This window comes from Vipera ursinii, assembly GCF_947247035.1.
Source record: "Vipera ursinii genome assembly, chromosome: 2".
NCBI classification, from domain to species: Eukaryota; Metazoa; Chordata; class Lepidosauria; order Squamata; family Viperidae; genus Vipera; species Vipera ursinii.
In genome coordinates, this window is record NC_139513.1 from 198,207,774 (window position 1) to 198,351,952 (window position 144,179).

General features: G+C 41.7%; 2 protein-coding genes and 1 long non-coding RNA gene across 5 annotated transcripts; 1 reads left to right on the plus strand and 2 right to left on the minus strand.

The window, feature by feature from the left end:
- The first annotated feature begins 1,452 nt into the window (after positions 1-1,452).
- CLTA (clathrin light chain A) lies at positions 1,453-26,245 on the plus strand. Its single transcript, XM_083353762.1, has 5 exons — positions 1,453-1,888; positions 12,880-12,917; positions 16,502-16,619; positions 19,585-19,696; positions 25,773-26,245. The coding sequence occupies exons 1-5, from the start codon at positions 1,684-1,686 to the stop codon at positions 25,942-25,944; spliced, it is 645 nt and encodes a 214-aa protein (XP_083209888.1). The 5' UTR covers positions 1,453-1,683; the 3' UTR covers positions 25,945-26,245.
- Positions 26,246-33,295: 7,050 nt separating this feature from the next.
- On the minus strand, positions 33,296-86,643 carry GNE (glucosamine (UDP-N-acetyl)-2-epimerase/N-acetylmannosamine kinase). 3 transcript variants are annotated; one of them, XM_083353726.1, is made up of 12 exons: positions 86,479-86,643; positions 55,140-55,348; positions 53,887-54,338; positions 53,275-53,427; positions 49,716-49,928; positions 47,143-47,227; positions 45,219-45,429; positions 42,146-42,275; positions 40,574-40,795; positions 39,777-39,959; positions 36,706-36,822; positions 33,296-33,877 (listed from the first exon to the last, which is right to left on the minus strand). In XM_083353726.1, exons 1-12 carry the CDS (start codon positions 86,530-86,532, stop codon positions 33,642-33,644), a joined length of 2,265 nt encoding a protein of 754 aa, XP_083209852.1. In that variant the 5' UTR covers positions 86,533-86,643; the 3' UTR covers positions 33,296-33,641. The 3 variants fall into 3 exon arrangements, with proteins under 3 accessions (XP_083209852.1, XP_083209851.1, XP_083209853.1); XM_083353725.1 differs by having other exon boundaries at positions 47,143-47,230; XM_083353727.1 differs by lacking the exon at positions 86,479-86,643 and adding an exon at positions 65,872-66,262 and having other exon boundaries at positions 47,143-47,230.
- On the minus strand, positions 64,710-65,874 carry LOC310635126. Its single transcript, XR_014491334.1, has 2 exons — positions 65,217-65,874; positions 64,710-65,074 (listed from the first exon to the last, which is right to left on the minus strand). It is a non-coding gene; the product is annotated as an uncharacterized lncRNA (long non-coding RNA).
- Positions 86,644-144,179: the final 57,536 nt, after the last annotated feature.

Sequence of the window (144,179 nt, forward strand, 5' to 3'; positions counted from 1 at the left end):
TTTTGAGTGGCAACAATACAGAAGTGTTTTCTATTTTCTTCTAGGATGTTTTTGACTTTCCAGTCTAGCCTATAGCCCTGGAATTCCCTCATAGTTTCCCATTCAAGAGCTAAAATTATCCAAAGTTGTTCAGCTTCTAAGCCCAGAAACTGCAAATGACGAACTATCACCTGCTTTGATATCCAACTTAAAAGGCAGATGTGTTTTGTTATATATAGATAAAAATATTAATTTGCACTTAAAAAGGAAGCTCTTCCTGCTCTAGGAAGATAAGTTGATAGCTTTAAAAACTATACAAGTGACTGGATTATTCCTGCAGTTACAAATGGATTCAGAACAAATAAATGACACCCAGCACAATCACCTTACCAAAGCAATGTAAAGCAAAAGTTACATTCAGTATATGAATACAAAGGCAACTTTATAATATTCTGACATTATCAAGTTTTGAACTGTATTCTGGAGAACCAGAAAACAATGATCTCTCTATGGACCTTTTCACTAGAATAAACTTTACAAGGAATGTCTCTACAGATTTTGTAGTATTTGAAGTGCCTAAGTCCTGTTGCAAAAAAATAAAAAAATAAAGTTTCTGCTTATCATGAAAAACAAACTGGCCAGATGGACTGCCATTTATTATAGAGCAGTGTGACTTAAGTTTCACAGAAACATGTAAGGTCCACCAGACCCTGATGGGCCAAGTTACCGCTACAGAGGTATTTTATGTAATTTTAGATACCATTAGTTGTAATTTTAAATATTATCTTACTTTACAAACATTTTAGATACATTTTTGTAATTTTAATTGTAGTCACACTTTATATAAATGCAGATTCCATGTAACCCATAGATTCTTTTAGACTTCACAAAGTCTAGCCAGATTGTTTTACAGATGCATTTCAATTTTGTCTTTTTTCCCCCTTTACTATCTCTTTAATACGGATCTGTAAACGTTGCCAGGTAAATTCCTAGCGCTTGTCTGTAATAAACCGACTGGCCAGAGAGAATAAGAAACCTTCTCCTTGTAGCGTACTCGTCTTTCTGTTATATTTGGCAAAGTGACCCCGAAGCCACAAGTGCTTAGTAATTGTAAGTGCTAGTAAGTTGCTGGCACCTGTTTTCAGAGAAAGGCGCGTAAAGGAGCGTTTTCCCTTTTCCAGCGAACTTGGGCGCTCCTCCTTTCATTAAATGTACCTCAGGCCATTCGCGTTAGAAATCCCGTCTTTGCCTCAATACCACCGATAGGTTTAACCTGTCAAACGGGGAGTCCACTTTACGAGGCGAGAGAGAGAGAGAGAGAGGTAAAAACGTCCCGCCCGCGAGGGGACACCTCTTCCCTCTCCTCCTCCGAGCGAATGAGTAGAGAGGTCACGTGTGCGGAATGTCGTCGGAATCCCGCCTTCTGGACACACTAATTGGCTTATGCCTTTCTCTCCCTTCAATTGGTTGGTGGTTTTGGGCCATCACTCTAGGAGCTTTCCGGGGAAGGGCGGAGGAAGGAAAGGAGAAAAAGGGTGCTGACTGCGGGACGATTAGCTGCAGGAAGCCGGAAATAGTGCTTGCTGCCCGTTAAACGGTTGCTTCGTGTGCGGTGGTTGGATTTTTTTTATTTTATTTTTTTGGCCGCCTGTCTCTTTGTCCTTCGGTTGGCTTCCCCCCCCACACACGCGCGCGCATCCGCTCATGGCCGAGTTCGACCTCTTCGCCTCCCCTCAGCCGGTGGCGGGAAACGGGTCCCTGGGGGTTGGCGGCGAAGAAGACCCAGCCGCCGCTTTCCTGGCCCAGCAGGAGAATGAAATCGCGGGCATCGAGAACGACGAGGGCTACAGTATCCTGGAAAACGGCGAGGTGCCCGTCGGGATGCAAGGCCAAGACGCGCTGACCGCAGGTAAGGAAAGAGGCCGCCGAAGGAGAGAGAGGGAGAGAGAGAGAGAGAGAGAGAGCGCGCGCGGGGGGAGGGGGAGGAGAAAAAAAAAGAAGTGGCACGTGCAGGGCGGGCGGGGTGGGGGGGGAGTCGGTCACGTGACAGCCGGCGCGCGTGAACGGTCGGCCTTGGGGATGGGGGCGGGGAAGCCTCGCGGTCGAGCCCTCCGTTGACCCCCGTCGATAGCTGTCCAGTGGGGGAGGGGTTGGCCTAATGGTTAGAGACCCTGCCTTCCCTTCCGCTCTTGCTATGTTCTCGTTAGGCTGACCCGAAGGGAATCGGTGCCGTTACGGTTGTAGGTGAAGACTCTTGTAATAGCGGGTAGCCCCAAACTTGGAAAGCGGTCCGATGGGTCGATGATGATAATAATTTTATTTGTATACCGCCCTTCTCCCGAAGGACTCAGGGCGGTGAACAGGGCAAACATATAAAAATACAAAAGTATTTTGTATTTGTAATTTGTATTTGTATTTGTAAGCCGCCCTGAGCCTTCGGAGAAGGGCGGGATATAAATGGAATTAAAATAAAAATAAAATAAAATTAAAAAAAGAATTAAACGAGATGCCCAAGTTATAACAATAGGTTAAAATACATTTAAAACAACAATAAAATCCAAACCCATCCCCCATCAGGCCAGGCCGGCTTGTTCGAACAAATAAGTCTTCAGACCGCGTCGGAATAATTAATAATAATAATAATAGTAATAGTAATAATAATAATAATAATAATAATAATAATAATAATAATAATAATAATAATAATAATAATAATAAAGTTGGAAGGGACCTTGGAGGTCATCTAGTCCAACCCCCTGCTCAGGCAGGAAACCCTAATACCATTTCGGACAAACGGCTGTCCAAGTCTCTTCTTAAAAACTTAACCTGAAATGTTTGGGAGCTTTTGGGGGGGAAAAAAATACCGCACGTACTTGAGGCACAACGATAACGAGGACCAACACCCCCAAACTGAGCCAGTTCGTGTCCTTTGAAGCTATTGGCAGCCGTAGGCCGACACGCTCCTTGAGGCTCTAGGCGCCTTTTTCTCCTCTGCCTATTAATGAGAGCCTGCATTGGAGAGAGTTTGCTTGCCTGAGGCGGGTTGCCTCGCCCCGTCTAATACGTGGTAGGGAGAATCCAGGCGTCGAATGACAAATTAAAAAAATGAGCCAACGGTAAAGAAAACGGGCCGCGAAACTGAAACTCAAGACTTCCCTTTCTTTTTAAACCTTTCAGTCGTTTTTCTAGTCGGAGGTCTGACTAGAAATCATCGCGCTTCGTCTTTTTCCAACCTTTTTCTTCCTGCCTGCCTCATAATTCACTTTAGATTATTGGGGTGCTCGTCTTCCCGACAACTTTGGTTATATATCAACAACGCCCGGCATTTGTATTTTGTTTCCACATTAACGTTCAAGATGCTGGTCATTACTTATAGTTCCTACTGAGGGCCGAAATAATTATGGGCTTGCTTTCACCGGCATCGACTCATCCTGTTTGAATAGTCCGTGAGGGAATGCTGTGGATTCCTCCACAACACTTCCAAGGGGCAAATGGACCTGAAAAGGGGCCTTTTTCAGTAGCTGGCTGCTTCCTTGGGGAATTTTCTTTCCCCTGAAAACTGTATGCCCGCTACAGTATAGTTCTATCTTTCCACAAAGCAAAAGAGCATAAGGCAATTAAGATTAGCAGTATTGTGTCTAATCCTCATATGCGTGTCAGCCGGGTTCCCTTTTTTATTTAAACTATATAGCTATTGAGTGATTTCTGTTACCGTATTTATTTATTTTTAAAGTATCAGCAACATGGAATCTCTGAACTGGGCAGAATATAATTCTTTATTTAAACATAAAGTCCGTTTAGGAAAAGGTTATGAAACTAGGTCTTCTCAGCTTATATTCTAAGCCGCTTACATGTCTTTTCAAGCTATATATTTAGTAAAAGTACCTTCTCTCTCACTCACCGTTTCTTTCCTTTGGTGGTTCTTTAAACGACCTAAGTCTGAAATTTCTGTTAAACATTAAAGAGACACCATGACCAAACCATTAACTTGGATGTTTTATACTAGATTTATTATAGACTATAGGTTTTGAACAAAAAAGATAGAAAAAAAGAGAAAAGGTTAAAGAGGTGGTTTCTGATCATCTTTATAGCAGTTATAAACTTTTACCATTTCCCCTTTATATTCCCTTCTTCCCATGTTTAATATGTTTTTGTTCATTTTCAGCAAAAAAAAAAGATTTTAATTTTTTTGTAAACTTACTGTTTTGTCCCTAATTAAGACAGGTCAATTCCTCCTATGTGGACACATTTCAACTAAGCACTTCTGATTCTGTAACTTAAAGAAAAATTCTTTCCCTTTTTCCCCCTCTTAAAAATGAATCTTGTTCACCCTATTTTATACTTGATTAGCACAAAATGAATTATAGAAACAGATCTGTTCTCGATCTGTGTGATTCCAGCTTGAGACTACAGATTGTATTTTTGGCTATGATTTGATCCACTATTGTATTTCATTCTAGACTATGGATAACCATTTCATGGTTGTACAACATTATCTTCTGCCAGTGCAGAGAAGTGTTAAGTGTCTTTGGGACTAAAGTACATTCAATGCTAGGAAACTGATGCAATAGCCAAATAAAACCTCTGGTTTAACTCCCCTGTCCCCCTTCTGTTCAATTGTATCTGACTCTTGGAGACTGCCTGGACAAGTCACTAGTTTCCTGGGCATGGTTTTTCAGAAGTGTTATGCCATTGCCTTTTTCCTACAGCTAAGAGGAAGTGACTGGCCAAAGTTAATGCAGCCGGCATTGTGCCGAAGGCAGGACCAGAACTTGTGGTCTCCTGATTTCTACTGTGGTTCCTTAATCACCTAGTTCCTTTCTATTTCAAAATCTCTGCATCATAAAACTAAGACTGTTCCTATGAAGTCTTTTAGGCCTAATATGTGCAATCTTAATGAAATTCCTTAGTGTAAAATCACTACAGGTACAGTACAGGTTCTCTTTGACTTATGACCATAATTGAACCATGAATTATGATAGTTAAGCAGGTCACCACATGATCATACCTGATTTTACAACATTTTTTGTGCTGGTCATTAAATGAATCCATTTTACTCAATGTGCTTTTTCAGCTAGAAACATTGGAAACCAGAAAAGCTGCCAAAAATTGCAGTCACATGACCCTGGGAAGCTGCAATCAGCCAGAAGGATGAACCAGTTGCCAAACGCCCAAAATGTGATGATGTAACCATGGGGAGGTTGGCTATCATAATTTCAAACTCGGATCATAAGTAGCTGGGGTGGTATAACTTCAGATGGTTAGTAAATGACCTCCTGTATCTTGAATTTCTCTAAAATATGGTTTTGTCACCTTTGCGGAGGAAGGTAGAATATTTATTTTATTTATTTATTTAAATTTATATACCGCCCTATTCCCGTAGGACTCAGGGCGGTTTACAGGGAAAATTAAAAGTTAAAATACATCACATACAATTAAAATCGATTAAAACTAAGATTAAATTAATCCCTGAACTTAACTAAAACCCCATTAATTAAATAATTAAAACCCCTCAGTCTGGGCCAGACAGCTCAAAAAACCAAGTTTTCAAGTCCCTACGAAATGAGCGAAGGTCGGGGGCGGTCCTAAGCTCCGTGGGAAGCTGGTTCCAAAGGGTCGGCGCGCCCACAGAGAACGCCCTTCCCCTGGGAATAACCCGCCGGCATTCCTTAACCGGCAGTACCCTAAGAAGGCTCTCCCTGTGGGAGCGCACAGGACGATGGGAAGTTGATGCTGGCAGCAGGTGTTCCCTTAGATAATCCGGACTGAAGCCATTTAGAGCTTTATAGGTCATTACCAGCACCTTGAATCTCACCCAGAGGGCAACCGGAAGCCAATGCAGCTCACAGAGAAGAGGTGTTACACGGGAGTATCGGGAAACTTCCATAACAACTCGCGCAGCTGCATTCTGCACCAGCTGAAGCCTCCGAGTGGTCCTCAAGGGCAGCCCCATGTAGAGAGCGTTGCAGTAGTCTAGCCGGGAGGTCACAAGCACATGGGTGACTGTGCGTAGGGCATCTTGGTCCAGATAGGGCCGCAACTGGCGCACCAGACGAAGCTGGGCAAAAGCCCCCCTGGTCACGGCTCCTATATGATCTTCAAAATTGAGCCGTGAATCCAAGAGGACGCCCAAGTTGCGAGCCCTATAGACGGGGGGGTAACACTTCACCCCCCCATCATTAGTGGTGGAACAACCTGGTTTATCCAAGATGCCGATATGCACAGCCACTCAGTCTTGGCAGGATTGAGTCGAAGCCTGTTTCTCCCCATATCTAGCTACAAGAGACTTCTGATTGCAGTATGTTAAGTTATCCTGATGGTCACTATAAGAAGAATGAGAACAAAAAGTATTAGCTAATGCCAGATTTGACTAGCCATCAGAAGGGCTTTGAGGAGCCATCTTGCTATAGGTACAGTAAAAAAGTAAAGGAGTCCCTGCAGATTTTATTTTGCTAGTTGTTGCTGCCTATAGTGCTCATCTCTATTTCAAGGCTATTGAGCCAACTCTGTCCGAAGACATTTCTGCAGTCATGTGGCCAACATGATGTCACAGAGCACTGCACCTTCCCATCGAAGTGGTACCTATTTATCTACTCGCATTTGCATGCTTTCAAACTGCTAAGTTGGCAAGAGCTGGGGCAAGGACAGGAGCTCACCCTGTCACATGGAGTTCAGGTCTCAAACTTGGGCTGCTGGCTTTCCAGTCAACAAACCCAGCATCTTAACTGCTGAGCCATCACCCTGCCCTGGCTGTAAGGAATGGGAGAAAAAGCAGAAGCGTTCTGTACAAGGATGGATTTTATTTCCTCAACTGCTCTCATATTGTGTTGCGCAATAGCAGTTCAAATTCACAAAAAAATAAAGAGGAACAAGTGGGCTTATAGAAAATAGGAAAAATGCAATCTTGAACACAGTCGGGTATTTGAATAAATTATAATGGCTCATTCTTAATTTGGATTAGTAGAAAAGGAAAGTCGAAGCATACTTCATAAATTCAGTGTTTATTTAATATAAAGTCTTTGGATCAAATGGCCCTGCTGCTCATTTGTTTTTGATAAGAATAATGTAAATCAGCTTGAGTTTTTCCTGGCATTTGCTATATGGCAGAATCCATTACATATTTGCTAATAAATAGTAATTGTTGCAGAATGATTGGCCAAAAGCTTTAGAGATGGGTTTGGTTTCAAATAGATATTTTTGTTTGCTTGTTGGTTTACATACACAGAGTCACTTTCTTGTTGAAAGATAATTTGCACAATTTATGAAATATGCTTTTGTGAAAAAACAGATAGATTGGCTTTATTACAAACAATGTTCAGGTTCTGTGGGATATATATTATGTGGATTTAGAGTTAGGTTTGTTTAGGAAATACTGATCTACATTTTTGAACATAATAAAAATGTGATATATTCATTTAATAGCCCGTTGTGTAATTCTGAGCACAGTACCATTGGTTGCAGTTATGTGACAAATGCAAGGAGACATTACTTTGGGGCTGAGCAGAGCAGCGTACGTGGGGCTATAGCTTGTCTTTGGGATTGGAGCTGGGGGCCTGTGCAGGTAATTACAATCAGTGTTGGGTGAAATGGTGGTCTTAGTTTCTGAGTCCATTCATAGTCTGGTTTCCACCTTGCCAGAGTATGGGGAGATAATTTTTATTTTTTTAGAACTTGAGTGATAGCACGTGTACTGTAAGGAGGAGTTACCGATACTGAAAAAAGAACATACATTTCTAATTTTTGTCATCTTGTTGATTTTAAACCATGTAGAGATGGGTGGGTTTGATTTTATAATCATTAAATTGTCATTCTTAACATCTATATATTTTGCCATGTTCTGCTTTGTTTGGAATGCAATAGGGTGTTCCTGTATTGCAGCATCCTCAGTGTTTTCCTTGGTTAAATATTCAGAGCAAATAAAATAATGGACAGCAAATTAATAGAATAAAAAATGAGAAACCATGTAGATGATGGCTTCTGACATTTTTCCAGATATTAACCATATTTGTGCTCTGGGTCAGGTGATCTGGGGGAAATAGAGCTCAGAATGCTGGAGTTAGTAACATTTTTAAGCCACTGCCTAAATGCCCCTCCCACAACATGCATTAGTGGGCTTTTTCTGGAATTTTTAACTTGGCTCCTCATTTTCAAACCCAGCCTTTCTTTTATTGGATTCTTCCTCCTTACACACATTTTTTTATTCCATTTTATGGCATGCTATCCTACTTGTAGTCAGTCTCAAACCCCTGTATACAATATCTTTCCAACATTCCATTGGTTTGGAAAGAACAGAAGAGCAATGCAAAAATATTTTGGTGGAAAAGTAGTTTGGAAAGATATCATCCCAGTTCATAATTTCTAAAACTTGAGTGTCCCAACAGCCAAAACTTATAAAAATGTTATTACTATTCGATAGAATGGCTAAAAATGTTATTACTATTCGATAGAATGGCGTTCTGTTTTTAAAGACAGTGCTTTGTCTTTAAATTGATTAAATTTCCATACCTAATAAAATGTTTATATCGCCACTTGGAACTAATTAGGTTTCCCCCTGTAATATGATTCTCTTTAAGAAATACTTATCCTTCATTTCCCCATTTCTCTCACAGGTGGTGGTGGAATTAATATTAAATAGTAAATACTATTGTTAGGTATGAGGTTTGGTGAAGGACACAAGTACAGGTTTCTGCTTCATTGTGTAGATAAATTATAACTTATCAGCTTCATGCTCTATTTTCTTTTAATTGCAGATAGTGCTCTCTTATCAGACTATGCCTCTAGAAATGTTTAATAGAATGCAAACGTTAAGTTTTATTTACTATCAGAGCCATTTTTAATGCATACAGTACATAAAACTGTTTAGTATTATAAGAAATAATCCATGAGAAAAGTAGTCATTATGAATTATGAATAAACGGAGGAACAGAGAAAAAAACTCACAGTGAAAGTTACAGTTATGTGTTCAATAATATATCCATTAGCACAATCTAAACACAGAATCTTAAGTTGTTCCAGATACAGTTCTGTTGAATGGAATTTATTTCATATAATAATATTCTAAATTATCCTTTCTGACAATGAAGCTCAATTAAGCATTTATTTAAATAATTACAATTAAAAATATTCCTTTAAATTAACTGTTGACATTTGAATGTGAAATCTGTTTTCCTACCAGGCAACCTGGAAATGTAAAAATGTGATCCAGTTTCGATGTTTCACATCTTTTATTAGTAAAACAAATACACACACACACACACACACACACACACACACAAACACACACTTATTTCTCTTACATGTTGCTGATTTCAGCATCATACAAAAGAATCTGGGATTTGAAAACATGTTTTTGAATTGGTTTCAGGGCCTGATGTGCTCTGTTTCTGTTAACTATTTTCAGCGATAACAGGAAGAAGTTGACCACAGATATCTAATCTTCTGGCAAAGGATGGAATATCCAAGTGTAAAGTTCCTGTTTCTAATTTATATATATATTCCTGAAGGACTCAGGGCGGTTTACAGGGCAGCATAAAATACAATATAAAAGATAATATAAAATTAAAATAAATTAAATTAATTAAGCCCAACAATTAAAACAATATTTAAAAAGCTAAAACCCTTTCAGTCCAGGCCTGATAAATCGAAAAGCCAGGTTTTCAGGTCCCGGCGAAATGAATGCAGATCAGGGGCGGTCCGGAGTTCCACAGGTAAATCATTCCAAAGGGCAGGCGTGCCCACAGAGAATGCCCTCCCTCTGGGGATCACCTGCCGGCACTCCCTAACCAGCGGCACCCTAAGGAGGGCCTCTCTATGGGAGCGCACAGGATGATGGGAAGTTGATGCTGGCAGCAGGTGCTCCCTAAGATAATCCGGACCCATGCCATGTAGGGCTTTATAGGTCATCAGCAGCACCTTGAATCTCACCCGGAGGGCAACTGGAAGCCAATATATACGTGTGTGTGTGTGTGTGTGTGTGTGTGTGTGTGTGTAGGATTTTTCCCCGTCATCTCTAAATATTTAGCCTTTTGATTTGTGTGACTCAAATCTCACAATATTAGTTAATTATTATGGGTAAAATTTAAAATATTAAAATTAACTGATAATCTCAATAAAACTTTAATTCTAAACTGTGGATTGTTGTGAATTTTTGAAATAAGGTAGAATTTTAAAAAACCTAATGAGAAATTAAGTTGCTCTAATATGATAGTAGAGAATGAATCTAATTTTCTACTTACCCTGAAAAATTGTATTAATGGAATTGTAGAATGTGTAAAGATGTCATTATACAAAAAAAACAATATAAAAGAAAATTATCTGTGGTTTCCATAGGGCCTACCCTGCATGAACAGAGCTAACCTTATTGGAGTTTTATATATTTCCCTTCCCATATAGTTCTTGGGAATACATTAAAATGCATCAATGTCATAACTCTTCTATATTGCAGTATTTTTATTTGGCCTTACAGTCTAGCTATGCTGAAGCTGATAGACTTGACCACCTAAGTAAATCCTTTTTGGCAGATAAAGATTTTACATCTTCCCCATTTATATTTAGAATTCTCTAAGCAAAGGTCTGAAATACTTCTTAATAGAAATAGGAGGTTTAGGATTTAGAGCCAAGTGTTCACAATTCTTGATTTCTTGCATAGTTGCAAATTGATTTGAACTTCTTTCCACATAGTTTGTATCAAATAAATAGTTATTTTTCTTACCCTTTTATTTCCTTTGAGCTTGATAAATTTGAACTCATTTGGCACCATGAGACAGACGTATTGTTGTATTTATTTACCTGAGAGAAATAATAGTGTATTTCTTCAGTTTAAAATTAAAATGACAGAGACATCTTTTATTTACAGAGAATATGATAATATAATAATTTTTCTCCCTTCCGTTGCTCTCTCTTCGATATGTGGATTATTTTAATTTGAGAATCATCTCTTCAGTTCCAGCTAGCAAAACAAAATAGACTCAGTGGCTTGTGGCACTGATGATGGACTGCATTGGGTTTATTGTCTGGGCTTCATTTTTACTTCACTCTGGTAGCATAGAAAGCAGATTCAATCAGGATGAAGCAGACTGGGATCTGCCTTATTTTTTCTCTCTAGAAACTCAGAGATTCTTGATAGGAATGTAGTGTGAGATAATCACCCAACAGGATCAAGGAACTGATATTTCTGAACAACTGGCCCAGGCAGACAAATTTAGTCTGTTTGGAAGTAAGGTTTCACAAGAAACCATTTCTAGTATGATCTGAACTTCATATTTCAGCAAGCTGATTTCAGGGGAAGGGGAGCTTTTATAACTTTTGAACCTTCAAGATAAAATGTTTATCGTATCAGTCTTCCTCTTGTAGGTAAACAAAACTAACCATCAGAAGCAACAGTTTGTTCTTCTGGCAACTGATCACAGTTTATTCTTAGAAGACTGGACTTCCAATGAAATTTATATTTAAAACCCTCCTTTCTGTAAATAAATGGAATATTTCTGGGATAGCCACATCTCTTTTGTGTCAACCAATGTAGCTTAAAATCATAGAAGCTGTTGTCACTCAGACTTCTAATACTAAATCATTTATGCTATAAGCCTTTGCCATTGATATATATTTGAGGTCTGTAAATGAAAGTAATGTTTTGAGATTAAAGGTCCTCTCAGCCATATATTGAAAATAACAAGCGATGCACACTGGACCAGCATGGTAGATAAAGCTCCATAATCTTTAATGAAGCAGCCTTTGTCTTCCACTGGATTGATTCAAGCAGATTTTATATACATTTATGCATTCTTGATTATATATACATTTATGCATTCTTTACATTATTGAACACATTTGCATAACTGTCCATTTCACATAGTGACCTTGGGTGGCGTATATAATAAAATACATAACCACTAAAAGCCAATTTAAATTAAGAAAAATAAGATAAAAATAAAACAAAATGACAAGAAAGCATACAAGAGAGTGCATTCAATTAACTATAGATAGCCACCTAGCAGGTTCATTTCTACTGTTGGATCTCCAAGCTAGTTGACAGAATCACTTTTAAGTACTTTCTGGAAGGCCAATCTCACCTCAGGGACTAAACCAGGGGTGTCAAACTGCCAGCCTGTGGGCCGGACACATCACGCGGAAAGCTGCGCCCACCCCATTGCCGGCAATGGCAAAACAGTCCCGATTTGTTGGGCGACGTCAGGTGATGTTGTGAGTTTGACATGTCTGGACTAAACTCTCTGACCGATGGCATCCGCATCATGTCTCTCATGCAGACCTGATGGGATGGGTAGATGTAACTGGGAAGAGGCTGTCCCTCAAATAACCTCCTTCTTACTCTCTTTAGATATAACCAGTCTTATTAGTTCCTTGAGTCTCATAGGAAAGTGGTAATTCTTGGCATTTCATTTTTAATCGGTGTCTTGTATTTATGATTTCTTCCAAAGTAAATGTAGCTTTTAATTTTCCTAATCTAGTAGAATTTATGCTTTACTCTGGTTAGAATCAACTTCCAATCATTGGAATTATTTTTCAGAGAATTGTTTATTTCTTGTGGAATGAATACTAGGGCATTTCAAGTGTTTTGAAGCTATTATAATAGTGACTTTAACAGTTACCTTGAAACTGGTATCTTATAAATATTATGTTAGAAAGGGAAGAGGTAGATTGAAAAAATTGTTCACCAAGTAAACAATTGAAAGAGAAGAACTTTGAAGCGTGAGCTTCTTGTACTCTTTATTCTTAGTTTATATAGTCTTTCAATTTTCTGCTGAGAGGGTGAAGCTAGTTTACAATACAATAACTAAAGCATCATTCTTTAGTTTACTTTCTTACATCCTCTTAAATGCTTCTTCTTTTAAAGAAAGATTCTGTTGCCAAGAAAGTTAACATAGACCATTTCTTCTTTCTCAGAGGCGATTGATGGAGTGACGAATGGTGATATCTACCAGGTAAGTGAAATTCTACTATAAGAATGGTCACGACTGATTGAACCAAACTCTTGACAGTGAGTTTTGTTGCTTGTTCCGGCACTTCGGTGTTAAACCCACATGATGCTGGAGTGGTCAATTGATTTCTAAAATTTAAAAGGCTGGCTAGTGAATATCCTTATAAAAGCAGAAGAGATTCTCTTTCTTTTTTCTGCATCTCAGCAACTCACTCCGTTTGCTTTGAATCTTGGCATAGATACACGAGTAAGAAGTTATGTGAATGTAAGAATTCCTAAAAGCTTCTGTTACTGTTTCCCTGGGATGCAAGGGGTTATGCTAGGACTATGCTGAGAAAAAAAACAGGTTTGGGAGGAGGAGTCAGCCAAAAAGCTGACAAGGCATTTTTATTATCACATGCATATCTGTTTATTGTCAATTTATAAATATACACCTATTCTGTGTTCAGCACCTGCAGCAGATTCTTGTGTATTTATGAACTTGCCTTTCTTTTTGAGCTCTTTGCTATGTTTGTCTCAGAACTGATCATTCCTCAATAATCTAGCTTCACAGCATTCTGTGAGAAAATATATATTGTGCAGTTAAAGCATAACATCAAAAGTATTAGTAATATAAAAAGGATGAATAATTGTGATAGTATGAACCACTAACAAAGTGCCTGTCAAATGGTGAATGTGGTTAGAAAGCAGATCTGTACATAGCTAGTCCTTGACTTATAACCATTCATTTAGCAGCTGTTCAAAGTTACGTGGCGCTGAAAAAAGTGACTTAACGACCATTGCATCCCCATGGTCATATGATCATGATGTGGGCATTTGGCAACCAACTCACATTACGATTGCAGTGTACTGCAGTCACATGTTTGCCATCTGCAATCTTCCCATCGGGTTTCCAGTGATCAAAATCAATAGGAAAAGTGGCAGGAAAGGACACAAGTCACGGTCACATCATGTCCCACTTAACAACTGTACCACTGAACAGTGAATTTTCCGGTCCTTATAGTATTAAGTAAGATGAGGACCACCTGTAATTCAAAGAGCCATACGATGGTACGTATGTTTTTCTTCTGTTCAGTTATGTCCAGTTCTTGGATACTGCCTGGATAAGTCCATGTGAGTTTTTTTGGCAAGATATTTCAGAAGTGGTTTGCCATTGCCTCCTTTCTAAGGCTGGGAAAGAGTAATTGGCTCATATTCACCCATGGCTTTGGGCCTATAGTAAGACTGATACCCTGATACCCTAACCACTACATCAAATTGGCTTCTAAATACAGGGAGTGCAGAATTATTAGGCAAGTTGTATTTTTGAGGATTAATTTTATTATTGAACAACAACCATGTTCTCAATGAACCCAAAAAACTCATTAATATCAAAGCTGAATATTTTTGGAAGTAGTTTTTAGTTTGTTTTTAGTTATAGCTATTTTAGGGGGATATCTGTGTGTGCAGGTGACTATTACTGTGCATAATTATTAGGCAACTTAACAAAAAACAAATGTATACCCATTTCAATTATTTATTTTTACCAGTGAAACCAATATAACATCTCAACATTCACAAATATACATTTCTGACATTCAAAAACATAACAAAAACAAATCAGTGACCAATATAGCCACCTTTCTTTGCAAGGACACTCAAAAGCCTGCCATCCATGGATTCTGTCAGTGTTTTGATCTGTTCACCATCAACATTGCGTGCAGCAGCAACCACAGCCTCCCAGACACTGTTCAGAGAGGTGTACTGTTTTCCCTCCTTGTAAATCTCACATTTGATGATGGACCACAGGTTCTCAATGGGGTTCAGATCAGGTGAACAAGGAGGCCATGTCATTAGATTTCCTGCTTTTATACCCTTTCTTGCCAGCCACGCTGTGGAGTACTTGGACGCGTGTGATGGAGCATTGTCCTGCATGAAAATCATGTTTTTCTTGAAGGATGCAGACTTCTTCCTGTACCACTGCTTGAAGAAGGTGTCTTCCAGAAACTGGCAGTAGGACTGGGAGTTGAGCTTGACTCCATCCTCAACCCGAAAAGGCCCCACAAGCTCATCTTTGATGATACCAGCCCAAACCAGTACTCCACCTCCACCTTGCTGGCGTCTGAGTCGGACTGGAGCTCTCTGCCCTTTACCAATCCAGCCACGGGCCCATCCATCTGGCCCATCAAGACTCACTCTCATTTCATCAGTCCATAAAACCTTAGAAAAATCAGTCTTGAGATATTTCTTGGCCCAGTCTTGACGTTTCAGCTTGTGTGTCTTGTTCAGTGGTGGTCGTCTTTCAGCCTTTCTTACCTTGGCCATGTCTCTTGAGTATTGCACACCTTGTGCTTTTGGGCACTCCAGTGATGTTGCAGCTCTGAAATATGGCCAAACTGGTGGCAAGTGGCATCTTGGCAGCTGCACGCTTGACTTTTCTCAGTTCATGGGCAGTTATTTTGCGCCTTGGTTTCTCCACACGCTTCTTGCGACCCTGTTGACTATTTTGAATGAAACGCTTGATTGTTCGATGATCACGCTTCAGAAGCTTTGCAATTTTAAGAGTGCTGCATCCCTCTGCAAGATATCTCACTATTTTTGACTTTTCTGAGCCTGTCAAGTCCTTCTTTTGACCCATTTTGCCAAAGGAAAGGAAGTTGCCTAATAATTATGCACACCTGATACAGGGTGTTGATGTCATTAGACCACACCCCTTCTCATTACAGAGATGCACATCACCTAATATGCTTAATTGGTAGTAGGCTTTCGAGCCTATACAGCTTGGAGTAAGACAACATGCATAAAGAGGATGATGTGGTCAAAATACTCATTTGCCTAATAATTCTGCACTCCCTGTATTTACCATGAGTACATGATAAATCTTCCAACTCAAATAAACGTACCATTTGTCTTTATTATTTGAAAAGTATATTGAGTGGTATCACCTCATTGAGGGTCAGTGTGATATCAGGGAAGTATAGGAGATGCTTGCCAGTGGTCTTATCTGACAGATAGTTATATCACTCTCTATTTCCTACAGATGACTAGAATTCTTCTATATTTAGCAAAATACTATTATTATGTTGCCCCTTCTCTGTTCAGCAAAAGATGAGATTTTCTTGCTTTTTCATAACTTAGCTGGCAGCTGAAGGATACCTTTTTAAAAAGGCTGAAACCCAGAAACCCTGCTCTCCTCTCCCATTTAATAACAACAACAACAATAAAGTTGGAAGGGACCTTAGAGGTCATCTAGTCCAACCCCCTGCTTAGGTAGAAAATCCTACACCATTTCAGACAAGTGGCTGTCCAATCTCTTCTTAAAGACTTCCAGTGTTGGAGCATTCACAGCTTCTGGAGGCAGGTTGTTCCACTGATTAATTGTTCTAACGGTCAGGAAATTTCTCCTTAGTTCTAGGTTGCTTCCCTCTTTAATGCTTTTAATGCTTCATTTGCCATGGAGGTTATATATTACCAAATCTTCCCAAAAAAACTGTCATTGTTGATCCCTTTGCCTCTTCTTACATTTTCCTAGCAAAGCTAACAATACCTTAGAACTTCATTTTTATTCATGGGTAATTATAAAAATGGCTGCCTCTTTGTCTGGATCAGGAGAGCAATGGTCCTACAGACTGCTATGCTGCTGTATCTCAAGCTGATCGTTTGCAGACAGAACCAGAGAGCATTCGCAAATGGAGAGAAGAGCAGCGGGAGCGCCTAGAAGAGCTTGGTAAGAATCTAAATTTTCGGCAGCACGTAACTGTTAATGGGAACTGTATTTTCAGCCAAGTAAGGACTGCTGGAGCAGCAGTATTGCCAGTTATCCCTGAATTGCAAGCCATAGGCAAGGCATGCTTCGTTTGCTATTGGGGGCCATCTCCCTTGGATGCATCTTGATTCCCTTTTGACTATGTCTTCCTGCCCTTTGGGTAGGGAGGAGAGAATTATTCAGGCACAGAAGATTGGGCAAATATGTTGTTAAAGTATAGAATATATATATAATGACCATTCTTGCCAAATAATCTCAAATGCTAGAAATAATTCATTTGTGTGATTTCCCCCCCCAACATGTATAATGTTTTTCTGTTGATTAGTTTGCATAGCATTCATTGTCCTATGTAGAATATTTAATTTTTGCAAGAACTAGTCATTAATATTTCAAAATGGTCAGATATGGGAGATTCCACTCTATACCCTATAATAAACGTCTCTGCATCTGCAGAGCGGCAGAGATTGAGGACCTGGCTCACATCCTATTTCACTGCTGCCTGTATAAGAGGGTAAGAGACAGGTGCCTTGGCCTATACACTAAACGAATGACCCATTGGGACCCCCATATCAAGATAACTTACCTTACGTGCTGCCAGAATTGGAAAATTACATTTAACACAACACAGTACCTGAGCAAAATGGTTTGACACAGATCGGCATATGTGAGACTGATTGGGATAGATTGTAGGGGTGATGGTGAAATATAATTTTATTATATTTTATCTACATCTTAAATTGCTGTATTTAATTCTAATTTCTTTTTAAAAATGTATTTTATCCCAATTTCATTTTAAATTGTATTTTATTTCTATTTTATCCTAAATTATATTTTAACTAATTTCATTCTAAATTGTTTTACTGCATTTTAATATAATGTGTGTTTGGAATTCTGCACCATGATATGGCCCATGGGCTAATCAATAAAGATGATGATGATGATGATGATTACTGGCTGGCTCCAGGCGGTGATATCTGCTTCCTTGAGTGAGGGTAGTTTCCCCGCCGCCTTGAAGGAGGCGGTGGTGAGACCTCTCCTCAAGAAGCCTGCCTTGGACCCCGCTGTATTAAACAACTTTCGTCCGGTCTCCAACCTTCGCTTTCTTGCGAAGGTTGTTGAGAGCGTGGTGGCGCCTCAGCTCCCTTTGGTCCTGGAGGAAGCTTTCTATCTGGACCCGTACCAATCGGGTTTCAGGCCCGGGCACAGCACGGAGACGGCATTGGTCGCTCTGGTGAATGATCTCTGGAGGGCCCGGGACAGGGGTTGTTCCTCTGTCCTAGTCCTATTAGACCTCTCAGCGGCTTTTGATACCATCGACCATTGGGAGTGGGAGGCACGGTCCTTCAGTGGTTCTCCTACCTCCTGGGACGCTCGCAGTCGGTGTTGGCAGGGGGACAGAGGTCGACCTCGAGGCCTCTCTTTTGCGGAGTTCCTCAGGGGTCGGTCCTCTCGCCTCTCCTGTTCAACATCTATATGAAGCCTCTGGGTGAGATCATTCGTGGTTTTGGAGTTGGGTATCATCAGTATGCTGATGATACCCAGCTTTTCATTTCATTTCGACCCCAAACCATCCCAGTGATGCCCTCGACGTGATGTCCCGTTGCCTGGAGATGGTCCAGGTCTGGATGGGGAGGAACAGGCTTCGGCTCAACCCTGTCCGTGCTGGCATCTCGGGAAACTTAGATCATTCCATCTCTTACTATGGGGGGTGAGTTATTACCCCCCGTAAATACGGCTCACAACTTGGGGGGAGTCCTAGATTCACAGCTTTCTTTAGAAGATCATATAGTAACTGTGACTAGGGGGGCCTTCTCCCAGGTTCGCCTGGTGCGCCAGTTGCGGCCCTATCTAGACCGGGATGCCTTGCGTACAGTCACTCATGTGCTCGTGACCTCTTGGTTAGACTACTGCAATGCGCTCTACATGGGGCTGCCCTTGAGGACCACTTGGAGGCTCCAACTGGTGCAGAATGCAGCCGCGCGAGTTATGTTGGGGGTCTCCCGATACTCCCATGTTACACCTTTGCTCCGTGAGCTGCATTGGCTTCCAGTTGCCTTCCGGGTGAGATTCAAGGTGCTGGTAATGACCTACAAAGCCCTACATGGCATGGGTCCGGAGTACCTTAGGGAGCACCTGCGGCCGGCATCAACTTCCCTCCGCCCAGTGCGCTCCCACAGAGAGGGCCTCCTCAGGGTGCCACCGGTCAGAGAATGCCGACTGGTGGCCCCCAGGGGGAGGGCGTTCTCTGTGGGTGCGCCTGACCTTTGGAACCGTTTACCGGTTGAGCTCCGGATGGCTCCTGACCTTCGCTCCTTCCGACGTGATCTAAAAACCTATTTGTTTGAACAAGCCGGCCTGGTCTGATGGGTTTGGGTTTTAATTATTGTTTTTAAGTAATTTATTTATTGTATTTGGGCACTATGGTTTAATCTGTTTTTAATTTTTGTATTTTTGTATTTTGGTATTTATTGCCCTGTTCACTGCCCTGAGTCCTTCGGGAGAAGGGCGGTATACAAATTAAATTAAATAAATAAATAAAATAAATAAATACTGTTATTAAAAAATTAACAGGAAACTGGGATATGTGACCAACTATTTCATTGTTCTTGCACTGTTATTTCAGATCATGAACTTTGTTGGTGTGGTGGATCTGGTTTCATTTTTTGCTACATTTCAGAAAGGAATTAATATATTTGTACTACTACTTAATCTTGAAATTGATTCTAGTCTTTGTGCTTACTTCCAATAATAGTCATTAACAAAATCTGTGTGGTAAACTGTATAGATTCCATTGATTTTTATCCCCTAGAACTTTTATAATCTCCATGGTTTTAGTTAGTAATAGTTCAGAATCTTAGCTTTATTTCATCCAAAAGACTAGGTATTTATATACAAACCACATGTCTGTGTCAATATTTTTTTAAAGATGCAAACTCTCGAAAGCAAGAAGCAGAATGGAAGGAAAAAGCAATAAAGGAATTGGAGGAGTGGTATGCAAGGCAAGATGAGCAGCTACAGAAAACAAAAGCAAATAACAGGTAATGATACTGTTAATGATCAGCTCCTGGATTTTGTTAATTTTTTATTAATATTCTTTTGCTGACATGATAGCGGCTCTATGCTAATTATAACTGGCAAACAATATCCTTTCTGAGAAATTTTCAGGAATCCATTACTCTTCAGGATAAGGATTTTCTCATTCCCCCTTCCTCCTCTTTTTGCTTTATATGGATGGAGTTATATATAAAATAAGAATTACCATGACTTTGCTAGTGCCATTGAACAACTACTGTACCAATACCTGAAATGGTTCCAGAAAATGTTCAGCAGTCCTCTTGTCTTATTTTTTTCAGTCTCCTTCTTATTCCCTGGAAAGTCAGATATAGTGGTTAAGGCACCAGGCTAGAAACCAAGAGACTTTGTGTTCTAATCCCACCTTAGGCACAAAACTAACTGGGCAATCTTGAGCCGGGCACCCTCCCACAGCTCTAGGAAGGAGGCAATAACAAACTACTCCCAGAATCTTGCCAAGAAAACTGAAGGGACTTATCCAAGCAGTTGCAAGGAATCAACATTGACTCAGCACCACACACAGACGCACACACAAAGATTTGTGTCATCAGACAATGGCACACCAATACAAATAGAAAAGTTTTTTTTAAAAATTAACCATCTTATAAGAAACTCTGGGTGACTCCCAATCTAAAAAATCGAAGTGACCCTACTGTGATCTTATTGGCTTATTGCCAAAACAAGATGACACCTTATTGGCTCTGTAAACACTCATGCTCATTGGTTACAATCAGATGAAGGAAAGCTACCTGATATCAACCTAAGCAAGTTGTGCTCTGCTTTCCTGGTTATTTGGCTATACCTTTTCATAGAATACAGATAATTGAACAAACTTTGTTGCATTAAATTGTTGATTAAAATATCTTTCCATTGATATATAATTTTATGGTACTACTCCCAAAAATGTGGCGTTATTAGCCATCAAACCTCAAATGTACACTTTTCCCAAAAGGTTTCCACAATTTTGGCCACTACTGTATTTTCAGTAATAGAGACAGTCTGATCCTTTTCCCAAAGACTAAATTCCAGTGTGTATGTGTAGTTGTGCATGTTATGGGTGTATAATATATATGTGTGTGTGTGTAGCCAAAATGCTTGCTCTCTAGAGCAGGGCTTTTCAACCTTTTCACCCATTGTACCACTTTTAGGATATGGCAACATCCGAGTACCACCAGTCACCTAGCAAGGTGTCAAAAACTTGACAAAAAAAAAAGAGGAAAAAAGTGATGTAGTCCTCGACTTACAACAGTTTGCTTAGTGACTGTTTGAAGTTACAATGGCACTGAAAAAAGTGTCCCTCAAGCCACAGCTGAGCAAGACGCCTGCCTGCCTGCCCCGTTGTGCTCTTCCTCCTGTCTCATTGTTGAGAGCATTTCTTTTGAGGATTGGCAGCGGGGGTGGGGTGGGTATTTGGTTTTTATTTCCCCCCCCCCTCTGCTGGGTGGTTGCAGCAGGTTTTGGTCACTTCACATGACCCTGGGACAGTGTAACCGTCATAAATATGAATCAGTTGCCAAGCATCTGAATGTAAATCACAAGAACCTGGAGATGCTGCAACATTCCAGCTGATCGGTGCTTCTTCTGGGCTCAACAAAAGTGCCTGGATCAGCGCCGAACTCCAGCTGGAGCCTGGCGTTGATCCTACCACTTCTACTGAGCCCTGACAGCCCTGCAGCTCCAGCCATCTCTCGCTCAAGCTTGTGTGGTGCTGCCACCGGTTCAGCTCATGCCGCTTCCCCGCTACCACTTTTCTAGGATGATCACATATCACCTGCCAGGTGCCAACGTACCACAGGTGGTACCTGTACCACTGGTTGAAAAGCCCTGGTCTAGAGCAGATTTCCCCTTTCTCAACATAAACCATGGCACATTTTAAAAAGCTATTAGTAAGTTAAGTTGCCTTTTATTAGCTGTTGTTTACAACCTAGTTTCACCAATATACCCGTAGTTTGAAATTTTATTGGGCAAAACAATGCCTGAAGACTTACAGAAAGCAATCAGGATTTATTTTTATAAGTTTGATTGTCTGCACAGGACTAACGTATCTTCCTTGAGCTAAGTTGTTTCTTAACTGTGTAGTTTATTTCTTAACACATATTTCTTACATGTTTTTTTTTCTTCACTTAACAATTTCTTAAGTATTTTCTAGGGTCAGATTAATCTGCATGTTAATTATTTGAAATTTAATTCCACTTGGCTATGTTTCCTTTTGCTTATTCTTTTCTCTTTGTCTTCTGTCTGCTTGCCTCTTCTGTGGACTACTTGCCATCTAGGGTGGCAGATGAAGGTTTCTACAAACAACCCTTCGCTGACGTAATCGGTTATGTGTATGTTGCCTAACTACTGCTTATATTCTGATCCATCTGTTTTACTTAACATTTTTAATCTCTTGAGGGTTATTATGATCGAAATACCTCTAAGCAGAGAGACATACCTTATAGAACAAAATAGGAAGAAGACTGACTTTTTTTGGGGGGTGCGGGGTGCAGTAGAGGCAGGAATGGAGAATTACATTTAGTTAAAATAAATGATACTGATAGCATCCAAGAAATGGTCAGTTGGCTCCTGGCCACTCACTGAATAATTTAGATGCTTCTAATCAAAGACTGGTGGAGGTTTCAAATAAAATTGTAAGGAAGAACAATTTTCTAATGTTAAAAGGAAGAGTTCCATAGTTTTGTTGTTGCTTCTTGTTGGGTTTTGAATATAGTACAAAAAGTGTAAAAGTGTTATTAATATGTAGCAAATGCTGGAGATGTCAGATAACTCGTGGTTTGTTTTGAGTTATGCAGTAGAGTGTATGTCTGGAATAATGAACTGTGAAAATATTAAAGTTAATAGCTAATGCTGGAGTAGGTGAAATATAGCGATTGAATAATAAATGGAACTTTTCCAGATCAGCATTTGGTTTCATCAAATTTGTAATAAGCAAACCTGCCTTAAATTTCATTCTGTATTGAAAATTAAACCGCTTAGCATGCAGAGTTGAATTTTGTTGAACTAAATATAGGTGACATTTAAGTAACTGAAAACACTCAGTAGTTTTCTCATAGCTGAGTACATATGTTACCCAAGCATATAAAATAATGAAAGCTACTTCAGCAGCTCCTTTGTAGCAACACTAGATGTAAAACTACTGCAGTGATTAACAAGAAATGGAAATGAATGGGGGAAAAGTAGTTTTGTACAGCTTCCATATATAAAATATAGAATTGGAGGATTCATTCAGAGTAATAAAATATTGCTAGAGGATTTATTTAGCTCTGGAAATTTTAGGTAAAATTTAGCTATGCCACTTTCCTATGTAAAAATAACTTGTTTCAGAAAAAAGCGGGATAACTTTCTGTTTTTCTGTTCATATTCCAGTTCTATACTCTGAAAAGTTTAAATAAAAGGTTCTTCTTATATACTTCTGGATGTTTATTGTGCACAATCAAATGCCTTCTTTCCTCTATGCACATGCTAGAATTCTGATGCTTATGTTCGCCGGTGCTAGTCCAGCTGGACAAAACAGAATACTATTACAGATGTGTTGATAGAATAATTGTCTTTGGAAAAAAGAACCAAGAGAAAGACGTGAGCAATTTGCCACAGACTTTTCCTTCTTCCTGCTTGAAAACCCCATTAGTGGCAAGTTCAGGAGATGAGGAAGTCAGTGTTCCTTATCTCTACAGAGCCAGTTGTAGCTGAATGGAGTGCGTCAGGAATTGAGGAAAAAGAAATGATGATGAAACTGCTGTGGAGCTGGGGCTCTGTGTTCCTCACCATGATTTATATTTATTTTATTTATTTATTAATGGGATTTATATCCCGCCCTATCTCCCGAGGGACTCAGGGCGGCTAGCAACAACAGAACTTAAAGGTCTCTGTACAGTAAATTAAAAATAAAAATTTGAAATAAATTAAAATAAATTAAAGAATAGAGTTAGAGTTGTAAACATAATTAAAATCCCTGTCAGTCTAGGTCAGCCAGGTGGAAAAGGAGAGTTTTGAGGCTGCGGCGAAAGGACTGGAGATCTGGGGCCATCCGAAACTCAGGGGGGAGCTGGTTCCACAGGGCTGGCGCTCCCACAGAGAAGGCCCTCCCCCTGGGGGTCACAAGCCAACATTGTCTAGCCGACGGTACCCTGAGGAGGCCTTCTCTGTGTGAGCGTACTGGGCGATGGGAATTCGTTCCCGGTAGCAGATGGTCCTGCAAGTATCCCGGGCCTAAGCCATGTAGGGCTTTAAAGGTAAGAACCAGCACCTTAAATCTCACCCGGAGGGCAACCGGTAACCAATGCAGCTCACGTAGGAGGGGTGTAATATGGGAGTATCGGAGTATTTCCTTAATTGCCTACAATATTTTCAGATTTGTTGTGTAATCCGGGAGTTTCATGGCATGGCGGTTGAGAAGGCTGATGGGTATTTCATGCCTACCTCTAGTCTGAATTTAGTACTGAAACTTTCCCCCAAATGGGATGGAAGTTTGGCAGATGATCAGTCCTAGAAAAAAAAACAAACCTTGACTTGTGAAATGCTGGACTTACATAGGTGGTGTCTGCCGTTTGATTTTTGCAGTTGAAGTTGAGGCAGAAAGGCTGTTTCCTGTAACTGGTTGGGGGGAGGAGAAGAGTGCCTGTAGCGCAGCTCCTGTAAAATAAATCCTGGAGGCACCTGTTCCTGAGTGTTGATAAGTGCTGCAGAGTGCATGTCTTGGCCAGCTTTACTTGCCATCTGCATTATGCTCATTTTCATTTTCTGTATCTGACTTAAACTCTCCTTTTTGTTTCTCTTCACCTTTAAAGCACAAACATAAACCATCCTTGCTACAGCCTAGAACAGTTAAGTAAACTCTTCACTGCCCCTTGAGTGTCTCGTCCCATGAAATAGCAGTGTTGTAGTGACCCTTGTCATCAGTGGTGTTTGTAAAATGCAACCATACTTGTGATCAGCGCTGAACTTCATAAGTTCATCTCATTGCTTCCCCTCCCCCTCACCCCCCCCCCCGTACTCTGTGGGAGTAGTTTTTTTTTTCCTTTTCCCTTCCCCATAAGTAGGCCTGCTTATTGCATTTGCTTATGTTCAGAGCTCACGGTCTTGCTTCAATTAGTTCCCGAAAATAATTTTTCCTATTTGTGAGCAAGATAGCAGAATGCTAGTATTGAAGGGACAATACTTGTGGTGAGGTCACTAAGCAGAAAATGTGCTCATGAGTGCAGATGAAATGAAGAAGCAGATTTCTCCTTGGCCTTTGCTTCAGTCTTCCTTGCTCCAGCCTTTAGGTCCATAGCATTTTCAACCACGAGGGCTATGACTTCTTTTCTTTCATGCTAATTTCTGTTACCTCTCCGCAGCATTAAAAATAGCATCCCAGTTTCATGCTATAGTTTGTAAAAATTAAAAATAACTGTTAAGAAGGCAGCTGAAATACCAATCTTAGCACACCGTGCCAACGTGATTACTTCCTATTGGTGTCCATAGGATCACTGGAAATGGCCTTATATAGAATCAAACGGTGATCCTTCAAAGTCAGTATCATCAAATCGGACTCCTAATAGCTCTCCTAAGTTTCAGATTGGAATCTTTTTCCTTGCCTTATGTGGAAATGCTCGGGATTGCACCTGGAACCTTCTGCATGGATTACACATGCTCTGCCATTGTATTGTGGATCTTCTGATTTATACTGTATGCAGAGTTCAGTATACGGGTAATGAGATTGTGTGCTGATTGTCAAGTTTGCACATTACACACTCAGGTTATGCATCTGTAGAGTTGATTTTTGATAAACCCCACTTGCCTCAACCTTGTACACTCTATAAGGTTGAGATTACCTTTCTCTGTTAAACCAAGCACATATACTCCGACCTTTGACATAGCACCTCTCAGTTCACATGGGTCTCATTGCCCCTTCCATAGTTTGAAAGCCTGAAAGGAGGATTGGAAAATTACCTTACTTTGGGTGATGGGGATGATGACTTTACAAATAATTGGGAAGCAACTCACGGGAAAATGGGTGGGAGACCTATTTCATTGAAATGAAACGTGTTGCGTTACTTCTAGGGCAGCTGAAGAAGTCTTTGTGAACGATGTTGACGACTCGTCTCCTGGCACCGAGTGGGAACGTGTGGCTCGACTCTGTGACTTTAACCCCAAGTCGAGCAAGCAGGCGAAAGATGTGTCCCGCATGCGCTCAGTGCTGATTTCGCTCAAGCAGGCCCCGCTGGTTCGCTGAAGGGAAAGCAACACCCTACACTACAAATGCAATATCTTAACTTTACTCAGAGAAGCTGTGTTTGCAGTAATTGGATTAATTATGTTTAAACGTTTTTTGTTTGTTTGTTTTTTTGTTTTTGGACCAAACCTCACAATGTATTTAGAGTTTGATCATTGTTCTGTGATTGCATGTTCCTCCTCTCTCTCCTCCTGGCGTCCAAACTGGGAGAAAACTTCCAGAACTGTAGTCTCTATGCCGCTCTTACGCATTGAGATTTGACTTTCAAATATACTGATATTAAAGGTCTGTTTAAATTGCACTGTTGTGTGGGAATATTAAAATGCTGAAGGATTCTGTTGTGCTAGCTATGAATACTTGGGAATATAATGGCTGAAAATTGTATTTTCAAAAAAATGCATTCAAAATGACTTGTTTTCGCAGTTATCCCTTGACACTACCTTGCACTATAGTATAAACATTAGTTTATACTAATAAACCACAGCTGGAATATTTATTTAACTATTTATCCACAAGATTTAAATGGCCACGTGTTTCATATAATAACCTGAGGCAGTTCACCATTCATTTATTCATCAAATTTATAAAGCTGTCCATGTCACAAAAAAGCAGTTCTGGTCAGCATATAATAAAATGACGACACACAAACTATTATCCCGGAAAAATTAAAAAATCACAAAGACCAGTAGATGCCGACCAGCATGGAGCCTCCTCAGTACTTTGCTGATATCCTGGGGTTCCCAGGCCTAATGGCATAACCAGGTTTTGAGGGACTTTTGGAAAATCAACAGGGATGAAACCAACCTCACTTGGATATGGGATCTGTAGCATGCCTCCTGCTAGATCTGATGGGATGAGCAGATGTAACCGAGAAGAGGCAGTCCCTGAAATAACCCATCCCCATCCCATGAAGTTATTTAAAGGTCAAAAACAGTATGTTGAATTGAACCCTTTAAAACCCATTTTAAAAAACAGTTCGAAACAAATGTACCCTCTCCCCAAGTGCCAGACCAATCTTCCTCGCAGTTCAACGCCCATTCTAGCCCAGTTCTTAGGGGAGGAACCAGATCTTTGCAGCCCTCAGGAACGGATCCCTGGGGCGGGAGGCTCTTCACAAACTCTGGCAGCCATCGAGAAGGTGCACCTCTGAGGTCCCACCAAATGGCAGTGCTTAAAGAAGGGGACCTGGAGCACACCCACCCTATTTAACCCAGGATAGGCAGAATACCATTTGGGAGGTGATTCTGCAGCTAACCTAGCCCTGTACTGTGCAGTGCTTTAAAAATATTCTTCATTTATGTTGGCCAGTTCTAGAATTCTATAGCAAGCATGGCTGGTGCTGGGAATTGAAGTTTGTACATCTGTGGGTGGCCAGAGCAGGGAGGGCTATACTGTGACAGGTAACATAATTTGTATTCCTGAAAGTTTTTTATTTATTTTATTTATTTATTTTTGGGACTTATATGCCGCCCTATCTCCCGAAGGACTCAGGGCGGCTAACAACAATAAAAACAACAATACAAAAGTTAAGAGAAATTAAATAAACAGCCCCAAAATAAATTAACTAAGCAATTAAAAATGAAAACATTTTAAAAACCCGTCATCAGTCCAGGTCAGCCTGATGAAAAAGGAAAGTTTTGAGGTCGCGGCGAAAGGACCGGAGATCCGGGGCCATCCGGAGCTCAAGTGGGAGTTGGTTCCACAGGGCTGGCGCTCCCACAGAGAAGGCCCTCCCCCTGGGGGTCGCCAGCCAACATTGTCTAGCCGACAGCACCCTGAGGAGGCCCTCTCTGTGTGAGCGCACTGGGCGATGGGAAGTCGTCCCCGGCAGCAGACGGTCCTGCAAATATCCCGGGCCTAGGCCATGTAGGGCTTTAAAGGTAAGTACCAGCACCTTAAATCTCACCCGGAAGACAACCGGTAACCAATGCAGCTCACGCAGGAGGGGTGTAATATGGGAGTATCGGGATGCTCCCATCACTACCCGCGCGGCTGCATTCTGCACCAGCTGGAGCCTCTGGGTGGTTTTCAAGGGCAGCCCCATGTAGAGAGCATTGCAGTAGTCTATCCGGGAGGTAACGAGTGCGTGAGTGACAGGGCATCTCGGTCCAGATAGGGGCGCAACTGGCGCACCAGGCAAACCTGGGCAAATGCCCCCCTGGCCACGACTCCAATATGATCTTCATCATAGGTTGAATTCATCATAGGTTAATTCCATCATAGGTTGAAACTGGATCATGCTTTGTCTTAAATATCAGCCACAATTTTTTTTTACATTTCCCCCCCACACACACACACTTTGTAGTTAGCTTAATGAGTTCCAAAGAATCAGAAAATCTTGAATTTCAAAATATCTGTTGCTATGAGGACCCAGATTGTTGGGGTAATTAAGCTGACTTTGTAATAATGCCGCTTGGGGTGTGTGTGAAAGCCCTAATAAGCAGGCATATACATAGAATGAAGGCTACTGCTAAGCTTGTAAGCCGCCCTGAGTCTTCGGAGAAGGGCGGGATATAAATGGAATTAAAATAAAATAATAAGATTGAAATTTTATTTACAAAAAAATCATATTTATTTTTGACACATTTGATATATACATATTTTAGTCGCCCAAAACACATAGGATGACTTTTTCCTATACCAAAAAAAAGCACTATCTTTTTTGTTGCTTCATTTTGTCATATTCTCTGCCCTCGTGGTTTTAATTTAAAACTACAATGTCAAGTATTAGAGCAGGGGTGTCAAACTCAATTTCATTGAGGGCCGCATCAGCATTGCGGTTGCCCTCAGGGGGCCGGGTGGTTGTGGCCAGGGTGGGTGCGGCCTACTGGGTGGGTGTGGCTAGAGTGGGTGTGGCCTACTGGGTGGGCATGGCCAGCTCTACATCGTTCGCATCAAGGGTGCCTATGGGGGCCTGGGCAGGAGTGGGACAAATCTGGGGGTCTCTGGCAGAAGGAGGGTCTCTGGGCCAGGGCCAAGGCAATGGGGGCCGTTCCCTCACTGTTTCCAGGATGGCTTCGTGGGCCACATGAAACCTCTTCGCGGGCCGGATCCGGCCCCCGGGCCTTGTGTTTGACATGTCTGTATTAGAGACTTGTACTATCCTTTCCTCCTGGTTTAACTGTCTTCTCCAATACTTTTTCAGCTATGGGAGTAAAATTAACTGAAGAGGTCTATAAGAGATAGTTTTTAAAGAAAGGGATTATGCCTGATTATGAAGGGTGGGAAAACCTAGAATCTGATGATAGTATCAGGTTTCAGACATTGAGGATAAGGGAGATATTCCTACAGTAGTTGCTTCTAAAACAACATTAAGTAGAAGTTGAGGAAGTTACATTTTATACAGTTCTTAAGTATGCAAAACCTTTGGAATTAAACAATTCCTTTCTGAATAATTGATGAAGGTTATTGGTCAATTAACTTTAATCACAAAAGGTGTAAACTGTTATTACATCATAGTTAGAGCTTATTAATAAGCTTTTCAGATTCCTTCAAGATCAACAGCCATTTCCAGAGACTTAGAAATAAATTTTGTACAATTGATCTTGATCTAAAAGTAACCCTTATCCTATCAAACTATCCTCTGATTTTGGTTTAATATTTAGGAATTTTATAGTAGTGGGCTATGATAAAATCATGTAGATGTTATGTTTCTCAAACTAATAGCTGGATAAATAAGATAATGGAAACTTGATATATACATATAATTTTAATTTGAATCTTTGATATTTAGCTTGAAGTCACTTAGATTTAACAACATTTAGAATGTACAGAACTAATCATTATTTTAATAAGGCAACAGAGAAAACCATACTTTTCATGCCAACAAGAAATAGAAAAGTGCTAAATTTCAGCATTTTATTTTTATACATATAACATAGGCAGATGTAAAGATGTCTTCCTTTCCCAATTAAAAAAGTGATGATGCAGGAGCTATGCTGAACTAAACAACAAATATTAAGATCTATTCAATTTAAGACAAGTTTTGCTTTTAAAGTAATGCTACTGGGAATCATAAACATTTTTCACTGGTGCTTATCAAACTCTCAATATACAGTTGAGCCAACACTTGTCAAATTTAATAAAGCAGGCAAGGAGCCTCTTAAAAATTCAGTACTAACATGAATGAAACCATTATTAACCACATAAAATGAACGTTACTTAACCACATAAACACATCTGCACCGTAGTTTAGAGATGCAGCAATGCCCTTTGTTGAGATTTATCTCTGCTAGATTAGCAGTTAAAGACATGGTATCGTTAGTCTTATCTTTCATACTGAGACTAGTATGCTGGGGCATTCTGGGAATTATTAGACAATATATTATATTATCTTGGGATAGGTGCTTTAGGAATTTCTGTCCTCCCAAAGATGATTGGCACTGCTCAGAGCAAAAGCCCCAAGAAAAAAGTCTTCAAGTCTCACCAGAGGTAAACTGAAGCCACAACAGCCCTACTTGCACTATATCATTATCATTTAGTGCTGAACTTGGATGTTTCCTTCATGGTTTAAAAGCCAAGTGAGCACAGCACTACATTCCTTTTCCATTCCATCTAATGCCAAACTATTTTTTTTTACAAACAAAAAGCCACCCCAAAAACGACAACTTCACTATTTTGGAATAACATGAAGAAGAAACTGGCTTGATGAAACTTGGTTTACTAAGTGGATTAGGCTTCCAAGAGGACATGGAAAGTCGAATCTGTTTCTATAAGGCTGTTCTTTTGTTTCCCTTGCCTACATGTCCCAGAGGCTGAGCTTAACTGCACACGCAACTTGTTCAGGTAAGAAAACAGACATAATCCCAAACAATAATTTTTACATTGGTGGTAGCTTCAGTGCAGGGTACTTGTAACAATTCAATTTTTCTTATCAACTGTAGTTGTGGGAAGAAATGTTAGTAAAATGTATACTTCTTTCCCACACTCTTCAGGGGTGCAGATTCAATTTGAGAAAGCCTTAAATGTTAGCAATCTGTTCCAGTCTGAAAGGTGTATGCAGTGACTATTGTCACTGTTTTCATCCCACTTGCCTAACTGAACAAAACTGACAACAAAAACGCAATTTCATGTGTTTTCCAATTTCTTTCATACAGAAAAACAGGGTGAGATTTAGCACTCCTACGAGAATTGCTGAAAACTTAAGTTGTGTATTTTGCAAAATGCTCCTTTGAACTCCAAAACAAAATATAAAATCAAAATCTTTTGAGACGCTCAAGCTTTCTTCAAAGTAGCTGTTGTTTCAGGATGAAAATGAACCCTCTTCATTTAAGCTGAACCCTCTGCTTTATAGAAGTGTGTGTGTATTCCTTGATAAGATTAAAAATGTGAATCCCAGGCATGTTAAAATTAACAAACTAAACGAACACTGGGATGGAATAAGAAAAACTAAAACAGTTTTTATTGCTAAAAGATCAAGCTTTTGTTGGCTAACTGCCAATGTCGTCAGGATGGAACGCTGGGGTGGGGAGATCGCGTTTATACTGTTGGTGTCTGCACTCTGTTCATGGAGCACGTCACCGATCTGTTTGTTGAGGTCGGCCGTATTTCTTTGAGTTGTTGCGCATCCATTTTGGGGGGATGTAGTTGTCTCTGGGTATCTGTTGTTAAAAGTGAATTGCTGATAGTTCCATGTGTTGTAGCCATAGCTCTAGTCATGAACAATGACACCATTGTGAACTCCTCTAGTGAATTTTTAGAGAAAATTAGATCCGTCAGCATAGAGGAGGGGGAGATCATGGTTTCCTATGATGTCACCTCCCTATTCACCTCAATTCCACAAGACTTAGCACTTGCTGTAATTGGGGACCGCTTGCAACAGCAGGGAGCGGGGCAGCATCAAGATTCACTTAGCAACGAAGATCTGCTTCATCTTACGTCCCTACGCCTGAAAACGTTTTTTACGTTTCAAGGCACCATTTATGAACAGGTGAAGGGTACCCCTATGGAGTCCCCCATCTCTGGTGTCATTGCAGAGGCAGTCCTGCAACAGTTAGAGACTCGGGTGATGTCCACGTATAGTCCCAGGTTTTGGGTGACATACGTGGACGACACCTTTGTGATCGTCAAAAGGCAGGACAAGGACAGCCGACTAATCCACAAACAATAACCCCATCAACCAATCAACATGTAACAACACAGCCAACCAACCCGCTTACAGCAACCAAGCCAGCAACCCACACACCTCCACCAATATTTATAGAGATGGCAGCTCCGATCACGCTTTGCTCGCACAAGCACGAAGCCAAAGACACCAGCCTGAAGATGACGAGTGGGACCTTGTCGAAACGTTGCCAAGACACTATCAATCTTACACGGGAAAAGACCCGAATATGCCAAGACCTACATACCTGTACCTGTGAAAATCTACGAAAACATATATATATTTATGTACGTATGTGTATAGATAGATAGATCGATAATGTATGTATAGATAGATAGATAGATTAGATATAGACACATATATATATATATATATATATATATATACATATATATATACACACATATATATATACACACACATATATATACACACATATATATACATATATATACATATATATACATATATATGTATACATATATATATATATATATATATACACACACATATATACATATATACATATGTATACATATATATATATATATATATATATATATATATATATATATATATACACATATTATATATGTACATATTATATATGTACATATTATATATATAATATACATATATATATATATATTATATATATATATATGGTTCAAAATAGGACAAAATAGGGAAATAGCACAAAATAGGGAAAGGCAAATATTCCTTTGGAATACAAGAATATGTATGGCATTTGACATATGAGAGCCAGCTAAAAGAACCAAAAGTGCTTGTTAAAATCTGGAGAAGGAGCTCAAACTTTCATACAGAAATCCATCTTACTTTCTTTCACATGGGTGACATTTTACACCCTGTATTTTCAAAACTCAATTATTTACAGCAAAGAACACCAAAACCAGGTGGTAGGAATCACAATTCAGAGGATGTATATAAAATATGCCTTTTATGGGGTTCTAGGTTACAGCTGCCGTAACTGCTGGCCAACATAATTGACAATTGTGATCATTCTATAATTCAGTATTTGTGAAGGGCATTTCTGAAAGGAAAGCACTATGAAAGTGAACATGTATGTGCAGCATATGTAATCATCCTAATAAGGATTATATTCTAATTAATGTACTCATTGATAGTCACATCATAATGCTGGGTATTTTAACCATGAGATATTTCCAATTTCTCTCACACAGAGATAATACCTGCCCAGCTCTGCAGAGATGGAAATGGTTACATATATCTGTCAGGGATATTTCTTTACTTGCTTAACAAAGGTCTGCTTACTGAAATTACCACCTACTGAGAAAAACAGTTTGAAAATACATTAGGAAGAAGAACATTGAGCTTTCCTTTTTACAAACTGTAGCTCCCAAGAAGTATTTAGTTTCATTTTGTCTACAAGAGAGTCCTCTTCTGAGCCGTGTTTCTTCCAACGTATAAAAGTAGCAATTAAATAAAGGGAACGATTTTTTATGGTGAGGTTTCCATAAAATCGTATGAAACAACCCCCCAAATCCCCAACATCAGTAGGAAATATTTTTCCTGTGATAAACTTCATAAGGATTTCTACTTTTCCCCCAGGTGTTTAGCATATCCTGCGTGTTGTATAATCCAGAACCATGCTAGCGGCTCCAAGCAAGGCAGGATCACTCAGGTCTGAGACAACCACATTCACTGCCTGGACAGAGAATAACGCTCGCTGACGGATCACATCTTTGACAACATGGACATAATGACTTGCCAAGACGCCAGAAAGTATCACCAGGGAAGGGCTAATGGTGTGCAGAACATTAACAATTCCAAGACCCAGGGCTGTTCCTGCTGTGAGGGAAGAATGGAAACATGAGTCAGGGAGAACATAGGAATTGAAGTTACATAAGAAAGAAACTCTTTACCGATAGAAGAGAATATCTGCAGCTCAGGGTTGAAATGAGGGGTCCTTGGTGTTCTCTGAGCTTGGTGGTTTCCTTGCAGATGTTTCATTACCAAGCTAAGTAACATCTTCAGCGCTAGAACATCCTCCTATTACCTAATTTGGTAATGAAATGTCTGCAAGAAAATCACCAAGCTCAGAGAACACCAAGGACCACACAAGAAACTCTTTCCTTATTATATACTAGCCTTTCCATCTGAGTTCTTGCCAGATATTGGAACTAAAACATCCATCTTACTTTTGCCAATGCTAGCAAGGAATTCTTGGAAATGTAATCCCAACACGTGCTGCTTTATGGCTACATTTCCCCCCCCACCTTACTATCTTCTCTAACTGAATAGAATGTGCACAACTCTTATTGGTAAGAGGACCATAAATTAGCAACTGCCTCTTTCGCACCACTTTCGACTGTCCAAAATAAAGCAATTATCTACCTTATGTGACTTCATTCTGAGTCACGTAAAAGCTTAACCAATCATGATAAAAACAAATCTCTTCTATGCAATATAACATGCTTATACTCCAAAACATTACCGATGTTTTGTATCTTTACAAATTCGTTGGCTATTTTTGAGAACTGACAATTAAAATAAAGAGTAAAACATAATATGCTGAGATGAAAGAAAAAATTGGAGAAAAAGTTCTAAGTATGGGATTCAAAGTAGCACTGTAGAGTTTCAAAGTAAATATGATTTCACTGATAAAAAAATTATTTCATGACAGTCAGAAATATGCCTGTACAATTCAAATTCCTGTTTTCCATTGTCTGTTAAACCATCCAATATGGACTCTAGAGATAAGACACAGGTGTGAGGGTGAATCTTTCAGAGACGCCTGAGGGGAAGGAGAAGTTTAGGTCTGAGCAATAACAACCATAGTAACCATAATGGTGTGGGGCTGGGTTGGTACCTTGCAGTCAGTTTTGCCTCCCAAGTAACCCCTGCAATTTTTGTGTGAACATTTTCAGAAATGGTCTGCCACGGGCTTCTTCCTAAAGTTGTGTGAGAGAGAATGGCCTGAATTTATCAGCCAGCTTTGTGTTTAAGGCAGGACTAGAATTCATAGCTCCCAACTTCTATCCCAATGCCTAAAATCATAGCAACAGCAATAGCACCTAGATTTATATACCGCTTCACAGTGCTTTACAGCCTTCTCTAAGCGATTTACAAAGTCAGCATATTGTGCCCAACAATCTGGGTGCTCATTTTACCAACCTCAGAAGGATAGAAGGCTGAGTCGATCTTGAGCTGGTCAGGATCAACTCCTGGCGGTGAGCTGAATTAGCCTGCAATTCTGCATTCTAATCACTGCATCACCATGGCTCCTCATAATAATCATAATCATAATAATCATTATATTAAATTGGTTCTCAGTAATTCTAATAATGCTTCAAGTTTTTTTTAAAAGTGCTTCCAACTATTCTTTGGATTAAGATTATATAGAAATGTTGCTTTAGGCACAAATATACCTTTCTTAAAATTGGATTGAGTCTATTTTCACAGGAGCTATCAAAAAGAGAAGTATCCAACATGGTTTCTACTACATTCAGATTACCTAAACAGGCTTCAGTAAAATCTCTTAAGTTTTCAAAGATTAGATTCTATGATAGCAAGTATGCTTCAACAAAATTTAAACGAGGGCTTGTCCTCCAAAGAAACAGAAATTAAGACTGCTCTCCGTTAATAAAAAGGCTCGCTTTCCTATTCTACTGATAGACTTCTTCTACTAACAGGAGAATACTAGCTGAATACTCGCCAGACAGCTTGGTTTTATGGTAATGAGATGCTCTAAGTCAGACATGTCAAACACAAGGCCCGGGGGCCGGATCCGGCCCGCGAAGAGGTTTCATGTGGCCCACGAAGCCATCCTGGAAACAGTGAGGGAACGGCCCCCATTGCCTTGGCCCTGGCCCAGAGACCCTCCTTCTGCCAGAGACCCCCAGATTTGTCCCACTCCTGCCCAGGCCCCCATAGGCACCCTTGATGCGAACGATGTAGAGCTGGCCATGCCCACCCAGTAGGCCACACCCACTCTAGCCACACCCACCCAGTAGGCCGCACCCACCCTGGCCACAACCACCCGGCCCCCTGAGGGCAACCGCAATGCTGATGCGGCCCTCAATGAAATTGAGTTTGACACCCCTGCTCTAAGTTGTAGAGGCAATGTGGTTATCTTGTTCTACCAAAGAGTCAACGTGTTTTGCCTCAATAAAGCGCTGGGTGTTACCCCAAAACCTCAACTCTCTCTCCCCAATCTCCTGGGAAAAGTTCTGTTCATCTGCCAAACAATTGCAACTGCTAGTACAAGCCTTAGAAACAAGTGAAGCAAAACAAAGTAGTCACTTTAGTTTCAGATGTAAAAATGTGAGCAGGGCTACAAGGAACAACAAGGTGATTCTGGTGAACCATTACCACAGTAAATAATCTATCAAAGCTTTGCACAATGTATTGAAGATGATTCTCTGCATATCTAACTGTATTTCCCCCCACACACACACACACACACATTTTATCTATTCTTACCTTGCCTGGTCTATTTTTCCCCCCCTCTCCTTGCATTTCCCAAAGAAAGTTAAAACGTTATCGGGAGAAAGAAAAGGCCTATTTTTGGTATTGTTTTATAACAGAAGCAAGCAATGATGATGCTACAGCAGTAGCAATATTTGCCACTAGCCAATATTCTAGCAAAGATTTCAGTCTTACGTTTATATTTTTACCTGTTCTAACAATATTGTCAGCTTTTGGGTTTCCTAGTTTAGCTGCCTGAATAAGATGTGCAGCAGTTATTGTATCTTCTTTTTTCATAGACATGTCTCCAATCAATAATGAGTCCTCTGTTTGGAGAAAAAAAATGGAAGAAAGCAGAATTAGTAGTTAGGAAGCAAAACAGACAATGCTGATTATTACATTTTACCAATCATTTTTAAAAAATCACAAAGAATCTAATCTACCTATGTCATACAATAAAATTAATTTTGCCACATCTTTTTCCATAAATGAAGTTTTATCTCTCTTTTTTTGGCGTAAAATCCCACTGGTTTCCTACAGATGTAAAATGATTCCACATAAATATGTACTAGGAAATAGTGGAACAGACCTAATCTGATATTTCTTTTTTAACCAGCAAACTGACTAAGCAATGCAAATGCAGATTTAACCCTCATTGTCCTGATGCTGGATTTTATTTTAGTTCAGTCCTTAAAATGTTCTTGGCATGGCCAAGGAAATCCACTTTCTTTTTTCTTTTTAGATTTACAAATGTAACTTTCAATTCATGCAATTGCCTATAAATGCACTTACTGTACTCATAACCACATATTTATACATTTTATTAAGATTTTATTATAATAGAAAAATGTAATATAAATTAAACTTAAAAGAAAGAATGGAAGATAGAAAGGAGTAAAAAGTACAAAAAAAGAGAAAAGTAAGAATATAATAAAGAAAAATATATAATGAAGTGACTTCCATCTTCATCACAGCAACTATAGACTAATTTAGTGACTCTCCACTCTCTCTGAAGTTACATTTATTTATTTATTTATTTATTATTTATTGAGTTTATATACCGCCCTATTCCCGTAGGACTCAGGGCGGTTTACAAGGCAATTAAAACATAAAATACAAAAATTAAAATCAGTTAAAACAATTAATTAAATTTAAGCCCTAAAAATTAAAGTCTAAAATCCAATTAAAAATGAAAAACCCTTCAGTCTGGGCCAGACAGCTCGAAGAGCCAGGTTTTCAGGTCCCGGCGAAATGAACAAAGGTCGGGGGCAATCCTAAGTTCCGTGGGTAGTTGGTTCCATAGGGCTGGCGCAGCCACAGAGAACGCCTTCCCCCTGGGAATAACCCGCCAGCATTCCTTAACCGGCGGTACCCTGAGAAGGCCCTCCCTATGGGAGCGCACAGGACGAAGGGAAGTTGATGCCAGCAGCAGGTGTTCCCTTAGATAGTCTGGACCCAAGCCATTTAGGGCTTTATAGGTCATCACCAGCACCTTTATCTCATACCCTATTTCTTATCTATGAAAAATCCATTAAACATAATCTTTTCAGGCCTGATATCAGCAGAAAGTACATGAAAGGTAGCCAGAAGTAACAACATATTTTGTTCAAACTTTGATGAAACAAATCAACTTTATATTACTTCCTTTCACTTTCATCTTTAGTTCATTCAAATATTGCCATAGGATTTGATTTCTCTTCATTTTTTCCTTGTCCCATCATCAAGAGTTCTTCCCTCTTGAAATCCTAGTTCAACAAAATTCTCCTAAATCCAGAACACTCTCTTGATTTGTAGTTTGTATCTCAAATTTTAAAATCTGACAATTTTTGTTGTAGATCTGGTAAAAGATCCTTTTCTAAATTATGAACTTCCCGTCAGCTGTAAATCCACTTTTGATGCCAACTCCATCTTGTCACATAGTTTGTTCTACATCTGACATTTCTTCATAGTCTGTCCATAGAAGCAGACATCATGACTAACATTGTTGATATTGTGGCTACTGTTATCTAATTCCATCCTTCCAAAGTCTCCTCCAGTATTTTTATGGACAAAATGTTTTGCACCATCTACTGGCTTTTATATCTTTCCTCTTTCTAAAATCTTTAGTCCCCTCTAGTGTCCAGTTTTTGAAATCATGAAATTGTTCATCATTGTAATGACTTATGTAAACTAAAAGAGATCTATTTCCTCCAAGAGGATGTTTGTAGTTTATAATTAATTCTAAAATTTTAGTTTAAAAGTTTTGGTATTCTAATTTATCTGGACTCTTATTCCATTTATAACATTCTAAATCAAAGCCTTATTTAGGTTTTTGCTCTTTATTTCAGTTTCTTTACATTCTTAAGCTTTCTTTTGTTCACGACTGAAAGCAGATGGACCCAGCTTTTTCAAACTTGTCTTTGAAATCAGATTAGTTTGAATTATAGAAAAGCAGCCTAGATTACAAGGTACAAATATATTTAAGTGGATTTACTCATTAGCATGTGATGGATAAATTGCAATAAAAAAGGCATTTTCTATGTTCCATCTGCAGCATTCTTCCTCAAAGAGGAATACAGTGTGGAAATGGGGACACTGAAAATTTTCAGATCAGACTTTTATACAGGTAGTTCTCAACTTACGACAACAATTGAGCCCAAAATTTCTGTTGCTAAGCAAGGTATTTCTTAAGTGAGTTTTGCCCCATTTTATAATTTTTCTTGCCACCGTTGTTAAGAGAACCACTTCAGTTGTGAACTTAGTAACCTGGTTGTCCAGTGAATCTGGCTTCCCCCTTGACTTTGGCCTGTCAGGTCGCAAAAGGGGATCACATGACCCCAGGATGCTGCAACCGTCATAGATATGAGTCAGTGGCCAAGCATTTGAATTTTGATTACGTGACCACGGGAATGCCGCAATGGTCGTTAAATGTGGAAAAAAATGGTCACTTTGTAACTTTGTGCTGTTGTATCTTTGAACAGTCACTAAACGAATGGTTGTAATTTATCAATATTTTTTTTTCAAGGACTACCTGCATATCTTGATCAAGGTAGCTAATGTAGTCAGTGTGTATACTGGCATGCCAGTAGATTTGCTTTTCAGCTAAGCTTCCATTAATTCATTTGGCTTCGGGAAACAAAGTTCACACCTGTAAAAGCAGAAGTATGCATTTCTGCTACCTTACATGGTGGTTATTAAATGACAAGTGTATTGTTATGTAAACTTTTTTTTAGGCTGCTTACACTTATGCACATCCTACTAGTGAACCTGGGCATAAGTAACAGGACGGCACCTTACTTACCGTCGTGTAATTTCTTGGCTTCTCTCTGCAAGGCTATCCCAGAAGCATAGGCTTCTATGCAGCCATGGTTCCCACACAGGCACTCTGGCCCATCCATGGCTACCACAATGTGCCCAAGCTCAGCAGCACAAAAAGAACTGCCGTGAATTAATTCATTTTGATGAATGATGCCACCACCGATACCTGAAAGAAAAATATCAGGACGCTGTCGCTGAACTCTGAAGACCAGAAAATATGTAGCATTCCAAAAGAATCATTTGTCATAGGCAAATGTACAATCACACTTGATTGCCCAGACTTTTCTTGAGTGCTTCTGTGTTTGATGGTGCTCTGTCCATCCAATTTATTTTTCAATTTATCACCCTCACTCCCATTCTCTCTTGGTCCATTCTTGTTTGATACTCTTCAGCTTGTCTGTTTATCCAACGCTCCATTTATCCAGTTTTTCCTCTGCCCCGCCCCCCCGTCTTCGTAACATTATATTCTTAATATTGTGTTTAAGGACAATAATTGTGCAATTGTGGTGGCCACTGCCTGGTAATTTGCATCAGTTTCAATCTAATAAAATAAAGAGAAAACGAAAGGGAAGCTTCCTATGATTTGCACTGATCTCAATTCCCTGCCCAAATCTGAGATTTCCTGTCAGATTTAATCATGCGCCTGACAGCTGGATAGAGATTATAGCCATTTGCACCCGATCTCTTACAATAAATATAACATTTGAAAGTGGGAATATTACTTGATTCCAAAGGAGACTGAAAAAACGCTTGTTTTGGGAAGTCTGAGGAAACTGATACCTGTGCCAGTGATAACAGTTATGAAGTCTTCCACTCCTTTCCCATGTCCAAATTTTCTCTCCGCTAAAGCCGCACAGTTGCCATCGTTATCCACCCAGACTGGCAAATGCAGGGCGTCTGATATCGGCGTCCGCAGATCAACAGCGTTCCACTCCTGAATAAGTTTTGTGGAGTGAAGAACAACACCTTCTCGGGGATCTACTCTCCCACCTGTAGAAATGCCTGAGCCACACAGCATATTTCATGATATATGAAGAACAGGACAGGACTCTTATTAAATTCTAGCATATATTTTTTTTTAAAAAAATCCAAAATAAAGCTTTGTTAAGTGTTAGCTTCCCACTCAGAAACAAAGTTGAACAACTTCCCTCAACAATGAAACAACCTTGGTGGAGCAGTGGGCTAATGCCTCCTTAAGTAACACCAGCTGCCTGCAATGAGTGCAGGTTCGAGTCCCACCAGGCTCAAGGTTGACTCAGCCTCCCATCCTTCCGAGGTAGGTAAAATGAGGACCCAGATTGTTGGGGGCAATTAAGCTGACTTTGTAATAATGCCGCTTGGGGTGTGTGTGAAAGCCCTAACAAGCAGGCATATGCATAGAATGAAGGCTACTGCTAAGCTTGTAAGCCGCCCTGAGTCTTCGGAGAAGGGCGGGATATAAATGGAATTAAAATAAAATTAAATAAAAATAAACAAAGTTCAGCCTTTCTGTTTTACATTACTTTTCACTATTAAGAATTCTTCAATAAACCCCCAGATAAGTAAAGAACTGTTAGCATAGGGTCACTCATGCCACAATTTGCTGTTTAAATTTGCATGATCTAATAAGATGCGGAGACACCATTGTCTGAATTCACATATATCCTGTTCATTGTACCTCATCCATACTCACACACTCAAAATATAAGACAGTATTGAACAAAGAATACGAGACAGGAGAAAATCTTCAAAAAAATTTAGAGGTCAACAGGAGCTGTCCTGCTTATTTCAATGTAACACTGGATGCTCAGTCAGTGCCTTTTCTGCCTATTATAATTTTGAGAGGAAGACTATATATACAATTTTTAATTGCCTACAGAAGTACAACTTATGAAATATGCACGTGGCACGGAACTTGAGAATATTATTTATTTTTTTAGTGCCTCTGTGTCAGGTTTTGACTCCTGGATACTGCCTGGAGAAGTCCCTGCAGTTTTCTTGGGAAGGTTTTTCAGAGGTGTTTTGCTAATGCCTCCTCCTTCCTAGAACTAAGACAGAGTGACTGGACTACAGTCCCCCAGCTGGCTTTATGCCTAAGGCAGGGCTAGAACTCACACTCTCCCAGTTTCTAGCCTGGTGCCTTCACAAGTGCACCAAACTGGCTCTCTGAGATCTGTATACCGATTTTAATATATTAATTCGTTTTGCAGTCTATGAACACCAAGGTTATCTGTAAAATTCAGCACCCTGGCAAACAATTCCTTTTATTATATTTGAAATTAGGGGGTGGGGGGGTGGCACAGCGCTAATTCTTGCCTTGATTTCATAAAGCAAAAAATAAAATAAAAAAAATAGGATGCTTATGAAACTTACCTACACCCAGAATTCTGCAATTCAGGTCTACTGCTTCTGAGGCAGCTTCTATACACATCTTAAGGATCAGTTCTATTCTATCCTCGTACGTTTTAGGATTCAGTTGTGTGTATTTCTTAACTATTTCACCCTAAGTGAAAAGAAAAGCCCATCAAACCCTTATTTATTCTAAGTACTTCCTTCTGTCATAAAAGTGCTGTTCTCAAAAGACATCAAATACAAGCACAGAGCGATAAGACTACGTGCCGTCAAGTCATTGTCAATTCTTGCTGACCAATCAGAATCAAAACTGAAGAGACGAGACACGTATTCCGTGGAGCAAGCAAACACTATTCAGGTAGTCCTCAACTTACAGCCATCCGAAGTTACAGCGGCACTGGGAAAAGTGACTTATCGCTGTTTCTCACACTTGCGACCACTGCAGCATTCCCAGGCTCGTATGGTCACAATTCAAGCATTTGGCAACTGGCATGTATTTGGGATGGTTGCTGTGTCCTGGGGCCATGAGATCACCATTTGTAACCTTGCCAGTGGTTTCCAACAAGAAAGGAGTCAATGGGGGAAAACAGAGGATTGTGGTTAAAAAAATGTTGTAAAATGAGGTAAAACTCACTTAGCAACTGTCTTTCTTAGCAATGGAGATTTTGGGCTCAAGTGTGGGCGTACGTCGAGGACTAACTATATGAAAAGAGAAGTCTTTGTATGTATGTCTGCACTTTCTTGGCCACACAAACCGTATGCCCAACCTCAACCTCCGCTTATTTGCTGGCCTGCAAAAGGGATGCAAATGGTGGAGTCGATGCCTTTTGCAACAGGAAAAAAGAACGATGTAAGGCAATCCTGGTTTAAGACATTAAATTAAATTAAATTAATCTTATCAGTTAAAAAGCGAACCAAGCAAGAGTTTTCAGGGGACAAACATCCTGTTCTGAGGAGGCCTAAACATTATAGAAGGTGCTATTCTAAAAGAGGCTCCATTGCAGCCAAGGGAAAAATGGACCTAAACAATACCCACCAACTGCAATTTTACAATGTTTTTTTTTACAATGCTTATGTTAAAAATAGGGTTTTTTTTAGAAAAAAAAAGTTCAATTACAATTGGTTTTCAAATGACTGAGTATATGCAGTCCCAGGGCAGGTTTGCTACGACATGGGAGCCCAAGACCACATTGTGTGTAGCAGTGCAGAACAGAATTCCTATTGAAAATAATGGAATGTGCGGAAATGAATAGATTAACAATGATAATTAAAGATAAGACAGAGTCAGAGTATTATGAAATTTGGGGAAAATTTTTACGAGCGGGTGAAAAAGAGAATAGGCTTAAAAGACGGCTAACCCTAATTTAGATGGAAGAAAAATGAGGAGATAAGGAGGGAGACCCAGGCGACACAGTATTGCATAACCGGAGGTAGTATAAAAATTTATAGAAGTATATACCGAGAAGGCCAGATTTATAGAAATATTGACGTAACAGAAAATTAATGTTATCATGCCTATTATAGATATTGAAAATCTAAGGAGAGGAGCTGCTCGGACATTACCCCTGAATTGTATCGGAAGAGGAATGGGAGGGAAGAAAGGAGAGGAGAGAGGGAAGAGAGTAGAGGAGGGGGAAGGAAGTAGGAAGTTTGGAGGGAAAGAGGAGGAGAAGCGGGGAGAAACGGGAGGGGAGTGGTGAGGGAAAGAGGAGAGGAGAGAAAGAAGAGGGAAGTAGGAAAGAAAGGAGAAAGGGAAAAAGAAAGTAGAGAAGAGGAAAGAGAGAGGAGGAGGGTTACATGTATGTATCTATGTATTGCGGTATATTTGTTGACTTGTTTGTGGAAGAAACGGAAAAAGAAAAAGAAAAAAAGAACAGAATTCCTATTCAGCAATCATTCTTTCAATTCTTCATACTTTACATCAGGGGTCCTCAACCTTGGCAACTTTAAGACTTGTGGACTTCAACTCCCAGAATTCCTCAGCCAGCAAAGCTCCCAGGAATTCTGGGAGTTGAAGTCCACAAGTCTTAAAGATGCCAAGGTTGAGGACTCCTGTGTCAAGTTTCCGATGTATGGGCTTTTCAAGTGACTCTGAGGCATTGTTTATCTTAAAAGTCCTTTATTAGCCTAATACACTGGCAAATGCTTGCTCGAAGGAAGCTGGAATCTGAAATCTCCACCCCTTGCATAATATATTAAAACACAATTCTCCACCTTTCTAATTTTGTCATTAATCATATTCTCCAGTTAATTTAAAGAATCAGTTTCCCTTCCGTTAGAAAAGCCGCCAAGGTCTTATCTTCTCTAGTTAAAAATGGCCTTAAAAGGTGCAATCCTACTCATCCGCCCTCCCAACATTAAACTAACTTTCTTAAAGCAATACACAAGTTTAACATATGAAACGGCTACTTCTTCATTTCTTGTCAAGCAATAACATTCGATGTTAGCAGAGTTGACATCCTGCTTTTCATAGCACCACCCTATGTTTCCTGAATCAGGATGGATCGACACGACAAATCTTCATTTGGTTTTAGATCGCTGTTTCACTTAAACCAATTCATCGAATGTTTACATTGCACTATATCTGAAAATTGGAATTAATTAGTTGCATTTATATTCCACCTGTTACCCAGGACTCATGGTAGGGGTTCTAGTCTCATTTTACCTCTACAACAACCCTGTGGTGTAGGTTAGGCTGAAAGATAGTGAACGGACCTTAATCACTTTGCATACAAAACCCCAAAACATCTGTTATGTTTTTTAAGCATGTTTTATTTTATACAGAATTGATGCTGATCATATTTATTGGAGCAGTCTCTGTGTTATATTTTACATTATTTTTTCTCTTTACTTCTTCCACATGTCTTCTGGTATCAGAGGGGTTTTTTCCCCCTCTGAATATCTAATTTATTACCAACTTGCTACCCTCTTACAGGAAGCTGCCACATTTTAATAAGCTGGCATACAGGAATAGGATGCATTTTAAAATTATATTTGAAAGGTGAATTGATCATACTGCTTAAAATTATAAGCGTGTATATTCTCAGCAAGACATCCCCCTGTGGATACATAAACCATTCTGATTTATAATTACCTTCATGCTGACAATTGCTACTCGGAGATTTGTTCCACCCAGATCCACTGCCAGGGCACTCTGGGTTTCTAAGATATGATCAATATCTTGGGAAATACTTTCTTTTACAGTGGGGAAGCAGAATTTCTTCTGAAGGGGTTCCTCGAGGTCAATAGATTTAAGGAACTTCAGAATTCTTGGGACAGCATTTCCATCGCCATATATTTTTGAACTGTAACATCAAATGGAAGCAATTGTAACATTTCAAAACAGAAGGAAAATATCTTACAAGCCAAACTTATGCATTCAGATTGTGAGTAGGAAAAAAAATAAATATACTGTTATCACATACAGGCCAAGCTGATTAGCTGGCAAAAAGGTACACAGATTAGTAATGCTACCGTGGTTCTATTAACATTAAAAATAAAAAGTAAAATGGCAATTCTCTGCACATTTACTTGGAAGTTATTCCTTTTGAATATAGTAAAAGCCAAGTCTTTGGGCACTTGCGGAAGGATAAGAGGGTGCATCTCTTCCTCTCCAGTGAAAATAAATACAAACATTAATTTTTATCTTACCAATTATCCCAGCACCAAGCTAAGCATTTCTAGCTTAATGTTGTAAACATATTCAGAGACAATTTTTAAATAACATTTTCAAGATTTATCCCTCCTGGAATCTCTCTTAGTGCTCGTTCTTTGGCATCCATCCTGCAAATTCTAAATTAAGCATCGATGCACAGATTAATGGCAACGTATGTACTATAACCTGTTCTTATTTTAACTTGCTTATTGATCCCACACTAAGATGTCCTCCAAGTGAAAGAACCCCAGTTCATCTGAAGGAAGATTCAAGAAGCAAAGGAAATTGGAAAGAAAAACAGAAGCACAATTGTGATCACGTGATTTTTCACTTAGGACTGCTTCATTTAGTGACCAAGTTGCTGGAACCAATTAGTGGCACTAAATGAGGACTACCTATAACTGTGAAACTAGGTCAATAATTCCAAAATCAGACATTTTATCAATCCTATTATCAGACAGCAGTCACAAATTCCTGGGGCTGTCTATTATTACCTAGGAAAATTAAATCAGAGAGGTTCTGAACTATAGGTCATATACTGTTATGCAACACAAAGTTCTAACTTTTCTATTATAGCCTTTTCTTATTTGTTACACTAATTGCTGTACATGAAACTTTATTTTTATTACAAATAAAAAATAATTAGTATCGGACCGTAAAGAATCTGTAAGCTTGCCAATGCCAGATCATACCCATTCACCAATCAAGAGTCAATACGCCATAAAATACAAAACCAGCAAAAAGGATTGGCAATTTATAAAATGATTACTGGAGGAAAAATTGCCTATTCATAAAATGCTGCAATGACAGACATAACCAGTTACAGAGCACATATTTACCAAATGCTATTTGCCTTTCCTATATGCTTCTTTTCCTGAACAATATTTGTTATACCTTCCAGCTTACTTTTGTCAATTCATTTCCATACAAAATACAGCCACACATAATTTTTATTCTGTAAGGTAGTTTGTGGAACCCATATGGATTAGAAATCAAGATGATGCTAGAAATTAGTGTTCTGTAGAATGCCAGTTTAACTATTTTAATCTAAAAAAATATCTAGCTGGGCAGGGCGTCTGGGATTTGCCAAAGGAGGTATCTATGGACAGTCTTCTCTACACTCTTTATCTATATATTATTATTTGATGTAGTAATAAATCTGAAGCAAATAGATATACATCAGATGAATGAATTATGCAAACTGGCATTTACTCTGTAGGACAGCCCTTTTTTATACAAAGATACTATTTAGTTTATCACACAAACGCTTTCCCAATGATGCTTTGAAAAATTTGCAAAACGTAGTAATATTTTCTCTAGGTGCCTTACAATTTCCTACACTCACTTGTATGGCTTTACTCACCAAGGGTATTGCTTCCCAAACTGGATGTGCAAAGCTCGAAGTATCTTGTCTTGGGAATCAGCATCCCGCACATGAAGGACATTCTCTCCTCAAAAAAACAACAACCAGAAACTGAGAACATTAAATATTAGAAGAAAATGAATTTGAAATGAAGCATACTTGCTTAATACAAACGAACTGAATGCTGGATAATAGTTTAAAAGTCCAACTTCATTTCTCTTGCACTGCAGCAAATATGTTAACATAATTATTTAAACAATTAAATGTCCTAGATGTCAGTTTTTCTGTATTTTAATTATTGTTAGTTGCCTTGACTTCTTGGTTGAATAAATAATAAAACAAATTGCATCCATGTTCTGGTTTTCATATATGTTGACAAACGAATATTTTAAAATATCCCCTGCAGAGCTGGGTCGAATCCCGAGTGCCGTGCAACAGAGTGAGCACCTGTTACTCATCCCAGATTCTGCCAACCTAGCAGTTCAGAAGCACGTAAAAATGCAAGTAGAAAAATAGGGACCACTACGGTGGGAAGGTAACAGCGCTCCGTGCGCCTTTGGCGTCTAGTCATGCTGGCCACATGACCACGGAGACATCCTCGGACAAGCGCTGGCTCTTTGGCTTTGAAACGGAGATGAGCACCGGCCCCTAGAGTCAGAAACGACTAGCTCGCATGTGCGGGGGAACCTTTACCTTTTTTTATATTCATTAAAAAAACCACAAAAAATAAAGTGCAATTTTGCTTTTATTTTTGTTGATGGAGACGTAATGCATTTCATTATATTGTCCACAAATCTTTTCAACATTCTTAGCCTTAACAGATTAAAATATAAATAAGCTTATTTGGTCCCTTAACTGCACGGAGCAATTACCCAAAGAAATGCACTCTGTTAAGGAAGTCATACAAGTTAAGTAGGCTCCCTATTTCACAGGAAGAGAAAAATAAACATTTCCTCTCATTTTACCTTACTTTTCTAGGCTCGTCTTCTTGATTATAAACTACAACTTTAATCAGCCCCTTGTTCAAGTCAGAAAATGTTTTGCTTCCATAGAGATAGATTGGTAAGAGCTGCCTATTCCGGTCCCCCAATTTCCATCCATAAGTTGAGCAAGATATTCTCCATTCCAAGTTTCAAATTCTCCCTCCTCATTTCCTTTGCAGCTTTAGCAGTTTGGGAAGAGGAGAGAATGACCAATGAATTCAGGAATTAAATTCTACTGGAAGTCTTCACTTAGGCCTTGCGTACTATCTAATCAACCATCCTGCTCTAGCCACCTGACAATTGGAGCTTACTCTTCTAGGCTACTCTCTGCTGCTCAGGTTCCAGGACACAGCCATAAATCCTCCAACATAAAACCATGTACATCTGCACCAACATACATTTACTTGACAAACGTGGAAATGTTCTAAGAGTTCTAAGAGATAAGATGTTGTGCAATGGTAGGGCAATGTGAAAATTAGCCTGGATGCCCGACATTTTGGGCTTGCAGCTGAGAACTTTGTTTTGTCATATTCAGGAAGAAAGCCTCTTTTCCACACTGCCTAGGAATGTCAACTACAAACTACATGCATTCGTTTAGAGACCATTCAAAGTTACAGCAGCACTGGAAAAAGGGACTTACAGTCAGTCCTCACACTTTCAACCACGCCAGCATCCCCCTGGCTACGTGATCAAATTTCAGAGCTTGGTAGTCGGCGTGTTATTTACAATGCGCCGCAGTGTCCTAGGGTCATAGGATCACCATTTTTCCACCTTCCCAGTCGCTTCTGCAAAGCAACCTCAATGGGGGAATCCAGATTTGCTTAACCACGTGATTCATTTAACAGCTACAGTGATTCACTTAAGAACCGTGGGAAAAAAGGTTCTAAAATCAGGCATAATTCACTTAACAACCGTCTTGGTTATCAATTGGTGCTTCTGCTGAGCGCAGAAGAAGCGCCGATCAGCTGGAATGTCGCAGCATCCCCAGGGTCTTGTGATTTACATTCAGATGCTTGGCAACTGATTCATATTTATGATTGTCACAGTGTCCCAGGGTCATGTGAAGTGACCAAAACATGCTGCAACCACTCAGCAGACAGGGGGAATAAAAACCAAATACCCCCCACCCCTCCACCATTGCCAATCCTCAACAGAAATGCTCACAACAGTGAAAACCTCGGACAGGAGGAAGAGTGCCGCCAGGTGGGCAGGCAGGTGTCTTGCTCGGCTGTGGCTTGGGGGGCACTTTTTTCAGTGCCACTGTAGCTTCAAACAGTCACTAAGGAAACTGTTGTAAGTCAAGGACTACCTGTACTTCATTAGTTTTTTCCTCTTTTTTTGTTCATCAAGTTTTTGACACCTTGCTAGGCAACTGGTGGTACTCGGATGTTGCCATATCCTAAAAGTGGTACAATGGGTGAAAAGGTTGAAAAGCCCTGAGGTAAGAGAATGAGTACAGTAATCTTATCTCTGGAATGAAAAATACATGTTCTTCCTTAGTCTCACTAAAGAATTTGACATGGCTGCGGAAAGTTTTCAATTAAAACAAAGAAACATAGTGCTGTGCCGTTTCCTCCCGATCTTAAATACCTGTTTCTCTCCCTATCTGGCGTGTTCCAAGATTGATGACGGGAGTTCCAAATGCCCCAACTTCTCGTACACCACAGCTGCTGTTCCCAATCATGCAACCAGCATGAGCCAACAGCTGGATGAACTGGTCGAATGGAACATTTTTTACTGCACGGAAATTTGGGTGATGCTCAATGCCTTTCTTCCTCATTACCCGAACCATTTCTTTGCTCCCTGTGATAAAGAAGACAGTAAGTCTTTTAATGCATTTTGAATAAGCATAAGAGGGCAATGAAGGTATATACAAGCCACTTGTATAGAGATTATTACAAGCCACTTTGCATAATGAAATCAGAAAATAATCCCCATGCTGATCAATTGTTGCATTTCCTTTTCAAGATAATCTTTATTTACAACATTCTGCACATTTGTGTAAGAAATATCTGACTTTGACTTACATGGGCAGGAAAAAAAGGCTTCTGTTTAATTCACGAGTCTATTTTTAGCTTTCAAAAATGCATTTAAGTTGCTAAAAATCCCGTGTTAATATAAAGCAACCAAACAGATACAGAACTGAGATCTGCCGTACCGTCTTATTCCTGGAATTACAGGGAGTGCAGAATTATTAGGCAAGTTGTATTTTTGAGGATTAATTTTATTATTGAACAACAACCGTGTTCTCAATGAACCCAAAAAACTCATTAATATCAAAGCTGAATATTTTTGGAAGTAGTTTTTAGTTTGTTTTTAGTTATAGCTATTTTAGGGGGATATCTGTGTGTGCAGGTGACTATTACTGTGCATAATTATTAGGCAACTTAACAAAAAACAAATATATACCCATTTCAATTATTTATTTTTACCAGTGAAACCAATATAACATCTCAACATTCACAAATATACATTTCTGACATTCAAAAACATAACAAAAACAAATCAGTGACCAATATAGCCACCTTTCTTTGCAAGGACACTCAAAAGCCTGCCATCCATGGATTCTGTCAGTGTTTTGATCTGTTCACCATCAACATTGCGTGCAGCAGCAACCACAGCCTCCCAGACACTGTTCAGAGAGGTGTACTGTTTTCCCTCCTTGTAAATCTCACATTTGATGATGGACCACAGGTTCTCAATGGGGTTCAGATCAGGTGAACAAGGAGGCCATGTCATTAGATTTCCTGCTTTTATACCCTTTCTTGCCAGCCACGCTGTGGAGTACTTGGACGCGTGTGATGGAGCATTGTCCTGCATGAAAATCATGTTTTTCTTGAAGGATGCAGACTTCTTCCTGTACCACTGCTTGAAGAAGGTGTCTTCCAGAAACTGGCAGTAGGACTGGGAGTTGAGCTTGACTCCATCCTCAACCCGAAAAGGCCCCACAAGCTCATCTTTGATGATACCAGCCCAAACCAGTACTCCACCTCCACCTTGCTGGCGTCTGAGTCGGACTGGAGCTCTCTGCCCTTTACCAATCCAGCCACGGGCCCATGCATCTGGCCCATCAAGACTCACTCTCATTTCATCAGTCCATACAACCTTAGAAAAATCAGTCTTGAGATATTTCTTGGCCCAGTCTTGACGTTTCAGCTTGTGTGTCTTGTTCAGTGGTGGTCGTCTTTCAGCCTTTCTTACCTTGGCCATGTCTCTGAGTATTGCACACCTTGTGCTTTTGGGCACTCCAGTGATGTTGCAGCTCTGAAATATGGCCAAACTGGTGGCAAGTGGCATCTTGGCAGCTGCACGCTTGACTTTTCTCAGTTCATGGTCAGTTATTTTGCGCCTTGGTTTCTCCACACGCTTCTTGCGACCCTGTTGACTATTTTGAATGAAACGCTTGATTGTTCGATGATCACGCTTCAGAAGCTTTGCAATTTTAAGAGTGCTGCATCCCTCTGCAAGATATCTCACTATTTTTGACTTTTCTGAGCCTGTCAAGTCCTTCTTTTGACCCATTTTGCCAAAGGAAAGGAAGTTGCCTAATAATTATGCACACCTGATACAGGGTGTTGATGTCATTAGACCACACCCCTTCTCATTACAGAGATGCACATCACCTAATATGCTTAATTGGTAGTAGGCTTTCGAGCCTATACAGCTTGGAGTAAGACAACATGCATAAAGAGGATGATGTGGTCAAAATACTCATTTGCCTAATAATTCTGCACTCCCTGTAGTTATTAATCATATATTCGACATTAGAATAAAAGTTAAAGAAGACAAATGTGACTTAAGATTGGGAATTAAATCTAACTTTTACGAGCAAAACAAATGTGGGCTTAAAGATGATTTAAACTTGAGATGGGGAACATGAGACTTCCATTTCACATAAGAGGATAGGAATCTGTGGAAGTTCTATAAAGGTTCAGAGGAGAGAAAGGAAGCTGAATGGTCTTGAATATTCATTGCCGGTTCGTGCTTAATGATCACTTGTTCAGAGACATCTGAACTTATTGGTGCTGAATAAGTGGTACCTATGAAGGGTCCTCAAAGCTCCAGCCACTGCAGCATCCCTGTGGTCATGTGATCATGATCTGGATGTCTGACAACCAACTCGCAATTATGACATTGCAACACCTCAGTCACACAATTACCATTTGCAACCTTCACTGCCGGATTCCACAAGCAAGCTCAATGGGGAAGCTACCAGGATTCAACAACAGTACAGGGTTTGCTTAATAACATCAACTAAAAGTTCCAGAACTGCCATCACTAAGCATCATGATCATGAGGCGTTGCACGTTGCAACCATCTTGCTTACTGGTGGAATTTCCACTCCCAGTTACGATTGTTAATTAAGGATATCTGTATTTGTGAAGGAGTGAAAGGGTAATAATCACAGCACTATCAAATAATAATAATAATAATAATAATAATAATAATAATAATAATAATAATAATAATAATAATAATAATAATAATTTTATTTATATACCGCCCTTCTCCCGAAGGACTCAGGGCAGTGAACAGGGCAAATGTATAAAATACAAAAATACAAAAGTTAAAAGGAATTAAACATAATTCCCAAGGTAAAAACAATAAATACAAATATTAAGAACAATAAAAAACCCAACCCATCCCCCATCAGGCCAAGCCGGCTTGTTCAAATAAATACATTTTCAGATTGCGTCAGAAGGAGAGGAGGTTGGGCGCCATCCGGAGCTCAACCGGCAACCGATTCCATAATTCCGGGGCGCCCACAGAGAAGGACCTCCCCCTGGGGGCCACCAAACGACATTCTCTGATCGGTGGCACCCTGAGGAGGCCCTCTCTGTGGGAACGCACAGGGCGGAGGGAAGTTGATGCCGGCAGCAGGTGCTCCTTAAGGTACTCCGGACCCATGCCATGTAGGGCCTTGAACACCATTACCAGTACCTTGAATCTCACTCGGAAGACAACTGGGAGCCAATGCAGCTCACGGAGCAGAGGTGTAACATGGGAGTATCGGGAAACTCCCAACACGACTCTCGTGGCTGCATTCTGTGCCAGTTAATTACACACACACACACACACACACACACACACACACAGAGGCATTCCTAATACAGTACGTTAACATATTCGTAATAGTCATCTCACTCACCTGCATCAATATTTGGGAATAAAATCAAAGTCCTCTTGTTAAAAGAGATGAGAGCATCCAAAGTCAGTTCAAACATCTTTACAGAATGTTTAATGTCTGTGGTCACAGGATGCTGCAAAGCGATTATATACTCTTTTGGTTTTACACCCTCACCTGTGAAAACAATGTAAATGTAATACACACATACACACTTAAAAAGCAAAATAACTTGAGTTATAAAAAAAAAACCCAGCAAGCACAGAATTCACTTCATGATCACCGGTGTTCCCTTAGTGACAGTCGTAAAAAACAGTTGTAGTGTCAAACTAATTTATGACCACAATGACTTAACAGTCATAATTCCAGGCTCGATGCTATTTGTAAGCCAAGAACATCCTGTAACAAGATTCCTTTTTCACATTCTAACGTGAAAAATCTAGACTTCTGTTCCATGGTGCAGTTGTGAAATTTATATATTTAAAATTCTAATATATAATCCAAAGACAAACATTTTTGGTACACCAGGCCAATTGTAACTGCCAACTATGATGGCAAACCCCAAAAGGGGCCAGATAAACTTTTGATGTAGTCTGCTTCATGAAATCATAGTCTTACGTATGCAACTCGTTTTACCTAACCACATCCGGATAACGCTCATATAATCCTTATTTTTGGCAGACAGCAACTTGTCGTACGAAGGGCATCCTGCCAGAAGGATGCGGTCATGGTCTTCACACATAGAGATCAAATGCTGCTCTGCACTTCTTGTGCAACACACGTGGTAATGAGCCAGCTTGGTAATGGCATGCCTGATGGAATCATCTATGGTCCCACTGACTTCTCCACCTTCAATGTGAAGAATTCGAATGTTCATTAAGGCAGCAGAGGTAGCTAGCGCTAAAGCATCAAACCGGTCTCCATGGACTATCATTATGTCAGGTTTCAGGCGATTGAGCACATCGGGCAACTTGACTAAGGCAAGACCAACAGATTCCACCATAGCGGCTTCATCTTCCCCTCTCACTATTGTGTGTAATCTGCTGTGGATGTCAAAGTCATCTTGTTCAATCATACGGTACGTGTTCCTGGAAAGAGGGAAGAGGAAGAGGAAAAGTACTTAGCAGTGCCGTACACTTTAACACCAACAGCGTGCTAGTTACTAAAATACACTGAAATTAATGATACAGTCAATATAATTGTCTGACAAGGCAAGGGTGGGTAATATTAACAATTTCAATCCCAAGAAATTTAATAATAATAATATGATTGAGGCAAGAGAAAGCAAAAGTAGTACCAACAGGTGCCTTCGGTGCAATCCCAAAACAACTGGGGCACCAACGGAACGCCATCGACACTGACAAAATCACCATCAGTCAATAGCAAAAGGCAACTTCACTCAGAAAAACTTACATCCTGAGATGGCATCTGTAACATCATTAAACATCCGCATATGCCTATCCTGGATCCAAGGGAAGGACTCAACTAGTAGATTAAAAAACATCAAGTCCAATCTAAACATCTGACTGACTACGGAACCAACCATAATAATAATATTGTTAATAAAACCATTCTTTAAAGGCTGTACAGGCAGTCCTCGACATATGTCCACAATTGAGCCCAAAATTTCCATTGCTAAGCAAGACAGTTAAGAAGGATCAATTTGCTTAATGACAATTTGCTTAAGAACCAGTGACTTGCTTTACAACTATCGTAAAAATGGTTCTAAATGTGGTGACCATGACGACTTCCAATCAAAATTCCAGGGCCAGTGGTAGCCATTAAAGTGAGGACTACCTTTGAACCTGGAATAAAGAAATCAATCTTAAGAAAACCCATCCCCACAATTCCAGTTAAGCATATTTGAAGAAATAACGTATACGTCTTACCCATAGTCATCAATCAGATGAGAGCCCAGAACTATAATATCCAGTTCAAAGAACTGTGGTTCTGCTTTAAGGCCAAACATGATTGGGGCCAATTTTGAATAATCTGCTCTGTTACATGTAGCAACACAAACCCGAAGTTTCCGATTGTTTCCATTCTTCTCCATCACTTCCTTTTGTTTTTGCTTAGCAAGGGTCCTGAAATAAAGCTCCTGAAATATAATTGTACAGAAATTAGTACACTAGGAACATGTAGAGTATATTGAATACAGTGATGCAGGGATCCCCAAACCCTGGTTCATGGACCAGTACTGGTCCACACAAACAAGCAAAGCCCCATCGGTGGGATGCAGGCAGGAAACAAAACCATGCCCCCTCCGGTCCATGGAAAAACCTCTCTCCACGGAACAGGTCCCTGGTGCACAAAAGGTTGGGGACCTCTGCAATAATGGATTTATATCAGTTTAATTTTTCCTTCTATTTAGACAAGAAATTCACTGGAAGATTTTGGGTCAGAAATAAACTCTGTACCCAGGCATCCTTTGGGACGACTGCAATAAAGATGAACCTATATACAAGGTAATAGATATGCAAAGAAAAATGACATTATGCATTTTGTAAAACTTGCTAAATGGAATTTCATGATTGTTCACAACATATTATTTGTTATATAATTACATGTGATTTTTCCCATACATAATTCTTGCACCAGTGACGGAGAAATACTTCCTCCATAATCCGCCTCCACATTTTTTTAACTATGAGCCACTTGAATATAATTAGACCAACTGAAGCTACATTTTACAGAATATAGGCTTAGAATTACTACTTTCAATGACACTAACGGAAGAATCATAATAAGCTGAAGTCAAATTCACTTTAAAACCTCTAGCCGACAAAATTTAAAGTATGCCACCTACAATATTTTTAAAGACTTCCAAGAATTTCAAGTAATTGGTTCCAAGTAAAGTAATGAACAGGGATTTTTCAATATTCAGTTTATTAGTGCATCAAAAGTGGAAAGAAAAGGGGCGTTTCTTACCTGAATGCCTTTTCTCAGCATGATGATGGAGAATCCACGAATGGGTTAACTCTATCTTCCTGCCCAATTAGACTAAGCCTGTCAAATTTGCCACGCCTCTCCTGGGCCAGGACACCTCCCAGTCACGACGAAGGCAAAGCTACTGACGACAGTCCGACGTGTTGGCTCCCATACCTGACACAGGACCTGACGGACACTAAGGGGTGGGTGTGGATTCTCCATCATCATGCTGAGAAAAGGCGTTCAGGTAAGACAACGCCCCTTCTCCAGCATGATAGATGGAGAATCCACAAATGGGACATACCAAAGCCGCCCTGTCCCTATAGGAGGGAATCAGTCAGGGCCTGTGTCCCACCCTGTGGCACTACTTCTTATAGCACTCTCCGACTGAATGAGGCATCCGCGGAGGCAAACCTATCCAGTTTATAATGCCTCACGAAGGGGGAAGGTGAAGACCATGTTGCCATCCTACAAATGTCCCCAATGGACGCCTCTGTGTCGCCCATGCTGTGGAAGTTGCAGCGCTGCGAGTGGAGTGAGCAGTGATATGACTTGGAACTGACAGTGAATGTGATTGGTACACCCCTGCAATACAAGCCCTGATCCACCTGCCTATAGTGGAGGCAGAAACCTTCTGCCCCAAAGTAGAAGGTTGAAAGGAAACAAAGAGGGCTTCCGACTTGCAAAAGGACGCTGTCTGCTTAAAGTAGTAGCGTAAGGCCCTGTGGACGTCCAGGGCGTGCCATTGACGTTCCAAGTCATGAAATGGATGAGGACAAAAATCTGGCAGAATTACCTCCTGCATCCTGTGAAACAAGGTATTGACTTTTTGGAATAAGGAGGGATCCAACCAAAGGACCACCCTGTCATCATGAAAGATGCGTAAGTCCTCTCTGATAGAGCTGCCAGTTCAGAAATGCGTCTAGCCGACATGACAGCTATCAAGGCTACCTTGACTGTCAAGAACTGCAGTGTACAGGTTCTGATAGGTTCAAATGGAGATGAGATAAGGGCCTGCAAAACCCGTGGCAAATCCCAAGAGGGATACTGGTGAACCACGGGCAGTTTGGTGTTGGTCGCTCCCTTGAGAAATGAGCGTACCACAGGATGTTGAGCCAATGGCTCTGAATTGCCACTTGTAAGTATTATGGATAGAGCTGCACTTGTCTGCAGATAGTATTGGGTGCCAAACTCTTGTTGAGCCCCTCCAATAAATAATCCAAAATCCTTGGAATGGTAATAGCCAAGAGATCTAACTGGTTCTTTGCCCACCAGTGACAGAAACTTCTCCAAGTGGTGGAGTCATAGATTCTGTTTGTTGTAGGCCGTCTGGAGGCCTGAATCATCGCAATTACACCTGGCGAATAGGACTCACGCGTCAGGAGCCGCTGTTCAAGTGCCAGGTGGTTAACTGGAGCCACTGGGTTTCTTGATGTTGCAGAGCTCCCTGGCTGAGTATAATGCGACCTGGAGGAATCCATGGGGGAGAGATGAAAAAGCTCATGAGGTCGGCAAACCATGGCCGTTTTCCAAGGAGAAAAACCTTGGAAGCTGGGAGTTCGCCAGAGAAGCGAACAAATCCAGTACTGGATGACCAAACCTCTCCATCTCCCTGAAGAGATCGGGATGCAGGCATCACTCGGAGTGATCCACTGTCGACCTGCTCAGAAAATCCGCCTGCTGATTTGCCTCTCCCGAGCTGTGCTCGGCCCTGAGGGAGAAGAGGTTGGTCTGCCCAGGATCCCAACAACTGGGCCTTGGCCATAAGGGACCTGGAACGGGTACCCCCTTGCCGGTTCACATGGGCTTTTGCCACCACATTGTCCGTGAGGACCAGGACATGTTGTCTCACCACCCTGTTGCGGAAGTGACATAGGTCCAGAAGTATGGTTCTAAGCTCCAACCAGTTTATGTTGTGCTTCAGGTCTGACCGGGACCACCGACCCTGAGCCAACTGTGACCTTAGGTGCGTTCCCCAGCCGAACAAACTGGCGTCCATAGTTAGGGTGAGCCGAATGGGCTCCTTGAATAATGAGCCTCTGGCTACTGCTGGGGAGGTCCACCACTGGAGGGATCTAAGGGTCTGAGACAGAATCCTTACCCTTTGGTTGGAGGAGCTGGTGCCCAGTCTCTGAAATGGGAGCAAAAACCATTGCAGGTTCCTGGAGTGTAGTATGGCCCATGGCACTATCGCCATGCAGGAAACCATCTTCCCTAACAATTGGGAGACAATGGCCAGTGTAACTACAGTGTAACTACAGTGTAACTCTGCGGCTGGCAGAGACAGGCCACACCTGGAATGATAGCGGTGCCTAAAATGGTGGCCGCTCCTGAGGAAAACTCTCAGGAGGTTTAGGCTGACAATAGGGAGAGCGGTAAGGAAAGCTGTTACAGGCACGCTTGAAAGGCAGCAGAGGATTTCCAGAGAAATCCTCCCCATGCGGCTTCCAAAATGGCGCCTGCAACAAGCGCGCCACAATAAGAGACGGAGGCCTGGGGCTTCCTGGAGACTGCAGAGTAAGAAGGGCACCTTTACACAGTATGGCACTGCGCTGATCCCAGCGCAGCTAGAGAGATGAAGAAGGAATGTAGGCCAAGGCCTTCTGCAGTGGCTGGGAAGCCAAATGCTTCCTGGAGTTTGAAGCTCCAAAGGGAGAGGAAAATCCATCGAGCGATTAGGAGCTGCGCTGATCCCAGTCCAGCTAACGAGATGAAGAAGGAATGTAGGCCAAGGCCTTCTGCAGTGGCTGGGAAGCCAAATGCTTCCTGGAGTTTGAAGCACCAAAGGGACAGGAAAATCCGCAAAGCGGTTAGGAGCTGAGCTGATCCCAGCGCAGAGAGGGAAATGGAGAATCCACGAATGGAAAGTAAAGAACCATACAACCTGCTCAATGAATTCAGTCTACAAACTGGGAGCCAAAATTATCATGTCTATTCTGGGCAAAGACTAAGTCATGACTGGGAGGCGTGGCAAATTTGACAGACTTAGTCTAATTGGGCAGGAAGACAGAGTTAACCCATTCGTGGATTCTCCATCTATCATGCTGGAGAAAAGGGAACTATTACTCTCCTATAAAACAATATATAACCAGTTTGAAAAAAGAAATTTTGGAGAGAAGGTTAAATTACTCTTTAATTGGTTGACAGGATTATGCCATCAATTTTCAGTTTTTTTCAGCTACTTTTACAAAAACCTATTTATTTTGTAAGATGTTTTCTACTTTAAAAAAATACATCTGTAATTATCTATGCGTCACTAAGGTTATTTCTCATGCAAAATTTTCCTGAAATGAAACAGCAACATAAAACAATTCATATTTTTGCTAACTGATAGAAGGAAAAATATTTTCTCTTGTCAGTTCCCCATAAATGAGAGAATACAAAATTCTCACATCAATCCTATGCAGCAAGCCATTTAAATTAGACAGTTTCCTTGGTATACCACAAATACTTAAGATTTTTCTAGAGTACTTCATTTTATTTTGAATTTATTTCTTTAAATTTGGGGGAAGACGCTCCTTTAATCACAGTTCAAATTTTTGTTGTACTAATATACAGAAATATCACTTTTGCTTTACCATGTGGAAAAGCAACTATAAATCTGCAGTAACTAAACAGCTTCCTACTATAGTCTATTAAAAAACAACTTTTCAAAGCTTTCGGTGAAGCAAAATATTTAACATGCCAAATCTCCAATTTCTTGGTGCCTATGTACAAGCCAAGACAGTATCTTCTTTCCTCTCACTTCTACATATTTCACTAATATTTAATATTTATTCACTTTATTGAATTTGTTGAGGCCTCCCAACTCCAAAATGTCTCTGGACGGCTTGACCCTGAGATAAAGGGAACATTGTATATTTGAATAAACATGATTCAGATTCTGAAATGCCAAATGTTCACTAACCAGCATTTATTTATTTATTTAGTTACATTTATATACCGCCCTATTCCCTGAGGACTCAGGGCGGTTTACAGGGAATTAAAAAATCCATCATACAAAAGTTAAAAAACCAATTTAAAAAATATTAAATTGACCCTGTATACTTAAAACCCCAATTAAAATTTCTCCTCAGCCTGGGCCTGAGAGCTCAAAGAGCCAGGTCTTCAGGCCCTGGCGGAATGATCGGAGGTCGGGGGCAGTTCTCAGCTCCACCGGCAGCTGGTTCCAGAGGGCAGGCGCTCCCACTGAGAAGGCCCTATCCCTGGGTGTCACCCGCCGGCAATCTCTCACTGGCGGCACCCTGAGCAGACCCTCCCTGTGGGAGTGCACTGGGCGAAGGGCGTTTGATGCCGGCAGCAGGTGTTCCCTCAAATAGCCCGGACCCAGGCCATGTAGGGCTTTATAGGTAATAACCAGCACCTTGAATTTCACCCGGAGGGCAACCGGAAGCCAATGCAGCTCGCGGAGTAGAGGTGTTACATGGGAGTATCGGGAGACCCCCATTACAACTCGCGCGGCCGCATTCTGCACCAGTTGAAGCCTCCGAGTGGTCTTCAAGGGCAGCCCCATGTAGAGAGCGTTACAGTAGTCCAAACGGGAGGTAACAAGCGCATGAGTAACTGTGCGTAGGGCGTCTCGGTCCAGATAGGGACGCAACTGGCGCACCAGGCGAACCTGTGCAAAAGCCCCCCTGGTCACGGCTCCTATGTGGTCTTCAAAATTGAGCCGTGAGTCCAGGAGGACGCCCAGGTTGCGAGCCCTATCAACGGGGGGTAACACCTCACCCCCCATCGTTAGAGGTGGAATAAGTTGGTTAACCCGAGATGCCGATATGCACAGCCACTCAGTCTTGGCGGGATTGAGACGAAGCCTGTTTCTCCCCATCCAGACCTGAACCGCCTCCAGGCACCGGGACATCACGGAGAGGGCATCGCTGGGTTGGTTCGGGGTGGAAAGAAAAAGTTGGGTATCATCAGCGTACTGGTGATACCCCACCCTGAAACCACGAATGATCTCGCCCATATAGATGTTGAACAGGAGAGGCGAGAGGACCGACCCCTGAGGAACTCCACAAATGAGAGACCTCGGGGCGGATCTCTGCCCTCCTGTCAACACCGACTGCGAGCGGCCCTGGAGGTAGGAGAACCACCGTAGAACGGTGCCTCCCACTCCCAACCCCCTGAGACGCCGCAGCTTATAACAGAGATCATGTAGCTGAGAGGCAAGATTTATTTTCTCTTAAAGGGAATGAAAATAACTAATGACAATTTTAGAAACCAAAAGATATTTTTTCCTACAATTCATACAACCCCTGCACAAGGCTACTATAATTGTATACAGTGGTGGGATTTAGCCAGTTCACACCCCTTCGGCAGAACCGGTAGCTAATTTTTTGTTGCCCAGGCCCAGAATGGACCTCCGAAAGCGGCATTCACACAGAGAACTGGTTCATATATTTGAATCCCACTGACTGTATAGCTAAATTATTGAGGTTTTATTCAAATAGAGAACATAAAAATCAGACATTTAATATTTTTCAGGCTAGTTCAAGATCAGTTTTATTCATAATTTCATAACAGATAAATGTGACAACAAGCTACAACAGGGTTGTCAAACTGCCGGCCTGAGGGCCAGACATGTCATCAGGAAGCCACGCCCAGCCCTTTGCCGACAATGGCGAAAAAGCTCCAATACATTGGGCGACATCACGAGTTTGACATGTCTGAGCTACAAGAACTGATTATATTTTGTAATTAGAGTAGTGTTTTCCACAGAACAGTTAATTAAAAGTAGAGAAAAATTCCTTTATAAAAATTCCTTTATAACACCCCAAAGTACAGCTTTTTAGTAAAGTTGTTCTTTTGAGTGTTAAGGCAGTCAAATTTGTTTCAATCATTTATTTCACTTTAATACAAAGAAACCTTACTTACTTCTGCTTTATTGTGCAAGTAAAGATTAAATATTAGCATTCAGTGATATCTGCCCCAGATTTAGTGCAAGTACCAAATGAGCAATTATTTATTTATTAATTTATTTATTTATTAATTCGGTTTATATACCGCCCTACTCCCAAAGGACTCAGGGCGGTTTACAAGGCAAAATTTAAAAACAATACAATATAAAATTAAAATAAAATAAAATTAAGTCTAGCCGCAAAAAATTAAAATCACAATTTAATTATTAACTCACAAATTACTGTTATAGTATTTTTTAGTTTTCTAATTAAATATATGCCAAATAATTAAATTAACCCTTTAAACAAGAAAGTATGATAAAAAGTTTTGTCAATTTAACTGCTGAATGAGCAAGGGAATGCAAAGTAGAGCTCCAATAGCTTAGTAAGAAATTAAATTCTATAAAATAGAAAAGCAATGGAAATAAAATATATATTTTCTGAATCTGTTTTTCACCATTCATTTAATTTGGTTTTCTTAAGTGTCAGACATAATGTCTCTGCAGGACATTTTTTCAAACTACAGTTTTTTCACACCAGCCTTAAATCAATTAGACCGACTTCCTACTTGTTTAAAGGCTAATTCACCAGGGTGGTGTTTACCTACATTTTAGGGCCACTAATATTTGAAAGAATAACTGCTCCATACCTGCATTTGAGGTGAAGTTTTAAAAGTTTAATTACCATAAAAAATTAAAAGGTCCAGTTGATGGAAATCTCAGTTGTTTTCCATGGCAGCACCTACAGTATAGTATTGTATTATTTAGTGTAGTACTGCAGTAGTGTACACCCTAATCAAACCTCAATCTCTAGATCACTGGTGTCCAACCTTTTGGCTTGTTTAGCTGCACTGAATGAAGAGGAATTATCTTGGGCCACATATACAAGTAGTACTCAATGTACGACCACAATTGAGCCAAATATTTCTGTTGTTAAGCAATTTGTTAAGCAATTTTTGCCCCATTTTACAACCTTTCTTGCCACATTTGTTAAGTGAATCATTTCAGTTGTTAATTTAATAACAGGGTTGTTAAGTGAATCTGGCTTCCACTTTCCTTGTCAGAAGGTTACAAAAGGTGATCACATGACCCCGGGACACTGCAACGGTCGCAAATATGAGTCAGTTGCCAAGCCTCTGAATTTTAATCACATGACCACAGGGATGTTGCAATGGTCATAAAGTGTGAAAAACGGCCATACTTTTTCCAGTGCCACTGTAACTTTGAACAGTCACTAAATGAACGGTTGTAAGTCAAGGACTACATGTAAAATATACAATGAGGTTAATGTATATAAATAACATAATGCTAAATGTTTACCATCTTGTGGAAGCCACATTACTAGTTGTCTAGGGTCGAATGTGGCCGAAGGGCTGCAGGTTGGACACACCTGCTCTAGATAGTTCACAATAAAAATAGTTCACAATAAAAAGATCCAATAACTTTCTCCCAAAACTCAGAATCAACCTTATACTGTAAAATAACCCTTAAAAAACTGTATGAGCAACAGTAGACTCCAATCTAGCCACCATAACAGAAAAAGACACAATAATGTTGTCTCCAAATGGCCAGAACACTATTTTAACACTTTCTTGAATGGTGTGTGTGTGTGTGTGTGTGTGTGTGTGACCTGAACTTTGGTGGCAGGTGGGAAAAAGAGTTCTACAGAACTCGGACAGCTACTAAGGACAAGTGACCTCTATTTCTCAAACCTTGGAGACAAGAAACTGAAAGCATCTCCCACTAGTAGGAGTGAGTATGATGGGCAGACTTCACTCAAAACAGTTACCGGTATTAGGATTTTACAACTTACAGTTCTGTGAATCTACTTAGAAACCTACTGGTAACTGATGATCCACATACAATATTTGAATTACATTGGTCTCAGATACAAGCAGGTGGCTGCTGTACTGTGGACCATTTGCCTTTTCCAAGTATTTTTCAAAGGCTGTGGTGGAATTCTTTCACTGAAAACTCTGGATGCCTTTGAGTTGAGAGCAATTGACTGGTTTTATTGCTCTCATTTTACTCTACTGTACACTTTTAACATGTTTACAGTCTACTGGGAAGGTTTTATGGGAATATCTATATTAATAAAATAATTTTTCTAATATCTTGTTTGAGTCCTAGACTCCACCCACCACAAATGGATTGCTTCAGATATTAAAACACTTTTAAAAAAAATACAGTTAACCTGATCATTTTGAGAAATTTACCCTTACCAGGAAAGCTTATGCATTCATGAGCTTCCTCAGGTTAATCCTGTTTGTTAAAAAAAGATTTTTAACTTGTCAGTTAAGACCGTTCAGTATGGTGATAAATTACGGTAAATCAGCCATATACTTTTATGTTTCCTTATGTTTAATGTTTTTACCCCTTTGTAAGTTTCATTTTTTTATATTTAAGTATTTGCTTTTTAAAAAGTTTTTTCCCCAATTTTGTGTAGTTTATACATTTTAGCTTTTAAAATGATTGTTTATTATATCCCACCCTTCTTATACTGGTCTACGACTGTAATAAAATTTTGATTGATTTATTGATCTGTGAGTTGCATGTTCATGAAGGTTAATTATGCAGTTATATATGAATTACCCAGAAACATAGTCTTTTACGTAGAAAGCTTTTTTTTAAAAAAAAAAAAAAAAGCTAAAATAGTCACAGAAGGCAGGGCAGTGCTTTCAAATAGGCCTGGAAGAGAAGGGGGAGAACAGAAAGTATTTCCCACAGTCTGCATCATAAGACTTCCAACCTCCTGAATCACAAGACCTTGCTTTGCAGATCAAAAGCCTCATTTATATTTAAACAGTGAATATAGTCTGCTCTTTATACATATTTATTTTATTTTATTCTATTCTGAAACGGTCGTAATTTTCTGGTTACCTTTACCTCATTACCTTACTTTACCTTTTATTGTTGGCCTACGATGGAACACTATGGGCCACATTTATTTATTTTTTTGAGCATACAGTATAAGTAGTGTGCAGTTACTTGGCCCGATTCCTCCATCTTGAGCAGGGGTCTTCAATCTTGGCCCTTATATGACTTGGGGACTTCAACTCCCAGTATTCCTCAGCCAGCATGCCTGGCTGAGGAATTCTGGGAGTTGAAGTCCACAAGTCATGAAAGGGCCAAGTTTGAAGACCTCTGACCTTGAGCCTCCCAAAATTAAAACCTCTTAAAACACCTTGCAGACAGGAAATAGGAAATACCAACGAACCCACCACTTTTCTCTTTGACGTGGCCTCGGGGTACAAATCCGCCTTGCTCAAGAGCTCGATCTGGCATTTGTTTTTGGGGCGGAGGTTCAATTCATCGCCCAGTTCAAAAGACTGTGAAATGCTCCGGGCTAAGAGCTACAACCGGCTCCAGATCGGATCAGGCTTTGGCGCGAAGCCATATACAAAGCGAACGAAAACGAGCCTCCGACAAGATGCTGAAGCGGCCGTCCCCGACGCGGGATGCCTGGCGTGCCTCTATTCTCCCCCGACAAGTCGGACCGCTACCTCTATGGGGCAGAGTTGCTTTTGCAGCGTTGCGAAAACAGCAAACGGCGCCTTGGCGGCTGCCGGCTCCACAAGGAAACGGGGCAAAAAACAAACAACAAAAAAAACCGGCGGGAGCTGCCCTTGCTCCACAGAGGTCCAGCAAGGCCTCGCCGACACGCCGCACCCGCTGAGGGATGCTTCCCTTCCCTTTCCAGGACTGCGCTAAGCGGCGGCTCTTCCCAGCCCCGCCGCGCCTGCTCACCCGAAGCAAACCAAACGCGGCCCGCCGCCTCTTTTTCCCCTTCCCTTTACCTTTTTTTTTTTTTAACGCGCCCCGCTCCCTCCCCAAAGGCTCGGGAGACGGCCGCTCCCGTCCTCGCGGCCTTCGGAAGAAGACGACTCCGCGCCGCAAAAGCGCCTCGAGGCGGCGGCAGGAAGAAACGGCTCGGCCTCCGAAGCCTCGAGGGAGGCGCCCTTGTGTTGTGGCGGCGCTGTGAGGAGAGCAGGCGAGGGAGTCCGCGCAAGCACACCGGCTGCGAAGGGAATCGGCCCCTTTCCTTCCGCCGCCGCCGCCGCCGCCGCCGCTTCTTCCTTTTCTGCTAACAGAAGTCGGGCGTTTCTCCGTGTTTCCACCCTAAGTCAACCGCCGCCGCCTCCTCCTCCCATCTGATCTTCGAAAGGCGACGCGTGTGGCGTCCCTAGATTAGCCGCTTCGTGGCTTCAGGAAAACTGAGCCCGTTTAACCTTCTTACTGTGTGCATTTTGTGAAAAAAATAATAGAATAGAATAGAATAGAATAGAATAGAATAGAATAGAATAGAATAGAATAGAATAGAATAGAATTCCTCCAACGCTGAAAGCGGTTAGGCTGAGGAGATAATAATAACAACAACAATAACAACAACAACAACAACAACAACAACAACAATAATAATAATAATAATAATAATAATAATAATAATAATAATAATAATAATAATAAGTTGGAAGGGACCTTGGAGGTCATCTAGTCCAACCCCCTGCTAAGGCAGGAAACCCTATACTATTTCAGACAAATGGCTGTCCAGTCTCTTCTTAAAAACTTCCAGTGTTGGGCCATTCACAGCATCTGGAGGCAGGTTGTTCCACTGGTTAGTTGTTCTAACTGTCAGGAAGTTTCTCCTTAGTTCTAGGTTGCTTCTCTCCTTGACTAGTTTCCATCCGTTGCTTCTTGTCCTGCTTTCAGGTGCTTTGGAGAATAGCTTGGCTCCCTCTTCTTTGTGGCAGCCCCTGAGATATTGGAACACTGCTATCATGTCACCCCCTCACCCTTCTCTGATGCGCCTTTGCATCATTTGTGGCGAATTTTATACCCTTCTCTTCTAAACCAGGCTTAACTGTGCTCTCTCGACCGACTTCTCCAAACCTAAACTTGGATGTCTGCAACAGCCTGTTTGAAATAGATTTTTTTAATGAAAGTGGCAACTTAATGTTGAAAGCCGCCCAGAGTCCAAGAGAGATGGTTGGCAAACGTAATAAATAATTTTTCTTCAATCTGCTGCTCTCCAAATGAGTTCAACTTGTCTTTATATATACTTTATTTTATATATTTTGGCTTTTTATAATAAATATTTTTAAACTGATGCATTTTCTATGTTTTTTTCATTGACTGTACTCCGCCCTCCTTATGGTAATCTTTGACCGTTATAAAGATATAAAGACCATAATAAAGCCGAACTTCCATTTCCAATTTATGTTGGAATACAACATAAATCTATGCTCTTTTCAGAATGACCCTGTTGAATTCACACAATCCTTAAGCCCATCTTCCATTTTCAGCTTAATATCCTGTAGTAAGTGGATACCTAATTGTTACTACTGTACACAGGAGAATGTGCTCCAGATACTCTAGTTGGAGAACTGGTTGTCAGCAGTTGTGGATTTTTTTTTGTTTATGTGTCCTTTTACTGGAATGTTTTGGGATTTGGGGATGGTGGAACAAATACATTAACATGTTTTTAATGGTTACCACTTGTTTGTGAAGAATGGAGTTTAACTTAATTGCAGTGTAGATTCACCTATACCAGTGGTGGTGAACCTTTTGGAGACCGAGTGCCCAAACTGCAACCCAAAACCCACCTATGTATCGTCGGGTGCCGAGTGGGCATGGCCCATTGGCTTGGTGTGGCCAATTGGCTGGGCGTGGTCCATTGGCTGGGTGTGGCTGCAGTGGTAACGGCAGACTGGGTGGGACTAAAAAGTTCAATCAATTCCAACTTTGCAAGATCTTTTTCTCCCCGCGAGAAGTTGAAATTGATTGATTGAACTTTTTTTTTGCACAGGGCAGTGAAGGCCTAAAGCAAAAAGCTTTTATAAAACCCAGCTGAAGGCCTAGGACTGGGGCAACAGCGCGCATGCCCACAGAGAGGGAGGGCTCTGCGTGCCACCTATGCGTGCCATAGGTTCGCCAGCACGGACCTATACTGTAGTGCAAATGGACATGAGAGCAGGCCTTGTACAGTTACTCCTTGACTTACAACTGCCATTGTGCCCAAAATTTCCATTGCTAAGCAAGACAGTTCTTAAGTGAGTTTGGCCCCATTTTACAACCTTTCTTACCACAATAGTTAATGAATGAATCAATCCATTTTTATTATGCTCGTGGACCACTGGACCAGCACTGTTGTTAATGAATCATTGCAATTGTTAAATTAGCAACATGGTTCCCTGTTGACTTTGTGTGTCAGAAGGTTGCAAAAGGTAACCACATGACCCTAGGACACTGCAACCATCATAAATACATGACAGTTGCCAAGTCTCTGAATTTTGATCACATGACCACGGGGATGCTGCAATGCTTGTAAGTGTGAAAATGGTCATAGGCCTCTTTTTTGAGTGCCACTGTAACTCTGCCCTTGAGGACCACTCGGAGGCTTCACCTGGTGCAGAATGCGGCCGCGCGAGTTGTGATGGGGGTTTCCCGATACTCCCTTGTAACACCTCTACTCCGCGAGCTGCATTGGCTTCCGGTTGCCCTCCGGGTGAGATTCAAGGTGCTGGTGATGACCTATAAAGCCCTAAATGGCTTGGGTCCGGGATATCTGAGGGAACACCAGTGCGCTCCCACAGGGAGGGTCTTCTCAGGGTTCCACCAGTAAGAGATTGCCGGCGGACGACACCCAGGGATAGGGCCTTCTCAGTGGGGGCGCCTGCCCTTTGGAACCAGCTGCCAGTGGAGCTGAGGACTGCCCCCGACCTCCGTTCATTACGCCGGGACCTGAAGACCTGGCTCTTCGAGCACTCTGGCCCAGGCTGAGGATTAATCTTAATTTTAACTGGGGTTTTATTTATGCAGGGACAAATATTTTTTTTAAAATTTTGTTTTTAACTTTTGTATCTTGGTTTTTTAATCACCCTGTAAACCGCCCTGAGTCCTTCGGGAAAGGGAGGTATATAAATGTAATAAAATAAATAAATAAATAAATTGTTGTAAGTCAAAGACTACCTGTATTGCCTTCTGTAGGGCCAAGAAAATCCACAGAGTTGCTAAATGACATCAGAGTTTTCTATATCTTCTGGCTGCAATCCTGTGATCCCCTGGATTTTTACTACTCAAGGGTATGTTGCAGTAGCCCAGAAAAAAGACTCCAAAACTTGCTGCATAGTTACTTTGTAAAGGGGTATATAACTATCTTAAAACTAGTATGTTTATTTAATTGTTAAATCTCACCTTTGTTCAAAGGATCAGGTGGCAGACATGGCATTCCCTCCTCCAATTTTTCCCCCACACCAACAATCCTATAAGGCTGGTTAGACCATGGGTCGGCAACCCATAGCTCTGGAGCCGCATGCGGCTCTTTCAGCCTTCTGCAGCTCCCAGTTGTTCTCCGCCATTTACAGAGACAGAGAGAGGCACTTGCGCTTCCCTTCTCTCTCTCTCTCTCTCTCTCTCTCTCTCTCTCTCTCTCTCTCTCTCTCTGTGTGTGTGTGTGTGTGTGTGTGTGTGTGTGTGTGTGTCTGTGTGTCTGTGTGTCTGTGTGTCTGTGTGTGTAAAAAAGAGTGGCCTCATGCTGGAAGCAGGAAGCAGCTGAGGCCAGCCCAATAAGAATGTGTGTCAGCTTGTCCGAGAACAGCATGAAGCCAGCTTGCCAGGTGAGCAGAAGATTGGAGAGAGGGAGAGAGAGAGAGAGAGAGAGAGAGAGAGAGAGAGAGAGAGAGAGAGAGAGAGAGAGAAATCATGCACAGCAGCCTCTAATTCTTTTAAATTAAACTCTTCAATCAAGCTCCCCCCTTGCGTGCGCACGCGCAGGGGTTTTGCGGCTCCCAATGTTTTTTCCCCCCTTTGGGAAACGGGTCCAAGTGGTTCTTTGAGTGTTTAAAATTGCCGACTCCTTGGGTTAGACTATAAAACAATGGCTGTGCTAGTCCCCCAGTGAGCTTTTATGGCTTAGGATAGAATGAAGAATATTTTCTAAGGCAGAGGTCCCCAACCTTTTGGGCACCAGGGACCAGTTCCGTGGAAGAGGTTTTTTCACGGACCGGAGGGTGTATGATTTTGTGTGCTGCCTGCATCCTGTGGATGGGGCTTTCCATGTTTGTGCAGACCAGTTGCTGGCATGCCGTGGCCCGGTACTGGTCCACGGACTGTTTTAAGGAATCTTGGATGTTGACATCCCTACTGTTACAGAATTTCAGCATACTCCTACTGTATCTTCATTGCTTTTAATTACTTCCTCCCATTGACATCTTTTAGCATTCTAATTCAATACTGGAATCTCCTTTTTCTTTTACAGGACTTTTCTTGTTTATTTTTCCCCATGTTTCCAACTTTTATGTTACTATAAAACTGCCAGTTCTCCTTTTAACATTGCTCGAAAGTTCTTAGTAAGTTCCTTCCTGAGATCATTGTCAGCTTCCCTTCCCTTCTTTCACCATTTGTTCTGATATGTAGACAGACAGCTTTCACCTGTTTCTTAAACTTTGGTAGTCTGTCTCTGCATTTTTTTAGTTTTATTTACAAATTACAAAAAAAAGTCAAGTAATCAAACTTAAGCTTAGAAAAAGTAAGAAAAGATTTTAAAAAGTTAAGAAAAGACTTTTTAAAAGACAGAAAGAAAAAAACTATGTAGGTAATCCTGTCAAGGCTGACTGACTCCTTACTCATAAATTGCTGCTACTCGCAACCTGACAACAGAGGCTAGGGGAGGGGAAAGGTAGGAATGGTTGGAATTTATGGGGAGCTGGGAGGAAGCAAAGCTAAGGAATTTATATGGGCTGTTTGCAGACTGAGAAAGTCCCAACACTTGAGGGCACCTGATGGGGGAACTTTTTGAGCGGTGCAAACTCTTTCCCAATGCAATATGATTGAACTGTATTGGTGGACAGTGGACACAGGGTGGCCCAGAGAGGAAAAGAGGGAGTTTTAACTATACCAGGGGTAAGCAACCTTGGCTCTTTTATGACTGGTGGACTTCAACTCCCAGAATTCCTGAGCCAGTATGGCTCAGCTTGGAAACCTTTCCCTTTCCCCTCAGCATGGCTGACTCAGGAATTCTGGGAGTTGAAGTCCACCAGTCATAAAAGAGCCAAGGTTGCCTACCCCTGAACTATACTACCTTTCATTCCTGGAGGTTCACCCAAGGCATTAAGGTGATCCCAGCTTCAGAGTTAAAGCAAGCAGGAACCAGGTTTGGGCAGCAGAAATATAAGAAGATGCTGGAAGTAGCTGATCATTTTAGTAACTATGGCAAAGGAATGATTTCATACTGCACTTTGGAAGGCAATGGTAAATTCGCCTTTATTTTACCAAAAAGAAGCCAGTTTGGTGTAGCGGTTAAGGCAACAGGCTAGAAAGCTGTGCACTGTGAGTTGTAATCCTGTCTTAGGCCCAAAGCCAGTGGGATGACACCTAAGGCAAGGTGTCATGTCATCCACCTTACCTAAGTTCCATTCTTTCAGCCCTAAGCAGGAGGCAGTGGCAAACCACTTCTGAAAAATCTTGCCAAGAAAACTGCAGGGAATAATTCCAGGCATTTGCCAGGACTAAAAGAAATATTTGAAGGCGTGCTTGTATGCGCGTGTGCACACACACAAACATTTTACCAAGAAACAACATGGCAAGATAGAAAGGATTATTTAAAGAGAGAGGAAAGTCCTACTGATGAATTAGCAGTACAGCCTTATTGACATTTCAGATTCTTGAAAGAGAAAGTTCCTAATAAATATTAACTCAAGGTATGTATGCACAAACAGTTTGATTAATGATGCAATGTACACTTAGTCAAAAGGTCAGCCTGTGGATTAAAGCACATGTGCCCAAAGAGGACTCTAGATGCTGCAGCAGATTGCAAACAGACATTGACTTATTAGATTCTATTTTATGCTATATTCGGAGCAATTGAATCATTACTTATAGTGCAACGGTAGTTATGAATATATAATTTTCACTTGCTAATTTCTCTGTATAAGCCAGTTTGGTGTAATGGACCATGAGTTCTAGTCCTGTCTTTGGCACAAAGCCAACTGGGTGACCTTGGGCCAATCCCCCCCCCCCTCTCTCTAAGAAGGAGGCAAGAGCAAACCAATTCCAAAAATCTTTCCAAGGTTCTAGTGCTGTCAGTCATCAGGAGTCAAAAACTGACTTGAAGGCACAACAACAACAACATCAAAAAGAACCCCAATCTTTTTATCATCATTTTTTGAAGGAAGGCAATATAATTAACTAAATTACTAGTGATTTCTACTGACTTGTAGTACAGTTACCATATTCTTGTATAGGTTATGAGTACGGATGCTAGGAGTTATTCTACTATAATTGGAGAGCTACAGATTCCTTCACAGAGATATCTAGACATTAATTAGAGAGCCTGTGAAAATGATAACATCATAATGAACTGCGGAATTTATCCTTTTTAAAAAAAAATATTTGACTTCATTATCATAATATCTGTTAGGCCTCAAATCTCTGCTTTTCTCTCTCTTACTTGCTCATAATTACTGAAGATAAGCAATAGTAGTATTGATATATTACAGTAAATGTCAGCCATCGCAACTTGGTCCGTTAGAAGAGAAAGACTCCTGGCCCATGTTTAGCCAAGAATATTTATTTATTTATTTATTTATTTATTTGTTTTTATAAACCGCCCTTCTCCCGAGGGACTCAGGGCGGTGTACAGAATAAGATAGGCATACAGAATGAACCGTAGTGAAAAACAAACAATAGTAAAATACAAATTGGGACCCCAATAAGAGCTATCAGGCCAGGCCGGACTGCTGGAACAGGTAAGTTTTTAATTCGCGCCGGAAGGTGCGGAGGTCGGGGGCCATCCGGATTTCGGTTGGCAAGCTGTTCCAGAGGGCTGGCGCACCCACTGAGAATGCCCTCCCCCTGGGGGCCACCAGCCGACATTCCTTGAGCGGTGGCACCCTGAGGAGGCCCTCTCTGTGGGAGCGCACAGGACGGTGGGGCGTTGACATTGGCAGAAGGTGCTCCCGCAGGTAGTCCGGACCCATGCCATGTAGGGCTTTGTATGTCATTGTCAGCACCTTGAACTTCACACGGAAGGCAACTGGAAGCCAGTGCAGCGCACGGAGGAGAGGTGTGATATGGGAGTATCGGGAGGCTCCCAAGAGTGTCCGCGCCGCTGCACTTTGCACCAGTTGAAGCTTCCGAGTGGATCTCAAGGGCAGCCCCAAGTAGAGAGCGTTACAGTAGTCTAGGCGAGAGGTCACAAGAGCATGGGTGACTGTACGTAAGGCATCCAGGTCCAGATAAGGCCGTAATTGGCGAACTAGTCGAACCCGGGAGAAGGCCCCCTTGGTCACAGCTCCTATGTGATCTTCCAGGGAGAGCTGCGAGTCAAGGAGGACACCCAGGTTGCGGGCCCTATCAACAGGGGGTAGTAACTCGTCCCCGATGTTAAGGGATGGGATGTTCTGAGTATCCTGGCTAGCCGGTACGTACAGCCATTCAGTCTTGTCCGGGTTCAGTTGAAGCCTGTTCCTCCCCATCCATTCCCGGACCGCTTTCAGGCAGCGGGACATCACGTCGAGGGCATCACTGATGTTGTTTGGAGTTGAGATGAAAAGCTGGGTGTCATCAGCATACTGATGGTACCCTACTCCAAAGCTGCGAATGATCTCGCCCAGCGGTTTCATGTAGATGTTGAACAGGAGAGGCGAGAGGACCGACCCCTGAGGTACTCCGCAAGCGAGAGGCCTCGGGGTCGACCTCTGTCCTCCTGCCAACACCGACTGCGAGCGACCCTGGAGAAAGGAGGAGAACCAGCGCAGAACCGTGCCTCCCACTCCCAGTCCCCTGAGGCGTCGCAGCAAGATACCATGGTCGATGGTATCGAAAGCCGCCGAGAGGTCTAATAAGACTAGGACAGAGGAATGGCCCCTGTCCCGGGCTCTCCAGAGATCATTTATCAGAGCGACCAATGCCGTCTCCGTGCTGTACCCCGGCCTGAAGCCCGATTGGTACGGGTCTAGATAAACCGCTTCGTCCAGGATCTGAGGGAGTTGGTGCGCCACCACGCTCTCAACAACCTTCGCAAGGAAGCGAAGATTGGAGACTGGACGAAAGTTATTCAATGAGGATGGGTCCAAGGTGGGCTTCTTGAGGAGAGGTCTCACCACCGCCTCCTTCAAGGCGGTGGGGAAGTGACCCTCACTCAGAGAAGCGGAGATGACCGCCAGGAACCAGCCTCGTGTCCCCTCTCGAGCTGCATATGCCAGCCAGGAAGGGCACGGGTCCAGTAAGCATGTGGAGGAGCTCAACCTCCTCATAATCCTGTCCACTTCCTTGGGAGTCACAGGATCAAATTCCTCCCAGGTGACGTCGACAAGACTGTCCATGTCTTGTTCTTCCAACTCAGCCCAGTTGGAGTCCAGGCCGGTTCGGATCCGAGCAATTTTATCCAGCAGATATTGACCGAATTCCTCGGCTCGACCCTGCAAGGGTTCCTCCCTCACCTCTTGGTTCAGTAGGGAGCGAGTCACCCTGAACAAGGCAGCCGGGCGATTATCTGCGGACGCGATGAGGGTGGAAAAGTAGTTGGATTTTGCCACCCTTACTAGCGCCACAGTGGTTACAGCAGAAGGAAAGCTGGATCCGAAACCTCAAATTCTCAAAATGTCAAATAAGCCTCTGAATTCAAAGTCCCTTTTGAATCCAGAGACTTATTTCCAAGTAAGCAGATATAAAATTGTCTAAGAATACAATCACATGTGAATGTGACACACTGAATGTCGTAAATACTAGTAAAACTCTCATGTCTAGGTGACAGAGTGTATCGTGGGGCAACCATTTGTGAACCAAAGTATTATTATTATTTATTATTTATTAAATTTTTATACCGCCCTTCTCCCGAAGGACTCAGGGCGGTGTACAGGGCAATAAATATCAAAATATACATACAAAAGTTAAAAAAGGAATTAAATAATTATGCCCAATATAAAACAATGATTAAAATAATGTTAAAACCAAATCCAAACCCCAACCCCATCAGACCAGGCCGGATTGTTCAAATAAATAAGTTTTTAGATCGCGTCGGAAGGAGCGAAGGTCGGGGGCCGTCCGGAGCTCAACTGGCAAGTGGTTCCATAGGTCTGGCGTGCCCACGGAGAATGCTCTCCCCCTGGGGGCCACCAATCGACATTCTCTGATCGGAGGCACCCTGAGGAGGCCCACTCTGTGGGAGCGCACTGGACGGAGGGAAGTTGACGCCGGCAGCAGGTGCTGCCATAGGTAATCTGGACCCATGCCATGTAGGGCTTTAAAGTACCTAAAATGAGCTTGTCAACAGAATGTGTCCAAAATCTAGGATACCCATGGGATTGAAATTTGGCAACTTTGTGTTTGCTTCAGTGCTGCTGCACAGCTACATTGCCGACCAAAGTTTCAATAGACTAGTCTCACCCTGGTCTTCTGGAGGCCAGATAATCCAATCTCTCCTTTGGCCCTGGAGATCAAGTAGATCCCCTTTCTAGCTCACTGGAAGCCAGGTAGACCGTGGGTAGGCAATCAAACATGAGAAACAAGGGACTCTTGTGCCCCAGCCCCGCCACTGACATCCTACCCCTGACACTACCGATGCCTCACCCCCAACTGCCGTGTCTGCCAGTACCACAGAATGGAACTGCCCACAGGCTGGATGTGGCCCACAGACCATAAAATGCCCAGGTCTGAGGTAAACTGTCCCATCATTGGCTACAAGAGGGCAGTCAGCTAGCAGGAATTTGGAAGGCATTCCCACTTCCAATAGTTTTGTTTTTTTTTTTGCCATTGGTCATTCTTTTTCTCTGGTTAGGTAAGGAAATATTTCTGAAACAATGACCCAACAAGACAGGTTGTTTAGGAATCTTTAAAAATCAGGCTAAGAATAACATATTTTGCATAAAACCAGCTTCTAATATATCGAGAGATTTGCATGTGATGTTCTGATGGTTTTGCATTTTCTACTAAATGCATGCATAGAAAGGAGATCATTTCTAGTCGGACAAAGAACTTATGCCTGTTTGTAGAGGGACATTTAATCTTCTGCCTTATTTTTTCAAGTTTCTACATTTCATGGTGAGAAAAATAATAGTATATCCTACGAGAATGTTGTTAACTGTTACTAACATACAATGCGGCTGTTTTTTCTGAGTGGGGATTAAAAAAAATCTATTCATTACATATACAATTAATATGCTGATAGATAACACCTTTTTCTTTCTTCTCTACTTTCCCACAGATTATATGAATGAATTTTAAGTTACATAGTGTTTCAGCCTTTAAATTGTAAAGACAATTTAAGAAAACAAAACAGAATTTACTTTGTTCCAGTTACAGGGGAAAAAACTGGCACAAGAAATATTTAATCCATAGACTAGTAAATGTACTGTAGTTTTGCCAAGTAATGTAATAATCCTAGTTGTGTATTCTGCAACATGAGGTTCATCGTACAAAGAGAGGAAAGGCACCTGGTGTCTTGAAACTTTTACTGGTAATACAATTTCCTAAAATAAATGTAACCCAAGTATAAATTTGAATAACAGCTCAAATTCAGAAAACATGTCATGTTTTTTTTCTATGATACTAAAACAACTTGTGTATCTGTAGGTACATAGGTGGACCTTGTACATTGAGTAAGCCATAATGTGAACTCAGTTATAATGTTGCTCAATATTTTTTAATCTGGTAAAAAAATAGGGAGCAAATGGTAGGCTTATAGGTAATTTCCCCTCCCCTTCTTTTTCCTACACATCTTTTTAATCAATCGCAATCTAATGCCTCATGAGATATAAGTAAAAGGTAAAGGTTCCCCCGCACATGTGTGCTAGTCGTTTCCGACTCTGGGGGCCGGTGCTCATCTCCGTTTCAAAGCCGAAGAGCCAGCGCTTGTCCGAGGACGTCTCCGTGGTCATGTGGCCGGCATGACTAGACGCCTAAGGCGCACGGAACGCTGTTACCTTCCCACCGTAGTGGTCCCTATTTTTCTACTTGCATTTTTTACGTGCTTTCGAACTGCTAGGTTGGCAGAAGCTGGGACGAGTAACAGGCACTCACTCTGTTACGTGGCACTCGGGATTCGACCCGCCAAACTGCCGACCTTCTGATCGACAAGCTCAGCGTCCTAACCCACTGAGCCACCGCGTCCCTTTACATGAGATATAAAGCACTTCTATTCCTAATGTTTTCTGTAACTCTGGAATTGGTGCCTTATTTAATTCCCTTTTTGTGTATTATACCTTTATGAATAACACCAGTGCAATCTTCTTTATAAAAGGCAATAAAACTCCCTTTCTATGTTCTACAACAGTGTCTCAGTGTTGCAGTTTTGATGATGCTTCCTCTTATTCATCTTATGCTTTATATCAAGAGCAAAACAAGTCTGGGGTCATCTCTCTAGATTTTTACTATCCAAAGCTATTTTTACCATCTAAGTCTATTTTTACTATCTAATGGTCAATCGCCAAACACTGAATCCTGATTTTCTATAAGCCCCTCTCCACACACATTGCCAGCCCATCTCCCACTTCCATTCAAAAAGTTACACCCCCACCCGCAAAAGCAGGACAGGGTTGATGATGAAGGCAGCAAATGTTATGCCATTGGTGGATAGTACTTTGAGTACAGTAGTGAGGAAAAGACCCTCAATTTTTCCTTATTAACCTGGCAAGATGGCATGTGAGAAAGACCTTGGAAGGCTGTGCAGAGAGATGCAGCCAAGGAAACATAGCCTAGTTAAAGAGACAGCACAGCATATTTACTTGGGCTGTAAAGGATATGGGTACTGAGAATTATACTTCGATAGTTGCAACATTGATGCTGGTCTTATGGTAGGAATTAGTTAGGAACTATAACCCCAACCAGATGGGTTATTTCTATATTTAAAACCTTTACAGCTTGAGAAACTTCTGGGCCTATTGCCTCATCCACTGTCTAGCTGAAGACTATGCTGCCTCTTGTCTGCCTCTCTTTGCCCAGTCTCCCAAGGTCTTTTTCACATACAATTATACCTGCCATGTCTGAATGTAAAAATATACACTACAGTTTTTCAGAAGGTTGTTCCTAATAAACTACTTCAGCAAGTATTCTACAACCTATGTGCTCCTATAGTTAGGGGGGAATTACACAACCATGTCCGTATATCTTTAGCAGCTTTTATGACACCCTCTATTAGGGTTTAATCAATGCTCTTTATTACTTTCCTCCAAGGACAGAAGAAAAATTGGCTTTACGTCTCAGAAGGATCAGCTAATAATTGATGGGAAACCTGCCTTCTGCATGCACTTCCTTTAAACATGATCATGGAAAGAAAGTTGTGTACATATCAAAAAAATACACAAAGGATACTTCCCCTGCGATGATACAGAATATATATATAGCCAATACAACACCCCTAGGAGTAGATCTGATTTTTAATCAATTAAGAGCACTGAAGCCACCAGTATGTCTGTACCATCCCACTACAGTGTTGCAAATAGTGTTACAAATAATTCAAACAGCAATTTGTAGGACATGGCATTTTTCTTGTATTACCACATATGATATAGTTATCATACAACAAGAATTGCCAATTTTCATTTTAACGTTGCCTTTAGTTTGTATCTGTGTTAAAATACCAAAGAATTTGATACCTACAGCTGAAACAAAGGCAGCTGTTGTTAGAGCTTAATTTGGTCTCATTAGGAACAGAATGAACCACATTAATTAAAGAAAAAAATACTTCTCAGAGTGAGCAGAATGCTTTGCATTCACAAATGAGGAAAGACTAAAGAAAACTTCTGTATACTGAGATTTTGGAAGTTATTTATATGGCAGAGAAAATAAGTTAGGCTGGTTTTCTTTTCTTTTATTTCTCAAAAGTCATTCAAATGGTCAAATTCTTCAAAATCTGAATCCTTAAAAATCTATGTTCACAAATCTTTACTTACCGAGTCCGGTTTATACAACAAATTAAACCATCACTTATTAAATGAATCACAAATCACAGTGAGGTTTCAGATTAAACCCCAAGCAAAGTCAACACATTTTAGCTTAGCATGATACCATATCTGTGCCTCAAAGATGTACATAAATTATAACACTGGCATCTCTACCACTCTACCACTCATTTTTCCTAGCTGGCAAGCATTAACCAAACACACTTTTAATCCAAAGCATTCGCAGTAAATATTAGTCACAATTACCTAAACAATCTAAAGAGTAGTAAAAGCAGAGACAATACAGGTAGTCCACAACTTACAACAGCTCATTTAGTGACCATTGGAAGTTAGAACAGCACCGAAAAAAGTGACTTATGACCATTTTTCACACTTACGACCATTGCAGCATCCCCAAGGCCATGTGATCAAAATTCAGATGCTAGGGAACTGATTCACATTTATGACCCTTTGTAGTCTCCTAGGGTCATGTGATTACCTTTTGACACCTTCTGACAAGCGAAGTCAATGGGGAAAGCCAGATTTGCTTAGCGGCTGTGTTACTAATTTAACAACTGCAGTGATTCACTTAACAGATGTGACAAGAAAAGTTGTAAATTTTCTCACTTAGCGACATAAATTTTGGGCTCAATTGTGGCCCTAAGTTGAGGACTACCTGTGCAATACTGTGTCGCTTGTAAAAATGTTGCACCTGCTTATCAGAAAACATTGGAACATAGTGTAGCTATTAATGGCTTCTTGACTAGTGTATAGAGTACATTTAGCACTACTGATTTGTGCGCTTGCAGGCTCTCCTTAGGTGCATATCTAAACATCTGATGTGCTTAATGGCCTGCAAGCAATCCAGCACGACAGCTTCAAGTAGTTAAATGGACCTAAAGGATGGAAAGAAAGGTTTGCCAGTCAAAGCAAGAGGAACGAGGGGGGTTGAGGAGAGAAGGAACTCTATGTTTTGTACAAAGGTTTGACTATTTATGATGTAGGAAAGATTAGTCTGATTGGTGGACTGAAATTTAATTGCAATGATGACTGTCCATCATTGGTTTTGGTGAAAGACTCCAGTGAAGAAGCAAAGATAGGAAATAATACAATTTGGGGAACCAGCAGCGTCATCCTATGCTTCTCTGTCTCCGAGGAAAAGCAATGCGATCCTATTCAGCGATGATTTGGTTGCCCTTAGAATTGCATTGTAAGATCTATAAAGCATAATAATTATTATTCAATTATTTTTCAAGAGAAACATGACCATCCTATATCTTCTACTTAGCAAATTCTCAAAGTAATCTATTCCCCCCCCCTTTGTGAACTTCAAGTCTTGGGGATGAAATTAGTTTTTTTCATGGCCAGCTTAAATCCTTGATCCAAAACAAATCAGTGGAGCTTCCTATGATTTATCTGTAAGACTGAACTGTAACAGCTGAGCTATGCTCTTGAATACATATAAATATGCTCACATTGTACAACTCACTTGTCCTTGATCTCTACATCAGCTATATTCTCATATAATTCCGCACTAGACTGATTGTTCCAACCCTATTCAGTAATTTGTTTTAAACTTCTTCCATATCAAGGAAGTAAAGATGAATGAATAGTTACTTTAACTTAACTGGATTAATGTAACTGCTGATACTCCATTCTCTCTAATCAGAAGTGGCCAGTCCAGTAATTCTATGTGGCCCTCCAAAAACGTTTGCTGTTGCTTCTCAGTCATGATACTATCAAGATTGCGGTGCCAAAATCTAGAAGCAAATCCTCTCCCTCAAAAACTTTAGGAAAAGGCTAAAAACTCCTAGCTAAAAACCTAACTAAGCAATTGTAGCTCCTGGTTGTTGACTCCTGATGTATACTCCTCATAGGGAAATCTGGGTTCCACACAAACATGCAATAGCACTTAGACTTATATACTGCTCCACAGCGCGGTATCTACAGCCCTTTCTAAGTGGATTACAGAGTCAGCCTATTGCCCCCAACAATCTGGGTGTTCATTTTATCGACCTCAGAAGGATGGAAGGCTGAGTCAACCTTGAGATGGTGAGAATCAAACTGCTGGCAGCTGGCAGAATTAGTTTACAGTACTGCCTTCTAAGCACTGCGCCACCATGGCTCTATGTCTTAATAACATTTCATTCTAATTTTTTTGTTTTAGTGAATCTTCTCTCCCTCTCCTTGTTTCTCTTCCTGTCTTTGATGATGTCCTTTCCTGACTAAGAGAAGGAGAGACAGGACAGAATACCATATTTTACAATGTTAACACCAAAAACTTACCCTACTGACAAATATTTACCTATAAATAATCATACATTTCTGATATGGTCCTCTGAGCCCAATTAAAGGATACTTTAGAGTAAAGCGAGCCTGGAATTTAATAAATGCTATCCAGATTGTACCTCAGATAAGGAACTGTAAGCAGCGCCAATTAATCTCAGGAACCCTAAATAGCCTATTCTGACTCTGTGTCAGTGCACTGTGGATATCTCTTAATTGGGGAATGCAAAAAACATTATATTAGTTTGCAAGGTAGACATTAGGTTAGAGATGCTGGCTTACATAGAGGAGCATGAAGCATGCATGGATAAAAGGGAGCTTTGATTACATTTGTAGTACAATGATTGAAATGTACACAAAATATATAGGTACGTACAGTTCTTTTGCTGCAGAAAATCTGTATATCGAAACAGTTAAGGCTGTTATTAAGGCCGATAACTTAGTTTACTTTTTCCACCATCTTGCTAAAATGTATTATGTGAAAATCCAAATTCACCAAAGCCATGATGGACAGCAGGACCAATTTCTAAAGGCCCATCTATCGACAGCATAACATAAGAAAAAATATGATTTGCAATGTATGTATGAATAAATGGCAAAAAAGCATGAATTAATGACTGAAAAGAAAGAAAATCAATTAAGATGGAAAAACTAAGAGAACGGATATAACAACTGAAGAAGATAGTCTGATCTTTTGATTTATTAAATATATATGCCACCCATCTCACTATCCAAAGGGTTTCTGGGTGGCTAATGGGAAATGATAAATAGATGACACAGGAAAATAAAGGTGTAGGTTTAATTATGAATGAAATAGCTAAATGTATGTTGAAAGAATGAATTGATGTCATCTTGGGTATTGTGAATGCATATGAAAGTAGGGATTTATAAGTCGGTCACATGTTTCTGCATGTTGCAATATATGGTTAACAATAGAAAAAAACAGGAATGAGTTTTGATTAAAATCGCACAAAATGGTTCATGATAATTGGATCCAAGTGAAAATATAATTCTGGGGATAACATGAATGTATGGCTGGAATGAGCACTGCAGAGAAAAAGTGACTGATTACTTAGAGATCCAAGAATGAATTAGAAAAATATTTATTTAGTGTGTATCAATTTAAAAAAAATGCAGATGATACCACTCTAATGGCAGAAAGTGAAGAGGAACTGAAGAGTCTCTTGTTGCGAGTGAAGAAGGAGAGTGCAAAAGTTGGGTTGAAACTAAACATTAAGAAAACCAAGATCATGGCATCCGGCCCTCTCAATTCCTGGCAAATAGATGGGGAAGAAATGGACGTAGTGACAGATTTTATTTTCCTCGGCTCCAAGATCACTGCAGATGGGGACTGTAGCCAAGAAATTAAAAGACGCTTGCTCCTGGGGAAGAAAGCCATGGCAAATCTAGACAGTACACTAAAAAGCAGAGACATTACCCTGGCAACAAAAGTGCGTATAGTCAAGGCTGTGGTCTTCCCAGTTGCAATGTATGGCAGTGAAAGCTGGACCATAAGAAAGGCTGAGCGCCAAAGAATTGAGGCCTTTGAACTATGGTGCTGGAGAAGACTCCTGCGAGTCCCTTGGACTGCAAGGCGATCAAACCGGTCAGTCCTAGAGGAGATCAACCCTGACTGCTCTTTAGAAGGCCAGATCCTGAAGCTAAAACTCAAATACTTTGGCCACCTAATGAGAAGGAAGGACTCACTGGAGAAGAGGCTAATGCTGGGAAAGATTGAGGGCAATAGAAGAAGGGGACGACAGAGATTGAGGTGGCTGGATGGAGTTACTGAAGCAGTAGGCATGAGCTTAAATGGACTCCAGAAGATGGTAGAGGACAGGAAAGCCTGGAGGAACGTTGTCCATAGGGTCGCAATGGGTCGGACACAACTTTGCAACTAACAACAACAACAACAACAATTAAAAAAAGTTATTTTGAATAAGAACATCAGTGCATTCATGTGTGCATATGAAAAAAGGAATGAATCAAGTGTAACTGATGAGGTTGTTTTTGATAAAATATTGAGAGAATCAATGAAGGATACAAAGATAAAGATGATTATGATGACAACAACAACAATAGGCTTTTGTGGTGTGTGTGTGTGTGTGTGTGAAAGAGAGAGAGAATATTACTGTAGAAATGCAATCAAAGACAGCAAGGAAAGGTTAAGTTTAGAAAAGACTGATAATAAAATAAAACAATTTTAATGAGAATGAAAAGTGGTTTTGGAAGAGGGTGGAAAAGGCTAAACAAAGACTCTCTCCCATGATAAAATTATTTGGAATGAAATTCAAGTAAAGGGGTGCTGGAAGAAGTATTTCAGAGATTTTCATTTCAGAGTGATAGCAATGTGTGAAAGACTGAAACTGAAATTAATGCTATCTTGATGTTCAAGAAAGATTGAGGGCAAGGAAGTAATAAATTATGTGACAATGTTGAAAAATAATAAGGCTGCAGATGTAGATGGCAAAACTAAACAACCATTAAAATATGAATGTAGTTGATTTAGGAAGAATGTCTTGCTTACATACTGTTTGTGTAAAAACTGCATCTGTGTTTGATTATTAAAAGACTGCTGCTTGCCTTATCTTATAAAAACACAAGATAGCAAGAGATAATGCAAAAACATGAAAAATGGAAGACTTGATAATGTCCATCATCTCCCTTGAAGATGCCCCAAACACTGTTTTCTTTTCAGATCATATAAATGTCTCCCTACCCCCCTTTTTATTTAAAGTATTCATGGAAATTTTAGCAGCATTTTGACTGAAAATAGTAATAGTGAGCAAAATTTGAAACATGTGGTGTAGCTTTATGCTGGATGCAAGGTCTGCAGACCAGCATGTCATTGAGACATGTTAATTTGATAAAGAAACTGTATTGTCAATTGTTGATTTTTAGAGAAAGCATATGATAAACTGAATGGACAATGTTGAGTTAGACAATGTTTTATGTGACTGTAATTGAAAGTTGCATAATATGGTTGGTTAATATGGTTACAAACCTGTGGTATATCCTGGAAATAAACATGTGAAAGAACAAACAGAATGATAAGCAAAAGATTCTACAGAGCAGGGAGTAAGAATGAGATTCTCCTCGGTTCTTCAATGGATTTCTGTAAGGAACATTTTTAGTAATGTCAGGGATATGTTCACTGGGGATGTGAATGTACCTATACTTTTCTATGAGATGATGCTATGCTGATGGTTCAAGACACGAATGACTGAGAGGTTCACATAGATGGTACAAGAGAATGAAGATTATGGATCTGAAAATTAATGTATCAAAGGCTAAGGCAGTTTCACTGAAGAAGACAAATGAAATGAACAATTATATGGCATATTCATAAGTGAAAAAAATTAGAACAAGGAGATGAATTAGTGTTTCTTGGAAACATCTTTATTAAATGATGGGAAAATGGATGAAGAAATGTTCACATGTGTAAATGCTGGTGGAGCATGATGTCCTTGAAATTCCATCTTGTGGACTTGGACCATTAAGTAAGCCTAATTCATACCTATGAATGCAGTGGGATGTACCTTGAATTCCCTGTGGTGCTTCCAAGATGCAAACCCTGTCTACTTTTTTGTCTTAATAGTGGGAATTTTGCTTATTTTAAATAAAACAATATTTATTAAAAAGTATGCATCTCTTATTTTTCTAGCTGCCCCAGTGTTACCGTTCCTCTCAATGATCAGGCTGCTATATATCTTAGTAGCTTCTTCAGGTGAATACATGGGGATGGGGAGCAGAAGGGGAACAAATGGGGAAATCTATTCCTTCAAACTTATTGCAGCTCTCTGGATTCTGTGGAGGTGCAATTCCCGCAATTCCTGTGGAGGCCGCAACAGCATGACCAGTTGTTGCAGTTCAGCAACATCTGGTAAGCTGGGTTTTCCCTCCACTATACTGAAAGGTCTAGAACTGTGCAGATTTGAGGAAGAGAGGTTCTTCCAAGTCAATTAAGAAGGACAAAGTAGATACAACATGTATTATTCTTGAGCAGAGGTAAAATTCTTGAGCAGAAGTGAAAGCATGTTGTAAGATGCCCAGAGTCACTGGATAGCAAGATCAGTGGTATATAAAACAAACAAACAAACGAAGCATGAATGTAATACTTCAACAAGTTCCCACCTCCAAAACATTCTCCTTCCCAAGTTCGAACATACAAATAAATATAATCAGACTCCAATAATGTTTTAGGGGGGGTGTTTATTAAATTACTTCTATAGAAAATTCCTTCCTTCCTTCCTTCCTTCCTTCCTTCCTTCCTTCCTTCCTTCCTTCCTTCCTTCCTTCCTTCCTTCCTTCCTTCAATTAGGAAGCACTGTCAGTCTTTCCAGCTAAGCCCTAGTTTTGACACGAGAGATATGGACCGGAGGAGAGGATTGACTAGGGTCGCCAAGGGAAAATCTAAGCGGTAGCGACACCGGAGTAAAAAAACACGTGGGGACAGCGCCTGGGTGGAAGTCGCGGGGATCCTGCGATAAGCGTCCTTGAACTTTTATCAGACAATTGCCAGGGCTTGGCTCTTCCCTGAGGTTCAACCCTCTCCACCACCCCCATCCCTGGCCCTTGCACCGCCTGTCAAAGATGAAGGGGGCTGCTGATCAGATCCAGAAAGCAATTCTCTTCTTCTTCGGCGGCGGGGGTGGGGGGAGCAAATCCCGTCAGAGGAGCCACCTCGCCTAAAGAACGGGAAGAGCTTCCTCCTTCCAGCTTGCATTTCTCCAGCCCAGACCCGGCTAAGGAGCGACACCACTCCTTCGCTCTCGGGCATCATCAGCCTCGCTCCCCTCCTTGTGCGGAAGGGAAAACCGACCCCGGGATTCGCTTGCCTTACAGGCAGCTCGGAGCTAAAAAGGAGAGCTCCCCGTTTTCCTCAACTGGCTCGGGGTGGGTAGGAGCTAAAAAGGAGAGCTCCCCGTTTTCCTCAACTGGCTCGGGGTGGGTAGGAGCTAAAAAGGAGAGCTCCCCGTTTTCCTCAACTGGCTCGGGGTGGGTAGATGGAGTTCAGAACGAATGTCTTTGCCTCCATCTAGCCAGCCAGCCATCTAGCCAGCCAGCCAGCCAGCCAGTCCCGGTTAGCGGAGGGACTCGAAACGAGCAAGCCACCCCGCGCCACCAGAGCCCATCCGTGGGCGACGCGTGTCTGCCTTCTCCCGGCTCTGTCGTTCAGCCCAGCCTCTTTCCCCCACCCGCAGTTGCCGAGACAAAAGGCTCTCCCGAGATCTGGCTTACGTGGGGGCCGCGGGGGCTTTGAGGCGTCCGGCGCTGCTGCTCGTGGCTCTCCATGGCGCGGAGCGGGGTTTTTTTTTCCCCCCCTTCTGTGGCTGGCTGAAGGAAGCGGGCAACTCTTTTGGCTCTTTCTGGCGAGGCTCCGCCGGGCACCTGAATTCCATGCCCCCACATTAAGCCCGCCCCCCTTGGAAAGTCACCGAAAGATCTGACTCATTTGCCGGCCGTTTCGGGCAGCAACAGGATGTCAGCTGAGGCTTGCCTTTCAGAGGGAGGCACAGAGCTGGGGCTCTCCTCCGAAAAGCGCTTTTAATTTATTTTTATTTTTTTATTTTAATTCCATTTATATCCCGTCCTTCTCCGAAGACTCAGGGCGGCTTACAAGCTTAGCAGTAGCCTTCATTCTATGTATATGCCTGCTTATTAGGGCTTTCACACACACACACCCAAGCGGCATTATTACAAAGTCAGCTTAATTGCCCCCAACAATCTGGGTCCTCATTTTACCTACCTCGGAAGGATGGAAGGCTGAGTCAACCTTGAGCCTGGTGGGATGCGAACCTGCACTAATTGCAGGCAGCTGGTGTTACTTAAGGAGGCATTAGCCCACGGCTCCACCAAGGCTCTTTTAAGCATTAAGCATTGACAGTGACTTCTGACGTTACATTTCTCCTCCAAGCCAGGTCTTCGCCCTTGGCAGAGCAAAAGAGCCTTGACAGACCCCCTGGTGCCCTCGCGAATATAAGGCCCAAATGCTTCCAGTCTGGGACCAGGTCAAGAAAAATATCTGATGCTAACATTAAAAAAAAACAAAACAAAAAACAAAACTACAAGGAGATTTTGCATTTACAGCACCTGTTAGGGAAGAAGAGGCAGCCTCAAAGCCTGCATGTTGTTAGTACAACCGGTCTTTGAGTTACAATCACAGCTGAGCCCCAAATCTCTGTTGCTAAGCGAGACGGTGGTTAAATCAGTTTTGCCCCCAGTTTACGACTTTTCTACTTTTCTTGCCGCAGGTAAGTGAATCACTGCTTCCCACATTGACTTTGCTTGTCAAAAGGTCACAAAAGGTAATCACATGACCCCGGGACACTGCGACCGTTATAAACATGAACCGGTTGCCACACACAGCTCAGTTTTGACCACACAACCATGGGGGATGCCGCAATGGTTGTATGAAAAATGGCGTAAGTCACTTTTTTCACTGCCTTTGTAACTTCAGTTGGTTATACGTTGAGAACTACCTGTGCTTAGTATCTGAAGCCACTTTAGGATTATGGAAAATACTTCTTAGAACGACCAAGGCAAAGTGATCTTAAGTGTTGAGATAATATCAGTAGTGTGTTTTAGTGAAATGCTTGTCAGTGTTTGTTAGTTGGCAGGAAAAGTGTTTAGAATTGCAACTTCAGTCAATTCAAATCAGCTTGATTAGCTCAGAACATTCATTTATCAACAGATTCTTCATGATTTTATAATATATTCTTGGAATATATTCCTATCATCTGCAACATAAACCTTTTTATAAGAGATGAATCATCTCTGAGCAAAATAACTATTTGTGTTTGTTTTAGTTTTATGACACCTTTTAAGACCAAGCTTGACAGGTGGCCTGCAATAGACTAATCAAATAAAATAAAGATAAAACTCAGTGTGTCAAATGCTTTGCCCTAAATTGGTAAAATAATAGATGAAAGAGGAATAATGAAATTCCCATATTGGAAGAATGGATTGTGACAATGTTAAAAAATTCAGAAATGTCAAAACTGACTTACATTATTGGGTCAGAGAACAAACAAGAAAAATGGTCTTTGAAAGTTCAGAAGCCCTATGCAGGCTTTTTGTTAAAAGAAGAAAAAATGAATTGATTTATGGATTTGAAGGCTAAGAAAGAGGAGGACTAAATGAAGGGGTACTTAAGAGGGAGGAGACAATATGAAATTATCTGTTAAAAAAGAAGCTTGGAAAAATCTATATGCTTCTTAACTTTGGTTTTCTTTTTCTTTTCTTGCATTTCTTGCATTTCTTCCCTTTTTTCTTTTGGTTTGTTGTTACATGAAATTTTTCAATAAATATAATTTTTAAAAATGGTAAAACAATGGAATGATAGCGGCAGCAGCAGCAGCTCAAGGAACTAAAATGGTAAAATAATAGAACAATAATATCAGCAGCAGCATTTCAAAGTAGCAAATACATTTGGAAGAATAGCAAGAACATTTAAAACCTGATGAAAATATGCGGAAGTATAAAAAAGGCATCTTTTTTTAATCTTCTGCTGGAGATGCAACAAAGTTGGTGCAGACAGTGTTTACTTGAGGATGCTGCAAAATTGGGTGTGGTACACACACTTTAAAGGAGGGGGATACTTGGTTCAGGGCTTCTGGAAATGACTTTGAGGTAATAGGCTGTTATTCCTAGCAGAAGCAGATGTGTGCATATTTAATCCATTAAAGGCACAGTAATTAAGTCTAAGGGATGCGGTGGCTCAGTGGGTTAGGATGCTGAGCTTGTTGATCAGAAGGTCGGCAGTTTGGCGGGTCGAATCCCGAGTGCCGCGTAACAGAGTGAGCGCCTGTTACTCGTCCCAGCTTCTGCCAACCTAGCAGTTCGAAAGCACGTAAAAATGCAAGTAGAAAAATAGGGACCACTGCGGTGGGAAGGTAACAGTGTTCCGTGCGCCTTTGGCGTCTAGTCATGCCGGCCACATGACCACGGAGACGTCCTCAGACAAGCGTTGGCTCTTTGGCTTTGAAACGGAGATGAGCACCGGCCCCTAGAGTTGGAAACGACTAGTACACATGTGCGGGGGAACCTTTACCTTTACCTTTAATTAAGTCTAGTGACATCTTCAAGTTGCCTTTGCAACTTCTCTTTTCAGTTCTTTGGGTGTTTTCTGATGGTGACACCATTCTTTACTAGGAACAGTTCTAATCATACTATTTTGTAAACAATCACACCTGCATTTTAACTTACCTAGAGACGAATGAGAACCAATTTGGAGTAGTGGAGAAAGGCCTCAGGCTATCTGGGTGACCTGGAATCAGTCACTCTTCTCAATCCTAGGAAGAAGGGAAAGGCAAACCACTTCCAAAAATCTTGCTAAGAAAACTGCAAGAACTTGTCCAGGTAGTTAAAAAGGTAAAGGTTCCCCCGCACAGGCGTGCTAGTCGTTTCCAACTCTAGGGGCCGGTGCTCATCTCCATTTCAAAGCCGAAGAGCCAGCGCTTGTCCGAGGACATCTCCGTGGTCATGTGGCTGGCATGACTAGATGCCAAAGGCACACGGAACGCTGTTACCTTCCCACCGTAGTGGTCCCTATTTTTCTACTTGCATTTTTACATGCTTTTGAACTGCTAGGTTGGCAGAAGCTGGGACGAGTAACAGGCGCTCACTCTGCTACACGGCACTCTGGATTCGACCCGCCAAACTGCTGACCTTCTGATCGACAAGCTCAGCGTCCTAACCCACTGAGCCACCGCGTCCCTGTCCAGGTAGTTACCAGGAGTCAAAACCAGCTTGCAAACAGAAATAAAAATAAAGAAAATGGAGATGAACTTCTCCTTGAGAATTCAAGAGCCCTAATTCCCTTTGCCAATTTATTTCAAGTTGGCCTTACATCAGAGCAATCTTGTAGGATGACAGGCTAGGAGAAATATTGATACCTGTGAAGGCCAAATTCTAGTATGATTAGGGCCTAAGCGTCTTATTAACATAGTGGACTGGGTCTTCCTTACAGACTAAACTATGGTGGGTGCATAGAAATTGTACATAGGTGCCAAAAGAAAGTCATTTTTCCTCAGAATAACAGCAAGAGTATGCTATTTTGATGCTCAGGGATTTGTTTAAAACCCTGCCTTTATTATTTTTAGATAAATCAAGTTGGCAAGGATATATAATATTTCTTCCCCTTTTTATTTTCCCACAACAACAATAACCCTGTAAAATGGCCTGAGACAGGGGTAGGGAACCTTGGCTCTTTTATGACTTGTGGACTTCAACTCCCAGAATTCCTGAGTCAGCATGTTTGGTTCAGGAATTTTGGGTAGTGAAGTCCACAAGTCATAAAAGAGCCAAGGTTCCCTACCCCTGGTCTGAGAGAACGTCACTGACCTAAGGTCACCCAGCCAACTGCCATGCCTAAGATGAGATCCTGGTTTCTAGGCCAGCACCTTAACAATTACACCAAACTGGCTCTTAATTAGTAGTAAGGGAGTCTTGAAGAAATCCTAAAACTGATATAGATCTTAGAGGAGAAAGGGTCTTGAAATTGAGAAACCATACTTTAAGTAACTACTGAGAGCCACTGAATGTGTAGTCTTTGCCCTTGCTTGTAATTATGTGTAGGAGTAGCACAATCATGAAAAGCAGGTGGGTGGACTTGGATCAGCTCCAAGGCCAAATTGCTGATTTATTAGACTGTTCCTGATATTGTATGATCAGCTGTACAATTAATATGTCATTAGTTGCCTGCAAACTGCTCTCGGTCGATTCAGGTTGATGATTTTCAGATAATATTTCATGTACAAATTTATTCTAGCTCCTCCTTAACAACCAAAGTGTAATTGTTATAAGTAAGAGTTCCTTAACCTGCAGTCTCCAGAGCAATGCTACAAGGGGGAAAGTGTATATAATAATAAAACATCCTCCAACCCTGACCTGGAGTAGTCAAGCCGTTTGTCATTAAGAGATCATAAAGTTCATTTAACTGTTCTAATAAGATGTCTCATTTCAGGGAAATAATTCTTGACAGAAATTCATTTATCTGCCATTACTGCTTAATCCTTACTTTCTAGGGCTAAAATAAGGACAGGCAGAAAAGTTGCACAATGTAATGTGAAACACAAGCTATAGAATCTTAGTCTGCTTTACAAATAGCAGCCAAAATACTAGCCAATGTGATGCAAAACTATCCCTGATAATTCTGTAAAACTTTCAGAAGCAAAGAAAGTTGCTGGATGAGTGGGGAGCATTTCAGCGACTTGTGTACATTTTTCATGTCCACAGTTAGTACAATAACAGAACTGAAAAACAGACTAATATAGAAATCTACTTATAAAACAGACATTATATAGACCACTTGGCATAAACAATGGGCCTTCAGTTTTTCTTATTGGAGATGTAAGGTTTTCTTAGTAAAGAATTTTTTTAAATAACTCGTTAAATTCAATAATGTTGCTGATAATGAAGCAAATAACAGAAAACACTTATTAGCAACTATCTTAACCTATTTCTCATTCATACAGAATTAATTCATACACAGACTCTACTAGTATCACCTAAATTGCTTAAAAACCAACCAAGGAAACTGTCTATGCATTTGGTAGCATGTTTAGTTCCGTGCCTATACTGCTAAACAAGCCATTCTACAGTACCATAAATACTAGTCCACTTTTAGCAAGCTCATCAGAATGCACATTAAAAATAACGGAGGCATCAATTGTGGTGTAATGGCCACCATTGTGACTTTTTTAACCTGCCTTGCAGACACACCTAGTTTTCCCTTTAAAAAATCCCCAAATTTCACGGCTAATTCAGAAGGAATCCTGATAACTTTTCAACACTTACCTAAGAAAAATGCTCTTACTACTTGCTGATGCTTACTAATATGGGCCGATTACAAGCAGGTGCATGTCCTCTAAATCCATAAGCCCTAAGAGCAGCAAATTGAGCCAAATCTCAGAAGTAAAATCCAGTACGTTAGAGGGGAAATCTCTCTCTCCCCCCCCCCCCATTCTCCCGCAAATTGCCTGGGGGTTAAGGGAATTAAAATTGAACATAACTAGAGAGCACTGCTGTCTGGAAACCTTTGCGCTATTCTTCAGGGATCGCAAAATGTTTCAGCTGTTACTTGCTCAGAAGCGAGGATTTTACACTGAGTGTAGTGGCATCCTTCAAGCTCACAATCGTTGGAGCAGGGAGGAAAGAATAAGAGAGAGAGAGAGAGAGAGAGAGAGAGAGAGAGAGAGAGAGAGAGAGAGAGAGAGAGAGAGAGAGTTTCTTCTCGATACTTCCTGTTTATACACCCTTCCCTCCCACTACCACACTAGGAGATAGTCTTGTGATCCCCGGCAGAAGAGAAGGGAAGAGACGGAGGCTATTCTTCCAGGCAGAAAGCGAACTCGGAAGTTTGGGAAACTTTCTCCTGGCTACCATTGGGATCTCTCAGCCGGGGAGTAGAGAGGGAAAGCGGCCGCTCGGGGGTAACTGGCGTTAGAGGCACGTCAAGGCTGGGTTGCTCAGGCCAAACTGGATGCGCCAGTTTGCCTGTCAGTTCTTGGACGGGGTTGGCCCGTTTTAACCCGTTGAAGTCACAGCGCCGCTATCAAGGCAAGGCTCGAGGTCAGGAGAGGCGAAGGTGGCGGGGGTGGGGAGAAAGGAGAGTCGGCGCTCATCATTGTCTGTGATTTTCTTTTCATTGTTCCTCAGATCCACTTTTCTTTGGTTCACTCGCCTGAGGCTTAGGCAAAATTGCTTCTGAAGGAAATAAACACACACCTGAGATCTGCACCATGTTCCCACCCTACTTTGTACACAGTAGGTGCCTTTGAGTCAGTGCTGATTCCTGGTGACTGCCTGGACAAGTCCCTGCAGTTTTCTTGGCAAGTTTTTTTTTTGTTCCATTGCATCCTTCCTAGAGCTGAGAAGAAGTGACTTTGCCTAAGATCCCGCAGCTGTCCTTGTGTCCCTGTGGAAGACTCATGGTCTGTAGGGTTTTAGCCTGGTGCCTTAACCACTACACTAAACTCTCTCTCACCCAGTGCTTACTTGCAATCTTATTTTGGGAAGCCTGTTCTGGGTAAATAGAACCCATTGGTATAATTTCTTCCTCTTGCGTTAAGGAACTAATTATTTTTAGCGTTGTCAAGGATGTATCTCACATGATGGCACTGGTCCGTGCCCTCCTGTATATGCTGCCTTTCATACAGAGTGGGACAATTTAAAAATATCACATATCTCTCCTTAGAAAGAGGCTGTTCAAAAACCAATTGGGAAAACATTTGAATGCTTTAGTTCACTCTTGTCCCTGACCTCAAGATGGTCATTCGTATTCGTTATTCATTTATTACATCGTCATCTTCTTTTTTAAAGTCAATATCAGTACAGCCCTTCTCATGAGGCTAAAGCAGTGGGGAGAACAGATTAACAAGAAGGATTCCAGTGTGAAAGAAAGTTTCAAGCAATTTAAATATTCAATGGTATAAAGTATACAATATCATCAAGAGAGTAAAAGAATCGAAATGGAAATGGGCTGGTCATGTAGCAAGAAGAACTGAGGGCAGGTGGACCAAGGCAGTCATAGAATGGATCCCACTTGATAAAAAGCATCCATGAAAAAGACCTAAAACAAGAGCCTTGGTGGAGCAGTGGGCTAATGCCTCCTTAAGTAACACCAGCTGCCTGCAATTAGTGCAGGTTCGAGTCCCACTAGGCTCAAGGTTGACTCAGCCTTCCATTCTTCTGAGGTAGGTAAAATGAGGACCCAGATTGTTGGGGGAATAAGCTGACTTTGTAATAATGCCGCTTGGGGGGGGGGCAAAAGCCCTAATAAGCAGGCATATACATAGAATGAAGGCTATTGCTAAGCACATTGATTTGTGCTTTAGATTGTAAGCCGCCCTGAGTCTTCGGAGAAGGGCGGGATATAAATGGGATTAAAACAAGATGGATGGACCACATCAGCTAGTACTGAGGGCCCAATTGGCAAAAGAAAGCTCAGAACTGTATTGGTTGGAAACATGCAGAAGAGGTCTTCATCCTGCAGTGGATAGACCATGGCTAAAATGATAATGATGTGTTATATTTAAGATAGACAAGGGATTAATATCAGTAGGTACTTCTTCATTGGAAGTTTTCAAGAAGAGTTGGACAATCATTTGTCCAGAATGGTATAGGGCAGGGGTAGGCAACCTCGGCTCTTTTATGACTCATGGACTTCAAGCTATGCTGACTCAGGAATTCTGGGAGTTGAAGTGCATGAGTCATAAAAGAGCCGAGGTTGCCTACCCCTGGTATAGGGACTCCTGCTTCAGAATGGGGTTGGACTAGAAAACTTGTTACTCTATGTTATATGTTACTTGCTCACCAGTGGAATAATGTCTGGAATATACTAACCTAAAGAATTGTGAATGACCATTGGTAAGATAAAATATCCATGCATTGGCTGTGTTTCACTTATCTTTAACTATCACAATCCCAAATCCACCCTAACTTAAGTTCCCCCTTGTGTTTCTTATTACTTCAGGAACTGTTGGAATACATGTTAGAATGTATTTCTATTGCAATAACTACAGACTTATTCAGCCAGTAGATGGCAGTGTTTAGTTTGCATCTGTAGTTATAATCTATGATTCTTTTTGTTCTGAGGAGACTTTCCTGTGAGAGTTAAAACCATTAAGCAGCAAGGCCCATGTTGACTGTACACTTTATTTAATTTGTATAGCTATGTAACCATCCTCTGCTGCCAATCTGTATGGCTATATAGCAATCCCCTGCTACCATTTGTACAGAATAAAACAGAATTTTCTAACAGGAACTCATATGCCTCTGATATCCTCAAAAATGTTCATGTTATATTAAATACTTAATAGTGCTGTAAGACTTCTGAATACAACAAAGAACCATGTGGTAAACATTTTTTTTCTAAAGCTTGAAATAAAAAAATACCTCTTCGATATCCTACGATCCAAAATATTACAATCCATGAACTTGTTTTTCTAACCACCTCATCTTCTGTAATAGGTAGTATTTATTTTATAGATTGTCAATACCATTTAATCAGCCATGTCTGTACTTTGCATTTATGATGTGAGTAATTCACATCAAAAGACCTGTCCTTGTTCTTAGTGTTTTTTCTATTTATATTCATACCGGCTTCCTCTTCTGGCCAAAGAGTAATTCAAATTATTTTTCAGTACCAAAGATTGCATTTGAAGAGGAAAGAAAAACACTCAAACATCATAAAAGTGCTTATCTCAGTTACCTCTAGATAATTCAATTCCTTATCTGGCTATGTGCTAGGGCATGCTATCATAAATTTTTATCTCCTATCTAGCTATGTTTTTTCCCCATAGCAAATTATGCATCCTTTTATGCATTTCTTCATGTGGGGTTGAAGAAAAACTTCTGCCATTATACGCTGTTATTTGTAGTGACTATTGATGAATGGGAACTCCAATTTTATTTGTACAGTAATGAAAGCTGAAACTTGTTATTTAAGGCTCATTTGTAGTAGCTTACGTGTGTGCATTTGAGAGCCAATTTGGTGGTGTGGTTACGGCATCACACTAGAAACTGAGAGATCATGAGTTCTAGTCCCGCCTTAGGCACAAAGCCAGCTGAGTGACCTTGAGCCAGTCACTGTCTTTCATCCCTAGGAAGGAGTCAATAGCAAACTACTTCTATAAACAGAAAAAAAGGTAGGGCCTTGTCCAGTCAGTTGTTGAGAATTAGATACAACTGAATGGAAGAAACAAAACAAAAAAAACACCCATGTATGTGTGTGTCTCCCATGTTATGCAACTATTCATTAGAATCCATTGATAAAATTCAGGATACAAACTACACATTACCAACAAAAGGGCTGACAATATCTGTTTATTTAATTTGAAACAATATCCCTTAGGCTAGGCATGTCAAACTGCCAGCCCGCAGGCCGGTTGCATCACACTGAAACCGTGCCCACCCCATTGGTGGCAATGGGGAAAAAGTCACGATATGTCGCGTGATGTCATGTGACATCGTGTGTTTGACATGCCTGCCTTAGGCAATTGTTTCATACTTTATTTATTTATTATATATTTTTATACCGCCCTTCTCCTGAAGGACTCAGGGCGGTGTACAGGGCAATAAATACAAAACAGGATATAAAAGTTAAAAACGATTAAATAAATGCCCAAGGTTAAAACAATAATTAAAACATATTTAAAACCCCAACCCTAACCCATCAGACCAGGTCAGACTGCTCAAATAGATACGTTTTTAGATCGCGCCGGAAGGAGCGAAGGTCGGGGGCCGTCCGGAGCTCAACCGGGAGGCGGTTTCACAGGTCTGGCGCGCCCACAGAGAACGCTCTCCCCCTGGGGGCCACCAGTCGACATTCTTTGGAGGCACCCTGAGGAGGCCCTCTCTGTGGGAGCACACTGGACGGAGGGAAGTTGACGCCGGCCGCAGGTGTTGCCGTAGGTAATCTGGACCCATGCCATGTAGGGCTTAAAGGTACCTAGCACAATGGGATCTTAAGATGGTTCAAAGCCAGATTGATTTCTACAATGATTTAACTCACCAATGGTTAGAATTCAACATGAATTGAGTTAGTACACTTCTCAAGATGGCTGGGACTAGAAATAATTGATTTATAAAGAACCAAATGCCGCAAGCCAATTATTGTTAGACTGTTCTTGGGAGGGTTAGATCTGATGATAAGTTTTAAGTCTTGGTTTGGCATCTGCTGCCTAGAAACATATCCCAGCAAGCTTTCCAGGGGAAGAGTATCTTATTCATAAGGCCTATTTAGTTTATCTAATGAGGTTTTAATGAGCTGCTTGACGAACTTCATTGATTTCTGCATCAGCAACATTTCAAGAAAACAGCTTTGGCATACACTTCCTGTTTGCTGGGTGCAGCGCTTGATGTGTTCAAGAAAGACACATTTTAATCAATTAAACTGAAAGTTTATGGCACCCTGCTTTTCTAAGCCTGCTTTGATTCTGGTAAATTCATTGTAACAGAGAACAAACAAGTCAACCCTGAATGTAGTTCTCCTGTGCACAATAGGTTTAATTTTATCGGGAAACTCTAACATTGTATAAATACCTTTTTCTCTTCTCTCTTACATACAACATTTTGCCCCTTCAAATCTTGTCTGCCTCTAATCTTACAGGATAGATCTTGGACTTGGGGGGATGCAGGATTGCGAGGAGGAGGAGGAGGAGGAGGAATTGACACTTCTTGAAGTGGCTCAGTAAAATGGCCATTTGAACTAGGAGATGGTCTGTGCTTGAAGCAGGAAGAGGATCTGCAATCCCTGTGATACCCTCCCACTCTGAACTTGTAAAAAGCAGAGAGAATGGCCTTGCAGATCTAATACCATCAAGAAGATCTATTATCAAGAAAACCATCAGACAAATGTAGCTTAACTCCATAGCACATACATGTCAAACACAAGGCCTGGGGGCCAGATCCGGCCCGCAAAGTGGTTTCATGTGGCCCGTGAAGCCATCCTGGAAACAGTGAGGGAACGGCCCCCACTGCCTTGGCCCTGGCCCAGAGACCCTCCTTCTGCCAGAGACCCTCAGATCTGTCCCACTCCTGCCCGGGCCCCCATAGGCACCCTTGATGCGAATGATGTAGAGCTGGCCATGCCCACCCAGTAGGCCATACACACTCTAGCCACGCCCACCCAGTAGGCCACACCCACCCTGGCCATACCCACCTGGCCCCCTGAGGGCAACTGCAATGCTGATGTGGCCCTCAATGAAATTGAGTTTGACACCCCTGCCATAGCAAGAAAGAAATTTGAGAAAAATGCTACCAGCAGATCCCACCCTATTTCAGATGAAGTGAGGGAGAAGGAAAACACATTCAGATTGGCAAGTTTCTGTTACTATAATTGATCTAATAAAATACAGTTTAGATGTTTAAGGCTTTGGCTTCTTAGTCTGGTCTGCCATATGGGACTGACAGAACCGCTCACTTTTTGGCCAGCCATTAGCCAGCTTCCTTAAAACCATAGTTCTGAGGTAATCCTCAGACCAATGTACAGGTAGTCCTAGACTTATTGACCTCAGTTGATCCCAAAATTGCTGTTCTTAAGCAAGACTGCCTTTCCGTTTAAGTTAGTTTTGCCTCATTTTGCAACCTTTCTAGCCACAATTTGTTAAGTGAATCACTTACAAGCCTTGGTGGAGCAGTGGGCTAATGCCTCCTTAAGTAACACCAGCTGCCTGCAATTAGTGCAGGTTTGCATCCCACCAGGCCTCAAGGTTGACTCAGCCTTCCATCCTTCCGAGGTAGGTAAAATGAGGACCCAGATTGTTGGGGGCAATAAGCTGACTTTGTATTAATGCCGCTTGGGGGTGTGTGAAAGCCCTAATAAGCAGGCATATGCATAGAATGAAGGCTATTGCTAAGCACATTTGATTTGTGCTTAGATTGTAAGCCGCCCTGAGTCTTCGGAGAAGGGCGGGATATAAATGGGATTAAAAAAAAAAGTTGCCAAGCAGCCATATTTTGACCATGTGCTCATGGGACTGCTGCAACAGTTGTCTGAAAGAGTGTCATAAAGTCACTTTTTTTCAGTGCCGTTGTAACTTCGAATGGTCACTAAACAAATGGTTGTAAGCAGTAAAGGTAAAGGTAAAGGTTCCCCCGCACATGCGTGCTAGTCGTTTCCGACTCTAGGGGCCGGTGCTCATCTCCGTTTCAAAGCCGAAGAGCCAGCGCTTGTCCGAGGACGTCTCCGTGGTCATGTGGCCGGCATGACTAGACGCCAAAGGCGCATGGAACGCTGTTACCTTCCCACCGTAGTGGTCCCTATTTTTCTACTTGCATTTTTACGTGCTTTCGAACTGCTAGGTTGGCAGAAGCTGGGACGAGTAACAGGCGCTCACTCTGTTACACGGCACTCGGGATTCGACCCGCCAAACTGCCGACCTTCCGATCGACAAGCTCAAATATGTGAACAACCAGTTCTCTGTGTGGATGCCGCTTCGGAAGTCCATTCTGGGCCTGGGCAACAAAAAATTAGCTACCGGTTCTGCCGAAGTGGTATGAACCGGCTGAATCCCACCACTGGTTGTGAGTCGAGGACTGCCTGTATAGTGAAGTGGTTTATGGCAGCTGATTCACTCCCAGCATTCCCCATGGAGCAATGCCTGCACCAAGACTAACACAGCAAAAAATTGCTCACGGAGAGGCAGACGTTAAGCACAACAAAGGGATTGTTTTGAGTGGCAAAACAGAAAGGCAGTAGATGATGTATGTGGGGAGATGTGGTTAATTTCAATTCATTGCCAGTCCAATACCCAAACCAGCCACTTTATTTTACCTAATGGCAGAGAGGGACCTGCTCTTCCTCATTCTGTCCTGCTGTTCTAACTGCCGAAAGATAGGATTTGATTTCACCCTTTCAAAAACAACGGTCTCACTTTGGTCCAATAAACGTAGATCTATGATACGACTTTATAGCCTTGTCTTCTACCTACCTCCATCTGGCTGCAAAAGCAGCAGATTTTCTTTAGCTGCTCCAGTTTTAAAGTAGTGTTTCCCCCCCTTCTCTGGACCCAGCTTTTGTCATGGACATTCCCTATAGCAGGGGTGTCAAACTCGTAACGTCACATGATGTGTCGTGATGTATTGCGACTCCCCCCCCCCCGTTGCTGGCAATGAGGTGGGCCCAGTTTCGCCATGATGCATCTGACCTGCAGGCCGGCAGCTTGACACCCCTGCCCTATAGAATGTGTACATCGGTGATGTGGTTTCTGATGCAATCAAGACGGCCTTCCCTGTGAATTTGCCGGGCACTGCCTTCCATGAACGTTTTGGCTTAGGTAGCAGGCTTCCATAGAAACATCTGTGCATGTTATTCCTGGCCCTTGTTTCCTGAAGTGCTCGTCAGGTCTTTCACAGTTTCCTTATATACATAGGTTTAGTGCATTGTTGAAAACAAACTCATAACTGGCATTTTGTAGAGTGATGTTAATGCTTTGAATGCTCTGTTGATGCTATGAGTGCTAGGACCATAGTCAAGAACAGCCCAGCTGACAAGGTCCAAGTATGGAGTACTTCTGGCTTGTAACCTGTTAGCCAGGCCATTTGACAGATGGCTAAACCTGTTACTGAAAGCTCCTTCTGCACACAACAGGATAACAGAGCTGGAAGGGACCTTGGGGGTCTTCTAGTCCAACCTCTTGCTCAAGCAGGAAACCCTGTACTATTTCAGACAAATGGTTGTCCAATCTCTTCTCAAAACCCCCCAGTGTTGGAGCCCCCACAACCCACAACATGCCCAGCTCGACCTCACTACCTATTCAGTGGAGGAACTGTATGTTGCTTTTCCTGTTTCAGGTAATGCTCAGTGGGAAATAAAATGAAGGCAGGGAGATGTGCCAAATATTTTTCCTATAGGCCTTGTTAATGCGGCAGAATAAAGCTTGACAATCAGGGCAGTAAGTCGTATGGTAGTGTACTTTTTTTCCTGACTCTAGGACTGGTGGATTGTATTTGAATGTGGCATCTGGTTGTGCCCTTGAACTATGGAATTCCTGGCGCACTGAACATACCAACAGTTGCTACACTGTACAAATTTTCAAATCAACGATTGCAGTTAAAGACCAGCATAATAGGGAGTGTGGTATACAAAGAATTAAAAAGCCTAAAGGATACACACAAATACCCATACCCACACAGGTGTGTGTGTGTGTGTGTGTGTGTGTGTGTGTCTAAAAATTTTTTTTATATGTCTAAAAATAAAAAAAGGGTAGGAGCAGTAAATAAGTATAGGGGAGCATGGGAAACTAGATTTATGGCAATACAGGGCACCCTAGAATGACAAACTGTTGTTAAATCTGGTTTATGGCACGGATCATCTGTGATGCATTTTAATTGCTGCTGTGCAGAACCTGGCAACATTATGTGGTGTAGCAGGGTTGGTATCTGAAAGCAGAAGAAGGATATAAAGTTGTCCTGTGCGCCCTGTATATTTATGCAATAATAGTGAAATGTCTCTGTAGTACAGGCATTGGGGAAGCATCTGTTCTGTTACTTCAGTGTGTCCAGAATTACACGAAAATTGTCTCACTGGGTGGGGGGATCTTCCTGTATTAGCCTTCAAGGGACACCTCTGCTTGTTCTTCTCTGTTTTCTCTTATAGCCAAAGACTGCCTAAAGTAAACCACTTCTTTAAACAAAACCATTTTTCCTGCCACCCACTTATGCAAAGCCAGTTTGTAATAGCACAGTTAAACAAACTATAGCTTAAACGGTAAATGAGCTTTGTCTCTTAATTGGTGCACCCAGTCATAGTTCTGGATTCTGGCAAGTGATCATCTCTTCAGTAGCCGATGCTGGCCATTTAATTGCCTTTTTATTCTCTTGAGAATAATGGTAATGGAGCTAAGGCTGGAAATACACCTTGGTCTAGAATACCAAGAGAAATAAAAGCCAGACAAAACTACCCAAGGAGCAAAGATGATCACTTTGCTCTTCCTTTATTTTCCTTCCATTGTTTAATGCTAGTCTTTCCCATTCCCACATCTGCTATTTAGTTAAATATTCAGTTTTAGTTTCCATAACAACCTTAAACACAGCACAGGCACTTTCATTGTATTTTATGTTGTGACTCAGAAGAACAAACTTGTGAAATCTCAATGGTGTTTAGAAAATTGACTGTTTACCTGGTTGACAGTCAGAATAAGGTTCCAGGTAAACTTGTGATTTAGTGGGGCCATAGGTTTTCTTCTGTTATACCTGATAGGCTGCAGTTCTTGTGAGAAAGAGGTCAGTTGGTTGGAAATGGTACTGAAACACTAATGGCTACAAAATAGCAGCAAAAAGAAAAAAGGAAATTGAAAAGCTGAAGTAGGAAAATGATTTCTTCAAACCCCATTTTGTCTTGTTTTGGCACATAGTGATCAGACACATGACTATTAGTACTATAAACCTTCTAGATATTGGACTATAATCTTCTAGATATTGGACTAAACCTTCTAGATATTGGACTATAATCTTATACTATCCCTGACAATTGTCGATCCTGATTGTGGCCGATGGAATTTGAGCCCAGCAAATGGCTGTAAGAGATTCTTGGCAGAGATATCATTTTGCCAGTTCCCTAGATCTCTAACTGACAAAAAAATACAAAGTCATAATTCAAGCCGACATATTTTTTCCCCTTCAAAACTATTGCTCCTTTGGATGGAGTTAGGTCAAAACCTGACAATTCAGCGGTTCCTAGGAAAATCTATCAGCTCAAAGACTTTACTTCATAAGCACAGAAAACAGTTCAGACCAGTCTGGGAAACTCGTATTTTTGGACTCCACAAACTCATATTTATTTAGCTTTTAACTGTTGTTAGATTTCACTAATCGGATTACTCAAGTTCAGCCATTGCTAAACTGGTGGCTTTCAGTAGTTTAGATTAGGTCTTAGAATTAGCCAGGTTTCGGGAGAATTCTGAGAGATTTGAGATCAACTGATTGGAAAAAGCTGGATCAGGATGGTTACAGTAGCAAAACACAGTGTAATTAATTGACCGCTAAATTATGCAAACCCAGTGTGATTCACGGTTCAGTGTGTAGTGGAAGCAACTGCCATTGTAGAATAAAAGTAACTGCTTGGAAAATTGTTACACCCCCCCCACCCCCAATCCTTCCTGATTTCCATTCACATCTTTCTGTACAACTCCCAAATGTTCTTCTGAAGTCAACAGTTCAAATGACACTGCAGCTTTAATATTGTTCATCCTTGAATAATAACCGTGGGAACAGTTCAGAAATCCCATTGTTGTTGTTGTTGTTAGCTGCGAAGTCGTGTCCAACCCATCGCAACCCCATGGATAATGTTCCTCCAGGCCTTCCTGTCCTCTACCATCTTCTGGAGTCCATTTAAGCTCACGCCTACTGCTTCAGTGACTCCATCCAGCCACCTCATTCTCTGTCGTCCCCTTCTTCTCTTGCCCTCAACCTTTCCCAGCATTAGGCTCTTCTCCAGTGAGTCCTTCCTGCTCATTAGGTGGCCAAAGTATTTGAGTTTCAACTTCAGGATCTGGCCTTCTAAAGAGCAGTCAGGATTGATCTCCTCTAGGACTGACCGGTTTGATCACCTTGCAGTCCAAGGGACTCGCAGGAGTCTTCTCCAGCACCATAGTTCAAAGGCCTCAATTCTTTGGCGCTCAGCCTTTCTTATGGTCTAACTTTCACTGCCATACATTGCAACTGGGAAGACCATAGCCTTGATTATACGCACTTTTGTTGCCAGGGTAATGTCTCTGCTCTTTAGTGTGCTGTCTAGATTTGCCATTGCTTTCCTCCCCAGGAGCATGCGTCTTTTAATTTCTTGGGTACAGTCCCTATCTGCAGTGATCTTGGAGCTGAGGAAAATAAAATCTGTCACTACGTCCATTTCTTCCCCATCTATTTGCCAAGAATTGAGAGGGCTGGATGCCATGATCTTGGTTTTCTTAATGTTAAGTTTCAACCCAACTTTTGCACTCTCCTTCTTCATCCGCAACAAGAGGCTCTTTAGTTCTTCTTCACTTTCTGCCATTAGAGTGGTATCATCTGCATATCTTAGGTTGTTAATATTTCTCCCGGCAATCTTAATTCCAACTTTTGAAACTCAAATACTTTGGCCACCTAATGAGAAGGAAGGACTCACTGGAGAAGAGCCTAATGCTGGGAAAGATTGAGGGCAATAGAAGAAGGGGAAGACAGAGAATGAGGTGGCTGGATGGAGTCACTGTAGCAGTAGTCGTGAGCTTAAATGGACTCCAGAAGATGGTAGAGGACAGGAAGGCCTGGAGGAATGTTGTCCATGGGGTCGCGATGGGTCGGACACGACTTCGCCACTAACAACAACATGTATTTTCTGAGCATGGAGCATAGTACAACAATTCTTTTACCAAGGAAGTAGAGTGCCACCACAGATCTTGGATTGATAATATGTTACTTCTCTTCCTATGAACTGACTTTTTATTGACCTAATGGAAAGACTGATTATTTGATGCCGTCAAGATTTAATCTTTAAGTTTAACAATTGAGCGGTTGTTTTATAAAGTGATGTTATTTTAGTCTCTGCTCTAATACTTCTTCCTCTTGTTTGTTTGTTTTTCTTCATTTTAGTACTGCTCTATATACTTTGTCCTGTTATTCACCTGCTGCTTTTTCCTTATTTATTCATCTGCTGTGATACATATACAATTGTTTAAAAATGTTCTTTTATGAACATAGAATGTTCTAACTTTAACTTCAATTTCAGTGATGCTTCTTTTTAAGAAAATTCACTCCAGGAATTTTCCTGCAGATAACCCAGCCTAACATCAGACTGTTTTCTTCTTTTATCCAAGGTCGCGTAGAATGTTTTTGCTCCATGGGTTTTTTTCATCTAGAAATTCTTATTATTTTCTAATATTTTCTCCATCCCAGCTTAAGGTCTGATTATACTCCACTTAGCTATTTTCTCATGGTTTAAATGTGGCTTTTTCAATAGGCCTTTTCAACAGACCATCTATGCCTTACTTCCTGTCTGATCATCAAGGGTTGTTATAAATTTTATTAATGCTTTGTGAGTGTAATTGTAACATCATTTTTGGATTTTATGAGTTGATTGTGTGATGCCTGGAGATGTATAGCGGTGGTAGTAGAATACTGGAAAAGAAATAAAACATAAATAAAATTGCAGATCCTCCTTTATTTTCAGCCTTCTTCTTACTGACTGTTTTCTTTTTGAGACCCACCTACCAATTTCCTGTTGGAAAGCTACAGAGAATTGTAGAATATTGCTTCTTGAAAAATGACATTTCATTCCAGAGTAATGGTTTGCAAAGATTTCTCTACTGTTTCTGGGGAGCCTATGCTGTGGTGAGCTGAATGTAACAGCTCTCCAAACTTGTAAGCAAATATCCACCACCTCATTGTCTAGAAATGCAAATGGCATGAATTGAAAATGAGACTTTCTGCTTGCAAACTATACTCCGCTTCTCCCGCACTAATCAAGGGTAGTGATATGGACTTCTGATTGTGCACCAGTAATTTGTATATATAGGTAGTCCTTGACTTACAGCAGTTTGTTTAATGACTGCTCAAAGTTACAACCCCACTGAAAAAGTGACTTATCACCATTTTTCACACTTATGACCGTTTCAGCATTCCCATGGTCACATGATCAAAAATCAAATGCTTAGCAGCTGACTCATATTTATGATGGAATCATGTGGTCACCTCTTGTGACCTCCCATCAAGTCAGTGGGGAAACCAGATTGATTTAACATCCATGTTACCAACTTAACAACTGCTGTGATTCGCTTAACAGTTGTGGCAAGAAAGGTCGTAACACGGGACAAAACTCATTTAAGAACTGCCTCGCTTAGCAACAGACATTTTGAGCTCAATTATGGTCGTAAGTCAAGGGCGACCTGTATGTGTAATCTCCTGATGGTGCAGTGAGCAGTTACAGTTGGCTGTAGCATATGAGCAAATTATTTTCATTTAATAAATGTTTATATCACTGCAATTGCTCTAACTCTGAGCTGCCTTTTCTGCCCTCTTGACAGATACAGATACGACATAGCTTTGCTCACCAAAATATGAAGTCCTGGGAATTCTTTGTAAGACATTCCTCACCCCTTCCCAGAATTATTTCTGCTGCATTGATCTTCGGCTCTCTCACATCTTTATAGCGTCCCTGAGCTGCTTTTCCCAACACATCTACAGTATAAAAATCAAGCATGGGTTTTTAAATATGTTTCTTTAAAAAAAACAGTAGGGAAAAATTGCATGAATTAGTTTTATACTTCCCCAAACCATTGCATAGCCTTAAATCATTCAGTTAGGATCCAGAGTGGCCATAGTGTGGTAATACCATTTTTCAGTTACTTTCTGTGTGGTGCTAGTCTTAGTACTATTTGGGTGGAGTCTGGAATTCCTAATCTGGGTGAGTCAAAAAACAGCCTTGTCTTGCTGCTGAATTTCGATAAGATGATCTGATGGCGCTCTGTTCTTCAATTATTCTCCTGCCTTAGAACAATTCCCTAAATTTATTTTTTGAAAAGCTATAGGGATCTTACTAGGCAAATTAAAAACCAAGGAGTAAGACTGCTACTTTTTTATGCTGTTCATATTTCTACCCTGAATAGTTAACCTGAGGTAGAAAACAAAAACAGGTGAAATATGTACTGAAGACAACTATTGGGGAAAACATTCCTTGTGTGTTTTTTTTATTAGGCGGTAAATGAAGGATGGTGATTTAGTACTATCAAGTAGGTATAGACTCCAAATGATAGCCAGTTGGTCTAGTGGTTAAGGCACCAGACAAAAAACCAGGAAACTGTGAGTTCTAGCCCCACCTTAAGCATTAAAGACAGCAGCGCAACTTTAGGCTAGTCATGGTCTCTCAGCCCAACTCACCCCACAGGGCTGTTGTGGGGAACAGGAGAAAGGAGTATTAGGTATGCCCACCACCTTGAGTTATTTATAAAAAATAATAAAGGTGGGATAGCTTTTTAAATATTGTTTTAATTGTTGGGCTTAATTAATTTAATTTATTTTAATTTTATATTTTATATTGTATTTTATGCTGCCCTGTAAACCACCCTGAGTCCTTCGGGAATAGGGCGGTATAGAAATCTAAATAAATAAATAAATAAATAAAAATAAATAAATATTTTTTTTATGCAAGACGATTTGTCACCGACTTGGCCTTTCTGGTTTTCTAAGGCAGAGGTCCCCAGCCTATGGGCTGCAGCCCACTACTGGGCCATGGCCTCTTGGTCACTGGGCCGCGTAAGTGGCTGGTCAGTGTGTGTGCGCTCAACCCTACTCATACCAGTGCTACCCTCAGCACTAGACTCGAGGATTTACCTGCAATGTACCCATCCACCTTGCTGCTGGACATCTACTTCTTCTCTTTCTTTCCATCTTTCCCAGCATTATGGGCTTCTCAAGAGAGCTGATCTTTGCATAATGTATCCAAATTATAATAATTTGAGGTTGCCTATTTCTGTCTCCAATGAGAACTGTGGCTTGGTTAATTTTTAAACCCATTTATCTATTTTCTTGGCATCTATGGTAAATCTCGGGCATCTTCCGCAATACCAAAATTCGCATGTAGCAACGTTCTCTCTATCCTCTTCTTCAAAAGTCCAACTTTCACTTCGGTGGAGTGTCCCATGGAAAAAAAATCATTGTTTGAGTGATTCTGAACTTTGCAAGGGAGGACATGATTTTAGGAAGGAACTCAGTAAAGAAAATGCCATTCCAGTTTGCTGAGCAAAATATTTCACAGAACTTCTTGTTCAAAGAACCTAATACTCGACGTTAGATTCTCCTGCACAAAATCTGTGTGGTTGCTACAAATTCGAAATGACCTGTTGGCACATAATCATCAATGAAATTCAAAGACCAAGGTGTTGATGATGATGCAGCTGCCAAGCCAGTGAACATCATAGGGTGAGGAATAGTTTCAAGGAGCACAATATGGTTCTTTCTCAGCAGTTGTACAAAATCTTTGACTTCACTAATTCAGATCACAAACAATGGGCTAATACAGGATCCAGGGCTTATTTCGGGCCTTGGTATCTTGTTTCAGGGTTAGGGTTGGGTCTTGGAATGTACTCTTGTAAAACTGGGGATTAAGACAAGGTGGAATTAATGGTCTCAAATGATGGCTGAAAACTAGTCAAACCTGCTGGTCAGGTCTCTCTCTTTTGTTCTGAAGGTCAGCTATATGTGACAGGTGACACTAGGAAAAAGAGAGTTGGATTTCTAAGTTCTGTGCCAGTTCAAGCTTTGCCTGGAACGATGCCAAGAAGACAGTGTGTGCACGTTTTGCCTTTGGTTTTTCCAGGTGACCCCTTGCATTTAGTCCAAAGGAACAGGAGAGGAGGGAAGGTCCTCAATCACTTATATAGAAAGGCTTATAGGGAATCTCTAAAAACATTAGATTAAATATTTGTAGCAAGTGTGATCAGGAACTGATCTTATCAGAGTTCCAAATCATGGGAAACTTTGTAAACTCATCTAGTTGAAGACATTTACAAAAAGCCTTGCAGGAGATTGTGCTCTTTGGTGTAGAAAGATCTATAACACAGGGGGATAGTAGAGGTAAATGACATCAGTCCCACCATATTTTTCAACCCTTTATAGGCAGAATCCTTGTCTGTGTCAGGTTCTTGATACACGATGTTCCAAATATGAAAACTAACGTTGGACAGTCTTGATTCAGACCCAGAGAAAGACCTTCTAAATGCTGATTAAATGTTACAGGGTTGGGGCTTAGAGTGCCGATGATGGAACAGTGAACTTTGGCTGCCTCCTACAGTGTGTAAATTCTGAGTGTTCGTGTTTGTTCAGTCTCTAAATAAAATAAACTCAAATATTACACAAAGGTAGTAAGGTTCCAATGACCTTTTGTTCAAACCTAGGTGTGGAAACTCTCCTGAAAGTTCTTGTCAATCAGACCAATGTGATGACTATAGTAATACTGCTGGATAGATTTTCCTTGATCCATTTGACATATAGAAAAGGAAGAATTGAGCTAGCCATAAAATCAAACATATAGATCAACAATCATATCTCCTTTCAAAGCTTTCTAAGCATTTCCAGATCCGTAGCCCTGCTAGGGTTTTTCATGTGATCCCCATGGTTTATATTGAACTGGTGATGCCACGCTTGAAATACTTCAACAAATTCTGCTCACCATGATTTTTTAAAAAAAGACATTGAGACCCTAGAAAGAGTGCAAAGAAGAGCATCAAAGATTATAAGGGATTTAGAGGCTAAATCATGATGAACAATGTTGATGTCTGTCAAGATCCTTCTGTATTTTAAGCCTGTCTTCTGGAGTCTTGGCTATTCCTGCCAGCTTGGTGTTGTCTGCAAATTTGGTGAATTCCCTCTCTATCCCCTCGTCTAAATCATTGATGAAGACATTGAAGAGTACTGGGCCCAAAACAGTGCCTTGGGGTACCCACTGCAATACTTCTCTCCACGTATGTAGATGTAATTCCATTGAGGACTACACACTGAGTTTGATTGGTCAGCCAGTTATGCATCCGTCTGGTGGGGATGCTGTCATTTTACTATTTTATCAAGTAGTAGGTTGTGGTCTACTTTATCAAGTGCCTCCTGAAGTCAGTACTAGAGTAACCTACTCACAGCATGAAAACAGAGCAGACAAGCAAAGAAAATTAAATAACTCTTCCTAAACAACACAAAGCTACCAGAGTCCAGACCAAAGTTTTGGTCACCACCACGATGTAGTTTTGGTCACCATGATGTAAAAAAGATGTCGAGACTCTAGAAAGGGTACAGAGAAGAGGAACAAAGATGATTAGGGGGCTGGAGGCTAAAACATATAGGGAACGGTTGCTGGAATTGGGTATGTGTAGTTTAACGAAGAGAAGGGTGAGGGGTGACATGATAGCAGTGTTCCAATATCTCAGGGGCTGCCACAAAGAAGAGGGAGTCAAGCTGTTCTCCAAAGCACCTGAAGGCAGGACAAGAAGCAACGGATGGAAACTAGTCAAGGAGAGAAGCAACCTAGAACTAAGGAGAAACTTCCTGACAGTTAGAACAATTAACCAGTGGAACAACCTGCCTCCAGAAGTGGTGAATGCTCCAACACTGGAGGTTTTTAAGAAGAGACTGGAGAACCATTTGTCTGAAATGGTATAGGGTTTCCTGCCTGAGCAGGGAGTTGGACTAGATGACCTCCAAGGTCCCTTCCAACTTATCATTATCATTATCATTATCATTATCATTATCATTATCATTATCATTATCATTATTTTTTTTTAATTGAAAAGTTTTAAAATACAGTTTTCCTTTAAAAAGCCCCCCTTCCCCCCTCCCTCCTCCCCCCCTACCTCCCCCCTACCTCCCCCCCTCCCTCCTCCCCCCCTCCCTCCCCCCCTCCCCCCCCGACTTCCCAGAGCTAAATACAAGGTATATATATATAAAAAAGCAATCATAAACAACCATATACTAACAACTATAAATTCTAAAATCCATCACTCTATTGCTTATATAGGATAAAACAAACCTTAGCAATATTAAATATATATAAAAAACTAAAATAGAAAAAGAAAAAAGAAAACGAAAGAAGACTTATTCGAATGCTACATAAAACTTCTTAACTCTATACTTGTTCTGGATAAACTCAATCCATTTTCTCCATTCCATAATGTAACGTTCTTGCGAATGATCTTTCAAATAGGCCGAAATCTTCGCCATCTCTGCCAGGTCGGAAACCTTTAAAGTCCACTCTTCTATGGTCGGCAGTTCCTCTTTCTTCCAATATTGACCTATCAAAAGTCTTGCTGCCGTAACTAAGTTCAACATCAACTTGGAGTCCACAACTGTAGCGTCAACAATTATTCCCAACAAAAAAAATTGCGGACAAAACTTTATCCTCCATTTAAAAATCTTCTGCATATTCCACCAGACTTTTATCCAAAAAACCTTAACCTTCTTACATGTCCACCATATGTGAAAATATGTTGCATCTTCATCACCACACCTCCAACATTTAGGCTGGTAATTCGGATACATACTTGCAAGCTTTTTAGGATCTAAATGCCATCTATAAAACATTTTGTAAAAGTTCTCTCTTAGATTTTGAGCTTGAGTAAATTTTACGTTCCTCACCCAAATCTTTTCCCACGTGTCCATTGTAATAACTTCCTGAATGTTTTGGGCCCATTTTATCATACAATCCTTAACAAGCTCTGTTTCTGAATCAATCTCTATCAATGCAAGATATATCCGTTTGATATGTGCTGGTCCCTGATTTCTAATTTGCTTTGTCAAGTTTTCATCAGTCATTGCAAATCCATTTTTCTGGTCCCTCTTTCCACCTGGCCCGTAACTGAATATATTGAAACCAAGTTTGAACAACCTTCTCTTCTCGCAAGAGGCTATATGATTTCAAACACCAAACATTCCTTTCCAACCTTAAGATTTCCTTGTACGTAGTCACATCATGTTTGAAACCAGCATGTATATTTTCTATTGCGTGTTTTGGAATTGCCCACAATGGTATCTTGCAGCTTAACTTATGTCTATACTTCTTCCAAACTCTCAGCAATGCCTGTCTTAAAATATGCATCCTAAACACAGTATCTACCTTCTTATCATACAACAAATATGCATGCCAGCCAAACAACAAATCATGGCCCTCAAGATTTAATAACCTCGGTTGCGTCAAATTAATCCAGTCACTTATTCCTACTAATGCAGCAGCTTCATAATATAATTTAAAATTAGGCAATTTAAGGCCACCTCTCTCACGAGTATCCTGCATAATCTTAAGTTTAACTCGTGTCTTTTTCCCTGCCCACACAAATTTATTGATACCACGCTGCCATTCCTCCAAGTTAGAATCTTTCTTAAGAATCGGTATCATTTGAAATAAAAATAAAAATTTGGGCAGGACATTCATTTTCACTGCTGCAATCCGTCCCAACAAAGACAATTGCAATTTTTCCCAACTCTCCAATTCTTTTTGAATTTTCCCCCATAGTTTTTCATAATTATTTTTATATAGCTTTGTATTAGAGGGCGACAAAATCACCCCCAAATATTTAACCCTTTTAACAATCTCAAATCCAGTTAATCCTTCTAAGAGAGCCTTCTGTGAAACTGTCATATTTCTAGCCAAAATTTTAGTTTTCTGTGTATTTACTTTAAATCCAGAAACCTTCCCATATTGTGTTATTATCTCCATCAGGTCCACAACAGAGTTCTCTGGCTGGGTCACTGTAACAACCAGATCATCTGCAAATGCTCTCAATCTATAGTCCTGATCTCCAACTTGTATCCCCTTAATTTTTTCCGAATTCCGAATCTTAACCAATAATATCTCTAATGTTAACACAAATAACAAGGGCGATAACGGACACCCTTGCCTTGTGCCCTTCTCAATATTACATGCTGCTGTCAGGCTATTGTTAACTATGATTCGGGCAGTTTGTTTTTGACATAATGCCCTAATCGGTTGTAAAAATTTTTCCCCAAAATCCATTTTGTCTAAAACTTTCAACAAAAATTGCCAATTCAATTGATCAAAGGCCTTTTCAGCATCTAAAAAGATTAGCGCTGCAGAGATCTGGTTGTGCCTTTCCAAAAACTCTAACACATCAACTATATGTCTCACATTATTTTTCATTTGCCTACCACTAATAAACCCTGTTTGATCCCCATGAATCACCTGTTGCAGAACCCTCATCAGTCTATTAGCCAAAACCTTAGCAAATATCTTATAATCTGTATTTAAAAGCGATATCGGTCTGTAATTTTTAACTTGAGTAGCATCCTGGTCTTCCTTCGGAATCAAAGAGATAAAAGCTGTTCTCCAAGACGGTGGCACCTTTTCCCCCCTCTGGATTGTCTGGAACAGTTCCTTTAACGGTTTTATCATCTCTAATTGTAAATTTTTATAATAGGCCGCAGTCAAGCCATCCGTGCCTGGTGCTTTATCCACCTTCAGTTCCTTAATTGCTGTAAAAATTTCTTCTTCTGTAATCAGTTGATTAATCCCCTCTTTTTGTACTTGCGTAAGAACCGGGATGCTAGCATTCTCCAAGTATATATCAATATCTTTTGCATTAATTTCCTCTTTAGTATATAATTTCGAATAAAAATCCACAAAAGCATCCTTAATAAGATTCTGTTGAAACACAACCCTTCCTTTATACTCAATCTTATCTATATTAGAGGCCCTTTGTTTTTTCCTCAGTCTATAAGCTAACCATCTGCCTGGTTTATTAGCGTTGCAAAAAGTATTATGCCTAGCAAACCGCAGATTGGTCGCCACTTGATCAGCCATTAATTTATCAAATTGTCCTCTTAGCAGTCTAATAGCCTCCTTGATCTTCACATCCTCTGGGTTCAAAATCAAAGCCTTTTCTTTTTCCTTTATTTCATTCTCCAGTTCTTTCCTTCTAGTTTCCACTGCACGTCTATGTCTATTATTCATATATATCAACACCCCTCTCATATAGGCCTTGCTAGCATCCCAAACCATATCCATAGAGGTACCCTTATTCATATTAATCTCAAAAAAATCCTTCATCCGCTGTTTGCATTCTTCCACATTTCTCTGATTTCTAAACAAATTCTCATTTATGCGCCACGAGCGCCTATCTCTTTTCTCCTTATCAATCTCCAACCAAACTGGACTGTGGTCAGAGATAGTTCTTGCACAAATCTTCACCTTTTTAGTTCTCAAAAAAAAATCATTAGTCAACAAAATAAAATCAATCCTCGAAAAAGATTGGTGTCTGTCAGAATAAAAAGTATAATCCTTCTCCTGCAAGTGTCTCTCACGCCAAATATCTCGCAATTCCAGGTCGTCCTTCATTTCAAAAAAAGATTTAGGCAATCTAGCATGACTTGGAATGCGCTTAAAAGCTCCAGCCTTATCCAACTGTACATCCAAAACACCATTCCAGTCCCCCATAAAAATAAAAGATTTATAATCCAACTGGGTAAGCTTTGTGTGAAGTAAGCTAAAAAAGTCAGCTTGTTGTTGGTTAGGTGCATATAATCCAACTAAAAGCGTCTTTTTACCTTCTAACAACAGCTCAATCATAACATATCTTCCATGCTTATCTGCTTCAATTAAATCTGCTGTTAAGGCACTTTTAACATAAACAACCACTCCATTTTTCTTATTCTCTGCAGAAGCAACAAATTGCGTACCCAGCCTCGAGTTCAGTAAGTGCTTTTGATCCAAAACTCTAATATGCGTTTCTTGCAGACATATAACATCTATCTTAAATTGTTTTAAATATTGAAAAACTTTCTTCCTCTTCTGCGGTGAATTTAGTCCATTAACATTCCAGGTTAAAAATTTAGTTGCCATGCATATCCTCCAAAAGCTCTTGGACCACAGCTTTGATAGGACTAACTTCTTTAGGCCGTGCTCCTCCCACTGCTTGGCTATGAGTACGTTGTGAAGAATCTGAAGACTTTTGCTGATCTTGTTCTTTTATTTTCTTTGCTCGTTTTAAAGCAGCACACGTTACTCTTTGCTCTCTAGGATCATCCAAAGAAATTGTAGCTTGATCTCCTCCAGCACCATTTTCCTCTGTTTCATCCTCTTGATGTTCTCCTTCTCCAGATCCCTTTACAGCTTCCAGAAGTGTTAATGGGGTTGCTTTTAAGACATTATTGTAGAAATCACGCGCTTGCTTCACAGTAATCAGCCGATACCTTTTACCTTCATGCATCACCATCAGCCCATCTGGAATCTCCCATCTGAACCTTAGATCTCTTTGCTTAAGCTCATGCACGAGAAATGTATAGTCCTTCCTTCCCCTTAAAATCCTTGGAGGGATTTCTTTTAAAACCAAGACTTCTTGTTCAGCAATCACAACTTTAGCATCATAGGCAGCTTGTATAACTTGATCTCTAATTTCTCTTTTTGCAAAATAAACCACCACATCTCTAGGCAACTTTCTCTGTCTGGCAATCCATAAATTCACCCGAAACACTTTATCCATAGCTGCTCTTATTTCAGATGCTGGCTGGTTCAATACCACTTCGAGAGCCTCAGAGATCAGCTGCTTTAAATCTTCTTTAATATTCTCTTTTAAACCTCTGATTCTGACAGCAAACTGCATCTGGTAATATTGGGCAAGGCTTAACTCCCTTTCCATTTTGTCTCTTGCATTTTCATTCTCCCGTGCTTTTACTTCTAATATAGCATTCCTTTGAGCCAGATCATCCATTTTTTCATCTAAATCTTCCACACATTCCGCCACTTTATGCACTGAGGACAAAATGTCTACCTTCATCACGCTGAACTTCTGTTCCATCCTCTCTTCCATTCTCTCCTCCAATTTCTCCAATTTCTCCTCCATCTGTGCAAATTTATCAGCAATTGATTGATTAATTGATTCCAAAAGTACCTGGGCATGTTTATCCAAAGCATCTCGCAAATCCTTCGATGTCAGCGCTTCAGGAGGGTGCAACGCCTGTAGTGATGATTGTTGCACCGGCGAGGATCCACCACTCCGAAGAGTTTTAGGGGGAGGTTTCGCCGCCATCTTTTAGTCCTCAATTATGACGCACTTTCACTTAAAGTTTAAAAAGTCCAACAAGCTCGAGAGTATAGTAAAATAATCCTCTTCACCTTTTCCTCTTGTACCGCTCTGCCTGCTCCTTTAAACCATAGTCCTTTCTTCAGGCAGGGATGGTTCGCAGACGCCTGGCTCTGCTCCAAGAAGTTCGGAGCAGAGACGCCGGCCAGCTGGGAGCAACCCAGGCTTCGGGGGAGTTCAATCCTTCAGCCGCCCAAGCTCCAAGCTCAGGCGGCCCCGGAGAACTCTACCCCTACCTGGGGCCTCACCCCCTCCTCTTCTCCCGAGGAGGGGGCTTCAATTTCGCCTGAACAGCTGATCGGCGCTGTTTCGGGCGAAAAAACAAACAGCTGAGCCGCGGGCAGCCCGGGAAGGCTGTCTTCGGCGCCGCGCCGCCACCGGAAGTCATTATCATTATCATTATCATTAAAGTGATGCCTCCTACAGGACAGACTAAGAGAAGCAACCACAGGCCCTCCTTTGCCATATACCCATGGTGGTGAATGTATGGTACGCATGCCACAGGTGGCACACAGAGCCCTCTTTGTGGGCACGCATACCATTGCCCTAGTCCTAGGCCTTCAGCTAAGTTTTATAAAACCTTTTAGCTTTAGGCCTCCACCGCTATGTGCAAAAAAAAAAAAAAAGTTCAATCAATTTCAACTTCTCGTGGGGAAAAAAAAGATCTCGCAAAGTTGGAATTGATTGATTGAACATTTTAGTCCCACCCAGTCTGTTACCACTGCAGCCACGCCCACCCAATTGGCCACACCTACCCAATTGGCCACACCCACCCAATGGGCCACACCCACCTGGCACCCGACGATACATAAGTGGGTTTTGGGTTGCAGTTTGGGCACTTGGTCTCTAAAAGGTTTGCCATCACTGCCATATACAGCTTTCTCAGCAAAATCCATTCAGATGTGTTACCCACAATGCACACCTCACCTGAACAATCTGAAATGCTAATTACCACAAGACACCATGAAATAAAAGAGTGTGGGGCATAGATGGCCATGCAAATTTGATCAGAGAACTGGCTCCTTCTCCCTTAGATGATATGATTCTGCAGCTGTAAAATGCTTGTAAAAATGGCCTATAAAAATATTTTACTGTAGCCACAATATAATGGCTGTTGTTATAATATGCCTGATTTGTTGTGATAGGCTTCTAATATGTCCCTCTTAGAGACTTGGCCAATGGGAGGCTTAGCAGCCTACTTAAAATAAAATGAATAAAAGCCTAAATTACAATATTCTAAAATATTGAGGGGAAGTACTCAAAACCTCCTCGACTGTCACTTGCTAACCTTACTCAAAAAAGAATTTCAAGGACAAGATGTTCTTGTCTTTGAGCAGTGGCAAAGACTATTAATTAGCATGTGTAAAAATGTGCATCCCCCTCAAATCTCTCAAGAAATGAATGATCTCTACAGCTGTCTCTACAGTTAGTCCTTGACTAACAACAGTTCATTTAGTGACTGTTTGAAGTTACGACAACACTGAAAAAAGTGTCTTATGACCATTTTTAACACTTATGACCATTGCAACGTTCCTGTGGTCACATGATCAAAACTCAGATGCTTGGAAACTGGCTCATATTTATGACGGCTGCAGTGTCCCGGGTCATGTGATCACCTTTTGCGACCTTCTGACAAGCAAAGTCAATGGGGAAGCCAGATTCACTTAACAACCGTGTTACTAACTTAACAGTTGCAGTGATTCACTTAACAACCGGGGCAAGAAAGGTCATATAATGGGGCAAAATTCACTTAACAATGGTCTCGTTTAGCAACAGAAATTTTGGGCTCAATTGCGGCGGTAATTTGAGGACTACATGTATTTTCATTTTCTTCAAGCGTTGAGTGTCTGCAATCCCATTGACCTCTTGCATTCAAAACCCAAGATAAACATCTTCCCTCGTGACAGGATGACATTCTTCGGATCTGAACAAAATGGCTGCATCCGTGAAATCATATGTTACGGTGTGTATGTGTTAATCTGCCCTGAGGCCCATGAGAAGAACCTGCCTTTACTTCAGAGGAAAGGTGGCCATGCTGGTTATTTCTGGATCATTCCGTATTCCGGATGAGTGTGCTGAACATGCCTTCTCTGAGGAGAAATGCTTTCTGTGGTGTCTCTGTGCTAGGAGTGATAGGATGATGTAATCCCATTGAGGGGGATGAGGTGGCAAAAGCAGATTGGGAGAGAGGGACTTGGAGCGCTGACTGATTACAGAGAACCTCTCAGCCAGTTTACACCAGCTGTCAGCAGGCTTAAATTATTTCATTTATTTCTCTCCTAATGCATCCCATTACAAGAAAGGTGGGCTGGACTGTCTCAGTATTTTCAATACTGCGTTTTCAATACTGCATTTTCAATACTGCATGCTGTCCCTTTCCTCCCCCTCCCTCCTGTGCCCCCCCCACTCCTTCTCCTCCTCATTTCTGACCTACCTATATTTCGATTGCCTGCTTTTCTTCAATGAGGCTTCCTTGAAAGGCATTGCTAACTTCAGCCCTTCCCACCCCAGTTCCAAAACCTAACTTTCAACAGCAGTGGTAGCTTGCAGATGGTTAGATGCAGTGCTTTTTTTGTAAAAAAAAAAAAAAAGTGCCGGAACTCACACATGTCATACAACCTGCCTTGCCTACCCTACAAGGTTCCATCCGAAAAAGGTGCCGGAACTCCGTTCTGGGCGTTCTATGACAAAAAAAAAAAAAACTGGTTAAATGTAACTGTTTTTCTCCAGAATTGCTGGAAACCGGGAAGAGGATCTGAAAGCACTCACTGCTGACGTCAGGAGAAGGAAATTGAATCAAGCACATTCTTATCTTTCATTAATAGGGCTTAGCTCAAGATTCTGGCTCTTGTCAGCTCCTTTGGGGGGAGAAATGGTGTGCGTCTCTGCACAAACAGAATAGATTGAATACGTACTGTGTGCAAAGCAATATTGACAGAGAGCTACCAAAGGATCTTGGCTAAACCACATCCTGCCCCTCCTGACAAGTGAGCTACCTATAGACAAGGAGAGAGCTTGAAAACAATCAAGCCTTGAATAAGAGGAGGGCTTTTATTTCTCTGTTTTAAAATGAAGAAATGCAGGAAGTTCCCCATACGCTTGACATGTTTGACCTGGGAGGGTCAACATTGCCTTGAGCTCAGCCTGAACAGGACTTTTATTATCCCATTCATCCAGCCCCAGGATAAGTGAATCAATGAATACGTGGCACTTAAGATGTGATGGGAAGCAGGTGTCAGGTTCACAGACCTGGCCTTTAATAGCCAGATGACCAGTTGATGGCGCCACAATTAGAGTTTTCTCTGTATTTCTGCTGCCATCTAGTGGATGAGTGGATTATGCAGCCCAGATAGAATAACTCTAAACTAGGCAGTTCCACTACCTTATTTTAAAAAAAATCTTCCATCACTCCTTGAATTATATATTTCATTTTAAACACACATACTTTGTTTTTCCATATATATAAATGTTAAATGTTACAAGGGGAGGGGTAATGGATTAGCATTCCCTGCCATGCTTATCAGTCTTTGTAGATATTGTTGGAAGAAAAGTCTTCATTATGGTTCATCCAAGCTGGGAACAAACATGGCAACTGCTTTGGGAAGAAGGTTGTAGTTCAGTGATGGCGAACCTTTTAGAGACCGAGTGCCTAAACCACAACCCCAAACCCACTTATTTATCGGAAAGTGCCAGGGCCGCATCAGCATTGTGGTGTCCTCAGGTGGGGCATGGGGCCACTGGGTGGGCATGGCCCACTGGGTAGGTATGGCTGCGGTTGTCATGGCAGATTGGGTGGGGGTGCATGGGGTAGGCATGGCCACCTCAATGTTGCTCATGGGGGGAAACCTGTGGGGGACGGGCAGGGTTGGGAGTGATCCAGGGGGTCTCTGGCAGGTGGGATGGTGGGCAGGAGGACCATCATAGATGTGGGAGAGGCACGCAATCCTATCTGGGACTGGGGGGCCATGGCGCCAATGGGGATCTGGCTTTCCCTGCTCGGGGTGGCCTTTGGCTTGCTGGGGGTGTGTGTGCTCTACCACCTCTACTCAAGCTTGCTAGCTGGCCACTTTGCCTCCTTTGTGCTGGGTGGGGCTGCCAGGCAGTGGCGGTGGCCTAATGGACCTGTGCAAGTGCCATAGGTTCGCCACCATGGTTGTAGTTTATTGAAGAGGAGAACCAGACAGGAAGATGGCTGGCAGAAAAGAAGGGCTGTCCACATGTAAGGAGTAGGTTTTATACCCTCTGGATCCTTTTGTTTAGAGTTGTTTCCTGTTCCTGTTTGAGGCAATTTCCTGTGTCATGAACTTTGGACCTGAGTCTGAGTGTGCTCTTCTGGCATTCTGATGGTGATGGGTTAATCCTATTATGTCCAAAGGTCATGTCCTGCTTCCCTGGGCCTGGGGTATGTAGATTTTAGGTGTCTTTGTCTTCTTAATGTTGTAGCTTCAACCTTCCTGATGGTTTACATTTGCATGTCTATAGAACTGGTTTTTCTGCTTGGGGAAAGGAGACCTGGGACTATGAAGAAATCTGGGCATGCTTTCCTGGTTATTCAATATCTTTTTAGGAAATATATTTTTCTGCCCTTTTAATATTTCCTTCTCTGGGGAGCTGACTTCCCACAATATGATGTAGATCCATCATGGAGGATGACCAGTAGCAAGGCTGAGGGACTTAGTTATGGTGTGGTGGTGGAAGCAATATTGAAAGTACTGAAGGACCAGGTTAGGGGCAAATCACCATGGAGAAAAATCTATGTGGTCACTAAAAATCAACAACGACTTGATGACATTGCTTATGACAAAAATAAGACACCTATTGTGATATATTTTAGCTGTAAAACTGAAGCCCATCTAACACTTTAAGTCAACTCAAACACCTCCTTTTGTTAAATAATCACATCTCATCTGTCTGCACCACTTCCTAACTAAATCTTGGTCACAGCTGAGGTTGATAACTTGTCTTAAAGAACCCCAAGTTCACCATGAAATCTGTTTTAGATTTTATTTAAACGCTGCAAGGGTAATGAAAGAGAAATGAAATGCCAAACAGTCAATTTCAGCCTATATCTTAATTCTACATAAACACGACTCTTGGATAAAATTGCCCATCGTTTTTCTTTTTTTTTTCTCCATGCCGCGTTGGCAGATGGATGATTGCATACAATTTGTGCACCACTTCAGAGCAATAGATAATAATTCTTTTAATTGCACATTCATTTAGCAAAGTGCTGCCTTTCTCTAGGCTTTATCAAAGCCGACCCTGCTCACAAAAGCCATGAAAAAATGAAAAAGAAAACCACTTGATTGCTACGGTACAAGTTTCAGGCAACCTTCCCGGCAGAAAACAACAGTTTTCGCAATAGCTGAGACTTTTCCACTGACATCTCCATTTGTATTTCTGGAATCATCATCTCGGCTTTGCACAGGAAATCTTGGGGCCTCCGTCTTTGCCTTTCTTTGGCTGGGGAATAGTGCTCAACACATAAGATCTTTCTAAACATTGTGAACTCAACATCTCAACATCTTAAAAACAAACAAACAACAACAATAAAACAACAACACTGTATCACTCCCTAGAGCAGTATATCCCAATGTTGCCATCTTCCAGAAATCCCCAAACTCTAAGGCCAATGTTGAGAATTGCTGCTGGGAGTTAAATTGTCTCTTTTGGAAGTTGCTCCAGTTGGGCAACATTGCCCAAGATCTTTCCAGATGGGTCATTGTGTAGATTTGAACTTACATCAAACCAAGAAAATCCTTCTGCAAAAAGTTCACAGATGCAAACCTGGAATATGTACCATTTGCGTTGCTTGAAGCTGCTTGGTGCATTATTTGTTCAGGAACCATTACCAACATGCAACCTATATTGCATAACAATAACTGGATCAATATCTTCTTGCTACGAGGCAACGTTTCTCCAGTTTAACAACTTAAAAATGAATGAACTTCAACTCCCAGAATTTATGCTATTTGAGGAATTCTGGGAGTTGAAATCCAGTTGAAAGTTGCTAAGGTTGAGAAACACTGGTTTAGGGCTTCCTAGTTTTCTCCAGTTTGTTTACTTGTCAGATTTCTAAAGCTGCCTGACTCTGTAATGGCTTTGACTGGCATACGATATTAAAAACATAATGGCCAGTTAAAAAAATGGTAGACATTCAGAGACAGCAATAAAAACAAACTAACATAACTTTCAACTTTCCTATTTTCCAGAAAGGCCTGCCATTCTCCAAGCCTAAGACTTATGGAATAAGCCAGGTCTTCAAAGTTTGCTTAAATAGGGTCAGGGTAGAGGCCACTCAAATCTCTGGAGGATACTGTTGAAGAGGGTAGACTCTATGGCAGAAAAGACTATTGCAATAAATAAGTAGTTTATTGTAGTAAGGGTAATCTTTAGCCTGTAACTATTTCAGGCAGAAAGAAACAGGTGCTAGTCTCAATGTCCCCCCCCTTCCCCCCTTCCTTATTCTTCCCCTGCCTTTTAGTATATGCTTTCTTTATTTGCATATAGATCCATCACAGCTGTCTACCATAGTTATAAAAAGAGTGGTGCTGACACCAAGTGGTGAATAGGATCCTTTGCAACAAGCCATTGTCCCAGGGATCCTGCAGAAGTATTCTCCAGTTGGATCATTCTTGGAGATGAATTTGACTCGGATCCTGGGAATTCCAGAGGAACATTTCAGAGCGAGTTTCCCAAGTAGCAGAGATAAACTGGTTCACTCCCAGCTAAAACTGGCAAACTAGGATCAAATTAAATATGATGATGTTCAATATGCCATTTAGAATGCCATTTTTTGGTTGTTCTTTAAATGAATATATTATATTTCCGCATAGATGGAAATCCATGTAGGGCAGAGAGAAGTCACTGTGAACAAGGAGGAGAGGTTGGTTATCAAATTAAGGGATGCTGCTGTCAATAAATATTAATATGCTGGATGGATCAATGCACTGTTTACACTGCAATTTCCTGTGTCCTTTTCTATATTCATATGTACATATTATAGAGTTTCACTGATGCAGTTGCTGAGATTTCTTGGCATTTAGTGTTAGGGAACACACTAAAGCCATGTTAATAAAAATGTTCAAAACTTGTCTTTGTCTTTAAAATTTTAACATCTACATCGCTAAGAAATGGACTCTCTCTCTGTCTCTCTGTCTCTCTGTCTCTCTCTCTGTACATATACGGTATGTGTGTGTGTGTGTGTGTGTGTGTTTAATTTAATTTAAATATATTGTGCTGGTATGTGTATGTGTTTAATAAAACACACACACATATACATACACCACACATTGGAGTTTCCTATATTTCCTATGTTTTTAGATAAGCATAAAATATTCAACAATCAAAGGTCTAGGTAAGCACATTGAATTGTTTGGATCATTCAAAGTTCCTCTAACCCACAGGTCGGCAACCCGCGGCTCCGGAGCCGCATGCGGCTCTTTGAGCCGCCTCCTGCGGCTCCCAGTCGCCTGGTGCGCGCGCACCTCTCCGAACGGTTGGAGGTGCGCGCGCAGCTTTCCAAACCTTCAAGGCGGCGCTCTGCCCAGAGAAGCGGGAACTGCCCAGAGAAGCCACGATTTCCCCTCCAGAGGAAGAAGGCGCCGGATGCGGTTGGCCCCGCAGGGAAGGGGGAGCGGCGGCGGGGGCGACGGAAAAGCCGCAGAAATGGCAGGAGAGATGCTGACTTGCGGCGGCCTCGGAGGAGGCAGAGGGGGGGAGGGAGGGAAGGGTGACCGGGGGAGGGGGGGTGAGCCAGAAGGAAAAGGGAAACTCATCCCGCAGAGCGGTTGCGAAAAGAGGGAGGAGATAAGCCAGCCCGGTACCTGGATCCGCTTCCTGTGTCTCCTCTGCTCCGCCATGATGTCCCCGTTTGGTCTCCTGGTGACGTGGGGCTGAGCCAGAAAAGGGACGGGGAGACCGAGGGAGGGATGGAGGGAGGGAAGGAGGAAGGAAGAGAGAGAGAGAGAGACGGAGCTAGCGCCAGCCAGCCAGCGGGCTCTCGAGGGGCAGCAACCTCGTGAGAGGCCGCGCACAAGCCATTAGGTAACGCGCGCGAGCCCTTGGGGAGGCGGGGCGGGAGCGCGGTCCGGCCGCCGGGCTTCCTTTCCCACTTGTCCGCATCGCTCCAAGGAACTGCGTTGTTTGGGAATGGCGACGCTGGTCGTTTGCTGTAGTGCTCCCGCTTGGAAGGGAAGATTTGTGAGGGGAAGATGTTGATGACAAGCTTACATTTCTTTTAAAATGCTGTTTCCCGAGGCGCTCGGCTAAGGAGGAACTTTTTTTGTGAGCGTGGCTGGGACGGAGGACTTGTCCTGCGCGTCCACAGGCAACGAGGGCAAAACCCCTTGCGACCTGGTTGTGAGAAATGGGGAAAATGAACACACACACACACACACACACACTCGGCCTCCCCGTCGCCTGGATTCTCACTTCCCCTTCAGGCGTGCTCTGAGACTCAGGCGCACGGCGCTTTTCGTTTGCGGAGCCGGGGGAAAAAAGTTGCCTTTCCCCAAAGTGCCGCGACTCCCTTGAAGCGACTCGTAGCGGGCCCCGTTTTTTCCCCCCCTCCGTGCAACTTCTGGCTATCCCCCATTTGCCAGGTCTGCAACTAGAGGCGAGTGCCTCGCCTTCAGCCGAAGGGCAAAAGCCCGATCTCGTCCCGCTCCCCTGTTCCCTCAGAACGCTGCTTGATGGGCTCTCCACGCGGGTTGAATGGTCGTCTCAGTCCGTTCCCACCCCCCGCCCACCCCCGCCATCGATTCTGTAAGCACACGACACACACACCCCGGGGCAATTGAAGAAAATAGGATGATGAAGGACTGCAAACTAACACGTTACACGTCTCCATCGATTAACCATTATTTCCCTGAATGACAAGCCGGTGGTCAAGTAAGTGAGGGTGACGATTTATTTACACGTGAGACAGGGAGAGACGATTTCTTTATTCCGCCGGCGAGCTCAGCGCCCGGCAAGCTTTGGCGAGTCAAGAGCGCAGCTCTGGGAAGCGCGCTGGCCTTTTCTGCCTGGGTTTTATGAGGGACGAAGTGAGTTGGGCTGGAAAGCTGCGAAACGACCACACTTCTCCGTTCCGCCTGGCCCTGGGAGGATAAGGACGAATTAGCAGCAGCGCCCGTTAGCAGCAGCGCCAGGAGCGTCCGCCGGGGCAAACGAGGGGAAGGGCGGCTCCCCCAGCCTCGCAGATCCTCGGGAGCGGCAAGGATCGGGTTTCTGCTCGGAGGGAGGGGGGAGCGCAGCTCGCACGGTCCGGCTTCGTCCTCTGGCCTGGCCCAAACGCCGCCTCTCTCGCCCCCTGCGCCGGGGCCAGGGGCCAGGCTGGGCACGCGAGGCGTTGTTCCCCTCCCGCAGGGCAGCCGCGGAGCAGACAAAGAAGGGAGGGACGTGCTCCCTCCTTCTGCCCCCCTCCGGAAAAGCGGGCGGGGGGCGGGCTTGCTGGCCGGGCTTCCTTGGGATGCTGGCGCCTGAACAAAGGGCGGGAGCCGCCCAACGTGGGCTGCAGCAACTCGCTTCTCTGCCCCCCCTTCAGGCAAGCGGGGCTTCGTCCCCCGCCTCTCCGGACCTGCCCGCGGTGCTCCGACCCTCCCACTTTTAAAAGCCGCTGTTCTTAGGAGAAAAGCCCCCGTCACCCCCTCCCCCCTGCGCGCGCCGGCCTGGCCCCGTTTGACGAACGCGGCAGGTCTCCAAACGGGACGGCGCGCACCTCTACAAAGGGGAGACCCGTTGCCGCGCAGGTGCCTCCCATTTTGCGCATGCGCAAAATGTTTTTTGCGCATGCGCGTGAGTGGACGCACGCGCGCGCACTTTTTGCGGCTCCCACTTTTTTGTTTGTGCGACGGAACCGGTTCTGAGTGGCTCCTTTCCTTTTTTCGGTTGCCGACCCCTGCTCTAACCTTTCAGGAAACTTCTCGGCATTTGAGGTCCTTCGAAATTATTTCGGAGAATTAGACACCACTAAGCTATAAAATAGCAGCTGCGTGTACCTTTCTGTGTCTTAATTTGGGTTGTACAAACTGCCCTTCACACACAACTTCACTCCATCAACTGGGTATGACACACAAGATACTGTATGTTGATACGGGCACTCACTTCCGTCAGCCTTTTGAAGTCAGCCGCATAAGGATATCAGCTGAACACATTTGTTTGTTTATTAATGTATATGATAGACATATACGTATATGGCTTGTAGTTACAGTCATTTAAAAGCCTGACTGTGTTTTCTCTTCTCTCCCCCTTTATGAGTTAGGGTAGAGCCAAACTGAACTTCTTTCTAATGTGTTCTGTGTTTCCCAAACTTAAACCATTTTTTACAACCATTGTCGCATTGTTTCTCCAATATCGTCTCCATGGTTCCATGGCTTTCTACATCATGCATTTCTTTTTATCCTATATACAGACTCTTCTTTATCATCAAGTACAAAGCTACATGTCCAAATTTTCAACTAGTAAGTTTAAAAACTGTTATCACTGGGCAGGGCTAATTAATTAATTGTTCTGGCTTTAGGGCGAGGAACTTTTTTTAAAAAAATTGCTTGCATTTTCTTCTTGTTGCATTTCATTAATTTGTTTAATCACTATTAAGTACAAAAAAGCCAACAGTAGTGTAATAATTAAAAATAATGTAAAGACAGATTATGCGGTCAGATCACGCTCTAGTATTTTCTTGTACGGCATAGATGCACTGAAATGTCAGACTCCTACTCCAGGTATTGCCTGTTTCTTTTCCCATTATTTTTTAACCTAATCTTTTGAATGGAGTCCTGCTATGGATATGGTAGATGGCTTTTTTGTTGCTTGCTGTTTTTAATATTAATATTACAATATTGGTATTAAAAACTGTCTCGCAGTTTTGGTCCATCTCACCTGTGTTGGACAGAGGAGGCAAGCTGCGAGTCCCATAGCCCGATTTTTCCGGCTGGCGGGGTCCAGGAGAAAGGCCTTCTCTGCTGTTACTTCTGCCCTCTGGAACATCTTGCCTCCTCTGTTAAGTCGTGGGCTCTTGGGTGCAGGAAGGAAGACACAAGGCTGAGTACAAAATAACACATGCTTTATTCTTGTCTGAACTGTACTGAAACGTGGGCTGCAACCAGCCACAATATATAGTCTAGCCCCTAGGCAGCAGCCAATAGCTTTGAACCCACTCTTGCCACCTGGGGCTAGCCAATTACAGGACCGGAGACAGCTAGTCTAGGTTACTGGGGAGCCGTTAGCTGCTCCAGCAACGCACGTGGTATAACACCAGAAGCCCAGTACATAATACCCTCAATGTGAGGTTAGCCTCCTATCCTTTCATAAGATGTGGCTCTGCCAGCTGGCTTGGGGTCCCAGTAGGGGAATAGCACAGCGGAGATGGTTAATTGAGTAATAAGAGATCCCCCCTCCGCCCCCCACATGTGTCCTTTAGGTTTTAATGTTTGGTTTTAATTATTTATGTTTTAACTGAACATGTATAGATATATATTTTGATGACTGTAAGCTTCCCAGAGTTACAGTATGGCAAGAATTGGCGGCCAATAAATTTTTATAAATTAAACAAACAAATAAAATACCAAATATACCATACGTGCATTGGGATCTCCTGCTGCGGATAGACATGTCTTAGCTAATATTTTAAGAAAAGCTTTTTTTTTTTTGCAGAAGTCTTATCTTATCCCAAAGGCAGTTTTTACAAAAGGAATGGATGGGAAAGATTTATGTAAGTGGTAATTTTAAACATGGAAGGAATGCTGTAATGTTAACAAAAGATTTTTTTAAAAGCAGATAGTGGTTGAAGAAATAGCAGATGGAGAAAGTTAGTGAATTGATTTTTCTTTTTTAAAAAATCATATTGTAGCACCCATTCACCTGAATTCTATTCTAGGCAAGGACATTGAACACAATTTTCATTACATCAGTGTAATTAACTGATGACAAAGATTGATTCAGCTTTTCCCATGTTCACTTGTATCACTGGGTATCATTGTTTATCTGCAAAAGGAACTCTTGTGTGGGCTTAACTCAGAGACAGAGATTATCTATCCCCAATGAAACCCTGACTTTAAACTTCCCGGGATAGTTTTCTTTTCTGTGTCCTTCAAAGAGGTTTGCTCAGAACTAGAAGTCTGCATCGAATAGATTAAGCAGTGCTTTTAAAGCTACAGTACATCCCTAAGCGCCCTGCCACCCAAGTCCTGTTATGCTGCCTCATTGTGGTAGTGGGGTGTTCCTTGGAGAACTGTAAGAGATCACCAGGCTGAATCTCAGGGAGGGGGGGGGGTGTCAAACGCATCATAAGTCACAAGTCTCTGTGTGCCTGCAAAGATCTAAGTCCAGACCACCTTGAAAGCTTCTGTTATCTTCCACTCATTTCCCTGGACTGCTAGTTGGTCAGATTTTTGTAGAGTGCTTAAAGCTTGCAATAAATTAGTATACCCATTTGACTTGCCTGATTCTCCTGATTTCCCTGTTGCTTGACAAGAACATTGGAAATGTGTGACAAGAGTGTATATTCCCATCAAGGTACATGAGGCAAGATGTTCATCCCAGCTAAACCAAATAAACACCTGTATAATGAACAGCAGTGATATAGGAAGGGAGACAACCACTTTAGTGGCAGTGGCAATTTCATACCTTGCAGAAGGCAAAGGTAAACCATTCCTGTATTTTTATCAAGAAAACCACATGGACAGAAAATATAAAATGATTGACAATATAGTGCGTGATGATGGCTCCCCTCAGGTTGGATGGCACACAACATGCTACTAAGGAACAACTGAGGATCTTTCAGAGTACCAATGATGATTATAGCATGGCTGGATTAATGCCTTTGGGATATCTAGTTGTTGATGTTGAGCACAGAGGAAAAGAAAATCCAAAGCTGCTAAGACAGAATTATAGTAGGAAAGCGGATCGTAAAAAGCATGAACATCAGAAAGTTCAACACGGTGAATGAGAAAATGAAATGTCAGCAAATTGACGTATTAGGTGTCAGCAAATTGAGATGGATTGGGTTTCATCCACTGACCAGATAACAGAATAATAGAGTTGGAAGGAACCTGGGAGGTCTTTTAGTACAGGGCTTTTCAACCTTTTCAGCCATTGTACCACTTTTAGGATAAGGCAATATCCGAGTACCACCAGTCACGCAGCAAAGTGTCAAAAACTTGATGACCAAAAAAAAAAAGGAAAAGAATGATAAAGTACAAGTAGCCCTCGACTTACAACAATTCGCTTAGTGACTGTTTGAAGTTACAATGGCACTGAAAAGTGAATTATGACCATTTTTCACACTTATGACTGTTGCAGCATCCCCAGGGTCATGTGATTTACATTTGGATGCTTGGCAACTGATTCGTACTTATAACATTCAGTGTTCCAGGGTCATGTGATCAATGGCCAGGTCATCACTCAGATTGTGGGGTGCCTGTGGGGGGGAACCGTGGGTCTCTGGTGGAGGGGAGTGGGACTGGGATGGGTGCCTTCCCTCTCTCCCATTGTCCCTTCTTTCTTTCCTTTCCTTCTCTCCCTCTTTGGCCCTTCCTTCCTTCCTCCCTCCTTCCCTCTCTCCCTCCCTCCATCCATCCTGTGCTATGCCGCCCAGATCCCAGCCTGGTTTTGGCAAGTAGCGGCGCATTTTCATCCACACAGAGCGGCCGGGCAAAGTAAAACCACTGACATCACGGCCCTGCCTGTGCATGCACAAAGGCAGAGGAGAGCACATGTGCCTCAGCCTCTGCGCATGCACACAGGCAGGGTGGGGATGTCACCAGTTCACCTCCTGTTTTCAGGCACGTACATTACGGACCGGCTACTTCTCCCAGTCATTTTTCCCCTACCGGAGCCCAGCGTTTGAGCCAGGTTCCCCAATCCTCTCCTCATACATCATTCTTCCCATAGCTCTTTCCCCAGCGCTGTCAAGAGATACCCATTGCTACCGTTCTTAAGTTACATTTGCACCCACCCGAAGGAAGAGAGTGACGCTTTTCTCCCTCCTCCAAAGGAAACAAACCCGCATCGCCACCAAGTCACCCTTCCTTCAGGTGAAGTAATCTCTGGACCCAACTTTGAGACTGTTTTAGCCTGAAGCAGAGAGTCGGAGAGCTGTGTCACTCACACCATTTGGATTCTACTTTTACGCCCTGGGAGCAGATTGCCTTTCAAATCTCTGATATATAACTGAAGGGGAACCCACTGCAAAGGCACGTCTCGCAGAGTCTTTCCCAAGTGACGCCTGCGCTCCACTGCTGCAGAAAAAGAAGTGCTGCGTTTCCCACCAGTGCAGGCAGCCCGGGTCCTGTGAGTGGGAACAAAGCAGCCCTAGGGTCTGTGCTGCAGAAAAGCTGCAAGCACCGGTGTCGCCTGGGCTCCTGCCCAGCTCACTTGCTTGCGGAAAAGAGGCTGCTTGCTAAGTGAGCTGGGCAGCAGCCTGGGATCAGCTGAGTCGCGCTCAGAAATCGTGCTCAGAAACACTGATCCTGGGCTGCTGCCCAGCTCACTTAGCAAGCAGTCTCTTTTCTGCAAGTGGGCTGGGCAGGAGCCCGGCTCAGCATTTCTGAGCGCGATTTCTGAGCGCGGCTCAGCTGATCCTGGGCTTCTGCCCGGCTCACTTGCTTGTGGAAAAGAGGCTGCTTGCTAACTGAGCCAGGCAGGAGCCCAGAATCAGCTGAGCCGCATTCAGAAGTCGCGCTCAGAAATGCTGATCCCGGGCTCCTGCCTGGCTGAGACTGGCCAGGTGCTCGCGTACCACTAGTGGTACGCGTACCACCGGTTGAAAAGCCCTGTTTTTGTGCAGCCCCCTGCTCAAGCAAGAGACCCTATACCATTTCAGACAAGAGGCTGTCCAGTCTCTTCTTAAATGCCGTCAGTGATGGAGCACCCACAGCTTCTGAAGGCAAGTTATTCCATTGGTGGATTGTTCTCGCTGTTAGGACATTTCTCCTCAGTTCTAGATTGGTTCTCTCCTTGCTTAGTTTCCATCTATTCTATTTGTCCTGCCTTCCGTTATTTTGGAAAATGGGTTGGCCCCCTCTTCTTTGTGTCGCAGCTCCTTAAATATTGGAACACTGCTATCATGTCACCCCTTGTCCTTCTCTTCATTAAACTAGACATACCCAATTCCTGCAACCTTTCTTCATATGTTTTAGCCTCCAGTCCTCGAATCGTATTTGTTGCTCTTTTCTGAGCTCTTTCCAGAGTACCAACATCTTTTTTATAATATGATGACCAAAGAGGGATACATATTCCAAGTGTGGCCTTACTAAAGATTTATAAAGCAGTGCTAATACGTCACGTGATCTTGATTCTAAATGCCCAAAGTTAGCTGCATGGTTTCCTGGCATTTTGAGATGCTGGGATATGAGAATTCTATTGTAAGCCTTACTCCAGTAGACTAATAGCAGCAAGTAAATGAATTAATTGGCTTTGGAAAATCAGATTTCTTTGCTTTCTTCTCGGAAAGGCCAATTCAAAACCCAATAGGGAAGTTATGAGTAACTTGAAATGCTTCATGTCAGAGTTTTAAAGTCTGCCTGGATCCAGACGGGGCAGCCCTTGCCTTTAATTTAATGATTAGGCTGATGCAAGCTTTGGTTTATAACAGGGGTCTTCAAACTTGGCCCTTTTATGACTTGTGGACTTCAACTCCCAGAATTCCTCAGCCAGGCATGTTGGCTGAGGAATTCTGGGAGTTGAAGTCCACAAGTCATAAAAGGGCCACGTTTGAAGACCCCTGGTTTATAAGCATCTGGGGGCCACAAACTGGCAAGTTTATCATCTTGATGGTCCAATAGAGAGCTCATCCAAATCTTTATGGATTTTATAACCTGGATGTCAGACATAGTTACTGCAGTCATTTAATACATTTATGATAAACCAAAAAATATAGTTTGTGCATCTGAATTTTAGTTTAGCTCTGTTTATTTGAGCCTATTATATCTGTCATTCTCATTAAAAAAATGGCCTACGGTATATGTTTTTGCTGAGTTACTAATTCAGGTTTCTTGTGCAACAGTTATGGCAAATGAGTTAATAATGCATGAATTTTATACTATGCTATTTGCAACCAAAGGGTGCTTTGTTATTTATAAAACTATGAGGAAACGTGAACAGCGTAGGCTGTGGTGGCAATCATCCCCAAGAATAATTTACTGCCTTTAATTACAGCTATATCCCATAAGTGAAGGGAGACCCAACCTCCTTGAGACTTTTAATTTTTAGAAAGGTCAGCTAGTCTTTGCTTCCATGGAAAGAATAGATATCTCCCTTTTGCTGTTTAATCCTAAATTCTGCTGTACTTTCTCCTTTCTTAGGACCATTTCCACCTCTCAGTATTGGACTAGCTAGACCTTGAAAACGTCATGCTTGGATGTTGCTCTTCAAGAATTAGATGGAAATGGAGTCATAAGGCCTGCAAATCAGAGAAATCCTCACACACTTTTCCTATTTAATGAAAGAGAATTATTTTTTGCAGTGCTTTTTTTGTAAAAGAAAAAGGTGCCGGAACTCACACATGTCATACAACCCGCCTTGCTTATCCTACAAGGTTCCATCCAAAAAAGGTGCCAGAACTCCGTTCTGAGCATTCTATGACAAAAAAAGCCCTGATTTTTTTGAAATGCTTAGAAAGGTGACAAGAACTGTGGAGAAATTCCATGGCTGAAGATCAATGTTCCTGTTTTTACAAATGCAGGAGCTCTATGTAGACATTTGGCCTGTGTGGACCTCCTGTCCTTCATTGTACCATCATTTCCCATTCTTCATTTCAATTCCAACAGAACACCCCTTTGATGGATAAAGAGCTTGAAAGAAAATTTGGAACTTTGTTATTATATATGTTGACAGTGGCGAGAATCTTACATGCACAAAGACACATTAATTCTCACAATGAAAGAATGGATGGCAAAAGCGATGGAGTTGGCAGAGATGGCAAAAACTGACTGTTCTAATTAAAAAGAAGAATTTATCTAGTTTTGTTTCCATTTGGAAATCACTTTTGGATTTTGTATTCAACACTAAAAAAAAGAAACTTTAATTTTAGGTTTTGATGATCAGAATGACTTTGTTGTTATAGAAATGGCTTGAAACATTTAGAAACATAAAGCAAAAGATTGGGGCTGTAACTCTTTTTGTACTGTACTGCACTGAAAAAAGTCAGAAGTTACTACTTTTTTCATTTCTTTCTGCAATTCTCTCTTTAATTTCTAGATTTTTGTTTCTTATTTTATCTTACATTAAACTTTAATAAAAAAAACCTTTAATAAAAATCCCAACAGAAGAAATGTATAATTTTTTTTAGTAGCATTTCTAAGATCACAGGGGAAAAAAAGAAATGGATAGAGGATTTGGAAAATTCATTCATCTGATGTCTTTGTTCATACATTTTAGGAAGAATTTCAAAAGGCCATCTAGGACCAACTTTTAGAGTCCTGCAAATTTTTGATTGGAGAATTAAGAGTCAGAAAGGAACTTAAGAAATGCAAATGATAGCTACTTCTTGACTTACATAAAGTGTTGCAGACAGTAATATAATATATGCTAGAAGCTCACTCAGTACTGTGTCCAACCAGATGCTTCTAGGACACCTATAATAGAAGTAAATGAAAGGTCTTCAAAATTTAATATTGAAAGAAAAATTTAAAATTGAATCTGCTGTGTAGTGGAAACTTACTGATTGGAGAAATAAGCCTGTCAAAGGAACTACAATGGGGAACCAGGAAATGGTAGTTTAAAGGGAGGATGTAAGATAAACACATAGGCAAAAATTAGCTGGGTCTTCAGAGTAGGAAAAGGAAGATGTAAAAACAGCTGTAAGAGGACATAACTAGCATAACAGGAAAACTAGCTGAATGGGATAAAAAGAAAGACAGACTGAACTGAAATACAGGAAAGAAGCTATTGTTCTAAAGAGCCATAAAAGGGCCCAGAACTCAAAACAGACAACTGAGCGTGTGTAATTAGTTGATGAATATTATTTGACACACCTTGCATAAATTATCTCCTAATTTTAATGTACATGTGATGTATGGTTTAGTATGCAGCAGGAAATATGTAGGAGGCGGTTGGGAAAGAGTGTAACCTCATAGTGCCTCAGCCAATAGGGAACGAGGAGGGATATGGCAGTTGGGACAGAGTTGTATAAAGAAGGGAATATTTTGAGTTGGAACTCCTAACTATTGCTATCTCGCTTTTGTAATCAGCATTTGGGTCAGGGACAAATTTCATGCAAGTGTGGGAAAACATGTACATGGATGGGATGTACTGAAGGAGGGAATAAGGGAGTGTACAGGAATGGTTGATGTCTTCCTTATGATGTAATGGCTCTGTTGTCTGATTTTCATTGGCTAACAAAGTTTATAAAGCAATGCTACTAACTTTCTAAGGTGTGGCACTTCTGGATGTAACTCTGCCAGTGTTCCAGATTGTTTGCCATCCAGCTGTTTTATTTGAACAATTAAAGCACTGTTTCCTCAAGAAGCCTCCGTCTGAGTTGCCCGATTAGACTTTTAATGGCATCTCAAATTTAAGTAAGGGCCAAGGACCTTACAGTTGCAATAAACGAAACAAAAGGCCTTCACTGTGTCTTGGCTGGTTATTGGTCAGGCGAGCTCGCCTCTGGTCACAAAGGAAAGTAAACAGAAGCACATAACACCTATAACCAGAAATTGTGGATAACTCTGCAGTATAAGTACAATCTGATCCAAAGCTGTTGTCACCTTTTCATTCCAAGTGGGGATTGAAATGAAATGGGAACTTTGTACCAGAGCCTCAGATACAGTTTAAAGCTCCTCTGAAAAACCCACTGACTCCACCACTATCTAAAAATAAAAACCACATCCAATGGGTGTCCTCATCTGTATCAAGCCAGAGATAAGTGGGTCAGAGCTGTTATAGCCAGGAATTCCTAAGTAGCCTCTGAGTTCCCAGCTAGGGAAAGCAGGTAAAAGTAGCCCAGTGCTATAAGCCTGGGGAAATCCAGTGCCAATCTGACTGTGATTTCCAAAACCTCAGGTGGGGAGTGTTGTGTAGTGGCTTCTTGGGAAGCAGGAGGCGAGATGAGAGGGTTCAAACAGGAACATTGTTTTACTGAAGTAACAGGAACAGAACTGAACCAGAGGCTTCTGTGCAGCTACGTATAAAGTTGGCCACTAGGTGGCGGCCAATAATGAATGAGTGAATGAATGAATGAACGAATGAATGAACCTTTATTGTCAAAGTACAGCCATGTATACATTGAGATTGGCTGAGCATCCCTTCGTGCCCCCACCCCCAACTTACAGTGACACAAACCCTCCACCTTATTACACCCTGTGAGCTAATTGCACAACACACTGGCGTCGCAAGTCAATTATGCATAAAGTTTATATTATTAAGTTTATATTATATTATATTAAATTATTTCCCATTCAGAAGCCTAATAGCCCATGGATAAAAGTTGTTCTTCAGCCTGTTAGTATGGCTGGCTATACCCCTATATCTGCTACCCGATGGTAGAAGAGTAAAGAGATACCGTCCAGGGTGTGAGTCATCCCTGAGAATTTTCCTCACTTTTCCAAGGCAGCGAACCCAGGCGATGTCATCCAGTGGTGTTGGGACAGCCCACAATGTCTTGTGCTGTGCTCACCACCCTCTGTAATGCCTTCCTATCCTTGGCTGTCAGACCAGCAAACCAAACCACAATACCATACGAGAGGACGCTCTCTACAGTAGACCGGTAAAAGAGGGTCATAAGCCATTGTTCTACCCTGTTCTTCCACAAGACCCTGAGAAAGTGAAGTCTCTGTTGGGCCTTTCTGGCCACCAGGGTTATATTAACTTTCCAGGTCAGATCTTCACAGAGGTAGACTCCCAGAAATTTAAAGGAGGAAATTCTCTCCACACAGTCCTCCCCGATGTAAAGTGGGGCAGGTTCCTCCTTTTTCCTCTGGAAGTCTGGCACCATCTCTTTCGTCTTGCCAATGTTCAGGTGCAAGTTGTTGTTACAACACCATATGGATAGTTTTTGTACCTCCGCCCTGTATGCTGTCTCATCCCCACCTGTAATAAGACCCACCACAGTCGTATCATCTGCGAACTTAATTATCGCAGTAGATGGGTCAGATGATACACAGTCAAATGTGTACAAAGAGTACAGGTAGGGGCTAAGCACGCAGCCCTGTGGCGAGCCGGTGCAAAGCTTCAGGGGGGTGGACAAAGTGGACCTGACCCTCACTGTTTAAAGGAACCTATAGGTTTAATGCAGGGGTGTCAAACTCAATTTCATGGAGGGCCGCATCAGCATTGCGGTTGCCCTCAGGGGGCCGGGTGGGTATGACCAGGGTGGGCGTGGCCTACTGGGTGGGCGTGGCTAGAGTGCGTATGGCCTACTGGGTGGGCGTGGCCAATTCTACCTCATTCACATCAAGGGTGTCTATGGGGGCCTGGGCAGGAGTGGGACAGATCTGAGGGTCTCTGGCAGAAGGAGGGTCTCTGGGCCAGGGCCAAGGCAGTGGGGGCCATTCCCTCACTGTTTCCAGGTTGGCTTCGTGGGCCGCATGAAACCACTTCGCGGGCCGGATCTGGCCCCCGGGCCTTGTGTTTGACACGTCTGGTTTAAAGGAACCTATTCCCGCCCCAGAGCCAACCAATGATAGTCCTGGAGACTCCATGTCTGGGCAGCCAGCGACTGTTACACAGACACCCTAATTAAGCAATCTCAAGCAGCATTCAAAGACATGTGAAAACAGTTCAAGTAAATGGCCCAATACATTACAGGGAGGATGTTCTGCAGCAGGGAGGCTAGGACACTAGGAACAGGCCCCTCTGATCCCTATGGACCAATTTCATAAATAGGTGCTTACAGCATGCTGTTTTTGAGCAATGCCCTGCCTGTCATCAGGGTAACTCAGAGAACAATAGCTACACCATTGCCCCAATCCCAGACTTGTATCTAGTACCTCACATGAAATTTTGCAGAACAGATCTCTGAGAGTGGAACACCCTCCTTGGCACCCTCCCAGAATTTGGTAATACAAATAAAGTCATTTCTCTTACCCACAATTACATTGTGGGATAAGGAAACTTTATCAATGACTGGCCGCACATTAAGTAGCCGCAGTCAAAACCCATGGCATTGGGATAGACATGGGAAGAAAGATAGAAAGATATATTAGTACTAAACACTGAGGTCGCTTTCCCTGTAAGTGACTCACCCCCTATTTCTTACTGGATCTTCCTCTGACAGTCTCCACCATAATGCCCACCCTTGTCCTCTTTCTCTGGTCACCCTAATTTGTTTCTCTTTACAGCATAAAAATCCCTGCAAACATGAAGAGCACCAAGTAGGTGCTACCAGTTAACAAATAACAGAGTTGGAAGGGACCTTGGAGATTTTCTAATCCAAACCTTTGCTCAAGCAGGAAACCCTATACCTTTTCAGACAAATGGCTGTCCAATCTCTTCTTAAAGCGCCCACAACTTCTGGAGGCAAGTCACTAATTAGTTGTTGTGACTGTCAGGAAATTTCTCCTTAGTTCTAGGTTGGTTCTCTCCTTAGCTAGTTTCCATCCATTGTTTCTTGTTCTGCCTTCAGGTGCTTTGGAAAATAGGTTGACCCCCATTTTCTCCTTAGATATTGGAACACAGTTTTAGAGATTCTTCTGACTTGCACCCAGGATCCACATAGGATTACAAATCGACTCAATTCCTACTTCTCTACAACCGACCAGTATGCATCCCACTATATCACATCACCCCATTCTTTCACCACCCCACTCCTCAACCACTCAACTCAGTTAGTTGTTGTTGGTTTTTAAAATGAGACATCTTCAGGTAAGGATAACCTGAAAAGTACCCTCTACCATCTCTTGGCTTTTATCCAGACAAAAACAACTAGTGTAACCCCAGTTAGCACTCACCTACCAAAAGCTTTCCAGATCAAAGATCAAAAGTCTAATGTCTCATAATCATCAATTCTTCAGACAGAAAGCCATGCTCTCTTTTTTCTGACAACCCCACCTCCAAAGTTTTAAGATGCTCCAATGAGACTGACTCACAGCCACAAATAACTCCCCAAATTCGTAGCTCGGGTTAAAAACAAGGAAAAATAGACACCACTCCATCAACAACATAATCCCCATGTACAGAAAGGTTTATGGGCATTAGTGCTTTTCTGGGAACATATCTGGAGTGGACTGTGGCATCCATTCTCTGGAATATGAAAAAAAAGCAGTATGAAGACATTCTACTCTCTGCCAAAATTCTTTTATGGAATCAATGACTCTCTATGAAAGTTGAAGCTCTCTCATGTGAACTAGCCAAACTATAATATTAGACGAGCGAAAATATTCTTGGAGGCTCAGAACTAAACCTGGACATCATGATACCATCAACTAATGGTTGCTATCTTCATTTTTCTTTCTCTTTTTGCCTGTCCAAGCTTGTGACAAAAATGGTCCCTAGAGATAGAGTTTATCTGTAGCCATAAAGCTGTCCACACAGCTTGAGGGTTATCTTTCATAATGACATACTGCCTACCCTGTTAAGACTTCCATGATCAAACTGTTGTCTGCCCCCTGCTATCATTAATCAAGATGACATGAAAGACCAACACAAGGGTTGAAAACATGGAGCTGCTGGTTTATATGGCCGAGCCTGTCATTTTTAATTAACTTGATAACTGTGGTCTCTATTCCTAAAGGGGAAGGGAGAAGCTAGATACATATTTTTTTTTTTGAAAGAAGCAAATGTAAGAGACAGAATGCCCATCAAGGAGAAAAGCCAGCTGGAGGAATTGAGTAAGATGGCTGTTTGGCTTGCTAGTCTTCAGCCTGCAAAAACATCTGGATACACAAAAGCAAGCCATAGTAAACCGATATAATATTGCTATAAGTATAAAATCAAGTAAAATATTTATTACATATGTGAAAGATTACTAAACGTAGTAGAATGTTTACCAAAGATAGCAATGTGAAAGAGACAAGTAAATATTAGGAGAAAGATAGTGGAAAGTAGATAGTCTGTTCTGAGGAAGCTCAAGTTGTTACGTGAAAGCCTCGAAGTACTCATACAAAACAAATAGCTTATGAATAATTTTTAGTAATTAAAAAGATGCGTTATTATAGTTATTAGAGTTTTGTTATAAGGGAGTTAAAGAGTGGAAGGTTTGTTAATGTTTTAATAGATATTTAGCATATGTTTGTATAAGATTTTTATACACAATACCCTGTATTCTGCTTTGGGAAGTCTGGGGGGGAGGGGTGATGGGGAGGGGGGGTTCAATTTATATGTTTTTAACATTTTGTAAAACTTTTCAATAAAAAACATGCACAATAAGAGCAGCATTGTGGTTGCATAGGAATGCCTATGGAGTTTGATATATTTTTTTCCTGTGCAAGGCAAAGCATAATTCTTCTTTTTGATAACCAGAGAGCTTAACAAGTGAAATGGGCCAGATGCATCACAGGGAGAGAATTTACTTGCTTAGAGACAGTAGCATCAGGGGTGTTTGAAACTGCTCTGATGAATTTGATAGGATGAGATTGGAGGTACGATATCACACGATAAGCTGCTCAGAGTCATTGAAGTGTGGTTGGTTGGATGACCATACCTAATGCTCCTTCTTCCTCCGATTTCCCCCCTCATCAAAACCCTGTGAGGTGGCCTTGACTGAGAGAGAGTGACTGACCCAAAGTCACCCAGCTGGCTTTCCACGCCCAAGCCGGGACTAGAGCTCACAGTCTCCTGGTTTGTAGCCTGATGCTTTCCCCACTAGACCAAACTGGCTCTCTTGTATTGCTTTTATAACAACCACAAGGAGTAAGACAGGTTACCGTGATGCTGAGCAGCAAGAACATTTTCAATTAAAAGAACTGGATTTCTTAATCGACCTTTAAGAAATGCCTTAAGGGGAAGCATCGGAATGGGGAAAAAATCGTTTTCAATACACAGCGATGGAAATGATAGTTGTTCATATAATTCTTAGCGCTTAGCCTGGGGATTCAAAACATATTCAGGAAGCTCACTGGAGCATAAGACGAAAGATCAGAATGCTTGTCTATCTGCCTCTCGTTTGTGGATATAAGGTCTTTAGAACTATGGAGAAATAGCTCTGAGTCACAGCCCTGGCTGGCAAAGTCAATAATGATATGGTAGCTTTCTTTCTCTGACCTCAAAGCCAGCTGTCTAGAGCAGCTACTGGTGCATGGCCAACATTTTTTTTTCTTAAAGCACTACGATTATATCATATTTTACATTGAAGGTGGCCCAACAGTCTTAGTGCAGTACTTATATATTCTTATAAGTGCTGTGAGAAAAACCTCTCTCTCTCTTGAAATTAAGTGATTTGAATGATTCACCAAGTCAAAGGTGTAAAAATGGTAAGAAGGCTTTCCAGGAGGTGTCATACACATTTTTAAATAACAATTGGAAGGAGACATGCCTGCATCGATAGTCTATGTTTCAGATTTCCTGAAAGTTTTCTTTTCCAGGAATAAAGAAAATAGACCCACATATGTTTTCTGGCTCAATATCTAATTGCTTGAAAATTTCTTTGGCTTGCATGATTGTTGCAAGGTGTGGAGGTTTCCTCTAATGTGTTTGTGTGTGTATTGCACCTCCTTGACTGCTTCTGCTTCCTAGTCTGAAAATACTCCTTGGAAAATGTTCCTTTCTGATGTCTTTACTCTTGGGGGTTAATTGACATGTAAGACGGTAGGAAGATTGCAGCCTGCTAGAGAGAAAATTGTACAATGAAAGACAAAACGTTTGCACACTCGTGTACAGGCACAGAGTGCAATTCCACGTGCCATGCGTGCAGATTGCATCAAAATATGTGCTGATCCTCACTGCATACTGTTCAGCAAGAGAGAATGAGTCTTTTCCTATTTGTATGTAATCAGAGTAGAAATATGTCCATCATCCTCTTTTTTTTTGCTGCATCATCATTATCTTGTCTCCGCCTTGTCCCAATCCATACTTGAAGCAGCTTAAACTAGTCCTTATTGTATACCTGTTAAGCAACCATCAATCTGCAGCACTTTTACTGTGGGCACAGTCTGACATGCTTCACTGAGCATTCTGTTCAAGTGATATCAGATGTCCTTTTGGGGATGTGATCTACAGTACCTGGTTACCTATTGCCCACTTAAGTCTGATGCGATCATTTTCCTCCACTGCAGTCTATTTCCCATTGATGTCAAAGAATAGTCTTCACTGAGCATTGGGAACAAGTCTGGTTCATTTAAACCAGGTTCTCCTTCCAAACCTGTCAGGTCTTCCAGTTGCTCCCTGGCTTGGAGAACCTGGGAAACCGGAATAGCAACGTGTCAACAATGGCACTGAAGGAAGGGATGTGGAGAAATGGGAAAGAGGAAGCTGTCCCTCTCTGCAGCTTCCTAGGGTTGCGGGTTTTTCGCACCCGGCGGGCTCCTCATGAACTTGCCAATAAATGAGGACACGTCTCTCTGAGTGTTCTCGGGATGAGGGCACAGACCGAAGTCCTAAGCTCTCTTTTATTGGAAACATAGGTTACAAAGTCAGCAAGTCAATATACAAAACCAATCACAAAGTTACAACACAAGCAACAAGCAGTTAAATGGTTACATTTTAGTTATTGCCCTATATGGAAGCTCATTGTTCTTGCCTACTTGCCTACGTGTTCCAACGGATTATCCCGTCTGCACGTAGCAAGGAGTATATGATTTACCTGAAACTTATCTTTGCCTAAGCCAGACCTGCGCCACTTTACAAGCCTTATTTTGTCATATATCTACAAGGGTAAGCCTTGTGTCTTGTTTCATCTGCTTCTGGATATGGCTTTAGTGCATTTCTAGAGGAACGCAAAACCTGCGCTCAAAATCAGCCTGAACACTGGAGTCAAAGCTGGGGAGCATTGTGTGAGCCAACTGTTTTGCCCACTTAGTGTACATCTCACCCATCGGTCAGCTGTCACCTATTTTTAAATATATTTAAAAATGGCAAAATTGAGAGCTGGTACAGGAAGTCCTCAAGTGACAACCATTCATTGAGTGACTATTTAAGTGGCGCTAAACAGTCGGTTCTTGCACTCACAACTGTGGAAGCCTCCCCACAGTCATGTGATCAATATTGGGGTGCTTGGCAACCAGCGTGTATTTATGTGGTTGTTACCCCCCAGGGTCATGTGATTGCCATTTGCAGCCTTCCCAACCAGCTTCCCACCCAAGCAAAGTCAATGGGAGAAGCCAGATTTGCTTAATGACTGCATGAGTCACTTAACAACTGTGGTGATTCTCTTAGCAACCATGGCGAAAAAGGTTGTAAAACTGGGTGTGGTTCACTTCACAATCCCCTTGCTTAGCTGCAGAAATTCCGGTCCCCAATTGTGGTTGTAAGCTGAGGCCTACCTGTAAAGTTCTTTGAAGGGGGCAGACTGGTGAAAGTCTTGTCTCATCATGTGATGGTCATTTGAGCTGGCTCATCCCCTCCCTTGCCCCATCTCCCATTGTAAGGATCACCTACTGGCATGGGAAAGATGGTAGTTAAAGGTGGAACCAGCTCTTCCAAAGCCAGCAGTTGTCTCATTCTATGGAACATCTACTTATGAGATATCAGAGACTTGGTGGGTAAAGTGTCCTCTCTCCCTTCACTCGTCCCATTTTCTAATCATTGCAGATGATCCTCAGGTTGGAGGAAAGGGCAGAGGAAGAGGATGCATTCTAAGAAAAGGCTAAATCCAGGGTTTTTTTTCAGATAGACAATGAGTACAGCTTTAAATTCCATTTTGCCTTGCACAGCATTGCCATCTACAATCGATAGCTGTTTTTCCTCCAGCTGATTGTGAGGTCAGAGAGGAACCTAGGAAATGTAAACACTGTCCTCAAGTCTGAACAGAGGCCAGAGGGCCTGGCAGTGGGGAACAGCAAAGGTTTACTTTTTTTGTGGGTTCACAGACAGATAAAGAGCACACTGGCCAGCAAATTCTGGCAGTTGGAAGTCCACACATCTCAGCATTGGCAAGTTTAAAAAAACACTGCTCTAAATAAATTGTGGGGAAGAGCTCTGTGTAAACTCCAGCAGTGAATCCTAAAGCAGAGTATAAATGTCCTTTTCAAATTCTCCAGTGAAATTGTAGGGCAGGGGTGTTAAACTCAATTTCATTGAGGGCCACATCAGCATTGCGGTTGCCCTCAAGGGGCCGGGTGGGTATGGCCAGGGTGGGTGTGGCCTACTGGGTAGGCGTGGCTAGAGTGCGTATGGCCTACTGGGTGGGCGTGGCCAGAGTGCGTATGGCCTACTGGGTGGGCGTGGCCAGCTCTACATCATTCGCATCAAGGGTGCCTATGGGGGCCTGGGCAGGAGTGGGACAGATCTGAGGGTCTCTGGCAGAAGGAGGGTCTTTGGGCCAGAGCCAAGGCAGTGGGGGCCATTCCCTCACTGTTTCCAGGATGGCTTTGCAGGCCACATGAAACCACTTCGCGGGCCAGATCCAGCCCCCGGGCCTTGTGTTTGACATGTCTGTTGTAGCGAATCCCAAGGAAAATTCCCCAGTGGTTTCTAAAAGACGGGTCTTTCCCTTCATGGAGACACTGCTGACTCCTTAACATGCCCAGTCACTGTCACTTCCAGTGACTGTTCAGAAAGCAAAGTGATGACAGGACAGCAGAACTGAGACTCAGAATGCTTTGGCATCCCCCCGAAAAAAAAGCAGGAGGGGGAGATTGTCATGAGCTCAAGAGGGCTACGTGACACAGGATGTCAAATCTGCAGTCTAATTAAGCCTTCAATCTTAATCAAGGTTTCTGACTGCTCTTAAGAATTCAGCCCTCCCTTCTACTAGTTAGCAATGATATTTTATTAGCAGGGCATTCTCTTGAATACTTTTCTTCTGGATGAAAGGATTCCTAGAATTGCCATCTCAGCTATATCCCATTGCTGGGTAAAGACAGACCAAGGGATAGGCAGTACAAATTCTTTTAGGGCCCCTGAATATTTCTGCAGAATATAACCACTAGATGGGGAAAGAATCATTGTACTGACTGATACTGCAGGAGAACCCACATACACTACTACACAACTGTAATGTATGGATAGCCAGCAAACAGCATCTCTGACAAATGCAATTGTTCAGTATTCTGTTAGGTGCTGTCTAAGAGCAATGCTGAAATTTATTTAGTTTTAATGCTTCAGGACAAAAAAGTCTCAATTACAGAAATGTTATGCAAATGTATATTTGTCCGTGAGTTCTTCACAATTATTTCCTGACTTGATATCAGAAATATTAGATCTCATTTAGCAACTGCCTTGCATGGTGACTGTTTGTCGTTACGATAATATAGCTAGAAAAAAAATAACTTCTTCTGATCAGTTCTCACACTTACAAAATGTTGCAGTGACCCTGCGGTCATGTGATCACCATTTGTGTGCTTTGCCACTAGCTTGTGACAAGGACAGTTGATGGAGACTATTAGATGTAAAAGTGTAAGTCATGGTCACGTGATGTTTGTCTTAATGATCACAATAATTCACTTAACGAGTGAAGTGGAAGTGAGGTCATATATCTGTTGTGATCACATGACTTTCTGCTTAGTGACCGTGCTTCTTAGTGATGGAGTTGCTGGGCCCAGTTGTGGAATAGACAACATCACCACCAGATGGATCTGTAGCTGGCTGGCAAACCGCACTCACTGAGTAGCCCTCAACGGCACTACATGCACATGGAAAGAAGTAAGCAGTGGGGTACCACAAGGTTCCATCTTAGGCCCAGTACTCTTCAATATTTTCATCAATGACTTAGATCAGACATGTCAAACTCGCGACGTTACGTGACGTTGCGCGACATATCGGAGCTTTTTCCCCATTGCCGGCAATGGGGTGGGCGTGGTTTTGTTGCAACGCATTTGGCCCGCGGGCCGGCACCCGCGACCTAGATGATGGAATTGA

Coding starts and splice junctions, on each gene's coding strand:
- GNE (XM_083353725.1), bottom strand. CDS start 86,532: ATGGAGAGCCACGAGCAGCAGCGCCGGACGCCTCAAAGCCCCCGCGGC. Junction 55,349..86,478: donor AAAGCCCCCGCGGCCCCCAC/GTAAGCCAGATC, acceptor ATTATATTTCAG/GAGCTTTATTTCAGGACCCT. Junction 47,231..49,715: donor CCAGATAGGGAGAGAAACAG/GTATTTAAGATC, acceptor TGTTTTTTTGAG/GAGAGAATGTCCTTCATGTG.
- CLTA (XM_083353762.1), top strand. CDS start 1,684: ATGGCCGAGTTCGACCTCTTCGCCTCCCCTCAGCCGGTGGCGGGAAAC. Junction 1,889..12,879: donor CCAAGACGCGCTGACCGCAG/GTAAGGAAAGAG, acceptor CTTCTTTCTCAG/AGGCGATTGATGGAGTGACG. Junction 19,697..25,772: donor AAAACAAAAGCAAATAACAG/GTAATGATACTG, acceptor CGTTACTTCTAG/GGCAGCTGAAGAAGTCTTTG.